The following is a 120,466-nucleotide window of genomic DNA, read 5'->3' on the forward strand; positions in this document are numbered from 1 at the left end:
TCTACTAAAAATACAAAAAATTAGCCGGGCGTGGTAGCGGGCGCCTGTAGTCCCAGCTACTCGGGAGGCTGAGGCAGGAGAATGGCGTGAACCCGGGAGGCGGAGCTTGCAGTGAGCCGAGATCGCGCCACTGCACTCCAGCCTGGGCGACAGAGCGAGACTCCGTCTCAAAAAAAAAAAAAAGAAAAAAAAAAAAAAATACAAAAATTAGCTGGGCATGGTGGCGGGCACCTGTAATCCCAGCTACTCGGGAAGCTGAGGCACAAAAATTGCTTGAACCCAGGAGGCAGAGTTTGCAGTGAGCCAAGATCACACTGTCAGGCCTCTGAGCCCAAGCCAAGCCATTGCATCCCCTGTGACTTGCACGTATACATCCAGATGGCCTGAAGTAACTGAAGATCCACACAAGAAGTAAAAATAGCCTTAACTGATGACATTCCACCATTGTGATTTGTTTCCGCCCCACCCTAACTGTTCAATGTACTTTGTAATCTCCCTCACCCTTAAGAAGGTACTTTGTAATCTCCCCAACCCTTAAGAAGGTTCTTTGTAATTCTCCCCACCCTTGAGAATGTACTTTGTGAGATCCACCCCTGCCCGCAAAACATGGCTCTTCACCCCCTATCCCCAAACCTGTAAGAACTAATGATAATCCACCACCCTTTGCTGACTCTCTTTTCGGACTCAGCCCGCCTGCACCCAGGTGAAATAAACTGCCATGTTGCTCACACAAAGCCTGTTTGGTGGTCTCTTCACACGGACGCACATGAAACACACGACTGCACTTCAGGCTGGGCGACAGAGCTAGATTCCATCTCAAAAAAAAATAAAAAGGAGTCACCTCCCCCGAGAGGCCTCTGGACCACCCCATCTGAGCAGGCCACTCTTCCTTCTCTATCTTACCATCTTGTTTCTGTCCCAGTAGTTAGGGCTACCTCCAGTAATCCTATTTTTCCCTTTACTGTTTAGTGCATCTCGCTTGACTAGAAGCTCCATGAAAGCAGAGACCCTACCTGCCTCCTTCGCCACTAGACCCCCAGGGCCTGGTATGTGGTGATCGCTCAGGGCCCATTTTCTTCCTTTCCTCCTCCTCCAAGGGTGGGGAAAGAGCATCAGAAGGTCTAGGTGGCCCCAGGCCCAAACAATGCTCCTTTAAAAGGAAATCAGATTGTTACAAAGGTCAGAGGCTGAAAAGTTATTTCCGCCTTTTATCCCTCTAAATTCTTCACTTCCTGAAAAAACAAACAATAAAAAGCCACTGAGGGCCCTTGGACTAAATACAGGCCTGAGTTGCTGGGCAGAGGTCAGTCTTGTCCAGATATGGGAAAAAAATAACTCGAGTCAGACAGGTGGGTCACCAGAGAACGAATCCAGCCTGCAAATGGCCTGTGCAATCTTCAGCTCTGTCCAGACCTGCCTCCCTCTGGGGATGCCTTTAAAGGTGATGAATGACCTGGATGAATGGGTTTAGAAAATAAGAGGGAAAAACAAATATCACAGGTCAAATCGTTATTTGTCTTCAAGTTTAACACCGTCTACTGGACTGAAAGATGTCCAAAGAATAGTTGTTCAACTATGTAAATTCCTTTTTTTTTTTTTTTTTTTTTTGAGACAGAGTCTCGCTCTGTTGCCCAGGCTGGAGTGCAATGGTATGATCTTGGCTCACTGCAAGCAACCTCTGCTCCTGGGCTCAAACCATTCTCCTGCCTCAGCTTCCCAAGTAGCTGGGACTACAGGCATGTGCCACCACGCTCAGCTAATTTTAGTATTGTTAGTAGAGACAGGGTTTCACCATGTTGACCAGGCTGGTCTCGAACTCCTGACCTCAGGTGATCCACCTGCCTCGGCATCCCAGAGTGCTGGGATTACACGTGTGAGCCACCGTGCCCGGCCAACTACATAAATTCCTAACAACGTATCTCCAGAAAGTATAGGCACAACAGCACATGCAGTCATTCCTGTAATTAAGTGCTCCGGGAGGCCAAGGCAAGATCCCTTGAGCCCAGGAGTTTGAGACCAGCCTGGACAACATAGCAAGACTGTGTCTCTACAAAATATACAAAAATTGGGCTGGGTATGGTGGCTCACGCCTGTAGGCCCAGCACTTTGGGAGACCAAGGCAGGAAGATCGATTGAACTCAGGAGCTCGGGACCAGCCTGGACAACATAACGAGACCCAGTCTCTACTAAACCTCAAGAAAATTAGCCAGACGTGGTTGCATGTGCCTGTAGTCCCAGCACTTTGGGAGGCCAAGGTGGGTGGATCACCTGAGGTCAGGAGGTCGAGACCAGCCTGGCCAACATGGTGAAGTCTCGTCCCTACTAAAAATACAAAAATTAGCCAGGCACAGTGGCACACACCTGTAGTCCCAGCTACTTGGGAGGCTGAGGCAGGAGAATGGATTGAACCCAGGAAGCAGAAGTTGCAGTGAGCCGAGATCGCACCATTGCACTCCAGCCTGGGCAACAGAACAAGACTCCATCAAAAAAAAAAAAAAAGAAGAAAGAAGAAAAGAAAATTAGCCAGGTGTGGTTGCATGCACCTGTAGTCCCAGCACTTTGGGAGGCCAAGGCAGGAGGATCAATCAAGGCTAGGAGTTTGAGACTGCAGAAGGAAACCCTGTCTCTAAAAACAAGGTCCAGCTAAAATCAGGGTCCAGCTCCACCACAAGCGCAGCTCCAGGGGCTGTTGAGTTTTGCCTCTACCATTCCAAGTAGTCTCTGCTCCAGACCAAGTCCCACCATCTGGCAGTCATGTCAGTCCAACTACAGTCATATGAGGGCGCTACCAGGTTCTTTCATTGAGTGCCCCTTGAGGAGGCTGGAGGAGAGGCCAATGACATTTGCACTTGAGACTCCAGAGTCTAGATTTATAACCACTATGTTACGGCTGCCAGTGTGGCTGCAAGGACACTTCTTTCATTCATTCATTTACAATAGATGCAGCATCTGCTGTGTGCCAGATGCCATTCTAGGTTCTAGGGAAACAAGGCAAAGCCCCTGTTTTCCAAGGCATCCACATTCTAGGAAAGACTGCTACCAGCCTGGCGTGGTGGCTCTTGCCTGTAATCCCAGTACTTTGGGAGGCCGAGGTGGGCAGATCACTTGATGTCAGGAGTTCAAGACTAGCTTGACCAACATGGGGAAACCCCATCTCTACTAAAAATACAAAATTAGCCAGGTGCGGTGGCGCATGCCTGTAATCCCAGCTACTCGGGAGGCTGAGGAGGAGAATCGCTTGAACCCAGGAGGTGGAGGCTGTGGTGAAGCGAGATCGCACCACTGCACTCCAGCCTAGACAATAAGAGCGAAACTCCATCTCAAAAAAAAAAAAAAAAAAAGGAAACCGCATCTCTACTAACAATACAAAAATTAGCTTGGCAAGGAGCTAGGTGATTATAGTACCAGATACTCAAGAGGCTGATGCAGGAGAATCACTAAACCGCATCTCTACTAAAAATACAAAAATTAGCCGGGCAAGGAGCCGGGTGACTACAGTACCAGCTACTCAAGAGGCTGATGCAGGAGAATCACTTGAATCTGGGAGGCGGAGTTTGCAGTGAGTTGAGATTGCACCACTGCATTCCAACCTGGGCAACAGTGCGAGACCCTGTCTCAAAAGAAAAAAATAATATAAAGTGACCAGGTGTGGTGACTCACACCTGTTATCCCACCACTTTGGGTGGAAGCAGGAGGATCACTGGAGCCCAGGAGTTTGAAACCAGCCTAGGCAACATAGTGAGACCCTGTCTCTATATTAAACACACATACACATGCACACACACACACACACACACACAAAGGCAGCCAGACTATGCACTAGGAACTGCCCTGGGAATCCCTTTGCATTCTCACAACAATCCCATTTCACAGATGAAGAAACCAAGGCACAGAAATATTAAGTAACGTGTCCAGGTGCGGTGGCTCACGCCTATAATCCCAGTACTTTGGGAGGCTGAGGCAGGCAGATCACGAGGTCAGGAGTTCAAGACCATCCTGGCCAACACGGTGAAACCCTGTTTCTACTAAAAATACAAAAATTAGCTGGGTGTGGTGGCAGGTGCCTGTAATTCCAGCTACTCAGGAAGCTGAGGCAGGAGAATTGCTTGAACCCGGGAGGCAGAGGTTGCAATGAGCCGAGATCACACCACTGCACTCCAGCCTGGGTGACAGAGCAAAACTCCGTCTGAAAAAAAAAAAAAAAAAAAGAAGAAATACTAAGTAACTTGTCTGAGGCCACTTAGTTACCAAGACGTGGGAGCTGGGACTTGAACCCAGGCAGTCTGGCTGGATTCATGCCTGCAGCCTCTGCACTCCTGCTACTTACTGTGTGAGAAGCGCCTGTTCTGTGGAAGGTTGTGGGCTGAGATCTTTCCATGAGTTCCACTCATTTATCCCCAAGGCTGTTCTTAAAGACAGGCATGACAGTTATGCCCATTTTACAGATGGGGCCCTGAGGCTCACAAGGGCACGCCACTCGCCCATTTCCACAAAGCTATAGCTCGTTAGCAGAGGGCAGAATTCGGCCACCTCTCCCCTAGCGCGAAGGCTGTGATTGACACAGAGAGTTTTTTGTTGTTGTTGCTGTTGTTTGTTCCTTTTTCTTTTTTTTGAGACAGGGTCTTGCTCTGTCATCCCGGCTGGAGTGCAGTGGTGCGATGTCAGCTCGCTGCAAACTCTGCCTCCAAGATGCAAATGATTCTCGTGCCTCAGCCTCCCAAGTAGCTGGAATTACAGGTGTGCACTACCACGCCCAGCTGTTTTTTGTAGAGATGGGGTTAGTAGAGATTTGTTTAATAGAGACGGGGTTTCACCATGGTCTCTACTAAACCCTGTCTCTACTAAAAATACAAAAATCACCCAGGCGTGGTGGCACATGCCTGTAGTCCCAGCTACTCAAGAGGCTGAGGCAGGAGAATCACTTGAACCTGGGAGGTGGAGGTTGCAGTGACCCAAAATCATGCACTCTAGCCTGGGGTCTCGCTTTTGCCCAGGTTAGAGTGCAGTGGCACAATCACAGTGGCTCACTGCAGCCTCAAACTCCTGGGCTGAAGGGAATCCTCCCACCTCAGCCTCCCAAGTAGCTAGGACTATACGCATGTGCCATCCTGGCGAGTTAATTTTTTGTGTGTTTTTATTGTCTCAAGACAGAGTCTTGCTCTGTTGCTCAGGCTGGACTGCAATGGCGTGATCTTGGCTCACCGCAACCTCCACCTCCTGGGTTCAAGCAATTCTCCTACCTCAGCCTCCGGAGTAGCTGGGATTACAGGTGTGTGCCACCATGCCTGGCTAATTTTGTATGTTTAGTAGAGACAGGGTTTCGCCGTGTTGGTCAGGCTGCTCTCGAACTCCTGACCTCGTGATCCACCTGCCTCGGCCTCTCAAAGTGTTGGGATTACAGGCATGAGCCACTGAGCCTGGCCTGGTGAGCTAATTTTTAAATTTGTTATAGAGACAAGAGTCTCTCTTATGTTGCCCAGGCTGGTCTCGACCCCCTGGCCTCAAGTGATCCTCCCACCTCAGCCTCCCAAAGTGCTGGGATTACAGATGGGTGTCACCGCACCTGGCCACTGAGGAGGATTTCATTATAAACCTGCCCTGAAGGAAGGGAATCCAATTTTACGAGAGGGTGTAGCCTGGTGAGGCCTGGATGACCTCCGGAGGCAGGGGCTTGTGCCTGGGCTGTGGCCTAAGGGTCAATGGGCAGACATGAAGTTGCCCCAGGCAGAGGGTACAGTGTGGGCAAAGTCAGGAAGTGGCAGGGCTTGGATCACTCCAGGAAGAGAGAGGAGTCATGTGTCACAGGAGCTCGAGACCCAGAGAGGGAGGCAGGCAGGCAGGGACCAAGCTTGGGCACAGCCAGGAAGGCAGGACAGGGCATGGTGGGGCCAATGGAATCATTACCCAAGTCGGGGATTTTCAGGGAAACAGCTTAGATGAGGCCAGGCGTACAGTAGCTCCCACCTGTAATCCCAGCATTTGAAAGGAGTTTGTGTTCCTGTAGTAGCATACTTGGGAGGTTGAGGTGGCAGTATCACTTGAGCCCAGGAGTTCAAGGCTAAAGTGAGCTGATTGAGCCATTGCACTCCAGCCTGAGCAACAGAGACATATGCTGTCTCAAAGGAAATACAAATTAAAAAACCAGCCGGGCATGCTGGCGTGTGCCTGTAGTCTCAGCTACTCGGGACACTGAAGTAGGAGGATCGCTTGAGCCCAGGAGTTCAAGGCTGCCGTGAGCTATGATTGTGCCTCTGCAGTCCAGCCTGGGTGACAGAGAAAGACCCTGTCTCTTAAAAAAAAAACAAAAAAAACTTAGATAAGAGGATGCTGTGCCTCCCTGGGGGTCTTCAGTCACCCATGGTCCTGGCAAGAGAGGAGGGCCAGGAGAGAGCTTCACCCACCTGCTGTCCTGCCCATGTGACATCCGCAGGTGCTGCCATGGCCACGACTGTTGTTACACTCGAGCTGAGGAGGCCGGCTGCAGCCCCAAGACAGAGCGCTACTCCTGGCAGTGCGTCAATCAGAGCGTCCTGTGCGGTGAGTCCCCAGCACCACTATGCCACCCACCCCGAGTATCCCCTGGGCATCCTGGCATAGCCAGATGACTTCCGTGCCCCTGTTGCAATAACCACTGCTTCCAAGTCTCTATAGACCACCCCTTGGGTATATCTAACGTAAGTGATATTTATTTTATTTATTTTTTGAGTCAGAGTCTCGCTCTGTCACCCAGGCTAGAGTGTGCTGATGTGATCTTGGCTCACTACAACCTCTGCCTCCTGGGTTCAAGCGATTCTCATGCCTCAGCCTCCCAAGTGGCTGGGACTACAGGCATGCACCATCACGCCCAGCTAGTTTTTGTATGTTTTTCAGTAGAGGTGGGGTTTCACCAAGTTGCCTGGGCTGGTCTCAAACTCCCCACCTCAAGTGCTCTGCCCGCCTTGGCCTCCCAAAGTGCTGGGATTACAGGCATGAGTCATGGTGTCTGGCCCTAATGTGAGTGATCTTTAACAATGAGGACTTGAAAAAGAAAACCCTGAAGAAACCTACTTCTTTGATGTCTGGATGACAAGGAAGAAGATAGAAATGGCATCAGATAATAAACAGTGTAAATGTTTATCAGAAAGAGGCTGGTGGTCGGGACCAGTAGGAGGATCGCTTGAGTCCAGGAGTGCATCTCTACAAAAAAGTTAAAGGATTTTTTAACATTGGCCAGGTGTGGTGGCACACATCTGTGATCCCAGCTACTTGGGAGGCTGAGGCAGGAGGATTGCTTGAAGCCCAGGAGGTTGAGGCTGCAGTGAGCTGTGATCGAGCCACTGCACTCCTGCCTGGGTGACAGAGCAAAACCCAGTCTCAAAAAATAATAATAATAATAATAATAATATTTTACATAACCAACCACTTCTAAAGATTAAAAAAAAAACCCCACAATTAATTAAAAACCTCAGGTCCCTCAGGCAATCATACCAGATACTGAAACAAAGCAATAACATAAGGACTGCAGTATTTATTTTATTTTTATATTATTTATTTATTCTTTGTTAGTTTGTTTTTGGAGTGTGGGTTTTGTTTTATTTTTTGATTTTTTTCTTTTTTTCGACCCACGGATTTATTCTTATTGCCCAGGCTTGAGTGCAATGGCGTGTTCTCAGCTTACTCAACCTCCGCCTCTTGGGTTTGGGTAATTGTGTCTCGGCCTCCCTCTGCCTCTTGAGCTTGGGCGATTGTTCCACCTCATCCGCCCTCCGCCTCTTGGGTTTGGGTAATTGTGTCTCGGCCTCCCTCTGCCTCTTGAGCTTGGGCGATTGTTCCACCTCATCCGCCCTCCGCCTCTTGGGTTTTGGTGATTGTTCCACCTCATCCACCCTCCACCTCTTGGGTTTCGGTGGTTTTTCCGCCTCAGCCTCCTGAGTAGCTAAGGGAGGAGTCTTCAGATTATCATCCACTGAGGGTGGAAGAGGAGAGGGTGGAAGAGGAGCAAGGAGACACTCCTTCAGATTATCATCCACTGAGGGTGGAAGAGGAGCAAGGAGACACTCCTCCAGATTATCATCCACTGAGGGTGGAAGAGGAGAGGGTGGAAGAGGAGCAAGGAGACATTCCTTCAGATTATCATCCACTGAGGGTGGAAGAGGAGCAAGGAGACACTCCTTCAGATTATCATCCACTGAGGGTGGAAGAGGAGAGGGTGGAAGAGGAGCAAGGAGACACTCCTTCAGATTATCATCCACTGAGGGTGGAAGAGGAGCAAGGAGACACTCCTTCAGATTATCATCCACTGAGGGTGGAAGAGGAGAGGGTGGAAGAGGAGCAAGGAGACACTCCTTCAGATTATCATCCACTGAGGGTGGAAGAGGAGCAAGGAGACACTCCTTCAGATTATCATCCACTGAGGGTGGAAGAGGAGCAAGGAGACACTCCTTCAGATTATCATCCACTGAGGGTGGAAGAGGAGAGGGTGGAAGAGGAGCAAGGAGACACTCCTTCAGATTATCATCCACTGAGGGTGGAAGAGGAGAGGGTGGAAGAGGAGCAAGGAGACACTCCTTCAGATTATCATCCACTGAGGGTGGAAGAGGAGAGGGTGGAAGAGGGATAAGGAGACACTCCTTCAGATTATCATCCACTGAGGGTGGAAGAGGAGAGTGTGGAAGAGGAGCAAGAGGACACTCCTTGATATTATCATCCACTGAGGGTGGAAGGGGACGATGGAGACATTCGGGAGGTGTCTTGAGGCTCAGGGAGTTATCCGTTATAGAACGTTGTTGAGTTGGAGGAGGTGGCTGGCGGCCCATCCTGTTTTTTAAAGTTTCAGCTGTGAGGTAGGGCCAGTAGGGCAATCCTGAAGAATGACGATGCTCCGCTGCCGCCATTCTGACCTGTAGGGCCGAAGAAGGGAATGTTTTCACACATATTCATTTGATGGACAAAATTACTGCCACCAACACGGTCTGCACCTTCTGTTGCTGGTGATAGATTTTTGCACCTTTCCATCCTCCAGGTTTCAAAATAGCAGTATCACTGTCATAATATCACCCTTCCACTGAGTACTGCTGACAGCTGGGGGGTAAAGAAAAGTCATTGGGACACACTGTTGTCTCCACATGCCACTGTGTCTGTCTGCAAATGTAGGCAGGCTGGGGTCCTGCCCCAGGGAAGACAGAGTCATAACAGAGTAATAAAGAAGCACGTTTGAGACACAGGAGTGTCTATGTCTATCCTCATTCCTCCCTCACAGCCATCACCAGAGCATGTTTCTTGCACCAGGTCAACAGACAGTAAGAGAGGAATGAAAAGCCCATTGTCCACACATGTTGCAGCTTCTTTTTGGAGAATGTTTTCCAGGCCTTTTATGTTCTGTCTCTGATTCTCAGAACTCTGCAAGGTCAGTGTGACCACCCTGCTCCAAATCTAAGAAAACAGAGGTTTCCAGAGGAAGGAGAAATTGTGCCCAGGGTCACACAGCTTGCAAGAGGCAGAGTGGAAGTTGATTCCAGCTCTGCCTGCAGGCCCCTCTCATTTCCCCTCTGTTTCCCTTCTTGACAAAGGATCTTCTTCACTCTGGAGGTGCCACCCATGAGAACAAAGAGCTCTGGAGAGATGTGGATTCCTGAAGAGCTGCAGGGGAACTGGGAGAGGGTTTTCTGACAGAACAATCTTACCTCAAGAAGTCAGTTAGGCATGGCTGTAATATTTCTTTTCACTCCCAGGTAATACCAAATTGTAAGTGCACTAGGACATAAAGAATACTTTTGTCCATGGAAAAATGAGGTGGGAATTCTAAACAAAGCAAGTTTTAAAACTGTGTTTCACTTCAAGTGTACAAGTCCCATCACGTGTAATCATAGGACTCGGCAGCTTTTGAAGGTACAGAGGCCACACAAGAACCAGCTTAGCTGAGCATCATTTAAGGCCTTCATTTGGAATTGTCCCTGTGGGTAATAAGTTACATTCACTCTTCACTAATTTACAGGCAGGGCCCATTTGCTATTACAAATATGGAACCTCTGACACTTTGAATATTAGATCAGGGGCCCCACTGGGTGGGGATGAAGGTGTTTTTGCACAACACGGTTACCAACAGGGATGGGACTGTGATGCTTGTAGGCAGCCTTTCTCTCTGCCATCTCCCTCTGCAGGGCTTGAGCACAGAGCTGTAGGGAGAAAAATGTATCCATGTCCTGACCTGGCAGACTATGTTCAAAAGCAAGGAAAACAAACAAACTTACCCGGTTGCAAAGAGGCTTTCTTGCAGGAGGGGGGATCTGAAAAAGCCAACACATGAGAAATTGAATGTTGAGAGAGTCTAAGAGCCGTGGCATCATCTGCATCAGCACTGAACTATCCTGCAACTGCGGGGAGGAAGCTCCTTACTTTGCATTTGTGGTAGTCCTCTGCCCGCCGCCGCAACTCTTGTGCACGTTGAAACATTTTCCTATGGATTACAATCACTTTCATCAGATAAAGCACCACTTTCAGGATGATTTTAAATAATCTGCCATGTTTCTGTTATCCTCACAACTGTACCCTTACACAATCTATCTCTACCTAGAAAACGTATTTCAGATGGCTATAAGAGTACAATCTGAGCCGGTCGCGGTGGCTGACGCCTGTAGTCCCAGCACTCTGGGAGGGCGAGGCGGATGGATCACGAGGTCAGGAGATTGAGACCATCCTGGCTAATAAGGTGAAACCCCATCTCTACTAAAAATACAAAAGATTAGCCGGGCGTGGTGGCAGGCACCTGTAATCCCAGCTACTCGGGAGGCTGAGGCAGGGGAATCACTTGAACCTGGGAGGCGGAGGTTGCAGTGAGCCAAGATCACGTCATTGCACTCCAGCCTGGGTGACACAGCGAGACTCCATCTCAGAAAAACAAAAACAAAAACAAAAAAACTGTATGGTCTGATCCAAACTGTTGCTATATTGATTCCTCCTCTTGATTACTGCCTGCTGACTTCTGAGATGATAGTTTCCTTCCCCATTCTCAGTATATCCCTAATTCATCCTTCATTGAGCATCTTTTATCATAAAGCTCTATTCTCTTTGTATTAATATCCTTACCGTGTTTCACAGGGCAGAAACAGCTGGGCTTATAAACAGGCATAGTCCTTTTGAAGGATGTGGTTGATCCTACAACAACACACTTTCCTAAGGATGACAACAACTCACCCCACCCCTAGAATGGCTGGTATGAACCGAGTTTCCACACAGTCTAGCTGGCAATGGGGTCAGGAGACGTTTTGCTGCTTCACATCTTTTGGTCACTGGTAAATATTAAGGTACTTTGTTTTCTGTTTTGTGAACTCTCTCTCTCTCTCACGATATGTCTTCTGACCATTTGTTTCTATTTCTGCATTTACTGGGTCTAAGCATTGTACAGAGGTTAAAAACAACACTCCAATGGGCGTTTCCCAGGAGGGTGGGGTTCAGTTTCTGAACTCACTTCTAGGTGTGTATTTCTTTCATATCCAATTTCCCATTTTCCTCTGCCTCTGATACCTGCCTCTCCTTTTCTGCATGCTCACATTCTTTCATGCTTAGTTTCCTCAGATTAGAAGGGAGAGAAATGCACACACATGATCCACCAGCCCGTGTGGGATTCCCTCTGCCCTTCTGGCATCTGAAGGCTGTGATTCAAAGATCCCCCCTGCAACCTTTCCACAAATGAACCAACTGATTCTCACAACCAAAGGGAGAATGGACACCTCCCATTGAGGGACAAAAAAAAGTCACACTCTGGCCTGCTGGCAAGTCACCTGTCATTTCCAGCTCATCTTCATAGTTCCATAGTTAGTCCTATTCTTTAGTAAATATAAAGACTATTAAAAGCTTCTATGAGGTGCACTATGTGTGTTTCTGGGGTCAGTCTTGTGCTTGACACAGCGAAAGCTCATTTTAGTTCAGTGTGAAAAACCAGACCTCACCAATTCATCACAACTAACTCCATCGGAAGCAGAGGATTGCTCCTCATCTGACTCCTCCTGTGTGAGACCTGATTCTCAGTCAGAGGCTGATGCCGGAACTGAGACCATCAGCCATAGAGAGATCGTTCCAGAATATGGTGTCATTAACCCCGCAGTTCACTACTGCACTTTGCCATGATTCAGGACTGGAACTCTTGTCATCGACTTTAAAGATCCTGGTTGACAGAAAAGGCAATCTGAATGCTGGGGGCATCTATTGAATTACACATGATCGGAATGGCTCCTAAGTCAGGGTGTTATGTCCTGAAAATAGGTGACAATGGCAAACCATCCACCCTGGTGTTGACTGACTTTAACAAGGTTAAGTTCACAGAGATTGAGGGCAGAAAAAGGAAACGGTCTAAAAAGGGTAAGTTTGCTGTGTTGCCCTCACACCACTTGATTCATGGTCCTGATCCTAAGGATCTCACCCGATACTTGGTTTTATAGGAAGGATGTGTAAAATTCCCAGAACGCTAGGAAACAGGGACGAAAACACTTCAAAGAGAAAGTTAATGAACTTGTTTCTGACCACAGGGCATCCTTCAGCACATGCTGTCTGGAGTGGCCTCAAACAAGGAGTGTGTGGTGAGGTGCTGAGAATGCAATGGGAGCAGGGTCCTGTCCCCACGCTACAGAAGCTCACAGTTTAATGCAAATGAGAAGCCAGTGAGGACATCACTACTCCTGCTGTGCACTTGGGAACTAGAAGCACAAAACCTGACTCTGGAGGGAAGCTAAGGAAGCATTCTACTCTTGAGTTGACATAAGTGCATCTGAAGCTTCTGATCTCTGATGAGAACAATGGGGGACACCAAACAGAATATAAAACCCATGATTGAATACATCCAATTGCTAACATGGCAGTAAACAGACATGAGGTGAAGATGGAGGAGAAGGAAACCCAGGACGAAAGTCAGCCTCGCATTTGGAACCCATTTCCCTGAGTTTCATTGCTGAATTCCAGAAGGAACTACTGAGATGCAAAGAAGCACAGCAGCTTTTGCACACATGCGTGGGATTAGATGGAAAACAAGTGGATTGAGGGTGTGCCAATGAAAGCGACCCATACTGAAGTCCACTGGCTCTGGTTGAGACCCAGAAGAGTCATGCATCAGAATAGAGGTGGACAGGAAATACCCTGGCCTTTGTAGGGACTGAGCCTGCACCGACGACCTCAATTGCAGCCTGTATGGAGGACCCCTGACCATCCCCCAGAAGTAGACTCCCATCTCTTCTGCAGCAAGATAACATGCTACTAGGCCTCAATTCATTGCTAAATATTTTTTAACAAGTATCTCACATTTAACAAAAAAAGATCAGTCATATGGCAGCAAAATACAATGTAATATGACCAAAACATGAAAGACTGTGAAAATGAATCTGGAGGTGACCCAAGCATTGAATTCAACAATCCAGGCTGGGTGTGGTGGCTCACACTGGGAGGCTGAGGTAGGCAGATCACCTGAGGTCAGGAGTTCAAGACTAGCCTGGCCAACATGGTGAACCCGTCTCTACTAAAATTACAAAAATTGGGCTGGGCACGGTGGCTCATGCCTGTAATCCCAGCACATTGGGAGGCCGAGGTGTGCGGATCATGATGTCAGGAGTTCTAGACCAGCTTGGCCAATATGGTGAAACCCCGCCTCTACTAAAAATACAAAAATTATCCGGGCATGGTGGCATATGCCTGTAGTCCCAGCTACTCAAGAGGCTGAGGGATAAGAATCGCTTGAACCTGGGAGGTGGAGGTTGCAGCGAGCCAAGATCATGCCACTGCACTCTAGCCTGGGTGACAGAGTGAGACTCTGTCTCAAAAAAAAAAAAAAAAAAAAAAAAAAATTTGGCCAAATGTGGTGGCACACACCTGTAATCCAAGCTACTCGGGAAGCTGAGGCAGAATTGCTTCAAACTGGGAGGCAGAGGTTGCAGTGAGCCAAGATTGCACCATAGCACTCCAGCCTGGGCGACAGAGCGAGACTCTATCTCAAAATTAAAAAAAAAAAAAAAGGCTGGCTGTGGTGGCTCATGCCTCTAATCCCAGCACTTTGGGAGGCTGAGGCAGGTAGATTACCTGAGGTCAGAAGTTCGAGACCAGCCTGGACAACATGGTGAAACCCCATCTCTAGGAAAAATACAAAAATTAGCTGGGCGTGGTGGTGGGCACCTGTAATCCCAGCTACTTGGGAGGCTGAGGCAGGAGAATCACTTGAACCCAAAAGGCAGTGAGCTGAGATTGTGCCATTGCACTACAGCCTGGGCAACAACAGCAAAGCTCCATCTCAGGAAAAAAAAAAAAAGAGAGAGAGAGAAAGGAAAACCAATGCCAGTACTAGCAACTCCTCTTCCCCCGAAAAAATGACAAACAAGAATGTAGGAAGGGAAAGGAATTATACAGCTTAAACTAATGAAGCAGAAAGGACAAACTCAATTTTGAACCCACTGAATTTGCCACAAATATTGTAGAAAATATTCTCAAGGACTTTACAGTTGTCTACTTTGATTGACACATGGTTCATACAACAGTATTTGTGTCAAGGCACATCTTACTGTTTTCTGGCGGTCTTCCTCTTTCCATTGATTTTGTCATGATGGTTGATTTTCGTTGTCACCTTCCTCTTACGGATTTTAGCTCTAAATTTTCTTTTCACATGTCTCCGTAGAGTAATGACGTCTTTCAGGCCAATTTTATTTCCTGGAAAGGAAGAAACTCTTTTCTTTGTGTGCATACAAATGGACCTCAGCCCTTGGTGAGAGTGAGGAGAGGAGAAGGTGAGAAACCTGAGGGCAAGAAGCTGTTCTTTCCCTTTCCAGGGCAAACTCATTTCCACACTATGGGGACTCCAAGAGAGCCATACCTTCCTGTCTACGTCGGTTGGACCTCCAGGCTCTCTGCTGTACATCCGTGGATCCATCATGTCCATTTTCAGACTGGAAGATAGTCTTCAGGAAAGACAACTAGGAAATAATAATATAAGAATAACGGCTGGGCACGGTGGCTCATGCGTATAATCCCAGTACTTTGGGAGGCCGAGGCAGGTGGATCACGGGGTCAGGAGTTCAACACCAGCCTGGCCAAGATGGTGAAACCCCGTCTCTACTAAAAATACAAAAATTAGCCGGGCATGGCAGCGGGCGCCTGTAATCCGAGCTACTCGGGAGGCTGAGGCAGAGAACCGTTTGAAGCTGGGAGGCGGAGGTTGCAGTGAGCCGAGATCACACCACTGCACTCCAGCCTGAGCGACAGAATGAGACTCTGTCACACACACACACAAAGAATGACATGAGGCTGGCACGGTGGCTCACTCCTGTAATCCCAGCACTTTGGGAGGCCGAGGCAGGCGGATCACCTGAGGTCGGGAGTTTGAGACCAGCCTCACCAACATGGAGAAACGCTGCCTCTGCTAAAAATACAAAATTAGCCAGGCATGGTGGTGCATGCCTGTAATCCCAGCTAGTCGGGAGGCTGAGGCAGGAGAATCACTTCAACCCAGCAGGAAAAGATTGTGGTGAGCTGAGATTGTGCCATTGCACTCCAACCTGGGCAACAAAATTGAAACGCTGTCTCAAAAAAAAAAAAAAAAAAAAAAAAATAGGCCAGGTGCAGTAGCACATGCCTGTAATCCCAGCACTTTGGGAGGCTGAGGCGGGTGAATCAGAAGGTCAAGAGATGGAGACCATCCTGGGCAACATGGTGAAACCCCGTCTCTACTAAAAATACAAAAATTAGCTGAGCATGGTGATGCACGCCTGTAGTCCCAGCTACTCGGGAGACTGAGGCAAGAGAACTGCTTGAACTCAGGAGGCAGAGGTTGCAGTGAGCCAAGATCCCACCACTGCACTCCAGCCTGGTGACAGAGTGAGACTCCATCTCAAAAAAAAAAAAAAAAAAAAAAAAAATGACATGAATATACTTCACACAACGGAACTGTACACTTCAACACGGTTAGATGGTAATTATCATCTTCTAAGTATTTTACCACAGGTTAACACGTTTCACAACTTGAAAAGGAAGTAATTACCTTCAGCTCTCTGAGTTCTAGAATTTGTAACATTTCACCCCCTGCTCCTTCCTGATCTGCACTGGAGCATCTTCCTTCTGTCCCTGCTCTACTCAGAGTTCACTTTCCCTTCCCTCACATCAGCTTCGTTGAGGCTGGTTTGAACTTAACGCAAAACATTCTCACTAATTACTGAATTCCCACCAAGATTTCCATATTATCACAGTATGCTTTTAATCTTCTAAGATATTAAATATTTGTTCTCATCATAGCGAAAATGCAATGCAAATCCCATCTCAGATGTGGGTCAGATACCTATGAATCTCCTGAGGTAGTCATTGGAATGACTTTTTTCTTGAGATGGAGTGTCACTCTCAACCATGCTGAAGTGCAGTGGCGCTACCTTGGCTCACGGCAACCTCCACCTCCCAGATTCAAGCGATTCTTGTGCCTCGGCCTCCCAAGTAGCTGGGATTACAGGTGCCTGCTACCATGCCTGGCTAATTTTTGTCTTTTCAGTAGAGATGGGGTTTCACCATGTTGGCCCATCTGGTCTTGAACTCCTGACCTCAAGTGATCCACCTGCCTCAGCCTCCCAAAGTGCTGGGATTACAGGCATGAGCCACCACACCTGGCCTGAAATAATATCTTTCAAATTCTTTGCAGAATTTGTTTTTTCCTGGTTTCTGCACATAGGATAAAAAAAAAAAAATCATGTACTAGGATTTCGAGAGAAGCAATGGGTAATCTAAAAAGATGAAAAGAGAAACCACATCAATCCCACAACTACTGCTAGATTTCATAGGAAAGGTAGCTGGCCCAGTTTGGAGCCAGGAGAAATGTCAAACACATGAAGAAATGACAAGCAAAGAAATGCCATCACGCATGAATGCTTCATGGCACCCATGATGTCCTTGCTTAGGAGGTAATGGTATAGATGACTAGATGACAACGACAAAGATGAGAGGTGCGAAGTTGTCCAAGTCCAACAGCTCAACTGAACTTTCCTAAATGGAACTGTTAAAAAGTGGTAAATTTAAAAACTTCCCCTGGCTCACGTGGTGGCTCACGCTTGTAATCCCAGCACTTTGGGAGGCTGAGGCGGGTGGATTATTTGAGGTCGGGTTTTGAGACTAGCCTGGCCAATATGGTAAAACCCCGACTCTACTAAAAATACAAAAATTTGCTGGGCATGGTGGTGGGCACCTGTAATCCCAGCTACTTGAGAGGCTGAGGCAGGGGAATCGCTTGAAGCCAGGAGGTGGAAGTTGCAGTGAGCCGAGATCACACCATTATACTCCAGCCTGGGCAACAGAGGGAGACTCGTCTCGGGGGTGAGAAAAAAAAAAAAAAAAAAGCTTCCTCCAATTTATACCGAAAATTCTCTGTTCAGGACTAAGTGGCATAGAGAATGTTAAATGTGCCTAGATATCTTCATAACTCATATATTTTCTGTTTTCTACATATCTTGAAAGGCAGTGCCAAATGATGTGTAATTATCTAGGTGGTTAAACTGAAACATACTTCCTCTTCCCTTGAATATAAAAAAGCATTGTGGTATTAGTACTTTTATCTTGGATCATTGTTCAGAAGGAGTTTCAGCCCCCAGACAACCACATTTTTACTGTCATGAATGGCAAGACAAAATGTAGAGCTCAACTTCCCCAAAGGAAAAAAGGCTCAAAAGACAAATTATGGCACAACTTAGCAGCCCAATTCTTACCAAGTACAGACTTTTGACATACTGATCTCTCTCCAGTTGCAAGTGGGAACATGCACTTTGAATGATGTCATTCAAAATTACCCTGCCCAGACACACTTTTCATCGATTCTCTTGGAGGGCAGTTCTAAGAGATTCTCTGGGGCTTTCTCTGCATCATGAGACGCAGTGCAGTTCTGCCCTTCACCTTCTGGCAGTTTGTCACCTCGTCCCTATGACCTCAGAGGAACTTTGTCTCAGGCCAATTGTTTGTTCCTTGGGCTCTTTCATTTCCCCTAAAAATCATTTGCTGCCCCTCTAAATGGCCTACATCTCCATCTATCTCCCTCTCCCCTCACAAGAGGGTGCTCTTTAAGCATCAACTATCCGGCCCTTCTAGCAGTCTCATTTTTCAGCTGGTTCCCATGTTTATGCCTGTTCTATGTTTTTCTTTTCCTGTTAAGCTGTCTGTTGTCAGCTCATTTCTGCAGTGAATCTTCAGAGAGGAGATTGGAAGCTTTCCTTCCACCCATACGATAGAACTATAAAGCAGAAGAGTTTAGAAAGAATTTCCTATTTAAGTGATGAAACCTCATACTCCATTTGTGATAAATAGCACAAAGGTTAAAAAAACTTATTTTTGACCAAAAGCTCTGTTGACATTGTATTAAACAAACACCAACCTATTTAATTTTCATAATGTAAATGGCAGACATTTTCATAATTCTTATGCTAATAAATCATTTCCCTGATTGTTTGGGTAAAACCACATATTCATAATGAAGTCCAGAAATGTGAATTGTTTTATATAATTTATTCTTATTTGTGATTACAAGTATACCTCTACAGAAAGTTAGTATACTCACACAAAGGTAATTTGTGCAGAAGAGAATGGTAAATGTGTAAGGTCTCAGAAACTCAATAATGATAATTATCAAATTATCCAATTTTTGTGGAGATGGGGTTTTGCCATGTTGGCCAGGGTGGTCTCGAACTCCTCCACAAAAGTCAGTCTCACGATGACGATAGACAGCCAGAGTATTGATAACCTGGAATAATAATAGTTGAAATAATGAAAAGGTCAATGACACTGACAATATTTCACTCAGAAAGAATCATCCTTAGAAACCGTCAACCTCCTCCAAAAGGTAACCACATCCCTCAGATATCACCGTGGGATTCCACTGCTACAAAAAAGAACAGAAGTTAGAAGTCTCATGTTTTTCAGATGGCTGGTAGTGTTTTTAGGCATTGCAAATGTGGGGTGCTGTCTTTCTTGGTATAAAGCAGGGATATCCAATCTTTTGACTTCCCTGCCTATATTAAAAGAAGCAAAGTTGTCTTGAGCCACACCTAACATACACTAACACTAACAATAGCTGATGATCTAAAAAAAAACTTTTTTTTTTTTTTTTTTTTTGGAGACAGAGTTCCGCTCCACTCAGTCGCCCAGGCTGGAGTGCAGTGGTGCAATCTCGGCTCACTGCAACCTCCAGCTCCTGGGCTCAAGCCATTCTCCTCCCTCAGCCTCCCGAGTAGCTGAGATTACAGGTCTCTGCCACCATGCCCGACTAATTTTTGTATTTTTAGTAGAGATGAGGTTTCACCATGTTGGCCAGTCTGGCCTTGAACTCCTGATAGGCGATCTGCCTGCCTCGGCCTCCCAAAGTGCTGGGATTACAGGTGTGAGCCACCGTGCCCAGCCATTTGTTTTTGTTTTTGCTTTTGTTTGGTGTTTTGTTTTTGAGATGGGATCTCACTCTGTCACCCAGGCTGGAGTGCAGTGGCGTGCTCTCGGCTCACTGCAACCTCTGCCTCTCAGGTTCAAGTGATTCTCCTGCCTCAGCCTCCTGAGTAGCTGGGAGTACAGGTGCCTGACAATGCACTCAGCAAATTTTTGTCTTTTTTGTGGAGATGGGGTTTTGCCATGTTGGCCAGGGTGGTCTCGAACTCCTGACCTCAGGTAATCTGCCCGCCTCAGCCTCCCAAAGTGCTGGGATTACAGGCATGAGCCACTGTACCTGGCCAAAATCTCCTAATGTTTTAAGAAAGTTTACAAATTTGTGTTGAACTGCATTCAAAACTGTCCTGGGCCACATGCAGCCCGTCACTCATGGCTAAGACAAGCTAAGTATAAAGTAATTATCTTTTCTTTTTGTTTGGAGACAAAGTCTTGCTCTGTCACCCAGGCTAGATTGCAGTGGCATGATCTCAGCTCACTGCAACCTCCGCCTCCCGGGTTCAAGCGATTCTCCTGCCTCAGCTACTGAGTAATTGGGATTACAGGCGCCTGCCACCGCACTCGGCTAATTTTTGTATTTTTAGTACAAACAGGGTTTCACCATCTTGGCCAGGCTGGTCTCCAACTCCTGACCTCATGATCCACCTGCCTCGGCCTCCCAAAGTGCTGGGAATACAGGTGTGAGCCACTGCACCTGGCCAGTAGTTATCTTTTCTTTAAAGCTATTTACTTGTTTTTTAAATTGATGTATAACATTGGATGCATTTATTATATATCACATGGTAAAAGAATCCCTCTAAATAATACTTCTCTCTTGGATTATATGAATCTTTGTCATTTAAAGCTCAGCATAAGTAAAAAAAAAAAAAAAAAAAAAAATACAATGAAGAGATTACTTCATTCACAAATAAGTATCAAATTTTAGTGCTTAAAAATTAACAAGGTGGGCCGGGCATGGTGGCTCACGCCTGCAATCCCAGCACTTTGGGAAGCCGAGGTGGGTGGACCACGAGATCAGGAGATTGAGACCATCCTAGCTAACACGGTGAAACCCATCTCTACTAAAATTACAAAAAATTAGCAGGGCATGGTGGCACGTGCCTATAGTTCCAGCTACTTGGGAGGCTGAGGCAGAAGAATGGCGTGAACCCGGGAGGCAGGGGTTGCAGTGAGCCGAGATCGCACCACTGCACTTCAGCCTGGGTGACAGAGCGAGACTCTGTCTCAAAAAAAATTACCAAGGCGGAGATCATGAAAATGGCATGAATAGTGTGGGATTTCTCTAAGATTGTTGGTATTAATTCCATTAGACTCTTATGTGAGTGAAGACGAAGACTTCCCCTGAGTAAGTTCAGACAGCTTGTGATAACATTTCTACATCGATTCCTCAGGATTTAACTACATATTCTTGAAAACATCTCAATTTTAAATGTTTCTTTCAAGATGGTGAATTAAACAGAGATAGCCCTTCATCAGGTTGAACTCAGCATATGCTGAGTCTGAAATGGAAATGATGGAGTTAGAGAACCATACAACAATGGTAATGATTTCAGAAACATAGTGTTGAGCAGAACAAAGCAGACACAAAAGAGTACCTATGGCATGGCATGCATCTGTATACGCGAAATTCCAGAATAAGCAAGCTAACCTATGATAAAGAGACTGGCTGGGAAGAGTGAGAGTTCACTTTCTGGGGTGACATAATAGTGTAGATCTTGGCTGGGCACGGTGGTTCATGCCTGTAATCCCAACGCTTTGTGAGGCCGAGGCGGGCGGATCACCTGAGGTCGGGAGTTCAAAACCAGCCTGACCAACATGGAGAAACCCTATCTCTACTAAAAATACAAAATTAGCTGGGAGTGGTGGCACATATCTGTAATCCCAGCCACTCGGGAGGCTGAGGCAGGAGAATCGCTCGAACCTGGGAAGCAGAGGTTGTGGTGAGCTGATATTGCCCCATTTCACTCCAGCCTGGGCAACAAGGGAGAAACTGTCTCAAATAAATAAATAAATAAATAAAATAATGTAGATCTTGAAAGGGGGTTGGTTTATGCTGGTGTATGTACTTTCCAAAGTTAGTAAACTTACACTTAAGGTTATATATTTTGGCCAGGCGCGGTGGCTCACGCCTGTAATCCCAGCACTGGGAGGCCGAGGCAGGCAGATCACGAGGTCAAGAGATGGAGACCATCCTGGCGAACATGGTGAAACCCCGTCTCTACTAAAAATACAAAAATTAGCCAGGCGTGGTGGTCTACTAAAAATACAAAAATTAGCCAGGCGTTGTAATCTGAGCTACTCAGGAGGCTGAGGCAGGACAATTGCTTGAACCCCGGAAGCAGAGGTTGCAGTGAGCCGAGATCTTGCCACTGCACTCCAGCCTGGGCGACAGAGTGAGACTCTGTCTAAAAAAAAAAAAAAAAAAAAAAAAAATCTTCAAACCAGATGACACAAATCAAATGACATTTCACTTTGTTTTGGTCCATTTTGTTTGTTAGAGACAAGAGTGCAGCGGGGCCATCTCGGCTCACTGCAACGTCCAGCTCCTGGGCCCAAGCGATCCTCCCACCTCAGCCTCTCCAGTAACTGGGATAACAGGTAGGCACCACCAGGCCCAACTAATCTTTTTTGGAATTTTTTGTAGAGATGGGGTTTCGCTATGATGCCCTGGCTACTCTTCAACTCCTGGACTCGAGTGATCTGCCCACCTCGGCCCCCTAAAGTGCTGGGATTACAGGCCTGAGCTGTGTAATTTCATGCCACGTGACACAGCCCAGTAAAAAGGAAGAAACCCCGCGGGTCCAGCGTCTACTCACAGGGGTGGGATGATGGCTGATAAATCCCAGCAGGAGCCAAAAGAGGAGCCACCACCGCAGACGCATGTCCTGGTCCTTTCAGGGCGCCCTGAGGCGGCCAGGACAGAGGTGGAGGTGGCTCAGGGCACGGGGGAAGGAAGGGGACGGGGACCGGGGCCGGATCTGAGTTGGGGAGGGGGAGGGGAGGGGGAGGGGAAGGGGAGGGGAAGGGGGGAAGTAAGGGAAGGGAAAGGAGAAGGGGGCTGTTGGGCACCTGGAGGAGGTGGAGGAGGAGGAGGAGAAGAAAGGGGTCTGGGAAAGGATCCGGGTCAAATTAAGTTCTCAAGCGCTGGTGGAAGGTTTAGCTACAGGTCACGGAGAAGATCAGGGAAGCAACAGGACACGCGGGGCAAGGGAGTGTGAGGCTTAGGAGCAATTAGAGGGAGACAAAAAGGTTCTGCTATCCACCAAACCTTCTTCGGTCTGGGCCCTCCCTTGGCAACCCTGGGGCTTTATACTCCCTCTCCACCAATCCCTGATGACCCCAGTGGTGCCTCACAATGGACAATGCCAAGTAGCGCCCGCATCATTCCAATGACCCCTCCCCCATCTCAGTCTCCCACACTCCTCGCAAGGACAGGTCCTCTCTGGAACCTTCACTAACCTGATTTCTGGTCCTCCCCAACCAGCTCCCTGTCCCTGCTTCTGGGCGCTCCTTCCTTCCTGAGCTCCCAGGGTTCCTCAAGGTCACTTTTGGCGACAAAACATAAAAAACAAATGATGGCAGGATGGCAGGAAGAACCTCATACCCAAGCAGGGTGCCAGGTTTTACAGCCTCCGCTCAGCCATTCATATCCTAAGCAACAAAACATCAGCAGGATGCGGAAGGTCCCGATAGTAAACCATCTCCATCACATCCACGTAGCCATCCGTCCATCAACCTGTATCTCAGGAACAAATGTAGATACATTCATTTTAAGCATGCATGGTACATTTACAAAAATTAACCTGACTTATTTTGTTCCAACAAATCTCAATATATTTGAGAGCAATCAAATCACACAGCATGTTTCTGATCATATAACTGTGCTAGAAGTCAATGATTAAAAGCTAATTCAAAATTATTATTTGCTTGGAAATTCAAAGTGCCCTTATAAGACATAAACATATGAAAGAATCCAAAATGAAAGAAGATTGCCTTTCAACTCAATGATAAGATCGTAACATGGCAATAAAATGTCTCCCTCTGGCCTGGGAATTCCTCTTTGTGCCACAAGGTTGTGTGATCGCAAATCACCCCTAACCCACCTAGACATTTTAACATCTGAAACCGAGTGATGATGTCCTTATCTATATCATCTTACTGCCTGTGTGTGTGGACTTTAAATTCTGAACCCAAATGAGGGGGAGAAAACCAAGTTGACTTTCATGATTGACCTCTCAGGGATGTCCAAGGAATCTGTGCATTTCAAGAAACAAAGTTCATCAGCTTCTCTCCTAAGGTATTTGCCCACAATACCCAGAGGGCTTGGCAGCATCATGTGTGATGGGTGGGGAGCTCCAAGCAGGTGGGCAGGACCCAGGGGCCTGGTGACCAGGACAGACCCCCACTGTCCATCACCTTTCCTGGCCCTGTCCTCTGCTAAACTTCCCACAGGCCTTCTGCCCGATCACACAGAGTGTGCCCAAACTCTCTCAGGCCTCTGGCAGCTGAAAACCACTGCTTTAAATCCCTTTACCATTTACTATGACATAAGGTTATTGTAAACAGGAAATATTCTATTGATGCTACAAATGGAAAGCCAATGCCTTTACCATAAATAGAAAAACAACCCTAAGAAGCAAGCAAAACAAAAACAAAACAGGGGCTGGGTGTGGTGGCTCACGCCTGTAATCCCAGCACTTTGGGAGGCTGAGGTGGGCGGATCACAAGGTCAGGAGTTCCAGACCAGCCTGGCCAATATGGTGAAACCCTGTCTCTAATAAAATACAAAAATTAGCCGGGTGCGGTGGTGGGCGCCTGTAGTCCCACCTACTTGGGAGGCTGAGGCAGGAGAATAGTTTGAACCCGGGAGGCAGAGTCTGCAGTGAGCCGAGATTCCACCACTGCACTCCAGCCTAGGCGACAGAGCGAGACTCTGTCTCAAAAACAGCAACAACTACAAACAAACAAAAAACAGGGTTAACGAAAGTATGGAATTCAATTCTTTTTATATGCTGCAGCCATGTTCCGGCCCTAGATTTGGCTGGGCATGGTGGCTCACGCCTGTAATGCCAGCACTTTGGGAGGCTGAGGCAGGCGGATCACGAGGTTAGGAGTTCGTGACCAGCCTGACCAACATGGTGAAACCCCGTCTCTACTAAAAATACAAAAATTAACCAGGCATGGTGGCACACGCCTGTAATCCCAGCTACTCAGGAGGCTGAGGCAGGACAATCCCTTGGACCCGGGAGGCGGAGGTTGCAGTGAGCCGAGATCGTACCATTGCACTCCAGCCTGGGTGACAGAATGGAATGAGAGTCTGTCTCAAAAAAAAAAAAAAAAAAAAAAAAAAGAAGCCCTAGATTTCGGTTGTGTTGGTTGTAAAAGGAGAGACCAAGTAAGTGGGGGTTGAAGTCAGATTAGAGCAAAAGTGAATGGCAGAGAGTAGTATAATGTCCATGAAGGGCTGCTAGAGTCACCGTGATCATAGCCCAAGCAGAGACAGGGAAAGGAAGATGTGAGCAGAGTTTGGGGTCTCGAACAATGGAGGTTATTCATGCAGCCCAGGAAAGGCTCCCCAAAGCCAGGATCAACCTCCCTTGCAGGCGGTCCCTCATGGAGGCATGGCCAGGCACCTTAGATTTGAGACCAGCTATGTTGCTGCTGACCAGCTGTGTGACCCTGGGCTGGTTTCCTTCCATACAATGGGAGTGCCAATGGCTGCAAGCATGCAAAGACCGTCTGAGGATAGGAGGAAGCAATCTGTTGAGCACCCGTGTACCTGAGTGTCATCACCTCCCAAGGGCATCCTTCGTTCCAGAGCTGGCACCTTGGAAGGCCCTTGGTCACTGAAGGCAGTGATGATGGTAACAGCAGTAAATCATCATTTACGGCTGATGAGGGAAGGCCAGGGGTAGGGCTCCTAGGTCCTGGATAACAATGAGGGTCTGGGCACTCCTGGGGACAGCTGAGTGGTAGGACTCCTGGGTCCCCAGGGGGCAGGTCCATCTTCAGTGGCATTGGGCCTAGGCTGGGATGCTGAGTTATCCACTGGAGCATCAGCAGTACAGGCAGGCACAGACGCAGTGGATCCATCGGAGGTGGCAGGTGTAGGATCATCTGGTGAGCAAGTAGAGTCACCAAGCCTGGCTGACCACTACCCCCACTATCCCCACAGACGATGCCCTGTCCCTTGCCTCATGCTCCGGCAGGGTACAGGCTCGCACATGGGGCCTCATGGAGCATCTCTCTAAGACCTCTGTGTCCTGGTCATTGAATGGGCACTTGAGTCACCCAGGGCCATTGGAACAAAGAGGAAGAATCAGGCCCCACCATGTTTTGGGAGAGTGTTTAGCACAGGAAAATGCACAGAATACATGCACGACACGGGGGCACTGTCAGTGTGGGAGCAATAGTTTACAACCTCCAGCCCTAATCTGAGCACTCTCACCTGTGCAATCTGAAAGGAACAGGAGACTTGCAGGAAAAATAGTGCCTGGATTTAACTTAAAGGAACTAAAATGTTGGAATTTTTACTCTTGATATCCTTCCAAACCAACTCTCTCAATGTTCCCATCCTCAAAACTATCACATGGGGTAACTGAGGCAGTCAGAGATTTACTGACTCAATGTCACTCAGTTGATTCTCAGTTCACTGCTGATTACATCTGACCAAACTGCTTTTTCTGAAGTCTACTCCGTTTCATCATGCTGGTGATGATTTTGTGCAGCTCTGGGACAAACTCCACCTGGCTGAGGATAAAGCAAATCTGCGGTGACTTAGTCCTCCTGTCATTTCCCATCAGTTCCCCACTCTCCTCCTCTGCCCCTCCACAGTCTCCCATGCAGGCTGACACCATATGACGGCCTTAATGGAGTCCACCGAGTATTTCAGGTTCTCTCCTGGGCCACTTGAAAGTGGACGTACACATGGGATTTGCTTTGACCCAAGAGATGTGAGTGGAAGTGAAGCGTGTCACCTCGAGGCAAAAGAGTTGGGAGCCATTGAGACTGGCCACCCTCTCCTTCATCTCTTAGAGCAGCTGACAGCTCCCACATGGAGGCTGCTCCTTTATTCTCGTGGCAGGATGAGGGCATGTGGGGCACGGGGCACAGGGCACAGGAGAGCCATGGAGGATGTGCAGCATGGGCAGGAAAAGAGCCTTCAGTGGTGTACATTTCCATCGTTTGGGGCTGTTTCTTACCTACAGTGATACCTAGCCCATCCTAGCAGGCATGCACCATCTACCCCACGCTCTGTGATGCAGACTAGCCTGCCGTCAGAACATGAACTGGTGGTCAGACACACGTAGGTTTCAGTTCCAGCTCTGCCTCTTATTGACTGTAACCTCAGGCTTAACTTTCAGTCTCTGAGCCTCAGTTTCAACTCTGTAAAATGAGGTGGCTATACCATCTCAGGTTGCAGAGAGAATTAAATGAAATATAAGTGCATGTAGAGCATTGAACCCAGGGCCTGGCACACACAGTGAGTACTCAATGTTAGCCATGTAGCTTCATGATGCATACTGATTGTCAATATTCAGACAATCCAGTAAAGTATTACCAAAAATAAAAGTAAACTTATTTGCATATGTATTCTTTCAATCTTTATTTTTAAACAGGGTAAAACTATGCATATTCTTTCATAGCCAGTGTTTTTCTCTTCATAGTATATTGTTAAAATAATTTTATCTTGGACCGGGTGCAGTGGCTCACACTTATAGTCCCAGCACTTTGGGAGGCCACGGTGGGCAGATTACGAGGTCAGGAGTTGACACGAGCCTGGCCAATATGGTGAAACCCCATCTCTACTAAGAATACAAAAATTAGCTGGGCATGATGGTGCACGCCTGTAGTCCCAGCTACTCAGAGGCTGAGGCAGAGGAATTGCTTGAACCCGGGAGACGGAGGTTGCAGTTAGCCAAGATTGTGCCACTGCACTCCAGCCTGGGCGACAGAGTGAAACTCTGTCTCTCTCTCTCTCTCTCTGTGTGTGTGTGTGTGTGTGTGTGTGTGTGTGTGTGTGTGTGTATCTATATAAATCTCAAAAATAAAAGATCATTTTTGAGATTATCATTTTAAAAGACAAGATAATGTTCAACTTAATGACTAATTTAATTATTACTATTGGACTTTTTGTAGACTGCACAGAGCATTCAAAACAAATGAAGGAAAATAAAAAATATGTATTACATGTTGTAAAATAAATGTGATGTGGTTAATTCTTTTATTCAAAATTATAGAACATATATATGTACTATAGAATGTATTTCTTATTATGAGTCATGTTAAAAAGTAGTTTAGAAGCTGTTGATTTGAATTTCCTTTTCAAATTTTGCAGGATAATTTTTTTTTTTTTTTTTGACAGAGTGTCGTTCTGTCGCACAGTCTGGAGTGCAATGGCGTGATCTCGGCCCACTAAAACCTCCACCTCCTGAATCTAAGCAATTCTCCTGTCTCAGCCTCCTGAGTAGCTGGGACTACAGGCTCACACCACCATGCCCGGCTAATTTTTGTATTTTTAGTAGGGACGAGGTTTTGCCGTATTGGTCAGGCTGGTCTCGAAGTCCTGGCCTCAGGTGATCCACCAGCCTCAGCCTCCCAAAATGCTGGGATTACAGGCATGAGTCACCACGCCCAGCCTAAACTTGGCAAGATAATAAATAACCTTTTTAACTGTCGTTGGGCACTTGTCTGGTTGTTTTTCTTTAGGTTACCATGCCAGCAATGATTCCTTTTGAGTTTCTGACAGAAGATAGTGGTTTTCATCCAAATAAGTCAACTACTCTACCCCATCCCTAAGCCACTTGTATGGAAAGAAAAAGAGGAAGAAGCCAGTACTGTGACTGCATAAGCTTCCCCCAGCATCACCCGCTATGAGATGTGTGGCAGCAGAGACCCGGGAACTGCTCAAGGGCACCAGGCCCCATCTGTCTGCACTCACTCACCTTCCTCAGGTACTCGCATGGGCATGTCACTGACTTTACGTGCTGCTGCAGCTCCTTGGTGAGCTGGCCCTGCTCATGGGACAGGAACTGTGGGGTCAGGACAATAGAGAGCTTCACCATTTGCAGAATGAGAACAGGGGCTCATCATGAGTGCCAACCTATTAGATAATTTTAAAAAAACGTGTTGAATGAGTGGAAAAACAAGGTGATGTTTCAGTCTATAGTGGTCAAGGGCTTCAGAAAAGGACAGAACCAAGTTCAAATTCCTGTACTTTGAATTTCTACTTCATGCCATGCAAAATTACTTTACCCCTTTTAACCTCAGTTTTCTTCTGTGTGAAACAGGAACAATAGTTTCATTCATCATTCACTTTCTCTCAAGGTTTCACGAGATCATACCTATAAAACATCCAAGTCATTTAAATGTATCATCATTTCGGTCATAATTAGTGGGATCCATTTCACTATTATTGGATATACAGTTCTGTGCCTGAAACCTACAAAAAAAAGAAAATGTTAAGTCTAAAAAGCATTAGTGATTTCTCATTTTTATATTACTAATTACAACCCTATTTAATCACACAAGGCCTTGTCCGTGGCAGGTGCTCAATAAACACTTGTCGAATCAATGCATGTGGGCTCCGGAGCCACACTGTTTAGATTCTATTCTGCCTCCACCACTTATCAGCTGTGTGATCTGGGTAAGATAATTCACCTCTTTGTGTCTGCACTTCCCTCTCCATAAACTATATATAATGAGAATCCTTAGCTCATTCAGTTGTGGTGAGGGGTGAATGATTTGGCACACAGGAGGGGCTTGTTAAACATTAGCTGTGATGATCTCCTTCCAAATCTTCATTTTCAGAGCCACAGATGAGGCCATAGTGCAACCAGGTGACCTTAGAGTGTAAGTACACATGATCGCCAGCTATGCTCTATCTCCACCATAGGTCCAAGACTGGGTAGTTCTGGCCTGGAGGTTTCTGCTGCATCTGCCTTCTCAGTGTTCACCTAAGGACTTTTGTATTTTCCTCCTCACATCCCCACAGATGGGGTTCAGGCTGCCGGACACAGCTGGGTGATGCCAGGGCAGTGGTCACCTGTGCCAGCCCCGTGAGGTAGCTGGAGGATCATTGTTCCTTCCTTCTCGGGCTCTGGGCAGATGCCAGGGCTGGAGTGACCCATGCCCTCAAGTTTCTTGCTTTGGTGGGCCACATTTTCCCTTGGCAAAGAGGGTAAAGGTCACAGGATGCCGGAGAGCTGTGACTTCTCTGTGCCCTGGGCCCAAACTATGAAGACCTGACACACTATGCTAAAAGTCCAAGGCTGGGTCCTCCCCAGAGCTTCTTGCCTCACCGCTTCTGCTGAGGGAGGAATGAATACTATGTTCTCCCAGAGCTTTGGGAGCTTGTAGCAAGCAGCCTCCCCAGCGCAAAATCTCTTGGAAACCTCTAACTGTGTCTGAAACATTAGTGCAAATGTTGCATCCTATTTCCCATATGTCCGCATGTTTTAGGAAAAAACCCTCAATTTCCTAAATATGCAAGAAAAATCGGTATTGTACGACAATGTGACTTTTTAAAAAACGTTATTTAAAAATCTTCCCCACCTCCTTTTCTGCCCTCCGAGACTGCCAAATACTTGTTGAACATATATTATTAAATGCCTACTACATGCCAGCCATGATTCATGGTCTTGGGGACACAGCAGAGAACGAACTGACAGGATTCCTCTCTTATGTAACTCACATTCTTATATGATAATGATAAGGGTTAACATTAATTAAGCTGTCACTACGTGTTAGTCACGGTGCAGTCATTCCCACACATTATTACACTTAAACCTGCTAGCAAGCTTGCAAGGTAGTTAGTTGTTTTTCCTTTAAAAACTGAGTCTCGGAATGATGAAGCACTCTGTCCAATGTCACACAGCTAGTAAGTGTGGAGACTTTGCATCCAATCAATGCCCGTCTCATTCTAAAGGCCATGTTATGTGTTCTCCAGCCCATGGAGAATAATTTTAACACAGTCAATGAAATTTCTACACAACAATGTTCTTGTCTCAAGTCCAAGAATGCCTCCTACACCTCCTATAATACTGGCTTTCTGGTGAGTAAAGATGCCATTCTCATGTGTAATCAGGTGGCAAATGGAGATATGACCAAAGTAACCATCTGCCTACACTCATAACCCTGTACACACTCTTCCTGTGTTGATTCAATTCAAGTACCCCTTTTGATCACTTAGCAAATCTGACCTTTAAAAGGGTTAAGGTTTTTATATCCATGTAAGTTTCTGTATTGCTTTGGAAGTCTCTGGTTAAATTAATACTCTTTTAATAGTGACCTGTGATTCTGTTTTGATCAAGTGTTTTCAAATTTGACGTCTTTAATGGGTTTCTCCAGTGTCAAAATCCTAAATCAAGTCTTTTTGGCTTAAAACTAACTTTGGGATTTTTTCAGGTGCATCCCTTGGGGAGTCCAAAGAATGTATCTCTCATCTTGTAGAGGTATTAAGTGATTCGATTTATTTGGTAGATTAAATGGGCAGGCATTGTCAAATGTGGCGATACTGCATGGGAGGGCACTGTCAAGTGAGGTGACATTAGATCTCATCTCAGTTATATTTATGGGTATGTTGTTGATATACGTGTTCCAAAAATTGCATACATTTATACAAATTTAATATGATTTGTAATTTTGATAGTTATGCTAAATATTTGCTAAAGTTATATTTGTACAAACATGTCATGAATGGCTGGGCACCGTCACTCATGCCTGTAATCCCAGCACTTTGGGAGACAAAGGCATGTGGATCACCTGAGGTCGGGAGTTCCAGACCAGCCTAATAGAGTGAAACTCTGTCTCCACTAAAAATACAAAAATTAGCCATGCCTGGTGGCACATGCCTGTAGTCTCAGCTACTCGGGAGGCTGAGACAGGAGAATTGCTTGAACTCAGGAGGCGGAGGTTGCAGTGAGCCAAGATCATGCCACTGCACTCCCGCCTGGGTGACAGAGGTAGAATCTATCTTTAAAAAAAAAAAAAAGTTATTAATTATTTCTGAAGATTGTATGAAATTTATAAAAGTCTGGTGGCCCTGATATGATGCTGTCAGTCATGATTCTGATTACTGTCTTAAAATGCTGCACATAAGTAATTAAATTTCCTTGTGAACTGGGAAGTTTCATCAGACTTTTATCATAACTATTGTTTCCATCATCCACAGTTACTGTTTTGAATTCTTCTCTAAAAATATTTGTAATTGGCAATAGTCCAAATTTTCTTTTGTTTTCTTTCCTGTTTTTGAGACACAGTCTGGCTCTGTCGCCTAAGCTGGAGTGCAGTGGTGGGATCTCGGCTCACTGCAAACTCCGCCTCCCGGGTTCACGCCATTCTCCTGCCTCAGCCTCCCAAGTAGCTGGGACTACAGGTGCCTGCCACCACGTCCAGCTAATTTTTTGTATTTTTAGTAGAGACAGGGTTTCACTGTGTTAGCCAGGATGGTCTCAATCTCCTGATCTCGTGATCTCCATGCCTCGGCCTCCCAAAGTGCTGGGATTACAGGTGTGAGCCACCGTGCTCAGCCTAATTTTTGCATTTTTAGTAGAGAGGAGGTTTCACCATGTTGGCCAGGGTGGTCTCGATCTCCTGACCTTGTAATCCACCTGCCTCGGCCTCCCAAAGTGCTGGGATTACAGGCGTGAGCCACTGCAACTGACTTTTTTTTCTTTTCCTTTTTTTTTTTTTTTTGAGACAGAGACTCACTCTGTCACCCAGGCTGGAGTGCAGTGGCATGATTTTGGCTCGCTGCAACCTCCACCTCCTGAGTTCAAACAATTATCCTGCCTCATCCTTTGGAGTACCTGGGATTACAGGTGCGTGCCACCGTGCCCGGCTCATTTTTGTATTCTTAGTAGAGACGGCATTTCGCCATGTTGGCCAGGCTGGTCTCAAACTCCTGGCCTCAACTGATCCACTCTCATTGGCCTTCCAAGGTGCTGGGATTATAGGCGTGAGCCACCACAACTGGCTCAGTAAATACATTTTTTATTATCAAAAAAGAGTAGTGTATGGTTGGCGTATTCTGTGTAGAATGTATTTTATTGATGTCTCCTATTTTTATAATTTCTGAGTTAAGTACTTTTTAATTAATGCTTTTTAGTTTTGGGCAGATTCAGTTGACTAAAGCACCCCATTTCTCAGATACATGAAATAAAATATTTGGCTTCTTTTCCAATTTCACACTGATGTTATTTTGTGAAAATCAGTGCTTTAAGATAAATCTTTATACGTTAAGGTAAACATGAGAAACTTGATCTAATATTTAATATTTATTCAGTTCTACACTTTACTAACTTCTACACCAGCAGATTTAGACATTACATAACCATCTCAAGAAGTTTCACTTGGATGTAATGCTTCACGCTTGTAATCCCAGCACTTTAGGAGGCTGAGGTGGGAGGACTGCTTAAGGCAAGGAGTCTGAGACCAGCCTGGGCAATACAGCAAGATCCCATCTCTATTTTAAAGAAAAGTTTCACTTTGGGAGGCCAAGGCGGGTGGATCACAAGGTCAGGAGATCGAGACCATCCTGGCTAACATAGTAAAACCCCATCTCTACTAAAAATATAAAAAATTAGCCGGGCGTGGCGGTGGGCGCCTGTAGTCCCAGCTACTCAGGAGGCTGAGGCAGAAGAATGGCGTGAACCCGGGAGGCAGAGCTTGCAGTGAGCTGAGATTGCGCCACTGCACTCCAGCCTGGGCGACAGAGTGACACTCCATCTCAGAAAAAAAAAAAAAAAAAGTTTCGGCAAATTCCATCTAAGAATTCCACCAGAGTTCTGTTGTCTCCAATGTCATCTTCCACAGATTTCAAGTTGTGAAGCCCTGAACTGTTAATTTATCTTGAGAATGTAAATTTAAGCTTAATTTAAGACTATATACCTAAAAATTGAGCATATAATTTCTATAATTTGTTTCTGTAAGTTTCTGTAAGTCATAAGTATGTGGTTTCCAAGTGTATAATTTATCTGAATGTAATAGGCATTAATATATTTTACATTACTGGGACCATAGTACAGAAATTTCTAAATGGTTTGTAAAATAACTTGTTATTTGTGTTGTTGTAAAAGCAGTTAATACAATGGAAAAACTCGTAAGAAGAAGATACAGTTTAACATCAAAAAGTTCACCCAAGGTAATTATGAGTACTACCTGGCAAAACTTCACAGAAGCTGTGGTATCACTTTTATGATGGAAGAATAGTGTTTGCATTTTGTGTAAAAGTACTTGCGGCTGGGCGTGGTGGCTCACGTCCCAGTGCTTTGGGAGGCGAAGGCAGGTGGATCATCTGAGCCCAGGAGTTTGAGACCAGCCTAGGCAATGTGGCAAGAGCCTGTCTCTCCAAAACCTACAAAATTTAGCCAAGCATGGTGGTGTGAGCCTGTAGTCCCAGCTACTTGGGAGACTCACGCTGGAGGATCTCTCGAGCCCAGGAGGCAGAAGATGAATAAATAAATGGATGCAACTGAATGGGATGAGGTCTCTCTTGAAGGAGAGAGCAAAAGAGATTTAAATAGTAACAATTATAATAAGGCTGGGCGCAGTGGCTCACGCTTGTAATCCCAGAACTTTGGGAGGCCAAGGCAGGCGGATCGGTTGAGGTCAGGAGTTCAAGACCAGCATGGCCAACACGGTGAAACCCTGTCTCTATTAAAAATACAAAATTAGCCGGACATGGTAGTGCGTGCCTGTGGTCTCGGCTACTCAGGTGGCTGAGACAGGAGAATCGCTTGAACCTGGTAGGCACAGGTTGTAGTGAGCCGATAAATATAAAAAGTATTAGAGTACTAACAGAGGAAAGTTTCCACTGATCACCTTTTAGCTTTAAATAATGCAGAAGCATTTGCCCAGTTTACTTGTAATTAAAAATCATGCATCATTCACAATTTATATCTTTTTTGTTTGTACAAAAATGAACACAAGTTATTCTCTTTTATCTGTATTGTCATTGGTTTGGTGAGAGGGAATTAGGCCACTTGAGAGTTTGTGTGTGTTTACAATTTTCTGGCCAGGCACGGTGGCTCATGCCTGTAATCCCAGCACTTTGGGAGGCCAAGGCGGGCGGATCACTTGAGCTCAGGAGTTCGAGACCAAATTGGGCAACATGGTGAAACCCTATCTCTACGAAAAATGCAAAAATTAGCTGAGTGCCGTGGCTTGCACCTGTCCTCCCAGCTACTTGGGGGGCTGAGGCAGTAGGATCGCTCAAGCCCAGGAGGTGGAGGTTGCAGTGAGCCGAGATCATGCCACTGCACACCAGGAAGGGCAACAGAGCAAGACTCTGTCTTAAAAAAAAAAAAAAAAAAGAAAGAAAAGAGAATTAACTTTGGTATTTCAGGTTGTATTTAAATGGAGACTTAACATGAACTATGTTCATAACAGTTGACCAAATTAAGTGTAGATCGTCTCTTTAATAAAGAGATCATCTGGAACTGCAATTTCTAACTCATACATCATTGCTACAAACCTTATTCCTTTACTGTTTCTCTTCCAAGGACCATCAGTCATCCTTTAAAATTCATTTGAAGCTCTGAAAAGATATTTTTTGTTACATGGGCAATTTACTTTTAGCACAGTAAAATGTTATGTGAATTTCTACAGTATGTTTGCCAAAATGAATTATATCTAGAATACGCTTAACAATATATTCTGGAGGCAGCTTTCATTTGAAATTAGGTTCATCTTCTGAGAGTATGAAAAAGTTAATGGGTTTTTGTGCCTGAAGATTTTGATGTTGCATTTGGCTACATTTAATCCACTTTCACCCATAAGTTTTAGCATCTAAAAAAATTAAATCACTGCTAATGCAATTAAAATGCATTATGAAATGCATTTCTCTCCAGGCTGGAGTGCAGTGGCACAATCTCGGCTCACTGCAAGCTCCGCCTCCCTGGTTCACACCATTCTCCTGCCTCAGCCTCCCTAGTAGCTGGGATTACATGTGCCCGCCACCACGCCCGGCTTTTTTTTTTTTTTTTTTTTAATGAGGCGGAGTCTCGCTCCGTTAACCAGGCTGGAGTGCAATGGCATGATCCTGGATCACTGCAACCTCTGCTTCCTGGGTTCAAGTGATTCTCCTGCCTTGCTGGGATGACAGACGTGCACCACAATGTCCGGTTAATTTTGTATTTTTAGTAGAGACATGGCTTCACCATACTGGCCAGGCTGGTCTTGAACTTCTGACCTCAGGTGATCCCACCTTGGCCTCCCAAAGTGCTGGGATTACAGGCATGAGCCACTGTGCCCAGCTTAAGATCTCTGTTTTAATGTTAATGCTGGTCAGTTGTGTCTGGATTCCAGAGGGAGGAAGGTAGAATGAGGCATGTTGACACCTCCCCTTCCCATCATGGCCTAAGCTGGTCTTTTCAGTTTACTTTGGAATGTCCTTGGTCAACAGGAAGGGTCCATTCAGTCGGATTGGGTGGCTTAGAATTTTATTTTTGGTTTACATCTCAACTATCACAGCAGCCGGGCGTGGTGGCTTCACAGCTGTAATCCCAGCACATTGGGAGGCTGAGGCAGGGGTATCACCTGAGGTCAGGAGTTCTAGACCAGCCTGACCAACATGGAGAAACCCCCCGTCTCTACTAAAAATACAAAATTACCCGGGCGTGGTGGTACATGCCTGTAATCCCAGCTACTCGGGAGGCTGAGGCAGGAGGATCGCTTGTACCTGGGAGGCGGAGGTTGTGGTGAGCTGAGATCGTGCCACTGCACTCCAGCCTGGGCAACAAGAGCGAAACTCTGTCTCAAATAAATAAATAAATAAATAAATAAACTATCACAGCATAAAGTAGGAGGAATATTTCGTTACTGTCTAGTTAAACTGGTTAATGCAGAAAGGAAGTCTGGAAATTCCAGTTTTAAAGTAAAATTTTGGACATTGTAGGATTGATTATTTGGCATAGTTGTGATGTTTGTTCCCGCATTATGGTTTTGTTGGCAGGGCAGCCTTTAAGGACCTGTATATTTTCTTCTAGACTCTATATATTCCCTGTGAGTATTAGTTGTATGGTCAAACTGGCAAATTTTACCATAGGTATAAATAATAGAGAATGTGGAAGAATAGTGAATAGTGTCAGAGATAGTTAAAAGTCCATAAAGTAGTAGAGAAGGTAATAAGTAATACTGGCTTGGACTAAATATTTGTTGAATAAATGTTTTAAGAAACAGGCTACCTACGATTTGTGTTGAAGATATGAATGAATGAAGTTTCCACACCCTTATGTGGAGTCCTGATAAGTAAGCAACAATAAGGAAGGGTCCCCAGGTTGGGGAGAGCCCCAAGTTGAGAACAATAATGAACAATTATTGTATGAACAATTTGTTAGAGACAGCTAATCACAAACAACCTGCGGGCACAATGACCTCATTCCACACATAGCACCCTTCAGCAGGACCCTATAAAACTTTCCTCCAGCCCTTGCCTCTTTGCAGGTAGCCCCTTCTCTGCTGAGCTGCCCATTGCAACATATTTTCATAATTTCTCTAATAAATCTGCCCTTCTTTACCTACAACTATCTTGGTAAATGGCTTTACCACCTGCAAAACTGACCCCAGGTTGTTGCTACCCGATATGGTTTGGCTGCGTCCCCACCCAAATTTCATCTTGAATTGTAGTTCCCATAATCCCCATGTGTCGTGGGAGGGACCCGGTAGGAGGTAATCGAATCATGGGGGCAGGTTTTTCCCATACTGTTCTCGTGATAGTGAATACATCTCACTAAATCTGATGGTTTTATAAAGGGCAGTTTCCCTGCACGTGCTCTCTTGCCTGCTGCCATGTAAGACATACCTTTTTGCTCCTTCTTTGCCTTCCACCATGATTCTGAGGCCTCTCCAGCCTTGTGGAACTGTGAGTACATTAAACCTCTTTTTCTTTATAAATTACCCAGTTTCGAGTATTTCTTCATAGCAGTATGAAAAGTAACTAATACACTACCCGAGACACCTTAGGAGATTTGTAATAGCTGTAATGCCAGGTCCACCATATTTTTAGCATAAAGCAAATGTTTATGCGTGATATGACTGCACAGGCTTTCTGTCAGCTGGAGCCATAGCAACTCAAGTAGTAACCCTATCTTAGTCTGATTAAAAGTAAATATTAGTCTGGGCATGGTGGGACATGCCTGTAATCCCAGTACTTTGGGAGGCTGAGACAGAAGGATTGCTTGAGCCCAGGAGTTTGAGACCAGCCTGGGCAACATGGAAAAACACCGTCTCTACAAAAAATACAAAAATTAGCTGAGCGTGGTGGCACACACCTGTAGTCCCAGCACCTTGGGAGGGTGAGGCAGGAGGATCTCTTGAACCCAGGAGGTGGAAGCCGCAGTGGGCAGAGATCATGTCAGAGGTGTGTGAACCAGAGCAACTCCATCTTAAATAGGAGCCGGGAAAAATGAGGCTGAAACTACTGGGCTGCATTCCCTGATGGTTAAGGCATTCTAAGTCACAGGATGACATAGAAGGTCAGCACGAAATACCAGTCATAAAGACCTTGCTGATAAAACAGGTGGCAGTGAAGGAGCTGGCCAAAACCCACCAAAACCAAAATAGAGACAAGACTGACCTCCCATCATCCTCCCTGCTACACTCCTACCAGCACCATGACAGTTTACAAATGCCACGGCAACATCAAGAAGTTACCCTATATGGTCTAAAAAGAGGAGGCATGAAAAATCCACTCCTTGTTTAGCATATCATCAAGAAATAACCATAAAAATGGGCAACCAGCAGCCCTCACGGCTGCTCCGTCTATGGGGTAGCCATTCTTTTATTCCTTTACTTTCTCTCTTTTTTTTTGAGATGGAGTCTCCCTCTGTCACCCAGGCTGGAGTGCAGTGGCACGATCTCGGCTTACTGCAAGCTTTGCCTCCCGGGTTCATCCCATTCTCCTGCCTCAGCCTCCAGAGTAGGTGGGACTACAGGTGCCCGCCACCACACTTGGCTAATTTTTTTGTATTTTTAGTAGAGATGAGGTTTCACCGTGTTAACCAGGATGGTCTTGATCTCCTGAACTCGTGATCCACCTGTCTCGGCCTCCCAAAGTGCTGGGATTACAGGAGTGAGCCACCGTGCCCCTCCTCCTTTACTTTCTTAATAAACTTGCTTTCACTTCACACTGTGGCATCACCCTGAATTCTTTCTTGCACAAGATCCAAGAACCCTCTCTTGGGGTCTAGATTGGGACCCCTTTCCTGTAACTATCATGCTACTGCACTCCAGCCTGGGCAACAGAGCAAGGCCCTGTCTCAAAAAAAAAAAAAAAAAAAAAAAAAAGGAACATGACTTAATATATTCATTTTGGAGGGTAAGTCTCTCAAAATAGGCCTTTCACTGGAGGAAAATGGTAAAAATACTCCCTGGTAATTCAAGAATTGGAAACTCCTGAGATGCTGCTCATATTAGCTGAACACTTATCAATACTTCACTTTTTTCCATATATACTCAAGGAACAAGTGCTATTTAAAGTGTTTCACTCCACTGTGCTAGGTGCAAGACTATAAAGAGGTGTGAGGATCAACACTTTTATGAAACCAGTGTTATTCTGGATATAGTTTCAGATGCTAGTGCAAAGGAAGCTCTTGGTATACGGAAAAAGTATTCAACAATAAATTAGGCATGGTTGCTTCCATTTTCTGCCTCACATATTTTTTTTTTCATGGTTAAAGTGATATAATGTCTATGATATTTTAGATTGGCAGTTGCAAACTAGTGGTCATCAGTGTGCTTTTTATGACACCTACGAGGTTTGAAGACTTTGATTTCATATTAAAAATTTGGGTTTCAGGCTGGGTGTGGTGTTGCATGCCTGTAATCCCGGCACTTTGGGAGGCTGAGGCAGGAGAATCGCTTGAACCAGGGAGGTGGAGGTTGCAGTGAGCCAAGATCGCGCCACTGCACTCAAGCTTAGGCAATAGAGCAAGACTCCATCTCAAAAAATGAATAAATAAATAAATAAAATCTGGGTTTCAGGCCAGGTGTGGTGGTGCACTCCTGCAATCCCAGCACTTTGGGAGGCTGAGATGGGCAGACAGCTTGAGCTCAGGAATTCCAGACTAGCCTGGGCAACGTGGCGAAACCCCATGTCTACAAATAATACAAAAAAATTAGCTGGGTGTAGTGGAGTGTGCCTGTAATCCCAGCAACGTGGGAGGCTGAAGTGATAGGATTGCTTGAGCCTGGGAGGTTGATGTTACAGTGAGCTGAGATCGCCCTCCTACACTCCAACCTGGGCAACAGAGCCAGACCTTGTCTTAAAAAAATTTTAAAAAAATAAATAAATAAATGAATAAATAAAATTCTGGGTTTCTGGCATTTCAAAAAAAAAAAAAAAAAAGGAAAGGTCAGGGCACATGGCTGCTACAGTCCTCTATTAAGCAATGTGCCACAGCAGGGGTCCCTGACCCCTGGGCCATGGACATGTACTGGTCTGTGGCCTGTTAGGAACTGGGCCACAGAGCAGGAGGTGAATGGTGGGTAACAATTGAAGCTTCGTCTGTATTTCTGGCTGCTCCCCATTGCTTGCATTGCTGCCTGAGCTCTGCCTCCTGTCAGATCAGCAGCATCATTAGATTCTTACAGGAGCATGAACCCTGTTGTGAATTGCACACACGAGGGATCCAGGTTGAATATTCCTTATGAGAATCTAATTCCTGATGATTTGTGGTGGAACAGTTTCATCCCAAGACCATTACCATCCTGCGCCCCATCCCTTGCTGCCTGTGGAAAAATTGTCTTCCACAAAGCCGGTCCCTGGTGCCAAAAATGTTGGGGACTGCTGTGCTTTAGAATCTGCCATGAATCTGCAGCCTCTATTATATAGCTCCCTATAGACTTTGCTTCCTACCGTCTTACGTTCTGCCTTATAGGCATTTGAGTTTGCAACCCTTGTTTTTGTTAGTATGCTACGCTGGTGACATTGACCAAATTGACCACGCATTAATTATAAGCTTAGTTGGTGATGACCTCAACGGAATAACGTGACATAAGTATTGTGACAATACTTCTTGCATGTATCTGCAGGTGGAATTGTAAACCTGGTGGTCCGAGATGGTCTAATTCGATCTTCCTATGTATCTCCTTATATTCATAGTGGTAACATTTGTGGTGGTGATTCAGCATTTCAATGCCTCTTCTCATGGCAACAACAAACGTTTTCCTTCTGAATCAACATTAACCTAGATGTTACTGCGGATCAAAATTAGACTCTACATTTTCAACCACAGAATTACTGGGCAGTAAAAATTTTTCTTAATATTGATTGCCTACATAGGTTGTGTAATTAGCATATGTTTACAGTTCTATGATTTCTGCGTGGCTGCTACAGAGCTGGAGGGGGTAAAGCAACAGTGTTTTCTCAGTTGTGCGAGCAGCATTACATTATAATAAATAGGTAATATTAAACTGGGCTGATGAGAGTTGCAAAAGACTACTTTAATGTTCATATGGAACCAAAAAAGAGCGCGCATTGCCAAGACAATCCTAAGCCCAATGAACAAAGCTGGAGCCATCATGCTACCTGACTTCAAACTATACTACAAGGCTACAGTAACCAGAACAGCATGGTACTGGTACCAAAACAGACATATAGACCAATGGAACAGAACAGAGCCTTCAGAAATAATACCACACATCTACAACCATCTGATCTTTGACAAACCTGACAAAAACAAGAAATGTGGAAAGGATTCCCTATTTAATAAATAGTGCTGGGAAAACTGGCTAGCCCTATGTAGAAAGCTGAAACTGGATCCCCTCTTTACACCTTATAGAAAAATTAATTCAAGATGGATTAAAGACTTAAATGTTAGACCTAAAGCCGTAAAAACCCTAGAAGAAAACCTAGGCAATACCATTCAGGACATAGGGATGGGCAAGGACTTCATGTCTAAAACACCAAAAGCAATGGCAACAGAAGCCAAAACTGACAAATGGGATCTAATTAAACTAAAGAGCTTCTGCACAGCAAAAGAAACTAGGATCAGTGTGAACAGGCAACCTAGAGAATGGGAGAAAATTTTTGCCATCTACTTATCTGACAAAAGGCTAATATCCAGAATCTACAAAGAACACCAACAAATTTACAAGAAAAAAACAAACCCCATCAAAAAGTGGGCAAAGGATATGAACAGACACTTCTCAAAAGGAGACATTTATGCAGCCAACAGACACATGAAAAAATGCTCATCATCACTGGCCATCAGAGAAATGCAAATCAAAACCGCAATGAGATATCATCTCACACCAGTTAGAATGGCGATCATTAAAAAGTCAGGAAACAACAGGTGCTGGAGAGGATGTGGAGAAATAGGAACACTTTTACACTGTTGGTGGGACTGTAAACTGGTTCAACCATTGTGGAAGACAGTGTGGCGATTCCTCAGGGATCTAGAACTAGAATATGATTTGACCTAGCCATCCCATTACTGGATACATACCCAAAGGATTATAAATCATGCTGCTATAAAGACACATGCACACATATGTTTATCGCGGCACTATTCACGATAGCGAAGACTTGGAACCAACACAAATGTCCATCAATGATAGACTGGATTAAGAAAATGTGGCACAGATACACCATGGAGTACTATGCAGCCATAAAAAAGGATGAGTTCATGTCCTTTGTAGAGACATGGATGAAGCTGGAAACGATCACTCTCAGCAAACTATCACAAGGACAAAAAACCAAACACTGCATGTTCTCACTCACAGATGGGAACTGAACAATGAGAACACTTGGACACAGGAAGGGGAACATCACACACTGGGGCCTCTTGTGTGGTGGGGGAGGGGGAAGGGATAGCAGTAGGAGATACACCTAATGTAAATGACCAGTTAATGGGTGCAGTACATCAACATGGCACATGTTTACATATGTAACAAACCTGCACATTGTGCACATGTACCCTATAACTTAAAGTATAATTTAAAAAAATAAGTAAATAAATAAATTAAAAAAGAAACAATTGCTGGCTTTGCAATTCTCTTTCCTCCAAAATCGCCAAGGCCTCAATTTACTCATTGCTGAAAAAGGACGACTCTGTATATTTTTAAATGAAGAGTGTTGTTTTTACCTAAATCAATCTGGCCTGGTATATGACAACATAAAAAAACTCAAGGATAGAGTCCAAAAACTTGCCAACCAAGCAAATAATTATGCTGAACCCCCTTGGGCACTCTCTTAATTGGATGTCCTGGGTCCTCCCAATTCTTAGTCCTTTAACACCTGTTTTTCTCCTTCTCTTATTCGGACCGTGTGTCTTCTGTTTAGTTTCTCAATTCATACAAAACCATATGATTCTATATGACAATAATTCTATATGACCAATAATTCAATAATTCTATATCACCAATAATTCTATATGACAAATGCTCCTTCTAACAACCCCACAGTATCAGCCCTTACCCCAAAATCTTTCTTCAGTTGAATCTCTCCCACTGTAGGTTCCCGTGCCGCCCCAATCCCGCTCGAAGCAGCCCTGAGAAACATCGCCCATTATCTCTCCATATCACCCCCAAAAATTTTCGCCACCCCAACACTTTACCACTATTTTGTTTTATTTTTCTTATTAACATAAGAAGACAGGAATGTCAGGCCTCTGAGTCCAAGCTAAGCCATCATATCCCAGTGACCTGCACGTATACATCCAGATGGCCTGAAGCAACTGAAGATCCACAGAAGTGAAAACAGCCTTAACTGAAGACATTCCACCATTGTCATTTGTTTCTGCCCCATCCTAACTGATCAATGTATTTTGTAATCTGCCCCACTCTTAAGAAGGTTTTTATAACCTCCCCCACCCTTAAGAAGTTTCTTTGTAATTCTCCTCACCCTTGAGAATGTACTTTATGAGAGCCACCTCCTGCCCCCAAAACACTGCTCTTAACTCCACCGCCTATCCCCAAATCTATAAGAACCAGTGATAATCACACCACCCTTTGCTGACTCCTTTTTCGGACTCAGCCCGCCTGCACCCAGGTGAAATAAACAGCCATGTTGCTCACACAAAGCATGTTTGGTGGTCTCTTCACACAGACACGTGAGACAGGAGTTCGAGACCAGCCTGGCCAATCTGGTGAAACTCTGTCTCTACTAAAAATACAAAAATTAGCTGGGCATGGTGGCGGGCACCTGTAATCCCAGCTACTCGGGAAGCTGAGGCACAAAAATTGCTTGAACCCAGGAGGCAGAGTTTGCAGTGAGCCAAGATCACACTGTCAGGCCTCTGAGCCCAAGCCAAGCCATTGCATCCCCTGTGACTTGCACATATACATCCAGATGGCCTGAAGTAACTGAAGATCCACACAAGAAGTAAAAATAGCCTTAACTGATGACATTCCACCATTGTGATTTGTTTCTGCCCCACCCTAACTGTTCAATGTACTTTGTAATCTCCCCCACCCTTAAAAAGGTACTTTGTAATCTCCCCAACACTTAAGAAGGTTCTTTGTAATTCTCCCCACCCTTGAGAACGTACTTTGTGAGATCCACCCCTGCCCGCAAAACATGGTTCTTCACCCCCTATCCCAAAACCTGTAAGAACAAATGATAATCTACCACCCTTTGCTGACTCTCTTTTCGGACTCAGCCCGCCTGCACCCAGGTGAAATAAACTGCCATGTTGCTCACACAAAGCCTGTTTGGTGGTCTCTTCACACGGACGCACATGAAACACACGACTGCACTTCAGGCTGGGTGACAGAGCTAGATTCCATCTCAAAAAAAATAAAAAGGAGTCACCTCCCCCGAGAGGCCTCTGGACCACCCCATCTGAGCAGGCCACTCTTCCTTCTCTATCTTACCATCTTGTTTCTGTCCCAGTAGTTAGGGCTCGGGACCAGCCTGGACAACATAATGAGACCCAGTCTCTACTAAAACTCAAGAAAATTAGCCAGACGTGGTTGCATGTGCCTGTAGTCCCAGCACTTTGGGAGGCCAAGGTGGGTGGATCACCTGAGGTCAGGAGGTCGAGACCAGTCTGGCCAACATGGTGAAGTCTCATCCCTACTAAAAATACAAAAATTAGCCAGGCATGGTGGCACATACCTGTAGTCCCAGCTACTTGGGAGGCTGAGGCAGGAGAATGGATTGAACCCAGGAGGCAGAGGTTGCAGTGAGCCGAGATCGCACCATTGCACTCCAGCCTGGGCAACAGAACAAGACTCCATCAAAAAAAAGAAAAAAGAAAAGAAAAGAAAGAAGAAAAGAAAATTAGGCAGGTGTGGTTGCATGCACCTGTAGTCCCAGCACTTTGGGAGGCCAAGGCAGGAGGATCAATCAAGGCTAGGAGTTTGAGACTGCAGAAGGAAACCCTGTCTCTAAAAACAAGGTCCAGCTAAAATCAGGGTCCAGCTCCACCACAAGCGCAGCTCCAGGGGCTGTTGAGTTTTGCCTCTACCATTCCAAGTAGTCTCTGCTCCAGACCAAGTCCCACCATCTGGCAGTCATGTCAGTCCAACCACAGTCATATCAGGGCGCTTCCAGGTTCTTTCATTGAGTGCCCCTTGAGGAGGCTGGAGGAGAGGCCAATGACATTTGCACTTGAGACTCCAGAGTCTAGATTTATAACCACTATGTTACGGCTGCCAGTGTGGCTGCAAGGACACTTCTTTCATTCATTCGTTTACAATAGATGTAGCATCTGCTGTGTGCCAGATGCCATTCTAGGTTCTAGGGAAACAAGGCAAAGCCCCTGTTTTCCAAGGCATCCACATTCTAGGAAAGACTGCTACCAGCCTGGCGTGGTGGCTCATGCCTGTAACCCCAGTACTTTGGGAGGCCGAGGTGGGCGGATCACTTGATGTCAGGAGTTCAAGACCAGCCAACATAGTGAAACCCCGTTTCTACTAAAAGTACAAAAATCAGCTGGGCATGGTGGCACGTGCCTGTAGTCCCAGCTACTCAGGAAGCTAAGGCAGGAGAATCGCTTGAACCTGGGAGGCAGAGGTTGTGGTGAGCCGAGATCATGCTACTGCACTCCAGCCTGGGCAACAGAGTGAGACTCCATCAAAAAATAATAATAATAATAAAATAAAGACTGCTACTAAACAATAAAATAACCAAACCAGATAGATGACTTCAGGTGGTGGTAAGAGCTTTGAAACAATAAGCAAGGTAACTAACTGGTCAGAGGAAGGGAGATGGGTGCATTCCCTCAGATAGACCGCCCCAGAGGTCTGCCTCTCTGACATGACATTTGAGCAGAGACCCAACAGGAAAAGGAAGAGACTGCTCTATGGCCAGGCACGGTGGCTCACACCTGTAATCCCAGCACTTTGGGAGGCCCAGGCGGGCGGATCACGAGGTCAGGAGATCGAGACCATCCTGGCTAAGACGGTGAAACCCTGTCTCTACTAAAAATACAAAAAAATTAGCCGGGCGTGGTGGCGGATGCCTGTAGCCCCAGCTACTCGGGAGGCTGAGGCAGGAGAATGGCATGAACCTGGGAGACGGAGCTTGCAGTGAGCCGAGATCGCGCCACTGCACTTCAGCCTGGGCGACAGAGTGAGACTCCATCTCAAAGAAAAAAAAAAAAAGAACCAAGAGGAGTCCAGGCGAAGAGAACAGCAGATGCAAAGGCCCTGTGGCAGAAACAATCTTGGTATACTGGAAGAATGGGAAGGAAGCCAGTGCAGCTGGAGCAGGATAGGTTAAGAGAGGATCAAGGTGATGAGGGCCTGGAAAGGGGGGCTGGGGTCGAATCACCAGATCCTGTTGGTTGCAATGGAAGAGCCTGGAGTTTATACTCAGAGCAGTGAGAAGCCACTGGAAAGTTGTTTTTTTTTTTGTTTTTCTGTTTTTGAGACAGAGTCTAGCTCTGTCACCCAGGCAGACTGCAGTTGTGCAATCTCGGCTCACTGTAACCTCTGCCTCCCAGGTTCAAGCGATTCTCCTGCCTCAGGCTCCCCAGTAGCTGGGATTACAGGCACATGCCACCACACCCATCTAATTTTTTTTTTCTTTTTTTTTTTTTTGAGACAGAGTCTCTGTCACCCAGGCTGGAGTGCAGTGGCGCAATCTCAGCTCACTGCAACCTCCACCTCCCTGGTTCAAGCGATTCTCCTGCCTCGGCCTCCCGAGTAGCTGGGACTACAGGTGCATGCCACCATACCTGGTTAATTTTTTGTGTTTTTAGTAGAGACAGGATTTCACCATGTTAGCCAGGATGGTCTCGATTTCCTGACCTCGTGATCTGCCCACCACGGCCTCCCAAAGTGCTGGGATTACAGGCACGAGCCGCCGTGCCTGCCAGCCACCGGAAAGTTTTATGTAAGCAGGGGAGTGATCTGTTTTATCATTTAGAAGGATACACACCTCTTCTTCTTTTTTGAGAGACAGGGTCTAGTTCTGTCACCCAGGCTGGAGCCCAGTGGCACAATCATAGCTTACTGTAACCTCAAACTCCTGGGCTCAAGTGATCCTCCTGCCTCAGCATCCCAAAGTGCTGGATTACAGGCATGAGTCACCATGCCTGGTCACACTTCTCATTCTTTAAACCAGACCTCATTTGTCCACCTCCCCCATCCCCCGCCCCACCCCACGGACTGTCCTATAATGCCCATACAACAGGTCACTGTTTAGAAAGTGCTACAAAGTTACACAGTCCCTTCTGAGCCTCCCACCAATGTTGGTGGGTACAAGGTCAAAAAAAAAAATCTCATCTATCTAAGGGGCATAGGAGACTTTTTAGTTAGAGGGCCCAATTATAGTCCTCCTGAAAAGATGCCAAAAGTCCCCTTAAACACTTAGCAAAGATTCAAGAAAGATGAATCTCACATTCTTTGTATGGGAAATGAGGAACTTGACATCTTCAATATAATGGATTCCACTAAAATAAGATGACGATCAATAGGAACCAACTAAAAAAATACTTGACTAGCTGTTATTGAAAGGCTGAAATTCAGCTGACATAGGCAGTATTAATATTGAGCTAGAAAATAATTTGCATTGAATTCAGCCCAACTTTTGTTTTCTGATTTGGGTCTCTTCTAAATTTTTTTTTTCTTCTGGACATTGGGAACAATCCAATTTGAAGGCCTCAATGCCCAAATCTACACTCTTGTTTTATTCTATGTCCTTGGTTTCTTTTTTTTTTTTTTTTTTGAGATGGAGTCTCATTCTGTCGCCCAGGCTGGAGTGCAGTGGCGTGATCTTGACTCGATGCAAGATCCGCCTCCCGGGTTCATGCCATTCTCCTGCTGCAGCCTCCCGAGTAATTGGGACTACAGATGCCCGCCCCCAGGCCCGGCTAATTTTTTTGTATTTTTAGTAGAGATGGGGTTTCTCCGTGTTATCCAGGATGGTCTCGATCTCCTGACCTCGTGATCCACCTGCCTCAGCATCTCAAAGTGCTGGGATTACAGGCGTTAGCCACCGTGCCCGGCCCACACCTAGGTGATTTTTAAAGTTCTTCTAGTAGAGAAAGGGTCTCACTATGTCGGGTCACCGTGTTTGATGTCAGTTTTCCCTGCCAGAATCTACAATCTCCTTGATCACCATTATATCCCAACGTAGAGCTCAGTACCTGGTACAAAGCACATTTGATCAATATTTGCTGAATAAAGAAATAAAAATGAAGAGGCACTCCAGCCTGGGCAACACAGTGAGATGGTCTCAAAAAAACAAAAACAAAAACAAAAAACGACTGGAAAGGAGATGAGGGTACTTGTGAAGCCATATTATATGACACGCTCCGTGCTAGGACTTTTATATACCTTGTCTCATCTCTTCATCTCATACAATCCTTACAAGTATCTCAAAAGTGGGGAAATACCCATATAACTGAAGACAAAGGCAGTTCAGAAGTTCACTGATTTGCCCTAAGGTTCCTCGATTTGCAAACGTCAGGCCAATGATCCAACCCCAGGTATGTTTGGCAGTGAAGGACCAGTTGAGTCATAGCTGCAAGTAACCACCCTGCAGTGGTCCCTATCTTGGCCGTTAGCTTACATTGACATTTAACACTCAAATTTACTCAGTAACACCAGCTATCATGTTTTCCACTAAAACTCCACAGCATTCTGGCAACTTTTCTATTTTAGTGCAATAAAGTAAATTCTTAGCATCCCTTTGACATATAAATATTTCTACAAATAGTAATTCTCTAGCCATTCATTTGGAGTATTTAAAACTCAACATTCATAGCACATTTTATGTGACAAAGAACTTATGTTCAGAACACAAAAATAAGTCTTACGTCTTCATTAAAAACGGGTGAAGAATTTGAACAAACATTTGCAAACTAAAATACAAATGAAATACACTCAACATCATTAACCATCAAGAAAATAAAATTATGAGATAATCACTAATAATCACTACATATGCACCACAGTGATTAAAATTTTTTTAAGTTAAGCCACGTGACCCAACAAGGTGCATTCACTCAAGAGAAACGCAAATATATGTCCACTCAAAGACTTGCACATGAATGTTTAGAGCAGGTTTATACTGAATAGCGCAATGTGAAAAAACCCCAAAATCTAGCAAAGGATGAAGGGAGAAATAAACTGTGGTATATACATACAATAGAACACTACTCAATAATAAAAAGGATTATATTCCTGATACATGCAATATGGGTGAACCTTAAAAATATCATGCTGAGCAAGAGAAGCCAAACACAAGAGAACATGTTGTTATGATTTCACGTACATGAAACTTTAGTAAAGACAAGCCTAATCCATAGTGACAGAAAGCAAATCAGTAACTGCTGACAGGGGCAAATGAGGAGATGATCCCAAGGGAACCTTCTGGGGTAAGACGCTGTTCTGTATCTCGATCGTATTGGTGGTCACACAAGTGAAGACATGTTAGAACTCATCAAACCATACACTTAGAATGTGTAATATAAACCTCAATAAAGCAAAATTAAAAAAAAACACCTTTAATTTTCTCTTACAAAAAAAAAAAGGAAAACCACTTAACTTTAATTTTCTCCAACAACTGATTCTGGTACACAGTATACCTTAATGCCTGCATCCATGGCCTCACGTCATGCTGTTTACATGAACGTAAAGCTTCGCCGAAGAGTGGAATAAGACAGTCCTGCCAGAGAAAAACCAAAATTACTCAACGTAAAACAGGCTGTTGATATGTTTGCAGATATATAGCAAGTCTTAAGTCCAAGACTGCAATATAGTTTGGCTACTTCAGATTGATTGCAGTAGTTTTATCTATTACACTATACCCTTACATCATTTATCTTCTACTCACAAGAGGCAAGCACACAGTAAGAGAAAGCCTTTTGTTTTGAAGGGAAATCTTCTTCAGAATATTAAGTCTCATTTATCAATATACTTAATAAAGCACATTACAAAAAAAAAGTCACAGCACATTTACTATAAAGCAGACTGCAGAAAAACATTACAACTAATGCTTTATTATGAAGTTCTCGAAGATCACCATTCATTCAGAAGCCCCCATCTCTGGTCGAACTTTACCCCATTTAGGATGAAGAGGAGAGATCTTTGTTTGCAGCAAATCTAAAATTTACGTAATCCGCCTAAAGGAACTGTCTTTACATACACCACCTCCCACCCCAAAAATAGAAGAAAAAACTGAGCAATTTGCCATCCTTGCGATTATCTCAGGTTCTTCCATCTGCCCCATGTACTTCCCAAATGAAAGACTGCCTGAAAACAGCATGTTAGATTTCTGGATTTACCAGCTTGCCCAACTACAAATCCTACTCCAAAAAACTCAAAAAATAAGGTCTTTGTTCTACAGTAATGACCATTAATAGTCATAAGAGTGTGCTTGTAAAACTATACAGACCTCTGTTGAAAGTCTGTTAGAAACTGTGTTCTCCAAAGCAGATGAGCAATACAGCTGCAAGGTACTTAGAACTGGCAAAGACTGTGAAACTGTTAAAGTAGAAAGTCTCAGAGGTCCAATAGCGATGCGGGATGTTTGCTTCAAGTACTTTACCACATTTCTGAAACAAAATATTTACTGTCAATTAATAAAAATTACAATTCATAACCACTCAAAGAATAAAGCAATTGGTAAGATGCTATCAAACTGACATCCAAAGTTAGGGGGCAGTAAGAGGAGCAGCCTGCTCTATAATAAAATGATATTAGCAAGTCAAGACATTTGCTTTTGGGGATTTTTACATTTTATTTCATTTCAACCTCAGTTTTTGTTGGCAAGCAGCATTCATATATCATATGACTTCTACAACTAAAATGAAGCTATTAGCACTAGTATTTAGTAATCTAGTAACTCTCCTTCCAGCCCTCTTCACCCCATGTATGTTTATCACATGATATACACAATGTACATTTACCTCCGTAAGAGTAAACTTACTCAGTTATAGACTGCCACTTCTGATCTTGTTCTATCGGGTTTAAAGCAGTCGCCAAACAAACAGAACTTCTTAACAATGGAACTTCAATGGATTTCTGAGGTTCCCTTGGATCTGGACTTAACATGTTATGAAGCAGTTTTTTCATGTCTACAGAAGTTAAATGAAATGTCATTAAGTTAATGTGCTTTTATTATAAATTTTGATTTATGTTTGGCATTATTAAAAACTAATCACCAATGAACAGCTCCTTTAATATTTCAGGCAGTTAAACACTATAAGCATTACTGAGAGCTATATAAAAATCATACTTCATACAAAATTACTGTACCTCAGACCCCTAAAAAGCAGTTGCCTTCAAAGGCTCAAAAATCAGTAAGTCGAGGTCAGGCGTGGTGGCTCATGCCTGTAATCCCAGCACTTTGGGAGGCCAAGGTGGGTGGATCACGAAGTCAGGAGTTCAAGACCAGCCTGGCCACGATGATGAAACCCCGTCTCTACTAAAAATACAAAAAATTAGCTGGGCACGGTGGCAGACACCTGTAATCCCAGCTACTCAGGAGGCTGAGGCAGGAGAATCGCTTGAACTCAGAGGGCGGAGGTTGCAGTGAGCCGAAATCGCGCCACTGCACTCCAGCCTGGGCAACAGAGTGAGACTCTGTCTCAACAAAAAAGAAAGTCAGTAAGTCAATCTACTATTTAAGGGGACAAATCTAGACCTGCATTAGCAAATCTTGCTCAATCCAGAATACTCATTAAACTTTTTAATAACATTTTATAAAGTGTTCCATTTGTGATAAAGAACTTAATTAATGAGCCACATCAAGATGAAAATCAAGAAAAATATTTAGCTGAAACACTACTTTGTCCTTTATCAAACAAAATGGCTAGATAAATCTCAAAGTATTAAGGTGGTCATTTTTTTTATTTGACTTAATTTTAAGTGCTTTTCATTTCCCAAATCAGACATAAATAGGGCAGCCCTAAATTTGTTGCTTCACATGGGATTCTGCCCCCCCAAAAATGTAAAATAACTTCCAGATTTTCCAGTAAAATATACTAAGCCAAACATTTTGAGCAACTTGTCCACTAAAATAACTTTAAAACTATTTTCTCAAATACCTACCTATTTTCTCTTTTGATCCTCCAGCAAGTAGACTGATATTTTCTCCTGGTAACTGATAATTTCCAGGACTGATAATTTCTCCGAGTAATTCTAATTGCTCGGTACATTCAACAAATTTTCCAGACTCAAAGCTGCTTAATGATCTGTAATTAAAATATTGGTTAGTTTGTATTCCTATGCAGCCTGTGGAACCATTAAAAAAAACAAACAAAAACAGAACAAATCCTAGGAAGACAGCAAAGTACACAGCATTTTTCTGACAAAATTCCTTCCACGAGGATGCCATTATTTTGGTTTTTATGTTGAAGATGTGACTACCACTTAATTAGTACTCAAATTGGAGTGGCAAACCAGAAAGTCACAGCTACAGACTTTCGGTGGAGCTGACTCGCCCCTGTGTCTCCTTCCTGTTTTCATGTGTTGCAGCCTGTTCTCTTCAGAGCCTAACACACTGACAGTAGACCTCTGCAGGACAACTTTGACATCCAGTTCTCTCCAAGCTGCCAGTGAGCTCCCTGTGCAGCCTCACTCCTCACCTACAGCATGAGCCCTTGCAGCTCTCCCAGCATCACAATCTTGTATCTCAGTCCTGGCTTCTTTCACTGCTGGCATCCGTCCGTCTCTCCCTTTTTCACCTACTTTTCTTTTTTCAAAGAATTCTTCTCTTTCATCTGCTTATATGAAAAATAATGACACCTCTGAAATTCTTTCCTGTAGTCCTGCAGCATCAATGCCAGGAAGACAGGCCTCATCCTTCCAGCTTCTATGCTGCTCCTTTCAGATCCCTTACCCTGTCCCCATTTTCATGACACGGGCTCTCCAGCCAGGAAGAAGACACTGTTTCTCACTCTCTCTCTTTTCCATCTTTGCCTGTCCCTCTCGCTGTGTAACTTCCCTTATAACTCAGACTGAGGCCAGTGCTAGAAAGGCACATCACCTGACTTATTCTGTGCCTGATTCTACCTAGATCAGTGCAACCACTGGCTTCTCAGGGGGACCCTTGAGTACTGGGCACTGATGAACTGCTGCCAACACAGTCATCATTTCTGCCATTAAAAGGTCCTAAGCTCTCTCCAGTGGCAGGTTCCCCAAGTCCCCACTATGCTCTATAATGCCCTATGCTTTCAGCTAATGACTCAGTCCTCAGAAAAACAAACAAATAAACAAGAAACACAGGCTTTAATTTCCTCTACCCCTACCCCCAATCCACCATACACTGCTGAAATTCTGTCTATACCAACTTTGACTGCTTTCCTTGGGGCAGAGAAAAGGTGAGGGCCAGTTAATCTATCAATGTTCTTTCTCCTGTTTCTTCAACCTCTGCTTTCTAGTGGCTCCTTCCCCTTGGCCAAAAGAACATAATCTCTCCAACATTTAAAATAAACATCTCATATTTCCCTCCAGCAACAGCTTCCTATCCTCGACTTCAAGAAAAACTCACTGACCAAATAACTTACCTCAAGCTTTTCATTTTCAAATGTCTCTACCACTCAATAGTATTCAATCTAGCTTCTTCTGTCTCTCTACAAAACTCTTTTGCCTTATAATCCCTAGAGCATCTGACAAGGCTGACTACTCCCATCTGGATGTCCTATATCTAGGACACTTACCTTCTCAATGTCCCTGTATTTTTTTGAATGGCTTCCTCTTCTATCCTTTCACAAAATTGCTAAACTAGGATTCTGACCCAGGCCTCCCTACCTCTTCACTCACTATTCTCCAGAGGCTTCTCTCTGGTTTGGTTGCTTACAAAGGCTCTAGAGTATAGAGACTGAAAAGGAAAGAGGGCCTTTTCTGTGTACTAATCATCTGCAAATCTCTCAAGCTTAGACTTTCTCCTTAGTTCAAAATCCAATTCTTAACAGCTTACCCAACAATCTCGTCTGCACATTTCATTAGAAATCTTAAAACATGGCTTGTTCTCTGTGTGCTCCTACTCCAGTTAATAGCATTGTTTCTCTTCCCTCTACCATTGCCCCCACAAATTAATGGTCTCCATGCTTCCATACTTGCCCCCCACCTCCAGTCTCTTCACCATAGCAGAATGAACCACCAAGTCAGATCACAACACATCTCTGTTCAAATCCCACCTGAAATTTTCAGTCTTACTAGAATAACAGCCAAAGTTCTTTTCTCAGTTCCCAGCTACTTCTCTGCCCTTATAACCTACTGTTTAAGGCGCTCCTAAACACACAGGCCTCCCAGCTATTTCCAGAACACTCCAAGCCCATCATTCTCACATCAGGTCTAGGCCCAAAGGGCATCCCGATGGGCATGTCTTAACCTTGTGTCTTCCCTCCAAAGAAGGTCAGCTTTACCTAACTGCTTTCCTTATGGCACAGAAAAGGTGAGTGAGGTCCAATTAATCCTTCTATCAATAATCTTTATCTAATCTTTGCTTTAAAAGGTTGGAATAGCGCCCACATCTGATCATGTACAAAAAGTGGGAGATAGCGCCCACATCTGATCATGTACAAAACAAAGTAAGTTTATGGCTTCTCCAAAATAAGCACAAGCATACAGAGTTTATCCTTCAAAACAGGGGTATTTGGACACTTTTAAATTAAAATTACAGATTGGAAGGGATCTAGTACACTACACCTGGGACAAATACTTTTTTGTGAAGTCAATAAAGCCGTTGCGTGCAACATAGCATCTCTATGCAATGCAGCAACTCCTCGTCTATCGCTACAGTAAGAAAACAGCCACAGGTCAGGTGTTGTGGCTCACACCTGTAATCCTAGCACTTTGGGAGGCTAAGGTGGGCAGATCACTTGAGCCCAGGAGTTTGAAACCAGCCTGGGCAACACAGCGGGACCCCATCTCTACTAAAATTACAAAAATTAGCTGGGCATGGAGGCGCACACTTGTAATCCCAGCTACTCGGGAGGCTGAGGCAGGAGAATCGCTTGAACCTGGGAGGCAGAGATTGCAGTGACCCGAGATCATACCAATGCACTCCAGCCTAGATGACAAAGTTAAGACTCTCTCTCTCAAAACAAAACAAAACACCAGCCACACACAAAACACAGGAATGAGAGTACCTGTGTTCCAAGAAAACTTTCTTGAGTCGGAGTCTCTCGTTCTGTTGCCCAGGCTGGAGTGCAATGGGGCGATCTCAGCTCACTGCAACCTCTACCTCCAGGGTTCAAGCAATTCTCCCTGCCTCAGTCTCCCAAGTAGCTGAGATTACAGGTGCCCATCACCACGCCCTGCTAACTTTTGTATTTTTTTTGGTAGAGATAGGGTTTCACCATGTTGGCCAGGCTGGTCTTGAACTCCTGAGCTTGGGTGATCTGCCTGTCTCAGTCTCCCGAGGGATTACAGGCGTGAACCACTGCGCCCAGCCCAACGAGAACTTTCTTTACAAAAACAGGCACTAGTGTTGCGATGGTTGTACACTTCTGTGAATATACTAAAAATCAGTGAAGTATACACTTAAAATAACAGACAAAAAACAGGTGCTGGGCTGTATTTGGCCCACAGACCATAGTTTGCTGATCTCTGGTCTAAACAGAGCCCTTTGTATGTGCCTTTTGTGGAAGTAGACTGTATTTCCTCAATTTTCCATATACTGCAAATGGCAAGGTGCCCTGTTCAATAAGGAAACAAAGGCACACCCTGCCACCCTACACCTTTTCCATCCATCTTTTTCCTTTACACTGCCAAGACACTCCATTCCACCTGACTGCCCCATCCCCACCCACTTTCTCCTTATTTCTAGAGTACAGGACATAAACATCTTTGAATCTGTAAATAATGTGAATAATTTTCCTCAAAAATCAAGCTTTCATGTTTGAAAAAGAGTTTATTGTGACTTCAAACATAAGCTGTAACTGGTAATAAGCGAAGCAGCTATGGAATTATACAAGGCAATCCAATCAAACAACACGGAGCACATTGAAGCGCAAACATCAAATTTTACCTTCTTCCTCCTAAAAACTTTATTCCCTAATTACATCCATTTCTTTCTTTCTTTGTTTCTTTCTTTTTTTTTTCTTTTGAGACAGAGTCTAGTTCTGTAGCCCAGGCTGGAGTGCGGTGGTGTGATCTCAGCTCACTGCAACTTCCACTTCCTGGGTTCAAGCAATTCTCCTACCTCAGCCTCCAAAGTAGCTAGGATTACAGGTGTGCACCACCACCCCTGGCTAATTTTTCTATTTTTAGTAGAGGCGAGCTTTCACCATGTTGGCCAGGCTGGTCTCAAACTCCTGACCACAAGTGATCAGCCTGACTTGGCCTCCCAGAGTGCTGGGTTTACAGGTGTCAGCAACCGTGCCCAGCCTACACCTATTATTTTCTATTAAAAATAATGTTTTTCAACTCTGTGTGGTCCAATAGGAAGAAGAAATACACAAACCATAAACAATAAATACAAATCAAGAGCAGGGCCACGTCGAATTACTTAAAAAAAAAACACACACGGGCTGGGCGCAGTGGCTCATGCCTCTAATTCCAGCACTTTGGGAGGCTGAGGCGGGTGGATCACCTGAGGTCAGGAGTTTGAGACCAGCCTGACCAACATGGTGAAACCAAGTCTCTACTAAAAATACAAAAATTAGCCCGTCGTAGTGGCAGGTGTCTGTAATCTTAGCTACTCGGGAGGCTGAGGCAGGAGAATTGCTGGAACCCGGGAGGCAGAGGTGCCAGTGAGCCGAGATTGCACCACTGCACTCCAGCCCAGTTGACAACAGCATGACTCTGTCTCCAAAAAAAAAAAAAAAAAAAAAAAAAAAAAAGCCCCCCCCCCCCCAATCACCAAAAGAAAGACTACAGGTTGAGTATCCCTTATTCAAAATGCTTGGGACCAGAAGTGTTTCAGACTTTGTATATGTTTGGATTTGAGAATACTTGCATACATATGTGGGGGATGGGACCAAAGTCTAAAGACGAAATTCACTTATGTTTCATAGACACCTTCTATTCATAGCCTGAGGGTCATTTAATGCAATATTTTAAATAATTTTGTGCATACAACAGTTTGGACTCATCACATGAGGTCGGGTGTGGGATTTTCCACTTGGGGCATCATACTGGTGCTCAAAAAGTTTCAAATTTTGGAGCATTTTAGATTTAGGATTTTCAGATTAGGGATGCTCACCAGTAAGTGTTATGAAAATATTCCAAACTCCGGCTGGGCATGGTGCTGCCCACCTGTAATCCCAGCATTTTGGGAGGCCAAGGCAGGTGGATCACCTGAGGTCAGGAGTTCACAACCAGCCTGGCTAACATGGTGAAAACCCATCTCTACTAAATACAAAAAAATTAGCCAGGCGTGGTGGCGCATGCCCGTAATCTGAGCTACTTGGGAGGCTGAAACAGGAGAATCGCTTGTACCCGGGAGGCGGAGGTTGCAGTGAGCCAAGATCGCGCCATTGCACTCCAGCCTGGGCAACAAGAGTAAAACACTATCTCCAAAAAAAAAAAAAGTATTCCAAAATCCAAAATCGAAAACACTTCCAGTCCCAAGTATTTCAGATAAGGAATATTCAACCTGTATGAATGTTCCTAGGGAAAAAGAGACAGCCAAAATATAAGACCATGTATAAGAACTAACTTCAGTAGACAGAAAGAAAAAAGTACCAGGGGAAGAAGAAAGAGACCGCATTTTAAAACAACTATACAAATTTGAGCTGTAAGAAACACTGACATTTTCTGTAAGCATGCTAGAGCAAATAGGAGAAATTCATAAGACGTTTTCTAGAAAATAAAACTAATATAAAAAAACTTACCAAGATTTGTCAAGGAAAAAGAAGAAAAGTTAAATATAATGGCAAGAAAACATTCCTACCAATTTTATTTATCCAGGCATGTCTTAAATATGGCTGTTACATACAGTGATTCTGCAGACATGTTGACATGACAGTGAAATACATAAATATGTAATGAGAAAAGGCTTAACTGTGGATAAAACAAAGTCATTACAATTAAAGACTCACCCCTATTAGTGAGTTTTTGGCATTTCCAATTGTAGTCAGGGCACTGAGGTCAAATTTAACTACAAATTTTGCATTGTCTACATTGAACACATGATTCTTAAAAGCCTCATGTTTTATTTCAGAACAGGCCTCAGGAAGTTGCAGACTGTGCAGGAGGTTGTTTAGGGCACAAGTCATTTCTCCCAATATTAACTTATAGGCAGTCTCCAAAACAGGAATATTCTTCAAGCTGAGCATTGCTTGATAAACAGCACGGGCTACAGCAACAACCTGAAAAACAAAAAATTCAAGGAAGTGATAAATGGAAAATAAATCTTCTAAAATTATATGGAAAATAAATCACTATCTGTATTAGTGCTGATGATACAAATAAATTTAAGATCGATCAATTCACTGTCCGTAGCACTTAATAATTTAATTTTTTAAAAGCCAATCAGAAAACTGACACAGATCAGTATGCTATTTCAAATCTATTAAGTTTTATCACAAATAAAGAGTACTATAAATGAAAACTGTCAATAGGAAATTTCCAAAATGGCCGTTTTTTTTTTTTTTTTTTTAATAATCAACATCAAAAGACGTATGCAAACAGCAGTTTAAGACTGGGTTTCTTAAATCTACCAGGAAAGTCTGTGGTGGATTTGACTAGGGGGTGGTTGAAAAGCCAGTCATTTTTGTTTACCAAATACAGTACTTCTTAATTTATAACTTTATAAATGTGTCGACTTGTTTTACCCTTATGAAAATTTAATAAATTTAATAACAGCAAAAGATGCATAGTTTGAAAAGAGTATCTGGCACACCATTCATGAAAGTATTCAGTATGATTATCAAGAAATATAAATTTAAAAGAACAAATACAATCACTATATTCTAAATCAAACATTTCACATTTCACTCAATTTCACTTATATAGCCTGGTAAGCAACATTAGGTCCAACTCTTCAGTGACTCAAATTGTCAAAATTCATTATCAGTGTATTACTTACCTCTTTTTCTTTATGATAACGCAAGAATAGTAGTTTAGATGATGGTATAAACAGTTTTTCTACAAATGATGATGGCAGTTTCGTATTTATCTGTTCAACAATCTAAAAGAATAAATTTTTTTTAAAATGAGCTTCTCAAATTACAAAAAGACATGGAGAAACCTTAAAGGCACACTGGTAACTGAAAGAAGCCAATTGAAAAGCCTACATACTATATGACTCCAACTACATGGCATTCTGGAAAAGGCAAAACGATGGAGACAGTAAAAAGATCAGGGGTTGCCATGGGCTTAAGATGGGGGGAGGGAAGAGTGGGGAGAGGGAACGAGGAAGGAGTGGGTAGAACATAAAAGATTTTTAGGGAAGTGAAACTATCCTGTATGATACTGGTAATAGGGGAAACATGTCATTACACATGTTAAAGTCCATAGAATACATAACACAAAGTAAACTATAAAATTAGTTAATAATAATATATCAATATTCACTCCTTTGTAATAAATGTACCACACTAACACAATATGTTAATGAGGGGGAAACTGTTGGGATGAAGAAGGCACATGGGAACTCATTGTTTTCTGCTCAATTTTCTGTATATCTAAAAAATAAAGTCTTTTAATTTAGAAAAATATATCTAAGCTATATTTTAAGGCCTTAATACTGTGACATTAAAGTGTTTAGACACCTAAATAGGACACACGTATTTTACAGTTATCATGGGCATTTTTTCACATTAGCAAAGAGAGGTGTAATTCCGCATGCTCAGCAGAATGTCATCTAGAATTTGCTTTAAAATAATCCAGTTGGAGATGAAAGGATAGCAAAGAGGCCTAGATGAAACCAGATGGGCCATTTGTTTCTAATTATAGAAGCTGCGTGTTAAATATGTACAAATTTATTATACTATGCTCCCTATTTTTATGTGCTTCAGAATGTCCATAATAAAAGTGGGGGGAGGATATTTATGGTTAAGAAATTAAAGGAGGCCGGCCGGGTGCGGTGGCTCACACCTGTAATCCCAGCACTTTGGGAGGCCAAGGCAGGCAGATCACGAGGTCAGGAGATCGAGACCATCCTGGCTAACATGGTGAAACCCCGTCTCTACTAAAAATACAATTGTGCCACTGCACTCCAGCCTGGGCAAAAGAGCGAGACTCCGTCTCAAAAAAAAAAAAGAAAAAAAAAAAAAATTAAAGGAGGCCAGGCATGATTGCTCACACCTGTAATCCCAGCACTTTGGGAGGGCAAGGCAGGAGGATCACTTGAGACCAAGAATTTAAGGCCAGCCTAGACAATGTAGCGAGACCCCTTCTCTCCAAAAAATATAAAGGTTAGCCAGGCATGGTGGCATGCATCTGTAGTCCCAGATAGTCGGGAGGCTGAGTGGGAGAATCACTTGAGCCCAGGAGTTTGAGGCTGCAGTGAGCTCTGATTGTACCGCTGCACTCCAGCCAGGGGAATACAGCAAGATCCTGTGACCAAAAAAAAAAAGAAAAGAAAAAAAGAAAGAATCTGGTGCGAAGAGCAATGTTTCCTCAGAAAAAATGAGTAAAGCTACACTAAGACTAGCTATCAACCACTAAAAATAGAGGCCGGGCGGAGTGGCTCATGCCTATAATCCCAGTACTTTGGGAGGCCAAGGCAGGTGGATTGCTTGAGCCCAAGAATTCAAGACCAGCCTGGGCAACATGGCAAAACTCCATCTCTACAAAATAATATAAAAAATTAGCCAGGTGTGGTGGTGCACGCCTGTAGTCCTAGCTACCTGGGGGGCTGAGGTGGGAGAATCACCTGAACCCAAGAGGTCAAGGCTACAGTGAGCCAAAATCATGCCACTGCACTTCATCCTGTGCAACGGAGTGAGACCCTGTCTCAAAAAAAAATTGCATTAAAAATAAAAGTAAATAGACACTAAAATGAAAGCATAGATTATAAGACTGATGAATGTACTCTAAAAAAATTATATAATAAAGCAAAGCCCTTATTTTTTTTTCTTTTTTGGAGACAGGGCCTTTTTTGTCACCTTGGCTGGGTGCAGTGGCACAATCAGAGCTCACTTCAACCTCAAGTTCCTGGGCTTAATTGATCCTCCTCCCTCAGCCTCCCGAGTAGCTAGGACTGCAGGTGCACACCACTACACCAAGCTAATTTTTGACTTTTTGTACAGATGGGGTCTCACTACATTGCCCAAGCTGTGCCAGAATTCCTGGATGCAAGCAATCCTTCTGCTTTGGCCTCCCAAAGTGCTGGGATTGCAAGCATGAGCCACCATACCCAGACAAAGCCCTTCATTTCTTACATATCCATTTAAGGGCCTGAATAAACCAACACATTAAAAAGGAAAAGAATAATCCACATACCAGCGTGAGTAAATTCAAGACTGAGATGATATAATCGGTACCACAAGTCTGGCAATTCTCCAGTTGGTCTAATCCATATGTAACGACCATGTCACAATGTATAGTCATGCTAGGATCCAAGCTGCCGAGCAAAACACCAACACACTCATTAGCAGCTGTCAACACAGCCTCAGAAAAAAACACCTGGTTTGCAGCCGTCACACATCTCATTACTCTGTACAGAACCTGTAAATGGGGAAAACCAGCAGCTTTTTAAAAAAATTTACGTGCTTCCACAAAGCAAGAAAATACTTTTTATTTAATGCAATTTCAACTGAAAATTAACTGCTTGCCTTGCCAGCAGTCTCTTAATATTCTAGTTCTCAGTAGCTGAATAATAATGATGCCTTTACTACAATATGTAAACATGATCTTGGCTAAAAAATCCTAAAGTGCTACTATGACAGGAAATGGAATCTGCCATCCTCTATTTCCCATATACCCAACTTCGTTTCTCCCAATGTCACTAAATGGCTGAAGCTCAGAATCTTTATCATGAAATACACCACGACAGTAATGGTATTGACAGCATGGGAATAGCCTGCCCACACATACTACAAGCTAGCTCTTGGGCTTTTGGGAGTCAATCTTTCAAAACTGAACATACAAGTCACTTTAAGCTTATTAAAGTTTCTATCTACTGATGGTCTCTTTTGAAAGATAAGCACTCTCATGCTTACCACATAATATCTTCAAAAATCATATTATTTCCAATACACACACAAACAAAATCCCCCACTTCACTATAATGGCCAATTGTGTACTAAATTTCTAATAAAATAGGGGAGAAAACAGAGCAAATGTTAAAAAATATTTCTATAATATTTAACAACCAATACATACAGGATTTTATTTAGTCTACCCATAGTTTTCATTAAAAGTATCCTTGGAGGTTGGGCATAGTGACTGACATCGATCATCCTAGCACTTTGAGAGGATTAGCTGGAAGGTTCTCTTGAGTCCAGGAGTTTGAGACCAGCCATGTCAACATAACAACACCTCATCTCTACCAAATTTGTTTTTAAATTAGTTAGGCGTGGTGGCTCACACCAGTAGTCCCACCAACTACTTGAGAGGCTGAGGTGGGAGGATCACTTAAGCCTGGGAGGTCAAGGCTGCAGTGAGCCAAGATCGTGCCACTGCACTCCAGCCTGGGCAACAGAGACCATGTCTCAAAAAAAAAAAAAAAAAAAAAAAGAGAGTGTGGGGGGAGAGGGCGGAGGGGGAAGCATTCTTGGCCATGCATGCACAGTGGCTCATGTCTATAATCCCAACACTTTGGGAGGCTGAGGTGGGAAGACTGCTTGAGGCCAAAAGTTCAAGACCAGCCTGGGAAACACTGAGACCCCATCTCTACAAAAATAAAAAATTAGCAGGAGCTATGCTGGGAGGATCACTTGAGCCCAAGAGATAGAGGCTGCACTGAGTCGTGATGGCACCACCCCACTTTAAAAAGAAAAAAAAAAAAAAAAAGCTGGGTATGGGGACGCCCGCTTGTAGGGCTGAGTGAGGTGGGAAGTTCACCTGGGCCCAAGAGTTCAAGACTACAGTGAGCTATGATTGCACTACTACACTCCAGCCTGGGTGACAGAGTGAGGTTCCAGCTCCAAAAATAAATAAAAAAAATAAAAACCCCACCATTCTACCATTCTCAAAGGCCTAAAAGATCCTCATAAATCAATATACACCTATCCTATAAATTATGTCCCTTTTATTTTATGTCTGAATTAACGGCTTTTTATTTCAACTCTGTACAGTCTTCAAACAACCACCTTTTAGACATTAAAAATGAAGCAAAGATATTAAACCATTTTGAAACCATATTGGTTTAAAATACCGATATGCTGGTTTCATTTATCTTTAAGTTCTGACATTTCTGCTCAAGTACACAACTTACTATATAATCAATATCCTATTTTATTTAGCAACATGTTCAGCAAAAGTATATGCTCCTAAAAGCGAGTTTTATCCTAACGGTAAAATTTTCATCAGTTAGATTAAATTTTTTATGACTGTATCACACATGCTTCTTTCTCCTTATTCAAAGCAGAGTACAATGCCTGGGGTTCATTTCTTGTGTCTTTTCCACTGAACCCTCATTGGATGTGCTATATACAGTGCAGCTAATGTCTAAGGCTGCTGAAGTGTGGCAATCTAGCTACCTCATTTTTAATTTGTTTATGTTCTTTGATATCAGGCTATCAAAGAATATAAAGACACACAAGTTTTCATATGAGTTCCATCTTATGCTCAGAGAAGATTACTTTCTGAGGCTTCTCCTATAGTGTGCTATTCGTAATATGTTGAAAAACTAAAAGGAAACCCAATAATTTAAAAGTAAAATTATAAGAAATATTATTTAAAAATGAAAGGATAAGATTTAAAAATTCAGAGTGGCCTTTTGTCACGGGAGGGTAGGGGAGTTGGATGAAAGGAGGATGAGATATAACAGGATTCCCTGCTTTTCTGGTTATTTAAGAAAGCAGTCAGACAATATATACATATATACATACATACATACATGCTAAACAAATGAAGGATTAATAACAGTTCACCTGGTAAAGAGAAGCATTTACAATGTAAAACAATTTTATTTTTGAATGACACTTCAAATGCCCAAAAGCACTTACATCTGTTACGTATGCCTCAGTAATTGGAGGGCCCGAATTGGGCTGAGGCGTTCCCCAATGCTCCTCAGCACAGTACTAAATACCCGGAGAAGCGCAGCCAGCTTTGGTAATGACACTGATGGAGGAGGGACGTCTTCATCCACTGATTCCCCAGAGGCCACATGGCTGAGGTCCTAGATGTGAATTCACAGCATTCTTAATAAGTAGTACATTGTTTAAAAAAAAAAAAGAAAAACTCTAAAATATTTCAATCAATTCATTTTAGAATAGATTTTTAGGCTTTTAGAAAGAGAACTGTGGCCCATGAGAATATTCATGACTCTGAATATAAAAATGGGTTTTACCTAATTATTTCAAAAAGCCAACATTAAACCCAATAGACAACAAATTAAGGAAATAATCTCTTAAATCAACTCAGAAGGCTGTTGGGGAAAAATAAATTGTAGCACATATGCTCTAGTTACATGTAGGTATAAATGAAGACGGAAGCTTTTGCCACTCCTGAATTAGTTTTTGGCTAAAAATCTCATTCTAGCTATTCTTTGAGCCACTCAGCTCAACAGTAAGTCCTCCAAACCAAGAGCATGCACATGAAGAGCAAAGGGAGATTACAAGACCTGGTCTACAGATGTGTAACTGAAGAAGTACGATATATGAAAAGGACAAGATTCGCAAAAACTAGGATACTAGAACCAATGTATACATCTACCTAAAATTAAGCACCAAAATAACAGAAGAGAATGAGATCTTAAGGATAACAAGGGGAAGCATCTCTACAAACTAGAATGTGTGGCTTATGAGAGGTAGATCAGCTTTAAACGTGGGCTGTGAAAAAAGACATTCTAGGTGTGGGGGCAAAGAAAAAACAACGCAGAAGCAAAACATTTCCTTGCTTTTCTAGGAAAGAGTAAACACATCAGTACAGCTAAAGGTACTGAATTCCTGTTGACTACAAGCAGCAAAGATGAAAAAAACAAGATGAGGCCAAAATCTTTATGGGAGCCTTGACTGGTTGATCTGAATAGGGGAGAAACACAAAGAGATTCAGATAAGAGATGGCACAGAGTTAAGCCATGACAGTGGGGCCAGAAAAGCCAAGTACCAGTAACAGAGGCTTCAGCAGCGCTCTTAAAGCTCCTATGCTATATTCGTACAGCCACAAAAGCTGGCTGAAGCCAAGGCTTGTCCTCCAAAGTACGATTCAAGATCTCCTGTACATATGTAAGAGGAAAATCTTTAGGAGCTTTTGGTGTTTTGTGTTTTTTTATAACACAACATCAATTTGCTTTAAGACTCTGAAGACTGGGAACAAAAAATAAAAATAAATAACAAAATATGTCTGTAGAAAAATACCAGCTACCGAGAGTATGTAAAGCTTTGCGAAATACGAAGCTTGCAACGTTTCTTTTAGTCTCTCCAGTATTTCTCCTGGTAACTTAAACACATCTGAAATAAATGTTTAAAATACTGACTGGGCACGGGGGCTCATGCCTATAATCCCAGCACTTTGGGAGGCCGACGCGGCTGGATCACCAGTGGTCAGGAGTTTGAGCCCAGCCTGGCCAACATGGTGAAACCCCGTCTCTACTAAAAATACAAAAATTAGCTGGTCGTAGTGGCGGGCACCTGTAATTCCAGCTACTCAGGAGGCTGAGGCAGGAGAATCATTTGAACCCAGGAGGTGGAGGTTGCAGTGAGCTGAGATCGTGCCATTGCACTCCAGCCTGAGTGACAGAGCGAGACTCCGTCTCAAAAAAAAATTTTTTTTCAAAATATTGCAATGGGCTTGTAATTTCTGCTTAAATGTCAGGAGGTCTGAGCCATTTTAAAATAAATCTAGCACAATTTAAGATTTTTTCTTAACCAAAATTTTAAGAAACAGCTTTCTATATACTCACCTCAGCATATGCTTCCATGTCTTCTAGAAACTGACCAAGAAGAGGCGTAGAAAATGCAAGATCAGCTACCCAAAATGGCTCCAAACTCTGCAACCACCCTTGGAATCGCATAAGAAATTCTGAAAGGGTAGGGGGGAGAAAAAACACCAAAAAATCCAAATTAAAAAAATATAAGAGGCTTCTTTCAAAAAGTATCTGGTTTTCAAGCAGCATACCCTAAAACATGTCCTATATCATAAAATTAAGACTGCTAAACATACTGATCACGATTAACCAATACCTCTTTAATTAATACCTCTTTAATTTCTGCAGAAATTAACAGGTAAATGTTATTTCCTTACTTTTTCAGTAAATTTCATATCTATATTGTCACTACACATGACTTAAGACTAAAATGCCACAATCTACCATTGGCCTGGCTAATCCCAGGGCCACATCTAACCATTAAAGGTGTATACTCATCTCCTCAGTGAAAATGAAACAGACCACTATCACCTGAATATCCTATTTTCAAAAGTTTATTACACCAAGTAAGTTACGAGAAACTATGACACTTGAAACAAGCTGAAATGTGCAAATGAGCCACGCTAGTCATTCACTTAACTCCAAAAAAATGGGAAACAAAACCATTTCTCATTTATGACAATTCTCCAAATTAACCCTATATTTCCTTTTTTAAAAAAATAACCAGAAAAACAATAAAATGTGACAAATAACTTGGATCTTCCATTGTCCACTTCAGGGTATTGCCACTGCAATATATTCTTACCATATACTTTCCTACCAGTACAAACTACAAATAACTTGGGTAAGTCCTGTCTGTACTTACTCTACCCACCTACTAGTAATTTCCTCTGAAAATATATATTTAGCTAACAAGTCATGTTCATTTACAATAAAACATTTCTCTGAATTAGTTTTCTTGCATTATTAAAGAAATGGCATTGATAGATGGTCACTGGGGGACCACTGCTCCTCCCCGACAGTATTTAAATAACTGGTATAGGCTGCAAGACTTACCAGATACCTGCTGCGTGAGCGAAGGTTTCTGAGTATGATCTCTATGCCATCCAACTAATATACCAATTGTATCCTTGATGGAAACAAAGAGAGAGGGGGCCAATCATTTTAAGATATTACTGCCATTCACCTGTGGACCATTTCACAGCAAAAGATCCTAAAAGGAGCATCTATGTTCTACCTACTTGACATTCTAGAAACTTAGAAAGGGGAGAGGGGCAGGAAAATAAAAGAACTACATTTCTCACAACAATGAAATAGTTTATTTTCTTCAAATATTTTAAGGTACGAACGTCAGAAAGAAAAATGCGGCATTTAACCCTGGAACCTCAAATATCACTGATTATATTCAAAGGAGCAGAGGCATTGTTTTCCATCTGATTCCTCAGTTCCTCACACACACAACCATCCCCCTCACCCCATGATCTGAACAGCGGAATGAGGAACTCACCCTAAAATTAGTGCTGAAAATATGAGGGTAACATCGAGCCACCAAAAGAATGCACTTAACACATCTGCAAAGCAATTCTGGTGTATCCACATTTTCAAGAATTGACTGCAGGCTGGTCATTACAAGCTTAAAAATAAAAGTTACAAACCGTGAACATTCAACAAAATAGGGAGAAAACAAGCAAATTAGGTTCATTATTTACTAAGTGACTACATAAAAAACTGAGTATGAGACCAAGAAAAATAGATTCTGTAGTTTTAGTTAAAAAAAAAAGAATTGACTTGTAAATCCCAACTGCTTGGGAGGCTGAGACACAAGAATCGCTTGAACCCAGGAGGCAGAGGTTGCAGTGAGCTGAGATTGCACTGCTGCACTCCAGCCTGGGAAATACAGCCAGACTCCATCTCAAAAAAAAAAAAAAATTAATAAATAAATAAAATAAATAAATTGAAAATATTTCGCTCCACTAAGCTGTTAAGCTAAAAACAAATACTGTTTTCTCTTCTTCAATGTTTGTTAATATTAGTCCTTTGACATCAGTTAACATTAGTCCTTAATAACATCTGTTTACAATATCCCTAAATGCTCTCTTTAAGATTCTACCTGTGATTAAATTTCAAATACAAAAAAGTAAGATGGATTTGGGAAACTTTTCTATAAAGTACAACAATTACTTTGCAATCCAAAATATAAAGCAAATTTTATATAATTTATGCTTTAGTATATTAGTACTTGCTTCATATGAAAATTAAGGAAGATCAGTATGGCACCACACATGAATAACATGCAGGCTCAGGTTACCATTATACATAAATTTTTAAAATAAATATATGGCAAAAATAAAATAATAAATAACTATTTGTCATTCCATTGAAAGAATATTTATTTTGCAGCTGTTAAAAAACATTTTTCCCTAAAAAAGGAAAAGCTGTGCTTTACATAGCAATCTTATAAAAGAAATGCTAGAATCAGAAAACCATCATTTTAGGCTGGGTGCAGTGGCTCACACCTGTAACCCCAGCACTTTGGGAGGACGAGGCAGGTGGATCACCTGAGGTCAGGAGTTCAAGACCAGCCTGGCCAGCATGATGAAACTCCGTCTCTACTAAAAATATAAAAATTAGCAGAGCACAGTGGCACATGCCTGTAATCCCAGCTATTCAGGAGGCTGAAGCAAGAGAACTGCTTGAACCTGGGAGGCGGAGGTTGCAGTGAGCCGAGATCGTGCCACTGCCCTCCAGCTTGGACAATAGAGCAAGATTACGTCTCAAAAAAAAAAAAGAAAAAAAGAAAACCATTATTTTGCAATAGCCAATGTTATAATCTACACAGGCACAGACTATCAATGCTAAAAATCATTTAAAAGACATCTTGGGGTAATTACAGAAATTTGAATATAGAATACATATGTAATAAAATTCATTTTCTTAGGTATGATTACAATATTCTTGTTATACAGAAGAAAAACCTTATTCTTGGGAGATGCATACTAAAACATTATGGGGTGAACTGTCATCATGTGTATGGTTTTCAGATGCTCAACAAAAGTCTGTGAGAAAATAAAACTGTAGCAAAATATTAGTAACTGGTCAATCTAGGTGAAGCATATATTATGAAATTATTATCGTATTTACAGGTATTTATTTTACTGGTGCATCTATCTTTCTATGAATGTGAGAATTTTCACAAGAGCTGGGAAAATATTCATAATTATGCATGCAGAATAAGCCCAAGCTGGTGGCATTCTGTTCAGTTACAGGTAATTTAATGAATCTTCCCTCAAATTTTTCTCAAACCTCTATAATCAAGGGGGAAAATGTTTCATTTTGTTTTGCTTTTTTGAGACAGGGTTGCCTATAATGGAGTGCAGTAGCTTGACCATAGCTCACTGTAGCTTCAACCTCCCAGGCACAAGCGATCCTCCTGCCTCAGCCTCCAAGTAGCTGGGATTACAGGTGCATGCCACCATGCCCGACTTATTTTTTTCCTTTTTTTTTTTTTTTTTTTTTTTTTGTTTGATAGAAACAGGGTTTCACCATGTTGCCCAGGCTGGTCTCAAACTCCTGGACTCAGGCAATTCACCGGCCTCAGCCTCCCACAGTGCTGGGGTTACAGGAGTGAGCCACCATGCCCAGTTAAAAATACATTTTTTATTTAAAAAAAAAAAAAAAAGAACATTCCTTATATTTCCTTTATATTTTTTAAACTACATACCCAAAATAAAGCATATCAAAAACTGTAAAAAAAAAAAAAAAAAAAAAAAAACCCTAATATCAGATATTCCAAACACAACAATACCATAATTTAATCACTTAAAATCTTACTCAAAACTAAATCAATGATCTTTTAGGCCAGGTGTGGTGGCTCATGACACTAATCACAGTACTTTGGGAGGCTGAGGCAGGAGGATCACTTGAGGTCAGGAGTTCAAGACCAGCATGGCCAACACAATGAAACCCCATCTCTACTAAAAATACAAAAATTAGCCAGGCTAATGGCACACTCCTGCAATACCAGCTACTCGGGAGGCTGAGGCAGGAGAATCACTTGAACCTGGGAGGCAGAGGTTGCAGTGAGCCGAGATTATGCCACTGCACTCCAGGCTGGACAACAGAGCAAGACTCTGCATCAAAAAAAAAAAAAAAAAAGAATGATATTTTAATATATTCAGATACACAAATATGAAATAAAACTAAGTAGACCTGCTATTCATTTACACATAATTATCTTATACCATTTGGAATAAGAATTTGGGGCACGTTAGCAAACCAAAAGGCTCAGAAAGAAGTTGTGATAGTTAGTTCTTGTCTCCCTCTACAAATGTGAAGCACTCTTCTATCCGGCATTACTAGTGGAGTTCCTATTTTCACCTTTGCAAATCATTCTGGTCCTAAGCAATCTCAAAAACAACATTTCTAAAAACGAAAGAGGAAAAAAAATCTTTTTTTTTTTTTTTTTGAGACAGAGTCTGGCTCTGTCTCCTAGGCAATGGTGCGATCTCGGCTCACTGCAACCTCGGCCTCCCGGGTTCAAGCGATTCTCCTGCCTCAGCCTCCTGAGTAGCTGGGACTACAGGCACGTGCCACCACGCCCGGCTAATTTTTGTATTGTTAGTAGAGACGGGGTTTCACCATGTTGGCCAGGATGGTTTCGATCTCTTGACCTCATGATGTGCCCGCCTCGGCCTCCCAAAGTACTGGGATTACAGGCATGAGCCACCGCGCTTGGCTGAGGAAAAAAAATCTTAAAACTAACTTATTTCAAATCTAACTTCAACGTGTATCTTTTTTTTTTTTTTTTTTTTTTTTGAGACAGGAGTCTCACTCTGTCCCCCAGGCTGGAGTGCAGTGGTGCGATCTCGACTCACTGCAAGCTCCGCCTCCCAGGTTCACGGCATTCTCCTGCCTCAGTCTCCCAAATAGCTGCGACTACAGGTGCCCGCCACCACGCCCGGCTAATTTTTTTTGTATTTTTAGTAGAGATGGGGTTTCACTATGTTAACCAGGATGGTCTCAATCTCCTGACCTCATGATCCGCCTGCCTCAGCCTCCCAAAGTGCTGGGATTACAGGCGTGAGCCACCACACCCGGCGTGTAAGCCAATTTTTTAGAAGAAATCTCTCCCTCTCTCTCCACATATATGCATATATGTATGTAGCACTGATCCTTGAACAGTGTATCCTTTACTCAAACTGAGAAAGAGGAATTTTTAAAACATATTTCCTATCAGTAGATAACCCCTATTCTATGTTTCCCTTCTTCAAGCTCCCCTCCAAGGACATGTGTTAAAGGGACAATTTTCTTCCCAAGTACATCATGCATTTTTCCCCCTTCATTCTTACCTGCATTACAGATGAAAAGGCTTTCTTTTCTCCTACAGTCTCTAGTGCTTTGTAGGCGGCACATAAGTAGAGGAGTTTAACTTCATCTTTTGCAGATGAGCTAAATTTGCTAAAAATCCACTTGAAGATCTTCTCAGCCTCATAGCTCAGAGAAGCACAAAGAAGGCCGAGACAGCCAGCTCCCTCCTGTCTCAACTCCTGAAGCAATTCGCTACTGTGTTTATTTTAATGCAAACAAAAAACACACACAAAAGGCTTAAGTTTTCTATGATGACACGAGTAATACATCTTACAAAAGAATGTCTTAAGTGGTTTTTTAAATTTCTATTCAAACTACATAAAAGGTTGAAATTTTCTCCACTCTAAATACTACATTCTGTCTAGCCTGCATTGCCCTCAAGTATCTGTCTGACATTACTTTCTTTTTACAAAATCAATTATTTACAAACAGTGAGGGAAGGCCCAAAAATGCTAAATTCCATCTCAAACGGCATTAAATAACTCTCAGAAAAGGGCAGCAACAAATAATTACATAAAACACTCTATACATAACTGCATTCTACATAATATCCAATATGTAATGACTATAAAATAAAAAATGGTAATAGTTAAATACAGAAACTTAAAAGGATAACAGTAATGATTTACATAGAACTTTAATAAGTAACTCTATAAAACAAAACCATCAAAAGGCACTAAGGTTTATGACCAGCTGAGATAAATTTTGGGTACTTGCCAACACTGCAAATCTTTGGGAATCACCATAACAAAAAATGACCACACACCTCTGGAGACTCTAATAGCCAGAGAATATATGGTTTGGATCCACTCTTACCCAAAGAAGGAAATTCCTTTTTACCTCTATTCTCTAAGCAGTTTCAAATTCTCTAGTTTCCAAAAACTAATTTTATTCTTCATGCCTGCATCAAGAGTTTATGCCATTCCATAAGTCAAGACTCAGTTATCCAGTGAGACTAGCAAATTAAAAAAATAAAATATTCCAGCCAGGCACGGTGGCTCATGCCTGTAATCCCAACACTTTGGAAGGCTAAGGTGGGTGGATCACCTGAGGTCAGGAGTTCTAGACCAGCCTGGCCAACATGGTGAAACCCTGTCTCTACTAAAAATACAAAAATTAGCTGGCAGTTGTGGTGCACGCCTGTAGTCCCAGCTACTCGGGAGGCTGAGGCAGGAGAATCACTTGAACCCGGGAGGTGGAGGTTGCAGTGAGCTGAGATCGCACCACTGCACTCCAGCCTGGGCGACAGGGTAAGACTCCGGCTCAAAAAATAAATATTCTTTTCAAGTGGATTCCATTTGTATTCAACCGTAATTAACACATAATTAATGCAGATAAAAATGACAAGACCCACTGAAATGTCAATAAATGTTCATAAACAAAGCCAGTGGGTTTGTCTTCTTGTGTATTGTTAAGTAATTTCTAAAAATATTTTTTAAAGTCATTTAAACCGAACCATTATTAGTTACTTACCTTTCATTAAGCACGTCATGTACAGCAGCCAAGATATTATCCAATTGTTTAACTAGTACCTTTAAAAGAAAACACATTTAGAAAAACTTCAAATTCCTATACTTTTAAGAATAGCATTGTGTCCTTTTTTACTTGTCTTCCCCTCCAAATTCTAATTCAACAGTACTTTACTTTCTTTATTATTCCCACTCCCCAATGAGCATGTATCAGGAATGTCATGTTTCCTTTCAGCCTATGAAAGAAATTCACCCACTGGAAACATAGAGCTGTGATCATCAACAAAAAAATAAACTCAAAAAGCTTGTTTCATTTACTTTGAAATCCATTTGAAAAATTGACTGACGGATGGAGGGATAGATGGAGAGATATGTGACAAGGCAGTATTTAGGGTAAAATGTTAACGACAAAAATTAGATGACGGGTTTAACAGATTCAATGTCAAATTCTTTCAACTTGCTATATATTTGAAACTACTCATAATAAAATTTGGAAGGAGGAGAAACTTGCTTTGATCCAAGTGTCATCTGTCTCACTAGACCATTTTCATTAATTTTCTCCTGCTCATTGTCAAGTTCTTTTTTTTTTTTAAGATGGAGTTTCACTCTTTTCGCCCAGGCTGGAGTGCAATGGCGTGATCTCAGCTCACTGCAACCTCCGTCTCCTGGGTTCAAGCGATTCTCCTGCCACAGCCTCCCATGTAGCTGGAATTACGGTCATGTGCCACCACGCCCAGCTAATTTTGTATTTTTAGTAGAGATGGGGCTTCACTATGTTGGGCAGGCTGGTATCGAACTCCTGAACTCAGGTGATCCGCCCACCTTGGCCTCCCAAAATGCTGGGATTACATGCATGAGCCACCACACCTGGCCCATATCAAGTTCTTAATTGGTGTAAAGAAAGTGAAGAAAAAAATTGAACCCTTCCTATACTTTGTTACATTTCTGTTGTTGTTTTAAGAGACAAGGACTCCCTCTGTCGCCCAGGTTGACATGCAGAGGTGCGATCATATCTCACTGCAACCCTGAATTCCTGGGCTCAAGTGATTCTTCCACCTCAGCCAGGTGTAGTGGCACATGCCTGAAGTCCCAGCTACTCAGGAGGCCACAGCGGGAGGATAGCTTGAATCCAGGAGTTTGAGACTGCAGTGAGCTATGATTGTGCCACTGCACTCCAGCCTGGGCGACACAGCAAGATCTTGTCTTTAAGAAGAAAAAGAAATTACATATTAGAGAGCATTAAGTTCTTGATCATCATAATACAGACTTTCCGCATTCTTAAACTACTCAAGGTAGCATTACCTAGTTTATTATGGAAACACAAAAATCCTCCTATTTCCAAACATACTATACTTACCAGCTTATTTTCTGGTTGCTGAATAAATTCTTTCAACTGCTTTACAGTAGCCAATCTTCGGTCTCGGTCGTTTTCCCGGGTGATCCTCCGAAGAAGATTTGACAGTCGAGACTCATCACAATAAGACATCGATCTCTCTGTGAATATATAAACATTTTGTTGTCCACTGAGTATACATAAGCAAAGGAATTTTTAAATTTTAAAATAATTTTTAAATTTTTAAAATTAAAAATTATTTAAATAATAATTACATTATTATGGTGGCTCATGCCTGTAATCCCAGTACTTTGGAAGGCGGGTAGATCACATGAGTTCAGGAGTTTGAGACCAGCCTGGGCAACATGGTGAAACCCTGTCTCCACAGACACACAAAAAATTACATAAACTAGCCAGCCAAGGTGGTGTGCACCTGTAGTCCCAGCTACTCGGGAGGCTGAGGCAGGAGAATCACTGGAGCCCGTGAGGCGGAGGTTGCAGTGAGCCGAGATCACCCCATTGCACTCCAGCCTGGGTGACAGAGCAAGACCCTCTCTCAAAAATAAAATTACATCAAAAGTCACAGTCCACTGGTCAATAAAAGCTCAGGGAATATAGGTCCTATCGCTCTTTTGTTCAATTCTGTATTCCAAATCCCAGCAGAGTGCCTGGCACATAACAGACCCTCAAAAAAATATTTGCTGAAGGAAACGAGAAATGAATAACCCTAGGCCAACTGAACACCTCATTCCAGAGGACTGGCTGGGAGAGAAAAAAGAAAGGCCTTAGTAACAACTTTCTTTGGGTCCATTCCAAACTGTTTTCAACATGCAGGTAAAGAGCCTGGGTGTAGGTAGATTAAACAACTTCCAAGGGGTATGGATAAAGTCTCAATCGAGTAAAAACAGGATATAGGCTTCTACTTATCATCTAGGTATCCCACTGGAGGAAAGCCTCTTATTCACATTATCATCATTTCCCTGGGATGAAGTTTTGGGGAGCCATAATCACACATTTAGTTCAACAAATGTCTAATTATCATCTACCACATGCAAGGCATGCCTCCACTAGAAAGGTAGCAAACCACAACTTTTCTCCCCTTATTTTTTAATCACAAGAACAAGCAAACAATAGTGAATACTATTAGTATATTAACGATGCCTTTAACAACTAGATTTTTGCTGGGCGAGGTGGCTCTTGCCTGTAATTACCCAGCACTTTGGAAGGCCAAGGCAGGCAGATCACTTGAGCCCAGGAGTTCGAGACCAGCCTTGGCAACATGGTACAACCCCATCTCTACGAAAAATACAAAAATTAGCTGGGCACAGTGGCCCAGCTACTCAGGAGGCTGAGGTGGGAGGATCGCTTTAGCCTGGGAAGGAAAGGTTGCAGTGAAATCACACTAGCGCATTCCAGCCTGGGTGACAGAGCGAGACTGTCTCAGAAAACAAAACAAAACAAAAAACTCAATTTTTGCAAAACATTTTCAACTGTGCTATTTACCATAATTAGCCAATACATACGTAAACAACAAATCACAAAGGTTCTGACAGTTTCATTTCTAAGGTATGAGAAAAAATTGATAATAAAAGAAACCAGAAGGCTGGGCATGGTGGCTCACACCTGTAATCCCAGCATTTTGGGAGGCCGAGGAGGGCAGATCACGGGGTCAGGAGTTTGAGACCTGCCTGGCCAACATGGTGGAACCTCATCTCTACTAAAGATACAAAAAATTAGCCGGGCGTGGTGGCACGCTCCTGTAATCCCAGCTACTCGGGAGGCTGAGGCAGGAGAATCACTTTAATCTGGGAGGTGGAGGCTGCAGTGACCTGAGATCGCGCCATTGCACTCCAGCCTGGGTGACAGGGAGATACTCCATCTCATAAATAAATAAATAAATAAATAACTACAAGGGGAACAACACACACTGGATCCTTTTGGAGGGTGGGGGGTGGGAGGAAGGAGAGGATCAAGAGAAACAACCAATGGGTACCAGGCTTAATACCTGGGTGATAAAATAATCTATACTACAAACCCTCATGACACAAGTTTACCAGTGTAACAAATCTGCACTTGTATCCTGAATTTAAGTTAAAAAAAAAAAAAAAAAGAAACTACAATGTCTGAGAGAAGAATAGGATTTTTACAAATCCCTAGCCCATAGAGTATTTCAATAAGGACAGATACCAAAAATGTCATCAAGTTACCAGCTGGGAAATTAGGCTCTACTTACAATTCTGTCACTAGCAAACTACATGACCCTGAGCCTTTGAAGAAGAGGAATTCTTTACTGAAGTACTTTAGAGTCGCTGTTTAGCTTCTATAATATCATAAGTCTAAGGCTTCAAACACTCTATTTTAACAAACAGCATACATAGCCTTTGAATTCATTCCACTTGTGAAAACATAAAAAGAAATCCGTTTTTTAAAAGTTATATACCAACAATAAAAGCTACAGGCACAAAGATTTTCACCAAGATACACGAAGCACACACACAGTATAAAAAAAAAAAAAACTCAAAAACTAAATGTCCAAAAAGTAATTACATCTGACAAAGCCCATAACTCAGCTTTACCGATAAATTTCTCTTTAAGGAAAATAATTATCATTACCTCTAATCCTCTGAACTTTCTTTTTTGTTGTTGTTTTTTTGAGACGGAGTCTGGCTCTGTCACCCAGGCTGGAGTGCAGTGGCGCACTCAGCTCACTGCAAGCTCTGCCTCCCGGGTTCACACCATTCTCCTGCCTCAGCCTCCCGAGTAGCTGGGACTACAGGCGCCCGCCACCGCGCCCAGCTAATTTTTTGTATTTTCAGTAGAGACAGGGTTTCACCGTGTTAGCCAGGATGGTCTCGATCTCCTGACCTCGTGATCTGCCCGTCTCGGCCTCCCAAAGTGCTGGGATTACAGGCGTGAGCCGCTGCACCCGGCCAATCCTCTGAACTTCCAAGGCACTCACCTATACAGTGAGGCTACGTCATAAGACAGAAATGCTATCAGTGTATTTAACTTTAGAAAAGTGCCCACTCAAGGCAGGGCCTGGTGGCTCACGCCTGTAATGAGCACGTGTGATCACTTGAGGTCAGGAGTTCGAGACCAGCCTGGCCAACATGGTGAAACCCTGTCTCCACTAAAAATGCAAAAATCAGCTGGGTGTGGTGGCATGCACCTGTAATCCCAGCTACTTGGGAGGCTGAGGCACGAGAATCACTTGAACCTGGGAGGCGGAGGTTGCAGTGAGCAGAGATTGCAGCACTGCGCTCCAGCCTGGGTGACAGAGCAAGACTCTGTCTCAAAAAAATATATTGAAAACAACAACAACAAAAAAACCAGAAAAGTACCCACTCTAGGGGGCGGGAGGAAGGAGAGCATCAGCAAGAATAGCTTAATGGATGCTGGGTTTAATACCTAGATGATGGGATGATCTGTGCAGCAAACTACCATGGCACACGTTTACCTACATAACAAACCTGTACACCCTGCACATGTACCCTGAACTTACAAGAGAAAAAAAAAAAAAAAAAAAAAAAGACAGAAAAGTACCCCCTCTCGATATATATCTATATCCTCCACAGGCCCAAGAGTTCAAGGACTTGCTGTAGTAGGAGCCTACTATGCACTATACATTCAATATCTACGATAATTGGGTAAACCTTTTCTGTAAGATCTTATCCAGTCTTCTAATCTTGTTTTAAGAGAATTCTCTTTTAAAATGTACTATAGCCTTTCTAGTGGGAAATTAACAATTCACAGGAAAAGAATGTAAACAATTTTTACCTGCACAGTAGGCTAATCAACTTATGCCTTTGCAAGGCATTAGTAAGAGGCATCCAGAATAAGAGGAGATACAAGTCTTTGGAAGGTGTATGTGATTGGTCCCCGTTTTCCCAGCCTTACCCTGTGATTTCCTCATGTCTTTGGTGGCTAAAGCATGACTGCCATGCTGAACACTGGTGAACTCAGGGCTGGTCACATTGTTAACCCTCAGCTCTTGCCCCAACGACTTCCGACCATAAGTATTTTCCCCAGATCCCCCACTGACACTGTAGCCACCTACAAACAGCCATGTGTACGTCATTTAAATATGATTGTTCGTTTCATTCAGTCAATTTCCTGATAGCTCAGGATCTTATTACTCAATCTGCAGCTCAACCAGCCTTTGCTTCTCCTACCTTTTTCCTGTACTGTCTGCCTTGAAAATCATTTTCATTTCTTTTAATACACCTTTGAAGTTAAATTAATTTTATTTTGATCCCTTCATTGGAAAATAAGCAAAGAAATGAAAACTAAATTAAATCAAATTTTGCACCTTGTTTTAAAACTTTCTTGAAGTTTAGAGACAGTAGCCAAGAGGAACTTCAACCTTAGCTAAATATTTTTGAAAATAAAAACAAAAATAGTATTGTATCTTTTTTGTAAGAAAACTGCATTGATGAATTATGTATGGAAAAATTTTAAATTTTAAAAATAATAAAGTGGATAAACGTCCTATAAAGTTTTCAGAAATAACACTGCATTTGTTATTCGTATTTTAAATATATTAGAAGAAAGCGAGAAAGTTGGGGGTGTAAGAAGGCAGGAAGGTGGGATAGGTAGGTTCAAAAAACATGCTTGTAGCAATAAGAAAATATATATACCCTTTTCTCATTCTGTATGTCAGCGTGGACTCTGGTATCATCGTGCCTTTGCCGAGACACCACAGCTGAATTTGAAGGTTGCAGTCCGTAAGAGGAAGAACCACCTCTATCTCTGGATGAAGAATATTTTAAATTACCTGGGTCGGCTGATGCACTATCAGTTCTATAAAAAGAGAAAAGTTTATTAGAACTTTAAATAACATAAATAAATCTTTCTTTAAACAAGCCTCTCTTCTCCCAAATTTTACATTTAACCATTACTATTGTATTTAGTGTAATATGTACTATATATTATATGTAAGCACTCAGCCGTCTAATAAGAAGTCTTTCACTGGGAAGAGATTCTCAATGGATGAAATGCCAACTTTTCAGTCTCTTCTACTGTTCTAAAGACCCATTCAGAAATATGAATAACTACTGGGATTAGGGTGACTTTGCTGGTTTTAGCATTGAAAGTCTCCTGTCCCAGGCAAAACAGGACAATTGGTTACTCTGGTCCAGTGTTCTCCTCACATGACTTGATAATAAGAATAATTCTTTCTAAATTCTCCCCCCATGGAGAGGGTTAATCAGTCAAAACATTTCAGCCTTTCCTGTCATAAAAATAAAAAACACTGGCAGCATGTCAGGGACGGGCAATGTCTTACCAAGTTATTTTCTAAGTACTGATTAGGTACTGTAGTATTGAAGACCCCATTGAAGATGCCTTAATTGTAAAGAGTAGCAATCAAAATTTTAAAAAGTAAAAAAGAAGACATTTTAAGAAAATAAAAGGTATCAGAAATGCAATAAAGTTATATCGGAAAGTTATAGTTCGTAATCTATTTAAAATTCAGGTTCTGTTTAGAATAATACCTGATGCTTATTAGTAAACAAGTAGGGTACAGCCAAGGGTAAAAGTGTGTCCTCATCTAAGTATCTGCTCTACGCTTCAACTGCCTCATAAGTAAAACAGAGCTGAGTTACAAGACTTCTCATGAGTGTTACTCTTTCAGCCATCAATCATAAACTATCAAGAAAGAAGACAACAAAATAATCTGTTATAGCATATGAAAAATCCAAGTAAGTTCTTCCCCTACTGATTTTCTCCTGAGAGGAACAACTTTGAGGAAAAAAAAAAAAAAGAAAGAAAAAGAAAATCACTTCTATGATATTTACTAAAAATGCTTTCTCAACCTTTTAGAACCTGAATCTTTTAGAAAAGTTTAGGACACTGGCAAGGCCAGAAACTAACCTATTCTTCTACGCTTTGCCCCTCCCTCTATGGTGTAAAAGTGACAGCAGTGTTTGTATACTGTATATATTTCGTTTAGAGTTTATTAGTCTTTCCTTGCTCCCAAAAATACTAAACATAAAACTTTGCATGAGCTCAATCAGTTGGACACCTTGATCTGCACTTACTGCAATCACTGTTAATACAGAATGCAGACAATAGGTCCAATTAAACTTGGATATCTAACTGGTACAAGTCATTACTTATAAAGGATCTCAATCTGAAACTTCATGAAATTCAAAACCTAGCATACTAAAATGACTAAGGCTCCATAAGGAGTATCTTCTAATATTCAGAGTTCACTTATTCATAAAGCTAAGTACTTCGAACATAAGGGAAAATAAAATCTATGGAATTTCAAGAAAAATGTATGAGAATATTTTCTGAGTATACTAAGTCTATAAGCATTAAAATATTAACTCAATGGACCATAACTTTTTTAAACTAATGAAAAGACATTCCTTATGTACCTAAAAATAGCACATTTAACATGCGTCTATATAAATCATAGCATACCATTACTTTCTGAAAGGAGACTGAAACGTAAGAGAGCTTATAATCTTTTCTGACAGGGTTTGAACTTTATATGTATGCCACGGTAAGCTCTTATTAGATGAGCGAATAAAATAAGCACTTGACTAATTCAGAAACACAAAGATAACTGAAGTCTGCCAATATTTAAACATATCTTCACTTCCTGTTTTCATCATGTTTACTTATCTCCTATACTACCTTTACTATTAAGAGTTAAATGTTTGTATCATTTTCTGGTGACACAGTAGTACCATAAGGCAGCAGAGAATACAAGTTAAAAAAAGATCTGGGCTCAAATCCCAGCTCCAGCACTGAAAAGTATGTGTGCCTTTGCACAAATTACTTGATCTCCAAGCCTTGGTTGTCTCTTGCATAAAATGAGGATGATACCTATCTAACATATAAGGTTGTTGCGAGGCTTAAATAAGATAATGAATTATAAAGAAACAGTTTGCAGGGTATGTTAAAAGTTATTATGACCATAATACAAAATAAACTCAGTTTCCAGTCTAAAAGACAATGTACAAACAGTTCATGAGTATATGAATATAATCAAAACAAGTTTTTACAGTCAATATAGAGCAACTTAAATACTTCACTGAAGAAAGCAGGTAATCTGTTGCTACCAACAATGTGTTTCCAACTAGGAAGCATCTGATTTCAAACTAAACTGTAAAACCAGGAGCAGCTTCCCCATTGGTTAGAAATAAGGTTTCTAAATCCCCTAAGTTATGAACACTGAGATTTTTTTCCCAAAAAAATTTGTGTTTTCAGAAATATAACAAAAAAACCGGAATAGAGCCACTGTCTCAGAAATACCTGAAAACTCCCTAGTTGCCAAATTATTTTAATACAAATTGATCAAAGCATCCCCAACCAGAACTCAGGTTGTAAGCACTCTGAACCGAAAAGCACAAAATGGTTTAGCATTTATACGAAATTTCTATTTTTATACAATCTTGACTGCTTAGGTTTCAAAAAATGTCAATGTCAGGCTGTTAGCACCAACAAGATCATCCCAGTCCAATAAATAGAAAACTGTTAAAGAACGGGAATGAGCACTTAAAATGAGGCAATCAAAGCCACAAAATAGAAACTGCAGATTTGAACTCCAAGAAGCAGGCATGAATGTTAGGCTAGTTAGTTAGAAGAGCTGAAAGGGATATCATCTGCCAGAATTAGTGTCTCAATTTAGTGAAAAAAGAAAATCTATCTGTTAAGTCTAAGAATCCTAACAAGGATCCAAAAATACTTCTACAGCCCCTTTAATATTCTAAAAATATCATGGAGAGAAAAAAAAAGAAATGCATAAATTTCCCCAAAACGATCAAACTAAAGTTAAAGCCTGAGGTACATGCCACATGAGAGGTAAGTTTCTAAAGCTCATACCTCAAAAATCGCATACTGTATAACATGGAGCCTTTGTGATGTTTTGCATCAAGTCAATCTGTAAGACAGTAGTTACAATATTAGTGAAGACAGTGGGTTAAAACATTTGTTGTTCAAACATGGAGCAAATATCATTCATGAGTTAGGTGCCTTTAGTTGAACTATGGTCCCATTAGGGTTCATACATTAAAGCAAAAATTGAGGTGGAAAGCCACTCCGTGCCTTACAGGATAAAGAGGCTTAATGTGGCAACCAAAAAATTTTTAGTACATAAGAGAATTTAAATGTTAACTATAACATACAAATCACATGCAAATATAGTTACCACTTATTTTAGTTACTTCTTCTCAATATACAGAAAAATGCCACAAATCTAGGAGGCCATTCGTTTCAAATGACCGGAATCCTTAGACCTCACACCAACAAGCCACTATGTGCTGGGGATGGTATCGCCTGACTAAATGTAGCCTTGCAGTCCATTCTTGTAAGTATTAGAGAGAAAAAAAGAGAGAGCGTCATCTCTGGAAAGTGTGAAGTCAGGGACTTCCCTACTAGGAAGCATTTCCATAAAGCACCCCAAAATGACTTGATGCAAACACCACACCTAGTGGTGTCACTGGAGTAAGCATCATATTACTTCAAATTGCTGTTACCTAGGTTTATTAAGGGATTTTGCTCTCATGGTGAGATCTAATTTGTAATGGATATAAACCAGGAAATGAGATTTGCACTAAAGCCAATGAAGTAGGAATGTACTTATTCTCTAAAGTAGCAAAGATAGTCTCACTGTCACAGAGCAGTTATAGGATATGTTGCTTTCCATACTAATGGTTAATACCACTTGGAAATGATTTACCCTTCAAAAATAAATTCAAGGTTTTCCCCTGTAATGCCTCTTACCTGGATTCAAACATGCTTTAATGAGGAATAACAGAAAGGGTGAAACTATGAATAACCCTGGGCCTTGTATCATTACATTAGAAACACTGCTCTAAATATGAGTCTATGGCTAAAATATTAATTTGAGAGGCTCAGGGAACTTATTATACAAATCTCTTCTTGCAGAGAACTTTAAGTTCAAATTTAATAAAACAAAACAGAACCATTCCACGTCAAAATTGTAAATGAGTATGCATCAGTTTTGCAATACTGAGATACTAAATTAATATAATTTATTGGTAAAACTAGCTTAGCTACCTAAGTATTAAGTGTCTATAATAACCAAATCTTAATTATCCATTTATGGGTGATTTGTTTCCTTTTTTGAGACAGGGTCTCACTCTGTCACCCAGGCTGGAGTGCACTGGCATGACCATAGCTCACTGCAGCCTCGACCTCATGGGTGCAGCCTCGACCTCATGGGTTCAGCCTCTCAAACAGCTGGGACCACAGGTGCATGCCACTCCATTTAGCTAATTTTTTATTTTTATGTTTTTTGGAGACAGGTGTCTGATTATGTTGCTCAGGCTGCTCTCAAATTCCTGGACTCAAGCAATCCTCCTACCTCAGCCTCCCAAAATGCTAGGATTAGAGGCATGAGTGACCACATCTGGACTGTCACCAATTTTTAACTGTCTGTCAACTAAACAGCCAATATAGACTGATAAAATATACTTAACTATTGTAAAATTGTAAAGACTTGTATCTTCACCAAGGAGAGGTCTGGCTTTTACCTGTGAATTCTGGAAGGTAATCTCTAAACTCTTGAAATGTCATACCTAATAAGAGGGTCCTGGCCAGGAGCAGTGGCTCACACCTGTAATCCCAGCACTTTGGGAGGCCAAGGCGGGCAGATCGCTTGAGGTCAGCATTTTGAGACCAGCCTGGCCAGCATGGTGAAACCTGTCTCTACCAAAAATACAAAAATTAGCCAGGCATGGTGACGGGCACCTGTAATAATCCCAGCTACTCAGGAGGCTGAGGTTTCAGTGAGCTGAGATCATGCCACTGTACTCCAGCCTGGGCAACAGAGCAAGACTATCTCCAAAAAAAAGGGGGGGTGGGGCGGCGGTGGGAGGAAAGTGTCCTTGTTCATCTGGGGGTTTTAGGCCACAGCAGAGTCTAATAATGTGGCTTATGGTGGGGGCTTTGAGTCACATGGATCAGCTTGACCTCCAGTGGGGCTGGAGACTAAGGTTAGCCACATGGGCATGCAACCATGGAACCCCAGTAAAAACGCTGGACATAAAAAATAGAGTGAGCTTCCTTGGTTGGCAATAATCCATGAGTATGGTCGCACACCAGTGCCACCAGGAAGGTGTCATTTTTCACAACTCTACAGGGACAGGACAATTCAAAACTCCAACATTTGGAACTTCCCCGAACTCTGCCCTATGCACCTCTACCCTTGGCTCATTCTAATCTAAATCCCTAAACTGCAATAAACTCTAACCATGGGTATGAGAGCTTTCAATGAGTTCTGGTGAGTCCTCCTGGCAAATCATCCAACCTAAGAGTGGTCTTGGCCAGGCACAGTGACTCAAGCCTGTAATCCCAGCACTTTGGGAGGCCCAGGCAGGCGGATCACTTGAGCTCAGGAGTTTGAGACCAGCCTGGCAATATGGTGAAACTGTCTCTAAAAAATATAGAAAAACTAGCCAGGCGAGGTGGTGTGTGCCCATAGATCCAGCAACTCAGGTGGCTGAGGTAGGAGGACTGCCTGAACCTGGGAGGGAGGAGTTCAGGGCGCAGTGAGCCGTGATCATGCCACTGCACTCTCGCCTGGGTGACAGAGAGAGGCCCTGTCTCAAAAAAAAAAAAAGAGTGGTCTTGGGAACCCCCAAACTTGCAACTAGTATTAGAAGCAAGGGTCATCTTATGGACTGGACTCCCTCTTACTCTGCATTCATATTTAAAACCATTAAATATACTGTAGCTCAAAAGAAGTTGCTTGTTTGTTTTGAAAAAGGGTCTCACACTGTCGCCCAGGCTAGAGTGCAGTGGCGCAATCCGAGCTCAAGCAAACCTCCCACATCAGCCTCCCAAGTAGCTGAGACCACAGGCTTACTCCATCACGCCCAGCAACTTTTGTATTTTTTTGTCCCATTCTCTACAACATTCCCAAAATGCTGCCCAAGCTGGTCTCGCACTCCTGAGCTCAAGTGATCCACTCACCTCAGCCTCCCAAAGGGTTGGGATTACAGGCATAAGCCACTGCACCCGGCCATAAATATTGTTTTTTAATAACATTTCTAGCAAACATGATAAAGATTTGGCTTCAGTGTTGTTTATTTTCCTTCCAAGGAACCTCTAATATTCTCTATTTTCAGAACTCCAATCAAATTAGCCAGAAAGAGCAAACGAAGCCAATAAATCCAAGAGGGCAATAGATCTGATTTTAACCCTTGTTTCACATGCACAATTGTCTTCAGAGAAAAGCTGAAGAAAGTACCCCCTCACCTCCATGCCCCAATGCTCCTTTTCTCTGACTTCAAGTGGGCCTCTGATGCTGCCCACATTTCCCTCACCAGGTTTCTTTCCTTTCCAAAACATCTGTAAAACTTTCTGCACCTTCTTCCTTCTCCCACCGCTACCAGTGGATGACCTTATAGATTTCTGCTCCATGAGAAATAGAAGCCATTTGACAGCACCCTCAGCAAGAGCTAACATTTTAGCTCCTAACAAGAGCTAGTGGGCAACTGATCCAACCAGTTTACATATGTTTATCATGTCATTTCGTGTTCAACACAATCCTATTAGTTATAACTTGATAACTAACGTTTCATAACTGGCCTAAGGTTGCACAGCTTGTAAAAGGCAGAGTCAGAACTCAGACCCAGTACTGTCTAATGTTTGAGCTCTTCAACACTCCATCGCTGCCTGTCATCTTCCTTCTAATATATCCACAAATTCACCTGCATCTCCACATACAGCTTTTCTTCCCATCATCTTCGCATAATGGAACAAATAAACCTCCTATCCATAGAAATCATCTGGATCTGTCTATTCCCCCCATTTTCCAAGGTATGTCTTGTCTTTTTTTTTTTTTGAGATGTAGTCTCACTCTGTCAACCAGGCTGAAGTGTAGTGGCGTGATCTCGACTCACTGCCTCCCGGATTCACGCCATTCTCCTGCCTCAGCCTCCCGAGTAGCTGGGACTACAGGCGCCCACCACCATGCCCGGCTAATTTTTTGTATTTTTAGTAGAGACGGGGTTTCACCATGTTAGCCAGGATGGTCTCGATCTCCTGACCTCGTGATCCGCCCACCTTGGCCTCCCCAAAGTGCTGGGATTACAGGCTTGAGCCACTGCACCCGGCCTGCTTCTTTTGTACGTTGCAAAATCTCCCATTTTACTACTGCTTATCACATCATCAACATATGAGCACTCTCAAAAGTCTCACTTTAAAAAAAACAAAAACAAAAACAAAAAATGGCCGGGCACGGTGGCTCACGCCTGTAATCCCAGCACTTTGGGAGGCGAAGACAGGCAGATCATAAGGTCAGGAGATTGAGACCACCCTGGCCAACATGGTGAAACCCCGTCTCTACTAAAATAGAAAAAATAAAACTACCTGCGCGTGGTGGCACGCACCTGTAGTCCCACCTACTTGGGAGGCTGAGGCAGGGGAATCGTTTGAACCCGGGAGGCAGAGCTTGCAGTGAGCCGAGATCGTGCCACTACACTCCAGCCTGGTGACAGAGCAAGACTCTGTCTCAAAAAAAAACTAAAGGCCGGGTGCAGTGGCTCACGCTGGTAATCCCAGCACGTTGGGAGGCCAAGGTGGGTGGATCATGAGGTCAGGAGTTCAAGACCAGCCTGGCCAATGTAGTGAAACCCCGTCTCTACTAAAAATACCAATATCAGCCAGGCGTGGTGGCGGGCGCCTGCAATCCCAGCTACTCAGGAGGCTGAGGCAGGAGAATTGCTCGAATCCGGGAGGCAGAGGCTGCAGTGAGCCGAGACTGCACCATTGCACTCCAGCCTGGGCGGCAGAGAGACTCCATCTCAAAAATAATAATAGTAATAAAATAAATTTAAAAATTAAGAAAATAAGGCCGGGCACGGTGGCTCACGCCTGTAATCCCAGCACTTTGGGAGGGTGAGGCAGGCAGATCATGAGGTCAGGAGTTTGAGACCAGCCTGGGCAACATAGTGAAACCCCGTCTCTACTAAAAATACAAAAAATTAGCCGGGTGTGGTGGTGGGCGCCTGTAATCCCAGCTAGTTGGGAGGCTGAGGCAGGAGAACTACTTGAACCCCGGAGGCGGAGGTTGCAGTGAGCCGAGGTCGCGCCATTGCACTCCAGACCGGGAAACAGTGTGAGACTCTGACTCAAAAAAAACAAAAAACAAAAAAACCCTTTAACTGCCTTTCTCCCTCTATCAATCTAATAGCCTGGACTCTTCACAGACAAACCTGTTGAAAAATTTATCTTCCTTGCCTTCATTTACTTTTTAACCCACTTTAATCTGGGTTCCACCTGCAACACACCACTGAAGCTATTCCTACTAAGGTAGGAACTGCCACTCAAGGCCTTCTTGGCTCTAAAATCCCATGAGCCTTTTTCAGTTCACCTTACAATTTCTCAATACCACTCTAAAGTTTATGAGTTTTTTAGTTAACTTTAATCCAGTGACTCTTTCTACTTTATCCCAATCCAAGTATTCTCCTCCTTCTTCACTTCTTTTTTTTTTTTTTTTTGAGACAGACTCTGACTTTGTTGCCCAGGCTGGAGTATAGTGGTGCAATACTGGCTCACTGCAACCTCCACCTCCAGGTTCAAAAGATTCTCCTGCCTCAGCCTCCCAAGTAGCTGAGATTACAGGCCCCTGCTACCACACCCGGCTAATTTTTGTATTTTTAGTAGAGACGGGGGTTTCACCATGTTGGCCAGGCTGGTCTCGAACTCCTGACCTCAGGTGATCCACCAACCTTGGCCTCCCAAAGTGTTGGAATTACAGGAGTGAGCCACCGTGCCTGGCCAGGATGGTCTGCTTATAATGGCTCAATTTTGATGTCCAGTCTCTGCAGAGCACAAGGCCCCCCCTTTGGGCCAGACATACAGATGTCCCTGGGCAAGCACAGAGATGATCCCAAGGCCCTGGCCCCACCTGTCTGCTCAGTGTTGAATCAGGTTTCTGTGAAAACAAATTACTAACAGGCTGGTGTCACATTTTCAAATTCTGTCACCAGGCCTTGAACACATGTCTTTGTACTTTTTTCCATTTTTAACCGGGGCTGAGTTACGCCCAACCACACTGTCCTGGCTGGCACGGGAGAGGAGGTGTCAGCTGCTGTCCAGAATGGGGCTGACACATTCATTTTAAACAGGCCAGGAAGATGCAGATTTGGCAAGCTCTGAAATTTGCCGACACCCCAAGTCGAGGGTAAGCAGTAGAACCGGAAAAGGGCAGCTTCTCATGTGGTCAGGTTCTCCTGACCCCTCAAGGGATCCACCCGCCTCAGCCTCCCAAAGTGCTGGAATTACAGGTGTGAGCCAACGTGCCCGGCCCCTTCTTCACTTCTTTAACCAGCTTAGATTTCATTGTGTATCATTTCAACAACACTCTTGCCTATACCCTTAACACAGCCATCTGGCAAAACCCCAATCCTGGATAAACCCAACGATCCATCAATAAGCACCACACTCCCAGGTCCTCCAGTGTTTACTTCCCATTCTATACATGCACTATCCAGACATTCCCATTCTCTTCAAATTCCAAAATATCCTATCCACCTCCCCTCCCCATACACACATTCTACTTCACCAACAAAAAAAAAGGTACCAGCTGGGCACGGTGGCTCACGCCTGTAATCCCTGCACTTTGGGAGGCCAAGGCGGGTGGATCACTTGATGTCAGGAGTTGGACACCAGCCTGGCCAAAATGGTGAAACCTCATCTCTACTAAAAATACAAAAATCAGCTGGGTGTGGTGGTGCGCACCTGTAATCTCAGCTCCACGGGAGACTGAGGCAGGAGAATCGCTTGAACCCAGGAGGTGGAGGTTGCAGTGAGCCAAGACTGCACCACTGCACTCCAGAGCCTGGGCAATAATAAGAGCGAAACTCCATCTCGGAGTGGGGTGGGGAAGATACCATAAAATACCTGCACCCGATTCTAGACCTTACTGAGGATTCCATCTACTTCCACCTTACTGTAACTTTTCAAATACTTTTCCCACTGAACTAAATCCCCCCCATAAACATGCAACACTTTCTAATGTATCCCACTGAAAAATACAAAAACATATAAAAAGGAAAAACTCCATCAATCCCACATGTCCCTCCATCAAACAATCTGCCTTTACTTGCTGCAGCCAAACTAAAGTTGTCTAGACTCCCCTCTCCCATTTCTTCACTTCTTCTAGCTCCTTAACACACACTGGTCCAATTTCTGCCCCATCACTCTTGGCAAAATCCATTATGACCTCCAGGCTGCTAAATCCAAGATACAGTTCAGGCCTCAATCTGCTCATCCTTTCAGCAGCTTTCACAGGGCTGCTGAGTAGGGTTGAGCAGTTTTGCCCTGCACACAGGTGCCCTGCAGAGGAATGAGGTGGGCTGAATGCAACTCCTTTTTTAAAAATTCTCGGCTGGCATAGTGGCTCACGCCTGTAATCCCAGCACTTTGGGAGGCTGAGGCGGACGGATCACCTGAGGTCAGGAGTTCAAGATCAGCCTGGCCAATAGGGTGAAACCCCATCTATTAAAAATACAAAAATTAGCTGGGCGTGGTGGCGGGCACCTGTAATCCCAGCTACTCGGGAGGCTGAGGCAAGAGAATCACTTGAACCCAGGAGGCGGAGGTTGCAGTGAGCCGAGACTGTGCCACTGCACTCCAGCCTGGGCAACAAGAGAGAAACTCCATCTCAAAAAAAAAAAAAATTGTTTATGCCAACTAATTGTACACCTAAATGCACCAAGCTCATGACTTTCTCCTTGCATTTATTTATTTATTTTTTTTTTTTTTAATTAGGTCTCACTCTATGTTGCCCACGTTGTAGTGCAGTGTGTGATTACAGCTCACTGCAGCCTTGAACTCCTGGGCTCAAGAGATCCTCTGGTTTTAGCCTCCCCAGTAGCTAGAACTACAGGTATGGAGTGGCTCTCTGCCTTTATTTCTAACCCAAGCTACCTTACAACCTTAAAAAGAGATGCTGCTTTGCCGGGCACAGTTGCTCTTGCCTGTAATCCCAGCACTTTGGGAGGCCAAGGCGGGCGGATCATGAGGTCAGGAGTTCGAGACCAGCCTGACCAACATGGTGAAACCCTGCCTCTACTAAAAATACACAAAAACTTAGCCGGGCCTGGCGGTGTGGTGCCTGTAGTCCCAGCTACTCAGGAGGCTGAGGCAGGAGAATCATTTGAACCCGGGAGACAGAGGTTGTAGTGAGCCGGAGGTTGTAGTGAGCCGGAGGTTGTAGTGAGCCGAGATCATGCCACTGCATTCCCACCTGGGCAACAGAACGAGACTCCAAAAAAAAAAAAAAAAAAAAAAGAGAGACCCTACTTCAGCTCTCAATTGCATCGCTTATCTTCCCCTTTTGTCAGTTAAGTCCTGGAAGTACCCTAGAAACCTATCATTTGGCCTGGGAAATTGCCAAGATTAAAAGGAAATGTCTTACTTTATGACCTCTTTAACAGATGAAGGACAAAAAAGGCTGAAAATGTACAAAGATATGCATCCCTTCCCCACCAGTTAAATGCCAAACATAGGCCAGGCACAGTTGATCACACCTGTACTCCCAGCTGTTTGGGAGTCCGAGGCAGGCAGATTACCTGAGTTCAGGAGTTCGAGATCAGCCTGGCCAACATGGTGAAACCCAGTCTCTACTAAAAATACAAAAAAATTAGGCAGGCGTGGTGGTGCACATCTGTAATCCCAGCTACTCAGGAGGCTGAGGCAGGAGAATCGCTTACCCAGAGGCGGAGGTTGCAGTGAGCTGAGAGCTCGCCACTGCACTCCGGCCTGGAGAACAGAGTGAGACTCAGTCTCCAAAAAAAAAAAAAAGGCCAAACATAGCCCATTCCAACCAAGATTAAGAATCACTAAGAGTTACATTGCACCACTGCACACCAGCCTAGGTGACAGAGCGAGACTCCGTCTCAAAAAAAAAAAAAAAGAGTTACACACTGCAGAAATCTAAAGAATCTCAAAAGTAGACTGGGACTTTATAATCAAGGTAAAGGTGAAGTAATGTTTACCAATATAAGAAATGAATGGGCCAAGCGCGGTGGCTCACACCCGTAATCCCAGCACTTTGGGAGGCCGAGGCAGGAGGATCACAAGATCAGGAGATCGAGACCATCCTGGCTAACACAGTGAAACCCCGTCTCTACTAAAACTACAAAAAAATTAGCCGGGCGTGGTGGCAGGCACCTGAAGTCCCAGCTACTCGGGAGGCTGAGGCAGGAGAATGGCGTGAGCGCGGGAGGTGGAGCATGCAGTGAGCTGAGATCGCGCCACTGCACTCCAACCTGGGTGACACAGAGAGACTCCGCCTCAAAAAAAAAAAAAAAAAAAAGAAATGTATGCAACCATTTTTTTCAACTCCTGAAAATAGTCAGATAATAACTGTAGTTATTCTGATAAAGTTCCTTTAGCCAACAGGTTGAAGCACATTCCCAGGGAATAACATGTTTATAAGATTTTCTAACAATTGCATATGTTAAATCTTCTCTTTAAAAATAATCCTGGCCAGGCGCGGTGGCTCACACCTGTAATCCCAGCACTTTAGGAGGCCGACGCAGGTGGATCACTTGAGGTCAAGAGTTCAAGATCAGCCTGACCAACATGGAGAAACCCTGTCTCTACTAAAACTACAAAATTAGCCAGGTGTGGTGTGCATGCCTGTAATCCCAGCTACTCGGGAGGCTGAGGCAGGAGAATCACTTGAACCTGGGAGGTGGAGGTTGTGGTGAGCCGAGATGGCGCCATTGCACTCCAGCCTGGGCAACAAGAGCAAAACTTCATCTCAAAAACAGGAAAAAAATAAAATAAAATAAATAAAAATAAAAATAATCCTAGGCCAAGCTGGCTGCAGTAGCTCACACCTGTAATCCCAGCTACTCAGGAGGCTGAAACAGGAGGATCACTTGAGCCCAGGAGTTTGAGACCAGCCTGGGCAACACAGTCAGACTGTGTCTCTAAAGAAAAAAACCGTTATCATCCTAGGCCAGTCCAGACAACATAGCAAGACCTCCAACTCTAAAAGAAAATGAAATAAAAAATTTTAAAAGTCAATTTAATTAGAGGTCTCAAGTAATTCCAGAAGATATGGTCTCACAAATCAAATACTGAAAAAGGAAGACGCCTTTCAAGATAATCACACTATTATTTTAACTGTAGGAAAATGTATTAAATGAAGACAGCTTTTACTAGCTGCTGAAACATACTAGTAAGAACAGGAAACGATGCTCCCACCATGCTCAGCAGTAGCCAGAAATTTACTGAGGTCTTTGTATTTAGCCTTAAGTATAAGACACCTAGGAAACTTCAAAATCATCACTTAAGCCACTTTAAACCCACAGTCTATACAAACCCTATCTTTTTCTTTTGTTACATTTTATACTAAACACACTTTAATCAGATTGACATAAGTGATTTAAAAGAAGTAACTTTTATAATTCCCTTTTACAAGAAAAAAAGAAACAATGTTTCCAGATACTAAGTTCCTTAAGAGACAGCAATCATTTATTATAGATTTACAGTACTACAATTTCAAATAGTACCAGAATCTTTTTTTTTTTCTCTGAGACAGTGGCACAATCACAGCTCACAGAAGCCTCGACCTCCTGGGCTAAAGCAATCCTCCCACCTCAGCCTCCCAAGTAGGTGGGACTAGAAACTCATGACACCATGTCCAGCTATTTTTTTTTTTTTTTTTTTTTTTTGAGACAGAGTCTTGCTCTGTCGCCCAGGCTGGAGTGCAATGGTGTGAACTTGGCTCACTGCAACCTCTGCCTCCTGGGTTCAAGCAATTCTCCTGCCTCAGCCTCCCAAATAGCTGGGATTACAGGCATGCACCACCATGCCCAGCTAATTTTTGTATTTTTAGTAGAGACGGAGTTTCACCAGGTTGGTCAGGCTGGTCTCGAATTCCTGATCTCGGTGATCTGACAGCCTCAGCCTCCCAAAGTGCTGGGATTACAGGTGTAAGCCACCATGCCCAGCCAATTTTTTTATTTTTTGTAGAAACGAGGTCTCACTATGTTACCCAGGCTGGTCTCCAACTCCTGGGCTCAAGTGATCCACCCACCTCCCTGCCTTGGTCTCCCAAAGCACCACCATGCCTGGCCCAAAATCTTGTAATTGCTTAATACTGTATATACATTCTTATAATGATATGATATTTCCCATCTTTGTTTAGAAGATGCGTGTGGTTCTTCTCCACCCCCTCAAGTACTTAAAACTATCACATTGGCAGAGTACAACTAAATGTTTCTGGCATCCTCCCTCCTCCCATTAAAAAAAAAATTAAAATAAAAATATGTATATACACACCCATACACACTACACCAGAGGGAAAAAAGCAACTCATCGTTCAACTGGTGTTCTTATAAGAATCAGTTCTTAAATTCCAACTGTGTAGTAAAAGGTAAGCAAGTTATAAGCTACCTTTTAACCTAACCTTTCTCTATATACATTCCATTTACATTGTACTTGCCCTCCAATCTATGCAAACAGTCACAAAGATTAGATTATGTTTGCTGGCTTATCATTTCAACTAGTAACAAATTCTTAAGGTGTGAATACAAGATATGGAGAAAAAACGATGATGCAGAGCTATGCTGAAATTTCTTATTGTTCAACTTGAAATAGGTTTACAGCCTAATGGGAGTATACTAGAAAGTGTAGAAAGAGGGCAGGCACGGTGGCTCACACCTGTAATCCCAGCACTTTGGGAGACAGAGGTGAATGGATCACAAGGTCAGGAGTTCAAGACCAGCCTGGCCAACAAGGTGAAACCCCGCCTCTACTAAAAATACAAAAAAAAAAATTACCTGGGTGCGGTGTCACATGCCTGTAATCCCATCTACTCAGGAGGCTGAGGCAGGATAATCGCTTGAACCCGGGTGGCGGAGGTTGCAGTGAGCTGAGATCGTACCATTGCACTCCAGCCTGGGGGACAGAGCGAGACTCCGTCTCAAAAAAAAAAAAAAAGAAAAAAAGAAAAAAAGAAAATGTAGAAAGAGAGCCACTCCACTGCAGAGCAATTAATTCTGTCTCCACTAATATTTTTCTAAATATTCACTGAAACAGTTTTAAAAATAATTTCCTGAACTTTAACCCTCCCAACGTCTTCAAAAGGCAAAAATTACCCCCTCAGAGGGACACAGCTGGTAGTGCCAATACAAAAGATCTTTGTCTTCCCATTCTTAGTCCATAGCTTTTTTCATGACACCAGCCTCTCCTAAGATAAATATCTGTGAAGGATCAACTTTTTAAAATACACACATTCTAGCTGGGCACGGTGGCTCACATCTGTAATCCCAGAACTTTGGGAGGCTGAGGCGGACGTATCACCTGAGGTCAGGAGTTTGAGACCAGCCTGGTCAACACGGTGAAACCCGTCTCTACTAAAAATACAAAAATTAGCCAGGCGTGGTGGCATGCACCTGTAATCCCAGCTACATGGGAGGCTGAGGCAGGAGAATCGCTTGAACCCGGGAGGTGGAGATTGCAGTGAGCCAAGATGGTGCCAACTGCACTCCAGCCTGGGCAACAGAGCAAGACGCCATCTCAAAAAAAAAAAAAAAAAAAAAAAAAAATACATTCTTAAAAATAAAGACACTTAGAGAGAAATCTAAAACACACTGGTTCTATTTTTATGCTAAGACAGCAGGTGGATTTTTTTTTTTTTTTTGAAAAAGAAAAGGGAACAAATTTCACATAGGAGAAGAGTTTTTGAAATCTTTGCACAACAGGGTGGCCACAGTAAATAATGATGTATTTATTTGCAAAGAGAAGACAGAGATAACAATAGCAATAATAATAATGTATTTCAAACAATTAAGAGTAAATTTCAAATGCCTCACCACAAAATATAAGTAAGCAAAGTAAGGCGATAGTATGCTAATTAGCATGATTTAATCATACTACATTACACACATATATATAAACATTACGTTGTACCCTATGTGTACAATTATGATTTCTGAATTAATATTAGAGTGGGGAGAACAATAATGATTAATTTTTACTTCTTCAGTAAGATTACAATGAAAATGTAGAGAGCACTAGCATTATAGTAACTATACGATAGGCCACTTTAAATAAAAGGCATTTTTTACAAAATTTTTAGTCAATAAATTGATTACCACATACTTACGACCTATTTGCTATTAAGTGTAATTTATAATTTTAGTATTTTCAAAAAAGGAACATATTAAAATCCTATCAATATTTCAAATGACAGAATTAATCATTTTTAATAGAATCCTTACTCAGGTCCTTCAAAAACAATATAAACTATGACTTAAGGTAGATTCCTTTAAATCTGACTAATGAATAAATGTTAAATCTCAAATTTCATAGTCCCAGTGCTGGAAAACCTATATTTTTATTTTTCTTCACGTTTATACAAAGAACGTACAGACAGGCAAGAAATGTAATCAACCTTTTTAGGAAAGAATCCCAGGATTTGCTTTCTTTTCAATTAAATATATATGAATTCTGGGGGATACTGGTGATCATCTCTGGATCTTTTTACTCATCTAATGAGAAAAGAGTCTCATTATACAAAGAGGATAGTCAAAAAGCCTAATGATTTCCTCACATAAGTAGATTTTTCTGTCTGGCAAATCTGAAGAAGTCAACATAGAATCTGTCATTAATGCATTGAATCTGAACTTCCACTATTCAAATCAAATTAGGACCTGGAAATAAAGTGTTAACACTTCAGACAAGAAATTCCAGGGTTTGTATCATCAGGAATATAAACCAGGGACACTCTCAAGAGGCTGAAGAGCAAGAGTCATGCACTGCTTCAGAGAATTAAATACTCCAAGATGAAAGTTAAAATTTCAAACACACATATCACACATACACATCTTTTAACATCAGGTTGAAATGCTAAAGGGAACAGAGTAAAGGTATGTTTTCAATTAATAAATTTAAATGAGAGAAAACTTTAAATTCAAAGAGCTTCAGTAAAAAAAAAAAAGAAAATATTAGCAATGTTATCAAATGTGGACAAAAAGCTAATATATGTCACTATGTAATCCAAGACATATTCATTAGTGGCGCCTTTTTTCTGGGCTATGAATATATTAGATGCCATCCAAAAACAAATATCTAGTAAATATTAAGTTTAACGACTTCTTAAAAACCTGTAGGTTCCCAAAGACATATACATGTATGTGCAGTGAGGCCACTGCTAAGCCTCTAACAATATTCTTGTAGACTACTAAAGTTCTCTATGATGATAAAAAGGATGATAAAAAAAAATCTAGTGTCTCCCCTTAATAAACAAAGAACGAGCATAACTTAGGAAGTTCGGTAACAAAAACAATCTATAATTCTGGTACCAGAAATCCCTCTGAGGCTGGGCGAGGTGGCTTACACCTGTAATCCCAGCACTTTGGGAAGCCAAGGCAGGGGGGATCACCTGAGGTCCGAAGATGAAGAACATCCTGGCTAACAGGGTGAAACCCTGTCTCTACTAAAAATACAAAAAATTAGCCAGGCAAGTGGCACATGCCTGTAATCCCAGCTACTCAGGAGGCCGAGGCAGGAGAATCACTTGAACCCAGGAGGTAGAGGTTGCGTGAGCCTAGATCGTGCCCTTGCACTCCAGCCTGGGCAACAAGAGCAAAACTCCATCTCAAAAAAAAAAAAAAAAGCAACAAGTCCCTCTGAAAAAAGTTTTAAATAATAAACAAAAAAGTCTATAACAGGTTTTTAAATAACTATAAAGTCCTACACATATTATATGAATACCAACATAATAATATGAATATGAATATCAACAGGGTATCCAAATCCTTTTTTGAAAAGGTCTGAAAATTAATATGAAAGAAGTAATTCAGTATGTTCAGAAATCTGTTGATTCTAGGCCAGGTATGGTAGCTCACACCTGTTATCCCAGCACTTTGGGATTTACAAAATGGCATTTCCTCCTCACCTAAGGTCAGGAGTTCAAGACCAGCCTGGCCAAGATGGAGAAACCCCATTTCTACTAAAAACTACAAAAATTAGCCAGGCGTGGTGGCAGTCGCCTGTAATCCCAGCTACTCAGGAGGCTGAGGTAGGAGAATCACTTGAACCTGGGCGGCAGAGTTTGCAGTGAGCCAAGATCTCACCACTGCACTCCAGCCTGGGTGACAAATAAAATAAAATAAAGAAATCTGTTGATTCTGGAATATTTGCGTTTCATTCCCCAATCAGCAGGCATGCAATTGGCAAGAAGTGTGTTTCCCCAGGCATTCTAATGGGATGCCAGAAGGCTCAACCCAGTGCTTAAATTTTTAGTGATTACATTGCTTAAATAATGTAGACAGATACAATAGACTCAAGATAAATCAATGTGTAAAAAGACTTTAAATATGTGCACAAGGTATTTTTCAAGATGGATAAAACATATGAATCTTAAGTTACCATATTCTTTTTTTTTTTTTTTTTTTTTTCTGAGAGGGAGGTTTTTTTCCTCTTGTTGCCCAGGCTGGAGTGCAACGGCATCATCTCCACTCACTGCAACCTCCGCCTCCCAAGTTCAAGCAATTCTCCTGCCTCAGCCTCCTGAATAGCTGGGACTACAGGCGTATGCCACCATGCCCAGCTAATTTTTGTATATTTTTTAGTCGAGATGGGGTTTCACCATGTTGGCCAGGATGGTCTTGATCCCTTGACCTCATGATCCGCCCACCTTGGCCTCCCAAAGTGCTGAGATTACAGGTATGAGCCACTGCGCGTGGCCAAATTACCGTATTCTTTCTTCTGTAGAAAGATCTGGCCACTCCAGTCCATTACGATACTGTCCTTTTGAGCCTGCTCAATCAGTTTGTTTAAGCCCTGCCTCAGGCCAACAGGGCTGCCATAAGAGGAATGCTTTCCCCAAAAAAACATCCTACAAGAACAGTGTTGCAATCTCTGGAGTTAACACTTAATATAAAAACACAAACTTGCAGGATCTCATTTTCATGAATTTACTTGAGGAAAGACACAAATATAGAGTGGATGCTATTTATTGATGCACTTAGTAGGAAAGAAGGGGATAGCAAAAGTAACAATTTTACCAGATCCATGCACATATGCAGGTTGTATTTTACTGGAGATGGCACACATAAAAATTCCAGATAGTGGTAAGGATATGAAAAAAAGTGGCAGGAATGGGTGTGATAGTGAAAAAGTCACTGCATATCTGTACCTTGACTGAGGTCATGGTTACACAGGTGTATACATTTGTCAAAATTTACTGAATTTAAGACCTATACAGGCCGGGCATGGTGGCTCACGCCTGTAATCCCAGCACTTTGGGAGGCCGAGGCGGATGGGTCACCTGAGGTCAGGAGTTCCAGACCAGCCTGGCCAACATGGTGAAACCCCATCTCTACTAAAAGTACAAAAACTAGCCAGGCGTGGTGGCAGGCATCTGTAATCACAGCTACTTGGGGCGCTGAAGCAGGAGAATCACTTGAACCCGGGAGGCGGAGGTTGCGGTGAGCCGTGATCGCACCATTGCACTCCAGTCTGGGGGATAAGAGCGAGAATTCATCTCAAAAGAAAAAAAGAAAAAACACCACCACCTATACATACATAAATTTTATCTCAAAGAAGCACCACAATAGAATTCAAAAACGAATTCAATTTAAAAAGGAAAAGTACACTCGATTAATACAAGATGGAAAAGAATAACATTATAAAACCAAGTATCTCTGCATGAGCGAACTCCACAAGAATTTAGTAAGTTATACTCTACATTAAAAAAAAACAAAAAACAAAAACTCAGAATAAGGGAGCATTTCCTATACATATGAAACCACAAAATTTCTGTACTCTTTACTGTTAGGCCTCTATACAAGGGGAAGTATGTTTCATTTTATAGTTCCAAAAATAAAATGGGCTCTGAAAAGCTTCAAGATAGTCAAAGACAGGTAATCAAAATGATGACAATGTGAAAAGATTAACAAACAACAGCTCCTCTAAATCATTAAGGGTGGTCCAATGAAAGGAGCCTCAGGGATTTGTTTTAGGTGATAGGATAAGGAACAAGAGCCAGGTAACAAAGGCAGAAAATCCTAAAGAATTTAACAATTCAATGTTCCCAAAAGACACCATGGACCACACTCCATTTTATATGACACTTAAATGACATTCCATACATGTGTCTAACATGAAGATTGAGCAGATAAAAGGTATCACTTTAGTAATCATCCTCAATCAACACCAGATAACAAATGAGGGGCTTTTGCTTATGGAAATTCTCACATATTGAGCTGAACACTTTTACCTTAATTAATTAATTTATTTTTTGAGACAGAGTTTCGCTCCTGCTGCCCAGGCTGGAGTGCAATGGCCCGATCTCGGCTCACCACAACCTCCGTCTCCTGGATTCAAGTGATTCTCCTGCCTCAGCCTCCCAAGTAGCTGGGATTACAGGCATATGCCACCACACCCGGCTAATTTTTGTATTTTTAGTAGACACGGGGTTTCTCCATGTTGGTCAGGCTAGTCTCGAACTCCCGACCTCAGGAGATCCACCCACCTCAGCCTCCCAAACTGCTGGGATTACAGGCATGAGCCACCACGGCCAGCCCACACACTTTTTCAAGAAGCAACTAGATTTAATCTTCCTAAATTGTGCCACTTTCCAGCAGGTAAAATTTCAATGATTCCCTAAAGTCACTCCAAATACACTTAAACTGGGCCAGGGTGGTGGCTCATGCCTGTAATCCCAGCACTTTGGGAGGCCGAGATGGGTGGATCACCTGAGGTCATGAGTTCAAGACAAGCCTGACCAACATGGTGAAACCCCGTCTCTAGTAAATACAAAAAATTAGCCAGGTGTGGTGGTGCGTGCCTGTAATCCCTAGAGCTACATGGGAGGCTGAGACAGGAAAACAGCTTGTACCTGGGAGGCGGAGGATGCAGTGAGCCGAGATTGCACCATTGCACTCCAGCCTGGACAACAAGAGTAAAACTCCATCTCAAAAAAAAAAAAAAAAGTTGGAGTGAGGGGAAGGTTCAACTTAAAGATACAATTACTAAGTGTTTCATAAGGAATGACTTATTTCATAATGGAGTAGGAGTTTGACACCAGCATGGGCAACATGGGGAGGCCCCATCTCTACAAAAAAATAAAAATAAAAAATTAGCGTGCCAAGCATGGTGGGTCACACCTGTAATCCTGGCTCTTTGGGAGGCCAAGGAGGAAGGATCACTTGAGCCTAGGTATTCAAGACCAGCCCAGGCAGCATGGCAAAACCCCGTCTCTACAGAAAACAAAAAAAAATAAAGTAGCTGGGGGTGGTGACATGCACCTGTGGTCCCAGCTATTGGGAGGGTGAGGTAGGAGGACTTATTGAGCCTGGGAGGTGGAGGCTGCAGTGAGCTGAGATGGTTCCACTGCACTCCAACCTGGGCAATGAAGTGAGACTCTGTTTCAGAAAAAGAGAGAGGCGGCCAGGCGTGGTGGCTCACGCCTGGAATCCCAGCACTTTGGAAGGCCGAAGCGGGTGGATCACCTGAGGTCAGCAGTTCAAGACCAGCCTGGCCAACATGGTGAAATCCCATCTCCACTAAAAACACAAAAATTAGCCGGGCATAGTGGCATGCACCTGTATTCCCAGCTACTTGGGAGGCTGAGACAGGAGAATCACTTGAACCAGGAGGTGCAGGTTGCAAGTGAGCTGAGATTGTGCCACTATACTCCAGCCTGGGCGACAAAGTAAAACTCTGTCTCAAAAAAAAAAAAAAAAAAGAGAGAGAGAGAGGAAAAATAAATAAATTAGTCAGGTGTGGTGGTATGCACCTGTGGTCCCAGCTACTCAGGAGGCTAAGGCAGGAGGATTCCCAGAGCCCAGGAAGTCAAGGCTGCAGTGAGCAGTGATTGCACCACTGCACTCCAGCCTGGGCAACAGAGCAAGAGCATATCTCAAAAAAGAGGAAAGAAAAGAAAAGAAAAACATAAAAACAAACATTCCTTTAGTTTTAATTTTTATTTTTTAGTTTCTTATGGCTGTTTTACTCTCCTCCAAGTAAAACAGCCATACACAATTTGCTGAAATTTTCCTTAGTGTACTTTGAAATCTGTGGAACAGAACTGGCAATCGCTAAATTCTATTCGACTCTAGTTCCATTTAAAATTAGACTGGTGTGAAGTAACTGCGGTTTTTGCCAAAACCGCAATTACTTTTGCACCCACCTAATATGTATAAAATATGTAACTTCACTTAATTTTATCCTTTATGTATTTCCCTATATTATGTACCTATGGACATCAAACTTACTACAGACTGATAGCAGGCTGAATAGACAACTCTGGTTTCAAAAATCCAGCTTCTCACAACATCAGACATACTAGTATACAGCTTTTCTAATTTCACAACACATTTCCATTTTTTGGTCTTTCACAATAGAGAAGATGTGTGTACTTTTGAATACTCTGATCTGTCTACAATCTACCAAAATTGGAAGGTGTTTTTATTATACAGTTTCATCCTTTTAGAAATATAGAAAGATCCTAAGTTTGGGCACAGTAAGACACTCAATATAGATCTACTACTAAACAAGTAAGACCAAGTACATAATTAACGTCCTAACACCCCGAGTGGAGAAGTAAAATCTACTTGTTTTCTGTTGAGTTGAATGCCTTCTCTTCTTTGTTGAATTAATCAATCTATTTGACTCCAATGTCAAATTAATCAATGTCACTTTAGAACATTAAAATGTACAATTATGAATTACACATTTAATTTTAAAACACATCATTCTGATCTCTGTCTTGATTGATACTAGAAGATTATCTTCCAAACTAAGGTGGAAAAAATGACAGACTTTAGCTATTGGCAATGATAGGTCATTTTTTTAGGGAAGAGGAGTAAAGAGGGCAACCTCCATAGGTCAGATATCCCTTTGTTCTAAGAAGCCACCACCCCTGTTTCTTCATATGAAAAAACCCAGAGACATCCAGTGGTTCCCAAAACCTTCTCAACTTTACGCTTGAGGAACCCACAGATTTCAAATAATACAACTGACCTAAGACCACTCATTTGTTTAACCATTCTTTTTTTAATTTTTAATTTTTTTTTTTTTGAAAAGGAGTCTTGCTCTGTTGCCCAGGCTGGAGTGCAGTGGTGTGATGTCGCTCACTACAACCTCCGCCTCTCAGGTTCAAGTGATTCTCCTGCCTCAGCCTCCCGAGTAACTGGGATTACAGGCATGCACCACCACATCCCGCTAATTTATTTATTTATTTATTTTTAGTAGAGATGGGGTTTCACCATGTCGGTTGGCCAGGCTGGTCTTGAACTCCTGACCTCAGGTGATCCACCCACCTCAGCCTCCCGAAGTGCTGGGATTACAGGCGTGAGCCACTGCCCCCAGCCTATTGACCATTCTTAAATGTCGGGTGCGGTGGCTCACACCTGTAATCTCAACACTTTGGGAGGCTGAAGGTGGGCAGATTGCTTGAGTTCAGGGGTTCAAGACCAGCCTGGGCAACGTGGTGAAAACCCCATCTCTACAAAAAATACAAAAATGAGCCAGGCTGTTGGCAAGTGCCTGTAGCCCCAGCTACTTGTGGATGCTGAGGCAGGAGGCTTGAGCCTGGGAGGTCGAGACTGCAGTAAGCCAAGTATCTGTGCCGCTGCACTCCAGCCTGGGTGACACAGCAAGACCCTGTCTCAAAAAAATTGACAGAAGAGTTGACTGAGAGCACAGTGAATGAAAAGGAAGACTATAAGCCAGAGCCATATAAATGCTTACTGTTGGAGGTATGCTTCTATGGAACAGGGGTTTGCTCTCTTGCCATATGACATTCACGTATTCAGCCACCTGGAACACTTCCTGTCAGTATGTGTGAAGTATCATGTGTGGTCAAAATTGACTCAACAGTCATTTTCCACACCAACTGGCAAACTAACACTAAAAGAAATCAACAAGTATTGCTTTTTCAAAAGCCTAAATCGGCTGAGTGCGGTGACTTACACCTGTAATCCCAGCACTTTGGGAGGCCAAAGCAGGCGGATCACCTGAGTCAGGAGTCCAAGAACAGGCCGGCCAACATGGTGGAATCCCGTCTCTACTAAAAATACAAAAATTAGCTGGACGCCTGTAATCCCAGCTACTCAGGAGGCTGAGGCAGGAGAATTTTTCCCTGTAACCGGGAGGCAGAGGCTGCAGTGAGTCGAGATTACACCACTGCACTCCAGCCTGGGAGACAGAGCAAGACTCCATCTCAGGAAGACAAAAAAAAAAAAAAAAGCCTACATCAAGGAAAACAGAACCAAAACACCAGGGACAAAATGGTACATAAGAGGCAAAAAAATTTTCACCAAAATTATTCAGATGAACCATAATAAATGTGCCTGCATCTGAAGATGTTCTAAACCTTCATTTAAGCAAGAAGCAAGATCAAGATCCATTCCGTCAGTTACCTGGAGTCTGTCATCTTTCTGAATAAGGGACAGAATCACCTCAAATTTAACTAATAAAAATTTATGACTTGGCAAACACCCCAGGTATTTTTATTGACTAACAAATCAGCTATGACAATCTTAGCAACAAATCAAGTTATGCTATGGGGTATGTCCACACTTCCCTGTTCCCTCTACAACAGGAGAAAATCAAATCTTTCCAACATCCTAACAAACTGTTACTCCCTGTAACCAAATGTATCACAGTATCGTCTACCAAGGCGTTACATCCTGAAACTTTCCTACAAAAAGCACAGCTTCAAAGAAACCTTGCAAGCTTTCTTGTAAGCTCCTCCCTTCCCCCATCGCCCCTCCCCAGAGCCAAGAAATAAAGCACTTGAAAGAAACAACATGGATAATATTTATTAATAGCTCATGTACATATTCCATAACTACATAAGCCATTTGGCTTCATACCTGTCAGCAATGAAGTCAGCTGGCCCTAGCACGTGGCTGCGACTCTTCTCTATTTATTTAGAACTACAAACTACAATTTACACTTTACAAAAGCTGTAGGACTATTTGGGAAGGCACTTTATTCTTCTAAAAGGTTACTAAATTCTCTTATATACTTATACTGATCACAATACTGAAAAATAATAGAAAATCCATTGTCATTCATTTACCACCTGATTTGTTAGATGCCAGATAATCAAATTTCACACATTTCAATAAAAAGGCAAAACTAAGCATGTCAATCATAGGAAGAAAAATACTTAACTAATTTTATTTAAAGCACTCACAAACTCTTAAGTGGTACAAGACAAGTCAACGCTGTTTATCGAACAATATTTTTTTTTACGACTAAACATCTCAATTCTAGACTCAGGCACTAATTATTAAAGTCATCTAGTTATATACACCAATTCTCAACAGACAGTTTTTTTTGGAAAGGCATATTAAACAGACTAAGATGTGTACTACCCATTAGCCAAAGATAATTTTATTGATTTTTCTAATGAGTCTTCAAACGTTACATTCTAACATCTTAGCAAATTATTTCCAAATACTGCTGGAATTACATGTAACTATCAGGAAACAAAAGGGCTTCTCAACAACTTGTGCGTTCTACATTATCTGGCCAGTTTCCGGACAATTATAATACAGTTGTGCTCCAAACCAGGAGAGTTCCATGAATCAATTGCCCCTAAAATATATTTCTGTATATTTAAGGAGTTCTAAGCATTGGGTTAAATTCCAAACAGACTCTGGATACAAGCATTTATTTAGTAAGAGAGGTTAGAATAAATCAATCCTAAATTAGGCACAGCTGCCCTCCCCCCATTGATCAAAAAGACAGGAAATTACATTTATTTAAAAAGTTAATGTTCCTAATATATTCAAATCTAACTAAGCCCCAAAACGGTCTGAGATCAAATCCTCCATAAAAGAGGAAATTCTCTAGACTTCTAAGTGGGTGCCCAAAGAGTTCACTCAAGTGTCCAGGTATGAATTACGATTCACCAGAGTAACCGGCCTTGCACTTAGGGAAAACTTCCATCGCCCAAGACCAGAGTGGGTCGATCCCATCAACAGTCACACAATCTCATCTCATGCTCCACTAATGAATGTTCTGCCTAAAGTCAGAGCAATGCCTTAGCCGGAGTTTTGTTTTGGTTTTTTCAATATTAACACGTGGGGGTCACAGAAAGGAACAGAGGTTAGAAGAGCTCTCACGTGGCGGCTGAAAGACTGGGGAACTGAGAAAGTGAATGAGTAACAGGGAGGGTCCTGGACTCTCAGGATCTCCCAACTCGGGGTCCGGGGGAGGCGGTAAGTGGAATGCCCCCCGCCCCCCCACCCCCGCCTCTTTCTCACCTCCTGGTCCCGACCCTAGGCCAGTGCCACCGCCGGGAGCCCCGGGTCTCGGCTTCAGCCCCAGGCTGAACATGCAGGGAGGGGAGAGGCACTTAGGCCTCGCCTCCCCGCGGCCTTCCTCCCCCAGCCGGGGCGGAGGAGACCCAGGAAGCCGCGCCCGGCTCCGGTGGGTGGAGGGCCTAGGCCGCGCCTCCCAGCCCCGCGGCCCTAGGCCTCGGCCCGCCCGAGGCGGAGCCCGGGAGGTCGGGGCGGGGTCCCGGGCCGGTCACCCACCTGGGTTGCCAGTATTCCAGCTCCGCGGATAGTTGGTGCCGCCGCTGCTCAGCCGAGACCCCGGGGCTCTGCGGCTCATTACCTTCCCCGACACGACATGGCCAAGCGCCGCCGCCCAGAGAAGCGCGAGTCGCCGCCCGAACCGGCCGCCGCCGACACCCCGCTCCGGCCCGGGGCTGAAGAGGAAGCCGAGAAGGAGGAGGAGGAGGAGGCGGCGGCGGCAGAAGGCGGGGTAAGAGGACGGCCGTTCCGGGTTCCGCCTGAGCCCGCAGCGCAGGACGAGGAGGCGGGAGCGGCGCGGTGAGAGAGGCGGATGAAGGCGAGGCGACGTCTCTTCCAGGGCCGTGCGCGGCCCACGACGCCGGGGCCCCGGAGGACGAGGACGACGAGGAGCAGGCGGTGGCGGCAGCTCCTCACGCTCACAAGGCCACTGCTTCCCCGCCTCCCGGCTCCGCCCGCCGCGCCGCCACTGTAGCACGGCAAGCTGGGAGCGAGAGGCGGGGTCGGCCCCGCCGGGCCTGGGGAGAGAGGCGGGTCCTGTCGGCGGGGCGGGGCCGATAGCAGGCCGCCCCGCCCCCCACGGCCCCAGGCTCTTGGACGGCGAAGCTGGGCATGGTGGTGGGCACCTGTAATTCCAGCTACTCAGGAGGCTGAGGCAGGAGAATTGCTTGAACCTGGGAGGCAGAGGTTGCAGTGAGCTGAGATCACGCCATTGCACTCTAGCCCAGGCAACAGAAGTGAAACTCTGCCTAAAAAAAAAAGAAAAAAGAAAGAAAGGTGGTCCCGTTAATGTTTATGCCAAGACAGCCGGCATGACCTGGAAGTGTCCCAAGCCACAGGGCATCTTGCTTCCGGGGAGGATGAATGAATCAAATCGCACCTATTTTGAGGCAAGCAAGGACTCTGTGACTTCAGGAGCCCTGGTGGGTGGACAGAAGCTCCCTGCTCCCCCAGCCTGTCTACCCAGCAGCGCTTTGGCCAGTCCCATTCCTGTACTTCTGAGCCTGCCTGTCAGTCCCTCCTCACACGCACACCGTGGCTTTGTGCCTGGTACTGAGTGTCCCGGAGCCCCAAACCACAGGGTCAACCCCATGAAAGAAACAGGGACTCTGCTCCCATCCACTTGCCCCCACCCCCCGCGTAATCCCCTGGTGCTCACGCAGCCCCACCATAAAGTTTTTGTAGCTCCCTGGCAGACTTGTGCTCCTGTTTGCCAGATCAAAGCCCAGTGACCTGAGCGGCCTGTCCCCAGCAGAGGCCACTAGTCCCTGTGGAGCCACCCCATTGGGAAAGGCATGGGTTGAACTTTAACCATTAGGCTCAGGGATTGGGATGAGTTTCTACAAAAAGAGGTGGGTACACGCCAGTCCACAGTGGTCCTGATCAAAGTGAGAACAGACAGCAGGGAACATCACCCTCTTCAGATTGGAGTCAATGGGAACAGACCTAAGATGTTGGGGAGGAACACTTGGAAGACCTCAGCTTTCTCCTTCTGAGTTGAGCAGATGTGGGCCCCTCTCTGGAGTCGTTCGATGAGGCCAGGGTGATGGTGTTCTCAGCGTTCCTGTGCGCGGCGAACCAGCAGTAACACTTGTAAGTAGAGCCTCAAATTTCCCAAATGCAACTGGATCCTTGTCTTAGCTGATGGGGTCTTTCAAGATGAGAGAGTAGAGACCGTCCCGAGCCACACGGGTTCAGATTTCCACTCCGTTTCTATTTTTTTTTTTTTTTAAGATGTAGTCTCGCTCTATGGCCCAGGCTGGAGTACAGTGGCGCGATCTCAGCGGCTCACCACAACCTCCACCTCCCGGGTTCAAGCGATTCTCCTGCCTCAGCTTCCTGAATAGCTGGGACTACAGACGCATGCCACCACTCCTGGCTAATTTTTTGTATTTTTATTAGAGACAGGGTTTCACCGTGTTAGCCAGGCTGGTCTCGAACTCCTGACCTCGCGATCCGCCCGTCTCAGCCTCCCAAAGTGCTGGGATTACAGGCGTCAGCCACCACGCCCAGCCCTCTTTTTTTCTTTTTTTGATGAAGTTTTGCTCTTTTGCCCAGGCTAGAGTGCAATGGCATGATCTCGGCTCACTGCAACATCTGCCCCCCAGGTTCAAGTGAATCTCCTGCCTCAGCCTCCAAAGTAACTGGGACTACAGGCACCCACCACCGCACCCGGCTAATTTTTTGTATTTTGGTAGAGATGGGGTTTCACCATGTTGGCCAGGCTGGTCTCGAACTCCTGACCTCAGGTGATCCACCCACCTCAGCCTCCCAAAGTGTTAGGATTACAGGCATGAGCCACCGTGCCTGGCCACACTCCGTTTCTCTTGTATTTGGTGACCTTGGGTGAATCGTTTAGCCTCCGTTTCAGGGGTCCTGGGGAGGGCAAGATGGCGGGAGCAGGCGGATAGTCCGTGTTCGCACAGGACACACTGGCATGACTCACCATCCAGACCCGGCAGAATGGCTTGCACTAACCAGTCACAATCGCTCCTAAACTCTTCGGCAAAGAACGCTTCCAAGCAAACCTGTAGCAAATAAACCACTCAGCCAACTCTGCCAAGAAACTGCCCCGTGCCAGCCCCTCCTGGCTTCACGGTCAGTGCCTTGTGACCTTGGACGAGGCCCTTCCTCTTTCTGGGTCTCAGGTGCTTCCTCCGTAGAATGAGAGGCTGCTTTGGCAGCTGCCAAGTTCTCTTCTAACTCAAATCTTCCACGCATTCCATGTTTGGGCCATTGAAAGAGCATGGGCTTAGGAGCCAGACCCCAGGCATGCGGTGCTACTGACGCTTGCTGAGGTGGAGCTTCGGCAGGTCTTCACCCCCAAACCTCTGTGTCCTCATCTCGAGATGGGGGTGGCCAGACTTTCTCTCCAGGGCCATGGAAGGATGACACAATGCATGTAGAAAGCCTGGCCCACCCCAAACTGTCAGTGAGCTCCACTCATTCCTTCTGTTGGGGTCCACGCCTGTGGACTGGAGTGCAGTGGTGCGATCTCTGCTCACTGCAGCCTCTGCCTCCTGGGTTCAAGCGATCCTCTTGACTCAGCCTCCCAAGTAGCTGGGACTACAGGCGTGTGCCACCACGCCCAACTAATTTCTGTATTTTTAGTAGAGATTGGATTTCGCCATGTTGGCCAGGCTGGTCTCAAACTCCCGATCTCAAGTGGTCTACCTGCCTTGGCCTCCTAAAGTGCTGGGATTACAGGCATGAGTCACCTCACCCACCTCCCTTTTTTATTCTTAGTACAACCGTTAAGAGCACTAGCCTGCCTAGGTGGAATCTTGGCCCCACTGCTCTATGGCTGTTGCCCCTCTGTGACTTTCCTTTATTTTTTGAGACTAATTTCTGTCTTGTTGCCCAGGCTGGAGTGCAGTGGTGCGATCTCCAGCTCACCGCAACCTCCACCTCCCAGGTTCAAGCAATTTTCCTGCCTCAGCCTCCCGAGTAGCTGGAATTACAGGCATGCGCCACCACATCCGGCTAATTTTATATTTTTAGTAGATACAGGGTTTCTCCATGTTGCTCAGGGTGGTCTTGAACTCCCAGCCTCAGGTGATCTGCCCATCTCGGCCTCCCAAAGTGCTGGGATTGCAGGCATGAGCCACTGCGCCCGGCTGTCCCCTCTGTGACTTTCTTAACTTCCCCCAGCCTTAGTTTTGTCGTCTGTAACAGGGGGTTGATAATGGTGCTTACTGCGCAGTGTCGTTGGGAGAAGGGTCTGAGGTGGGGCCTGCAAAGGCTGGGGACAGCACATGGCTCCAGGAAGCCATTGCTAGATGCCAGCTGCTGCTGTTGCTAACACAGGCAGCGGTGGGTACCCTGTGTCTATTTAAGCATTTCCCTGTCAGTGGGCAGCAGGTAGCATTCCATTTCTTACTATGGCAACATGTCCTCTTACATCTTGTGCTAGAGAGAGTCATATTCTGTATCGGCACCTAAATCCATTTACACCATGGTCCTCAATCTGTTCCCAGTGAACAGAGGGCTCTGCCAAATCATTTCAGAGTTCCACAAAGAACAGAATATTCTGCCAAGCAGAGAAGATTGGAACATCGTAAGGAATTCATCCTTCTATGTCGGTGTTTTATTTATGGGGATTCTGAAGATTATTTCATTTGGGAAAAGAATATTGTTACTAAAAATTATTGAAAAATCACTGGTGGTTTGGCCGTGAGAGAAAAGTCAAAGAGTTACAAAACGTTCAGTGATAATTTTAGAACCAGGCATGGTGGCTCATGCCTGTAATCCCAGCACTATTTTGGGAGGCTGATGTGGGAGGACAGATCAAGCCCAGGAGTTCAAGATCAGCCTGGGCAACATAGCAAGAACGCATCTCTAAAAAAAAAAAAAATTAAAAAATTAACTGGACATAGTGGCACACACCTATCACCCCAGCTACTGGGGAGGCTGAGGCAGGAGGATCGCTGACCCCAGGAATTTGAGGCTGCAGTGAGTCCTGCTCAGGCCACTGCACTCCAGCCTTGGCTACACAGCAAGACTCTGTCTAAGAAAAAAAAATAATAATAATTTTAGGGATCATTTAATCATGTTTTCTAGTCATGTTTCAGTGCGTTTTTTAATCATGTTTCAGGGCATGCACTGGCAGTGCCCATCTGTTCCTAAGTGTGTGATCAGCAACATTACGTTGGTAACTTAAAATTGGCCATGGTGAAAGTGTTTACACCACAGTCATTGGCAAACCCTAGAAATCGAAGATTCTAAATTCCTGGGAGAACGGCTTATTAAACCTCAACCAGCACACCGCTGCACGTTGTTGGACATTTTACTGGCTATTCCTGCTCAGGTGTGTGTAAGTCTTCTTGCGTTTGGCTCCCCCCGGGCTGAGCGTGGCTGGGCTGGGCTCCCCACTCTGGGTGGGTCCAGGCCTGCTCACTGCATCTCTCATCCTCCCTCTGCAGCCACCTGAGGCCTGTTCTTCTCACGGCGGAGGGCAGGCACTCACAGGGTGAGGCCAGCGGTGCCCATGTATTCCAAGCTACTGCTCACGTCATGTCTGCTAATGTCCCAGTGGTCAAAGCAGGTCACCAGGTGGCCAAGCCTAGTGACAATGGGGGAGGGGATAGCTCCTCCCATGGAGGTCAAGGGGGAAGGAATTTGAGATTTGCTGAACCACCATCAAACCTGGAGACTGAGAATGCATTGGGGAGAGGGGGTCTCCTTCCAGACTGTGCCCGTGTGAATTAGGGGCAAATACTGGCCTCCTGGGGCAGGGGACTTGGCGTCTTTGATTCCATGTCCCCTGCACCTGGGCCAGGGCTTGACCCATAGGAGCAGCTCTGTAAATATTTGTTGACTGATTGAAAAAGAGGATAACATTTGTATTACCTCCCATCGGAGCCCTACTGGAATTAGCACAGAACCCATGTTGCTGTGCACCAGGGTCGGCTGTGTGGAGATTGGAAGCCTATTCAGCATCCAGGTGGCGTCGCCTCCGTGCAGGTGGCAATGAGCCCATCCTTTTGTTGAGTGACACACGCTGAGTTCAACGCCGGTGTTTGATTGTTGGTGGGCCCGTTGGTGCAGCTCAGCAAGCAGAACCTAAAATTACCCGCTCTTCCCACATCCTGTGTCTCTGTGAGCCAGGGAAGCCTGCGTCTCCTGTCTAGATGAGCGCCTCCTCTGTGGCATCGGTGGCTTCTGGGTTCTGTCTACATTCAGGTCTGTGCGGCCATGTTAAATGCCCCTCCCACAGCCACTGCCTCTGGTCCCAACAGGAAAAGGAAGAGGCTGCTCTATGGCCAGGCGCGGTGGCTCACGCCTGCAATCCCAGAACTTTGGGAGGCCAAGGTGAGTGGATCACAAGGTCAGGAGATGGAACCATCCTGGCTAACACAGTGAAACCCCGTCTCTATGAAAAATACACAAAAGTAGCCAGGTGTGGCGGCGCGCGCCTGTAATAGAGCTACTCAGGAGGCTGAGGCAGTAGAATCACTTGAACCTGGGAGGCAGAGGTTGCAGTGAGCTGAGATGGCACCACTGCACTGCAGCCTGGGCAACCGAGCGAGACTCTGTCTCAAAAAAAAAAGAAAAGAAAAGAATCCAGATGAGAATACAGAGAAAGAACAGCAACTTCATCACAGCTTTGTTTAATTGCAAGAAGTTGGAAATAACCTAAATATCATCACCAAATAATGGATTTTAAAAATTGTGTCATAACTGTACAATGGAAATGTACCACCATTAAAAAGAATTGTATATATATATATTTTTTGACAAAATGAGTTCACAATGTTAAATGAAAAAAGGCAACTTACAAGATAATATACACAGTAAAATCCTTGTTCATTAAAATAAAAAATCCTGGCCGGGTTTGGTGGTACACACCTCTAATCTCAGCACTTTGGGAGACGCCTGCCTCACTTTGGGACAGGCAGGAGAATCGCTTGAGGCCAGGAGTTTGAGACCAGCCTGGGCAACATAGTGAGACCTCGTCTCTACAAAAAATGAAAAAGCCAGGCATGGTGGTGTTTACCTGTAGTCCAGCTGCTCAGGAGGCTGAGGTGGGAGGATTGCTTCAGCCTAGGGGTTCAAGGCTGCAGTGATTGGCACCACTGCACTCCAGCCTGGGTGGCACAGTGAGACCTGATCTCAAAAAAGCACTATTCCATTTAATCCCTTTTAAGAACTGGTTTAGCTCAGGCCTGTGAAGGTGAGGACAGGAGCCACAGGGCACGCCAGGCCTCTGGGGTGATATCCCCAAGCAAGGGGACTCTGTATTTGGAAGATGCTCTAAGGTTTCGAGAGCAGGATATCCCAAGGATCCTGTCTCTTAAGGAAAAATAAAAATAAAAGATCCAGCTTTCTCTTCGCATGAGGTTATTGCACAGAGAACAGGTGGGGCAGACACACACCAGGGGGTGCAATCATGGGACAGCTGCTGCTTCACTCATAAGTTTTTCTGCATTTTTTTTTTTTTTTTGAGGCAGAGTCTCTGTCACCCAGGCTGGAGTACAGTGGCGCGATCTCGGCTCACTACCACCTCTGCCTCCTGGGTTCAAGCCATTCTCCTGCCTCAGCCTCCCGAATAGCTGGGATTACAGGCGCCCGCCACCACACCCAGCTGATTTTTACATTTTCAGTAAAGATGGGGTTTTGCCATGTTGGTCAGGCTGGTCTCAAACTCCTGACCTCAGGCGATCTGCCCACCTTGCTTCCGAAAGTGCTGGGATTACAGGCGTGAGCCACTGTTTCTGACCTCTGAACTGTTTTTGATTAATGGCTCTTAACTTTAAAAATGACAATCAAAGCAGTTTGAAATGAGCCTCGAGGAAGTGGGTAGAGGGGCTGCCACTCTGCTTAATTTTCTCCACACTGGGGTCTCATTTCCTCCTTGCCAGAGGGCTTGGAGAGTGAGACTTCCAAAGCAGCTCCAGTTTCCACAGGACCCACTAGGTGGGATACCTGTGAGTGGGAAGGGAGGTTTCAAAAGCCCTTCCCGAGAGACAAGAGCCCCACTGCACTCAGCCTGCCTTCCCCACAGCGCTCTCCTCCGCCCACCTGCCCTCCCCAAGGTCTCTCCAGACTTCCTGTGACCACTCTGTGATGAGGGCAACACAAAAGTCAAAAACCCATCAACACAGGCGGCACGGGCCGAGAGGGAGTTGCTTCTGGGTGGGAAAGAAAGTCCCCGAGTGGTGCGGAAAGGAGAGGAGCAGGCGAGTACCCTGTGGGCGCGCGTCCAGCTGCGCAGGGGCCCCCACGCACCCGTTTCCCGTGGGTCAGTTTCCCATGAGCCAGTACCTGTGGGGTCTCGTGCGGCCAGGTTTCTGCCCTATCCGTCCAAGACACAGGATGAAGCTCATGCCTCACTCAGGGTCTCCTTCTCTCTCCCTGCAGTGCACCCACTCTGGACGGGCCCGGTCTCCGTGCCAGGGGGCACCCGGCAGTCTCCTATCAACATCCAGTGGAGGGACAGCGTCTATGACCCCCGGCTGAAGCCACTCAGGGTCTCCTATGACGCGGCATCCTGCCTGTACATCTGGAACACTGGCTACCTCTTCCAGGTGGAATTTGACGATGCCACCAAGGCATCAGGTGAGTGCCAGCTGGGGCTCGAGGACTTTCTCCTCTCCGCTCCCTGTTCTGGGAGCAGGGTCAGGGGCTTCGCGGAGAAGGCAGAGGAGAGCAGGAAGGTGCCGCTTTCCTTGTGCTGCTGGCGCGCCACTGCACTTCAGCCTGGGAGACAGAGCGAGACTCCGTCTCAAAAAAAAAAAAAAAAAAAAAGAAGAAATAGAAAACTTGAATAGGCCGGGCACGGGGGCTCACACCTGTAATCCCGGCACTTTGTGGTTTTTTTTTTCTCTCTCTCTCTCTCTTTTTGTTTTGTTTTGTTTGAGATGGAATTTCGCTCTTGTTACCCAGGCTGAAGTACAATTGTGCTATCTCGGCTCACTGCAGCCTCTGCCTCCCAGGTTCAAGCGATTTTCTTGCCTCAGCCTCCCAAGTAGCGGGGATTGCAGGCGCCCACCGCCGCGCCTGGCTAATTTTTTGTATTTTTAGTAGAGACAGGGTTTCACCATGTTGGACAGGCTGGTCTTGAACTCCTGACCTCAGGTGAACCATCCGCCTCGGCCTCCCAAAGTGCTAATCCCAGGAGGCCGAGGCAGGTGGATCACATGAGGCCAGCAGTAGTGCAAGACCAACCTGGAAAACAGGACAAAACCCCGTCTCTAGTAAAATTATAAAAATTAGCTGGGTGTGGTGATGTGCGCCTGTAGTCCCAGCTACTGGGTGTGGAGGCTGCAGTGAGCCAAGTTCACACCGGTGCACTCCAGCCTGGGCAACAGAGTGAAATTCTGTCTCAAAAAAAAAAAAAAAAAGAGAAAAGAAAAGAAAACTTGAATAGCCTTAAATATAATTAATAAGGCTGGGTGCGGTGGCTCACACCTGTAATCCCAGCACTTTGGGAGGCCAAGGTGGGCAGATCGCGAGGTCAGGAGTTTCAGACCAGCCTGACCAACATGATGAAACCCCATCTCTACTAAAAATACAAAAATTAGCCAGGCATGGTGTCCGGCACCTGTAATCCCAGCTACTCAGGAGGCTGAGGCGGGAGAATCCCTTGAATCTGGGAGGCGGAGGTTGCAGTAAGCCAAGATCGCCCATTGCACTCCACCCTGGGCAACAAGAGCAAAACTCTGTCTCAAAAAACAAAAAACAAACAAAACAAAACAAAACAAAACAAAACACTTTCCTACAAGATTAATTTGAGGTCGGTGCCTAAAGTAAAAGCTTTATCTTTGGAACTAGCACAGCTCTCTAGGCATCAAGAGCAAGGTTTTTCTTTTTCACTCCCAGAAGTGCTCTTTTTAATTTTTTTTTTTTTTTAAACAGTCTCGCTCTGTTGCCCAGGCTGGAGTGCAGTGACCCAATCTCGACTCACTGCAACCTCTGCCTCCCGGGTTCAAGTGATTCTCCTGTCTCAGCCTCCCGAGTAGCTGGGATTACAGGCATAAGCCACCATACCCAGCTAAGTTTTGTATTTTTAGTAAAGACAGGGTTTCACCATGTTGTCCAGGCTGGTCTCGAACTCCTGACCTCAGGTGATCTGCCCATCTAGGCCTCCCAAAGTGCTGGGATTACAGGCGTGACCCACCGTGCTTGGCTCTTTTTTTAATTTTTAAAATGCATTTTATTTTGTTTTGTTTTATTTTATTTTATTTATTTAGAGACAAAGTCTTGGTCTGTCACCCAGAATGGAGTGCAGTGGCACAATCATAGCTCACTGCAGCCTCAAACTCCTAGGGTCAAGGGATCCTCCTGCCTCAGCCTCTGGAGTAGCTGGAACTACAGGCTCGAGTCACCATGCCTGGCTAATTTTTTAAATTTTCGTAGAGACAGGGTCTTGCTATGTTGCCTAGGCTGGTCTCCAACTCCTGGACTCAATTGAGCCTCCTGCCTCACCCTCCCAAAATGCTGGAATTACCGGCATGAGCCACTATACCTGGCTCAAAGATTTCTTAAATAGGACACAAAAAGCACAAATGATTTTTTAATCAACAAATTAAGCCAGGTGCGGCGACTCACACCTGTAATCCCAGCACTTTGGGAGGCTGAAGCGGGCCAATCACTTGAGGTCAGGAGTTCGAGACCAGCCTGGCCAACATGGTGAAACCCCTTCTCTACTAAAAATACAAAAATTAGCTGGGTGTGGCAGCCTGTAGTCCCAGCTACTCAGGAGGCTGAGGCACAAGAATTCCTTGAACCCAGATGGCAGAGGTTGCAGTGAGCCGAGATTGCGCCACTGCACTCCAGCCTAGACCACATAGTGGGACTCTGTCTCAAAAAAAGAAAAAAAAAAAAAAAAGATCAGCCTGGCCAACATGGTGAAACCCCATCTCCCCCATCTCTACTAAAAATACAAAAATTAGCCAGGCATGGTGCTGTGCGCCTCTAACGCCAGCTACTTGAGAAGCTGAGGCAGGAGAATTGCTTGAACCCAGGAGGCGGAGGTTGCACTGAGGTGAGATTGCACCACTGCACCCCAGCCTGGGAGACAGAGCAAGATTCTGTCTCAAAAAAAAGTCAGCAAATTAAATTTTAACCAGATTTAAAACTTTTGTTCTTCAAGATGATGACAGAAAAAAAAAAAAAAAAAGACAAGTCATGGATCAAGAAAATATTCACAAAACAGAATCTGACAAAGGACTCATTATCTGGAATATCTAATGATCAAGGTCTCTTACAAGTCAATCAGAAGACAAACAATTCAGTTTTTAAAACAGGCAAAAAATATGAGCAAACACTTGACCAAAAATTTTGACAGGACTTTAGAGTCCCACAGACCTGGGTTAAAATCCTGGCTTTACCACCCTCAGGCTATGTGATGTTGAATGTCACCTCTCTGAGCCTCATTTTTCTCATCAGCAAAGTGGGAGAGATACGTAACTAAATAGGTAGTCAAGGAGATTAAACATAATATTCTGAACTTATTTAGGTCCCTAATAAATGCCAGACACCCTCTTCTTCCCCTGTCAAATAGAGGATGTATATATGTATACATACAAATATATATATATACACTTTTTGTGTGTGTAGAGATGGAGTCTGGCTATATTGCCCAGCTGGTCTCAAACTCCTTGGCTCAAGTCATCTGCCCACCTCAGCTGAGATTACATGCCTGGCAGAGAACGGGCTTAGTGTGTAAGCCTGGGAAGGCTGGGCCAGGTAAGAGGTCTCAATGTCTGAGGCCAGAGGGCAAATGCCCACATTGTATCCAAAGGAATGTGAAGTGTTCAAAACAGAAAAATGTGTCCCAAAGAGTGCACTGGAGCTATAAGGTCTGAAGCCACCAAGAGCTGCAAGGCAGCTGTATGGGGAGGGAATAGGGATGGGTGGGGTATCAGGAAAGTAAGAGCAAGTACGATGGCATCAGAATGGAGAAACTGGGCTGGGCATGGCAGCTCATGCCTGTAATCCCAACACTTTGGGAGACCCACGCAGGAGGATCATTTGAGGCCAGGAGTTTGAGATCAGCCTGGTCAACATAGTGAGACCCCACGTCTATAAAAAATAAAAATAAAGGGGCTGAAGTGGGAGGATCACTTGAGCTCGGGAGGTCCAGCCTGCAGTGAGCTATGATCGCACCACTGCACTCCAGCCTGGGCAACACAGCAAGACGCTGTCTCTAAAACTAAATGGCAGAGCGCGGTGGCTCACAACTGTAATCCCAGCACTTTGGGAGGCCAAGGCAGGTGGATCACTTGAGGTCAGGAGCTCAAGACCACCCTGGCCAACATGGCAAAACCCCATCTCTACTAAAACTACAAAAATCTGCTGGGCGTGGTGGCGGGCGCTTGTAATCCCAGTTACTCAGGAGGCTGAAGAAGGAGAATTGCTTGAACCTGGGAGGCGGAGGTTGCAGTGAGCCGAGATCACGCCACTGCACTCCAGCCTGGGCAACAAGAGCGAAACTCAGTCTCAATAAATAAATAAATAAATAATAAATACAAATAAATAAGAAGAGGGAAACCAGAGGCTGCCAGCGCCTGCTGCTGACTTTTACAGGCAGGTCATGTGCCACGTCTGCATGGGCAGCTGGGAAGCTGGCATCTTACATAAAGGGACAGAGAAGCCTCCTGGGGAACAGCGGCCTAGCGGGGACAGGATTGCAGCCACCTGCAGCGGCCAACTGGAGATGGCAGGGGTGGCCCACCGCAGGGGGTGTAGGTGGTCAGGGGCCACTGAACCCTCCCCTGTGGAGCATACCCCCGAGGGTGCCCGGCAGCTGGGGACTGGGCTCCACAGGGAGTTCAGAGTGGCTGCTGACTCCACGGAGCACTGTTGTTACTTGGGCCCCACACAAAACATCTACCTTGAAATCCATCCTTGGGAGAAACTCCTCTCAGGTCTTGGCATCAGGAGGAGCTGGGCATGTCCAGGTCTCCGGCTTGGTTCCTGCCGGGAGCAGAACGGAAGGCAAGTAGCTCAGCCTGACCCCCTGCCTGGGAGCCTGGGTGAAACGACTAGCAGCAGGTCATCAAGCTGGCCGCACTGCCGCTCTAGGGTCTGGGTAACTAGACACTCCTCATGGGAAGGGGTGGCAGATGTGGCAGAGACGTGAAGAGCCCTCATTCCTCCAGCATGAGGAGCTGGAGCCTTCACTGATTTGAACCCTGCTGGACTCCTGTGCAGGCCTTGTCTCTCACAGGGCCACAGCAACTGCCCAGGACAGAGTCTGACACCCCAGGCCTCTGCCAGGAGTGCCGAGACTTCCTTCCCCAACTCCTGCTACTTCTCTGAAGAATAACCTGGCCAAGGCAAGAGGCTGCATTCAGGCCTGGGCGCCATGGCTCACGCCTGTAATCCCAGCACTTTAGGAGGCTGAGGTGGGCGGATCACCTGAGGTCAGGAGTTCGAGACCAGCCTGAGCAACATGGTAAAACCCCGTCTCTACAAAAAAAAATTGCAAAAATTTAGCCAGGAATGGCGCCATGCATCTCTTGCTCCAGCTACTAGGGTGGCCGAGGCAGGATTACTTGAACCCAGAAGCTTGAGGCCGCACTGAGCCATGATTGCACCATTGCACTCTACCCGGCTCGACAGAGCAAGACCCGGTCTCAAAAAAAAAGTTTTAAGTGAAAAGCAAAGAACTTCACCTCTGTGGTCTTCCTCCCTAAACTCCATAACCCAAACCTATTCATGAGAAAAAGGATCAGACAAACCCAAATTTTCGGAATATTCAACTGGGTGTGGAGGCTCACACCTGTAATCTCAGCACTGTAAGAGGCTGAGGCGAGAGGATCGCTTGAGCCTGGGAGTTCAAGAACAGCCTGGGCAACATAGTGAGACCTCATCTCTAGAAAAAAAAAATATATATATATGTGTATATATATATATATAATGCGTATATATATAATGTGTATATATATAATGTGTATATATATATGTGTGTGTGTATATATATATATACATTTTAAATTTATAAAGTTGTTTTTAAAAAGAATATTCTGAGGCCAGGTGCGGTGGCACACACCTGTAATCCCAGCACTTTGGGAGGCCGAGGCAGGTAGATCACCTGAGGTCAGGAGTTTGAGACCAGCCTGACCAACGTGGTGAAACCCCATCTCTACTAAAAATACAAAAATTAGCCGAGCATGGTGGCACACACCTATAATCCCAGTAACTCGGGAGGCTGAGGCAGGAGAATCACTTGAACCGGGGAGGTGGAGGTTGCAGTGAGCAGAGATCACACCATTGCACTCCAGCCTGGGTGACAGAGAGAGACTCCGTCCCCCGCCCCCCGCCGCCAAAAAAAAAAAAGAATATTCTACAAAATACAAACCAGCACTCCTTGAAACTGTCAAGGTCAACAAAGGTGAAGCCTGAGAAGCTGTCAGGCTGAGGAAGCTAAGTAGATGTGACAACTAAATATAATGTGGTGTCACAAGGGATCCTGAAGCAGAAAAGGACATTAGGGGAAAACTAGAAAAATAAAAAAAAAGTGTGAAGTTGAATTAATAAGAAAAATTTTTAAAAAGGGTGAAGTTGAATTAGTAGTAATGTTCCGTACATCCACACAATACACTGTTATTCAACAATAAACAAAAGGACTGGGCACAGTGGTTCACGCCTGTAATCACAGCACTTTGGGAAGCCAAGGGGAGCAGATCACCTGAGGTCAGGGGTTTGAGACCAGCCTGGCCAACATGGTGAGACCTAGTCTCTACTAAAAATACAAAAACTAGCTAGGTGTGGTAGCACAGGCCTGTAATCCCAGCTACTTGGGAGGCTGAAGCAGAATCGCTTGAACCCAGCAAGCAGAGGTTGCAGTGAGCCAAGATCGTGCCACTGCACTCCAGCCTGGGTGACAGAGCAAGACTCCATCTCAAAAAAAAAAAAAAAAAAAAACAATAAACATAGATGAAGATATCCACATGGCTGAACTTGAAAGCATAGGGCCAAGTGGAAGCCAGACCCAGAAGACCACATATATGATTCCATTATCTTCAATGCCCAGAAGAGGCAAATCTAGAGGCAGGAAGTAGATGGGTGGTTGCCAGGGCTGGGGGGTGAGGAAAGGTGGGGAGTAGCGAGAAGGGGCTACTCATGGGTCAGGTTTCTTTCATGGTAGAAAAAAAAGGTTTTAAAATTAGACTGTGGTGATGGTTGCACAACCCTGTCAATATACAAAAAACCACTGAAGGGTACTGAAGCGTGGTGGCAGGTGCCTGTAGCCCCAGCTACTCGGGAGACTGAGGCATGACAATCCCTTGAACCCAGGAGGCAGAGGTTGCAGTGAGCTGAGATCGTGCCATTTGCACTCCAGCCCGGCAACAAGAGCGAAACTCCATCTCAAAAAAAAAAAAAAAAAGCTTACTCAAACAAAAAGTTTATATCTATCTATCTATCCATATGTATCTCTTACAAACTGTATACATATAACCTGCATATATACACACACACAACTAAAAAAGAAAAGCACACTGGGCACAGTAGCCCATACCTGTAACCCCAGCACTTTGGGAGGCTGATCTGGGAGGATCGGTTGAGTGCAGGAGTTTGAGACTAGCCTGGGCAACATAGCAAGACCCTGCCACTACAAAAAAAAGTTTCTTAATTAGCCAGGTGAAGTGGTGCACTCCTGTAGACCCAG

At 44.0% G+C, this 120,466-nt stretch overlaps 2 protein-coding genes across 33 annotated transcripts; both read right to left on the minus strand.

Moving 5' to 3' along the window:
• Positions 1-7,506: 7,506 nt before the first annotated feature.
• LOC129137290 (nuclear pore complex-interacting protein family member B8) lies at positions 7,507-54,734 on the minus strand. 32 transcript variants are annotated; one of them, XM_063797048.1, is made up of 13 exons: positions 54,174-54,734; positions 51,856-51,998; positions 50,732-50,879; positions 50,198-50,357; positions 49,389-49,468; positions 28,752-28,849; positions 28,353-28,510; positions 18,533-18,715; positions 14,825-14,924; positions 14,517-14,661; positions 10,375-10,435; positions 10,230-10,265; positions 7,507-8,879 (listed from the first exon to the last, which is right to left on the minus strand). In XM_063797048.1, exons 7-13 carry the CDS (start codon positions 28,470-28,472, stop codon positions 7,572-7,574), a joined length of 1,953 nt encoding a protein of 650 aa, XP_063653118.1. In that variant the 5' UTR covers positions 28,473-28,510; positions 28,752-28,849; positions 49,389-49,468; positions 50,198-50,357; positions 50,732-50,879; positions 51,856-51,998; positions 54,174-54,734; the 3' UTR covers positions 7,507-7,571. The 32 variants fall into 32 exon arrangements, with proteins under 32 accessions (XP_063653118.1, XP_063653140.1, XP_063653147.1 ...); XM_063797070.1 differs by lacking the exons at positions 28,752-28,849; positions 50,732-50,879; positions 51,856-51,998; positions 54,174-54,734 and adding exons at positions 23,012-23,143; positions 28,663-28,751; positions 34,883-34,945 and having other exon boundaries at positions 49,349-49,468; positions 50,198-50,267; XM_063797077.1 differs by lacking the exons at positions 28,752-28,849; positions 50,732-50,879; positions 51,856-51,998; positions 54,174-54,734 and adding exons at positions 22,867-23,143; positions 28,663-28,751; positions 34,883-34,945 and having other exon boundaries at positions 49,349-49,468; positions 50,198-50,267.
• A 3,154-nt stretch (positions 54,735-57,888) lies between these two features.
• Positions 57,889-109,121, minus strand: LOC112207351 (serine/threonine-protein kinase SMG1-like). Its single transcript, XM_063796330.1, has 11 exons — positions 109,045-109,121; positions 105,349-105,866; positions 73,868-74,004; positions 72,515-72,573; positions 71,023-71,236; positions 67,182-67,307; positions 66,731-66,803; positions 65,711-65,829; positions 63,813-63,985; positions 61,144-61,264; positions 57,889-58,064 (listed from the first exon to the last, which is right to left on the minus strand). The coding sequence occupies exons 1-9, from the start codon at positions 109,119-109,121 to the stop codon at positions 63,818-63,820; spliced, it is 1,491 nt and encodes a 496-aa protein (XP_063652400.1). The 3' UTR covers positions 57,889-58,064; positions 61,144-61,264; positions 63,813-63,817.
• Between the last annotated feature and the right edge of the window lie 11,345 nt (positions 109,122-120,466).

The sequence above is a fragment of the Pan troglodytes genome, chromosome 18 (genome assembly GCF_028858775.2).
Source record: "Pan troglodytes isolate AG18354 chromosome 18, NHGRI_mPanTro3-v2.0_pri, whole genome shotgun sequence".
In the NCBI taxonomy this organism is placed as follows: domain Eukaryota; kingdom Metazoa; phylum Chordata; class Mammalia; order Primates; family Hominidae; genus Pan; species Pan troglodytes.

What these genes read in the sequence shown, in the direction of transcription:
- LOC112207351 (XM_063796330.1), bottom strand. Translation starts at nt 109,121, where the DNA reads ATGGCTTCCTGGAGCCATGTGCTGTCCCCAGCCTTTGCAGGCCCCACC. An exon ending in TTTTCAGCACTAATTTTAGG is followed by an intron (nt 66,804 to 67,181) that starts GTGAGTTCCTCA and finishes GTTTCCATCAAG; the next exon opens with GATACAATTGGTATATTAGT. An exon ending in GCTCACGCAGCAGGTATCTG is followed by an intron (nt 65,830 to 66,730) that starts GTAAGTCTTGCA and finishes CTACCCTTTCAG; the next exon opens with AATTTCTTATGCGATTCCAA.
- LOC129137290 (XM_054668256.2), bottom strand. Translation starts at nt 50,877, where the DNA reads ATGAAAAAACTGCTTCATAACATGTTAAGTCCAGATCCAAGGGAACCT. An exon ending in TCTGCACAAATTACCTTTGT is followed by an intron (nt 14,925 to 18,532) that starts GTGAGTATACTA and finishes ATTATTTCCTAG; the next exon opens with TTGTCTTTCCTGAAGACTAT. An exon ending in CAACCGACGTAGACAGGAAG is followed by an intron (nt 14,662 to 14,824) that starts GTATGGCTCTCT and finishes CTTCCTTTCCAG; the next exon opens with GAAATAAAATTGGCCTGAAA.